The sequence below is a fragment of the Melospiza georgiana genome, chromosome 2 (genome assembly GCF_028018845.1).
Source record: "Melospiza georgiana isolate bMelGeo1 chromosome 2, bMelGeo1.pri, whole genome shotgun sequence".
NCBI classification, from domain to species: Eukaryota; Metazoa; Chordata; class Aves; order Passeriformes; family Passerellidae; genus Melospiza; species Melospiza georgiana.
This window is the reverse complement of record NC_080431.1, coordinates 106,010,744-106,154,922: the sequence shown is the minus strand read 5'-3', so window position 1 is coordinate 106,154,922 and position 144,179 is coordinate 106,010,744. Positions and strand designations below refer to the sequence as shown.

Below are 144,179 nucleotides of genomic sequence, written 5' to 3'. Positions count from 1 at the left end.
TTAATAAATCAAGCCTTCTGATTCAAGAAACAAGATTCACCGTCTCTGTCTCACCACCAGCAACCCACTCAGGCACAGTAATATCTGGTGACCCGACGTGTCAGAGCAGAAATTAATCTGATAAGACCAGAGGAGCAAATTGCTGCACTGGGTAAAAATCCTGTATGTGTAGCATTTGATGGTTGCTTTGAAGTGACCACAAAAGTGGATTCAAGCCAGGAGCTGAAGAACTGAAGATCCTGATTTGGACAGAGTTCACGGCCAAGGCTGACCACAACAGAACCTTCTTCTGGAAAACCATCAGGAAAGATGATGGAAAAGAGCAGCAGACCTGTGGAGCTGGCCAGAGCAAGCTGGACTCTTTGAAAAGGTACTGTGGGCTTTTCTATCCCTGAGGATTCAGCCCTTCGTAGCTTGTGGCTGTTCGTATGGCAGACACATGCCTTACCATAAGAGATTCAATTCTCCCCTTCATAGGAGAAACTTATTGCTCTCTGGAAACACTGGTGTAGAGAAGATGGTTCTTCTTTGTCAGAAACAAGATTCACCGTCTCTCTCTCACCACCAGCGACCCACTCAGGCGCAGTAATACCCATACGTGTGTCTGCTCCTTCCTTCCTTCACCTCAGTGCTTCGCAGTCCTGCTCTCGCCTGTGTCACCACGTCACAGACAGAGCCACTACTTGGGGTTCTGGCAGAAAACCTGGGAGTGGTGGGATTTGTGGTCTCCACCGGTCACTCCGGGAGCGGCTACCAGCACCCGTCAGCTCCAGTGGCCACGGGATGAGACTGCACACCAGGAGCAAAAGTCCTTCAGTCTGAGAGGGAAGTCACCAAGGGTTTGCCAGTGACAAACACACCCAGACCCTGACTGTAAGCAATGGGAGGCCAGGTTCCAGTTCAGCTCCCCAGCCTCACATCCTGGTGCCACTTTCTCGGGATTTCTGCTGGTGTCAGAGTGACTCCCAGATGCATTAGAAAGTCTCTTTTCACAGCCCAGCCATCAAAGAAGGAGTTAGGATTCTTCTGTTCTCGTTCTCAAGGTTGTTTATTATTTCTAACTCTAAAATTCTTTCTCCTGTCCTGCCGAGGTCTGTCTGGCAGTTTGGGTTGAGGCACACTGCCCGCCTCAGAGATGGTGTTGTCTTTTTATACTAAAAACTGCGTGTCCATTATTTACCATAACTTCCCAATAGCTATCACGTATGTTAGACAGTGAGCTTCTACCTTAAACCAGCCCAAAAGTGTCACATCACCCAGAACATGGAGGCTAGGAAGAAGAAAGAAGAAGGACGAGGCACGCCCAAATTCCTCCATCTTGGGACCCTGAGCCCCCATTCTAAAAACCCCAAAAGTCTATTTTTCACCCTGTGACAAATTAACTATTTTTCTGCTTAAACTCTCTTGATTTGTAATTCTTCTTATAAAGGTGATAATTTGCTCCATGGGTCAAAATCAAAGTCACAGGTGTCTTGGGCTCTGTGCCATGGTCTCTGAGCCCCCTGGCAGGGTCTCGAGCCATCCAGGGCAGCCAGAGGGATGTGCTGAGTTCCGACACCACTTGAGACACCAAGGGCAGCCAAGACACCCACACAGGGCTGGCTGAGGTGATGTGGGGCTTAGGAAGACCTCAGCCTCCTGATGGGAGACAGGAAAGACCACCAGAATCATTTAATAATGGTTTGTTGCACTTAAGTACCTGAACCTTGACTCCACTCAGTCGAGTCAGCAAGGGGGTTCACCTGTAACAGACACCAACATTTGTCTGATTGAGAGCTCTCCTGGGACAATTACCTATATCAACAGCATGGCTGTATTGAAATTATTAGAAGAAATTTCTACACTGATAGGGTAGACCAGCATTGGAACAGGCTACCCTGGACAGTAGAGGAAAACTATCAAAAATGTGTAGATGTAGTGTTAGAGACATGGCTTAAGGGTGGACTTGGCAGAGCTGGGTCAATGGTTGGACTCAATGTCAATGATCTTAAAGGTGTTTTCCAACCTAAATGATTGGGTGAATTGCACTCTAAATGTGGTTGCACACCCAAATTGCTACCCACCTCAGTGTACCTGCCTCCATTCACATGGGAATAGAGCTGTTCACTTGGCAGAGGAGGGGGAACAATTTGTTGTAGGTTGTAAAAATGCATCACTGGAACCGTGAGCAACTTCTGAATATTCTTCTCCTTGAGTGACTGACTGAGTAAATCACAGGGCTAGAGAGCTCAGTTCCCCCTTACCTGCCCTTACCCTGTGCCTTACCCTCATTTCATTATGTTGCAGCAGAAAAAGAAGTTTTGGATGTTACTCCTTACCTGGCCTCTCTGAAGCCTGGTCTCAGGTGTCTCACATTGACAATACACAGTGAGGAGGAAAAACTGAGAACTTTTTCTGCATAAGCATCCCTGTTGGAAGAGACTGCCTGGACAGAGAAGGCACATGTTTGCTGGTGGAGGGGTTCCCTGACCAAGAAGCACGAGCAGTGCCCTACAGCACAAGAGGACGCAACTGTTGAGATGCAGCATGACACACAAACTGGGTCCACAGTGCAATGTTACACCAAAATAATAACCCTGTGGGGGTATTATAGTTTTTAATCATTGTATTCTGAGAACCTCTCTGTGGGATCTGGAAAAGCTTCTTCTCTAAACAGAGAGACATTCTGGACCTGAAATGTGCATCAAGTGTTGACAAATGGCACCACCCCCTCTGCAGTGGCTCAACAGCTTGGGCTTGTACCACCTCCAGACAGGGCAGGTTGGTCTGAATTCCTTCCAGGACACCAAAAAGCTCTTACATTTCAGCAACAGTTCTTGTCTTCCACAACAGTTTGACCCATTGTCTTAGTGGGAATATTTTGGTTACTATTCAATACCCATCACAATAAATCAGACTCTATATATTAACAGGAAGCTCAGAGTAAGTTAAATATCAATGGATTAATTAAATGTGATGGATAATGATTGCGAGCTAACACAGGCATTTGCAGTGTTATTGCATGTTTTAATAAACAGTCCTCAAATTAATTTGTGAGGATGGTGCCTATTCTGAATCCATGCTTTGTGCCTTGCATGCCCTGCCCCACTTCAAAGAACATTATCTGCTGCTGTTGTGTGGTGGCAAGCTCCTCTGCATATGGAAGCAGGAGCTCCCCAGTTATCACAGACTGACATTCAGCACCTTCACTGATGTGTAGATAATGTCAGCCTGGAAAGGTGGCAGGCAGCATCTTGCCCAGCCTTCCCTGTGGTATGGGAAGATAAGCATCTCCAGCTGTCAAAATCCTTCTCCTTTCTTCTGTATGCGAAACTTACATCCCATTTGTGGCAGCTGAGGATGAGAGATATGCCCTTGGTTTAACATGCTTTGCAGTTAATCCTCTCCAAAGTGTATTTAAAGCCAACAGCAGTAACTCAGTATATTAAGGGATTTGGTCAGTGACCATATTTTAATGGCCATCACATTGACGGTGCCCCCTTTATATTTTAATTCTCTTGTGGTACTTATGCATGCATTGCATGTACAGGCTAAAGGGGATGAGGGAATTTTATAAATCCTGTGGCCTGAGAGAAATGCAGCCCTGGCCAGGAACAAAATGTGTGCCATTTCATCAGGTTTTTGTATCATTACCTATCTCAATTTGCAGCAACAAGCTGCTTATAATTGCAGTAAAGAGGCTGATGCCTTATGTTAGTCTTCTAAGCACTTCAAATAGCACATGATGATGAAATAAGCTGGAACTATTGTGCTTGCTCTAAACAGTGGCCTGTGATGACACATTGTGATGACACATTGTGATGACATGGACTGTTGCAAATCTATCACAAACCACCTCTAGCCATACGTACTGGGCAATAGCAATATAGTATAGGTAACTAGTACTATAGCAGCATAACTAAACTATTTTGATACTACAAGGAAATATTTTTAATCCTGTTTTCCTGATGTTTATGTGACTGCACTGTGACTGTATCTGTCTGAAAACTGTTGAGTCAGTAGCAGATTTCAATCAGCTGTGACAGAGTTTCAAAGGGTATTGTACTTTAGCCAGCTCTGTGAGCACGGGGTATCTGAATAGAGTTAAAAGAGACACATTTAACACCCTGATGAGAGAAGAGGGGGAGAAAACCAAAGAAAGATCAAAAAGAGAAAAGAAGACAGAGAAAAGTTCTTGTCTTATTAGACATCTGCACATTTGCTGCCAGATGCAGACCTTGGTGTGTTCCCTGCTTGCCTTGTCCCTGCTCCTGGCATCAGGTGACCCAGCCTGCACACAGCAGCTCAAAAGCAGCACCTGGACTTTACACCCTGCCAAGCACAGTTACAATCAACAGCAAAGACAGCACAAAGACACCTGGACTTACTGCTCTGGGATTCCCTGTGCTTCACTCTGGTGCATGGACCTCCATGGGCTGGGGAGAAACAAATGCATGGAAAATCAGGAAGCTGGAGGTAAATGCATTTGACTTGTTCAGGTAGGAGCTGATTACTTTTAGCCAGCGCAACAGGTTGTCACTGGTGTCTCCTGACTATTTGTGTGCAATTGGGCTTCAACCAGCAGGACTCTGAGCAGCCCTCAGTCATGCCCCATGGCTGTAAATGCCTGGGAGCAGAGGAAGGGACAGATCCAAATACCCCACAGCCTGGTGGAGAGCTTTAACTGGTGATTTATTGCACAGGAGGGCAAGCATCTGGCTGCTTTACTGATAGGAAGCTGCACAACTCCAGAGCATGTGTTGTGTCCCTCTTGGAAGCAGGCATCTGACAGCATGAAAACCAGAGAACCTTTGGTAACTCTGCTCTTGGCACCTCAGGTCCCACAGATCCATTCTGACATACCTTACCCTGTCTGTCACTGCATAGAGGATCCACTCCATGGCTCCCATGGATTCCTCCAGCAAGCTGTGCCTGGCACCCACTGTCCTGTGCTGACCCTGTTCTGTCCAGCAGCTGTAGAGCACAGAAAGGTTTGTGTTGGAAGGGACCTTAAAGGTGAAGGAAGTGACTCTGCAGCTGAGGAACAGCCCTCCCAGGCCTGCAGGCAAGCTGAGGTGGGAGAACACCTCTAGAGATGGTCAAGTTCAACCCCATCAGTCCAGCTGTGTCTCACCAGGGCTGAGTCACTTTCTTGGATCTGCTGGTGGCACTTTTCCTAGTGCAGCCCAGGGTGCTGCGGGCCTTTTCTACAAGGAGGGACATTGCTGGCTCCTGTCAAAGCTGGTGTCCCCCAGGACCCCTCATCCTTCTCTGCAAAGATGCTTGTGAGCCACATGGTCCCTGGCCTGTTCTGGTGCCTGGGGTTTTCCTCCCTAGAACAGGACTTTACACTTTCCCTGGGTAAACTTCTTCACAAGGTTCCTGACAGCCCCTTTCTCCTGCCTGGTGAGGTCCCTCTGGATGTCAGCACGACCTTCTGGTGCACCTGACACTCCTCCCAGGTTTGTACCAGCTCCAAGCCTGATGCTTTCCCACAACCAGAGCCTGCTGTGGAATGACACTGTGCCTTGGTGTGAGCTAACTGCAGCAGTGAGATTATTGCTTCAGCAGCTCCAGCCAGGGCTGAGCCTCCTGCTTGTGGTGCTGTGGGCACCAAGAGGCCAGGGCAGGAATCTGCTCTATTTACTATTCTACAGGTAAAATTACAGCTCAAGAAAATTTACAAATGTGTAAATTTTGTGATGTGCAAACAGAGAGACCGTGCCCTGAGCCTTCTAACTCACCTTAAATTGCCTTTAATATCTGCTTTGTAACTATTTGTCTGAAAATGTATTTCATCTGAGCTAACTGCTGTGCAAGACTGAACCAGTGCTTTGTTGTGAGACATGCTAGATACAGCAAAAAACACATTTCTACCTCCAAAACAAATGCTTGACTCCCCCATCCTTATGTTTTCTCAGGCCCAACAAAAAGTCATGTTTCTCATTGCTTTTTCTAATCATAGCCACTAGAAATCAGTATAAAAGAAAAAAGAAATTGCGGAAAAAATTCAGAATCTGAAAATTTTAGTGCAATGCTACTAGACATATGGGTGTGTTTTTAAGTCCATTTGATGAGTTTCATGCTATTGAAAAGGAAGTTAAATGAAAATGTAGGGGATTTTTAGTTTTTGTTTTGTATTTTGTTTTACCTTTCCACAAGTAATCACAGGGTTTAAAATGTTGGGGTTTTTGGGGTTTTTTTTTGTCTGAACAGAGGAATTTACATGTATTTTTAATGCAGGTGGAATAAAAAATACTGGCAAGGTAAACAAAATTGCAACTGTGTCTGGAGGACAGGTAGGGAAGATGAGGAATCTATAATCACACCTCTGTCAGGCTGGCTGCTCTCAGCTCAGATGGCAGGATGGTGCTCTCTAGGTATAATGGAGATCTATAAATAGCTGCATCATTATATAAGCCAGCAGCAGTCTCATTCCCTTTCTAAATATAGGCTGTGCAGCAAAGGACAGTCTGGTGATGTGCTGCTCCTGATAGCGATTAATAGCATGACTCACACTACCCAGCTAATAAAAATGAAATGTGTGCCTTGGAGGCACCACACTGCATAGGGGGAATGTGCACAAGGAAAAAAAAATATATATTAGATTTGGTTTTGTGACCAGTGAAGGAGAAACTGAAATCTAAGCAATTTCATAATGCATAAGTCTCTAATCATAATGACTTCAAAGAAATGTAAAGCTGTCATTAATGAAATGTTTAATGTCTTGTGTTCTGTTCATAAAAAATAGTTTATTGCCTTTGAGTAATTACTGCAAACTCATTTGAGGGGCTATAGTAATCTCACATTTCCTAGGTCAACATGTCTGGCATGCTTGGGATGCCGTTCAGAGCTGGGCTGTGTTCACTCAGGATCCATGTGCAGAGCTCCCTCCACCAACCAGGCTGCACGTGCCAAAGGGAGGGAAAGTTTTCTCTAAAGAATAAATATTCCTTTTGTAAGGAGTTTTGAGATCAATGCAGCAAATTGCATCTAAGGCACACTTTGACCTTCAAATGTTAATTATCATAAATAGTGAGGCATGTACACCCTTGTTCAGTCATGCTGGTGGTTTGCTTTCTCACATCCAGTCTGCAATCAGTATTGCCATTTCACACACAAGGGTTTTGCATCCACCTTTTTGTCTTTAAAGTTAGGGTGCTGTCTCTGCTGAAGCCCTTGCTGATGTCTTTATTTAATTACATGGCCAAGGTGAATGCCTAGCTCTAAATTATGACTTTATCTTTGATGGAAAGTGCTGCAGTGGATTCTCCCTGTAGCTCAGGACTTTGGTCTTTTCTCAGGAGGGAAGGAGCCTTCTGCAGTGAATTGCAGCATCATTTTGTACCATCTTCACCAATTTGTCCAGGCCTTCATGTCTTTCATTAGAAACACTTCGGTGTTCTTCCAGGAGCCTGTTTATGCACTAAAGCAGTTCTCAGCAGGGCTAAAGGGCCCTTGGACAAGTGAGGCAGTTCTTGCTCACCTCTGAAATGGGTGCTGCTGTGTGAGGCTGAGGTTTCCTGCCTGGGAGGGCACACACAGCCATTAGATACCACAGTCTGAAACTGCAGCCTCCACTTCCTACCTAGATACATTCTGTCCACTGCTTCAGACTCCAGCCCTCTGGTTCAACAGTAAATTGACCATTTCCTCACCATAAAATAGCCTTGTGGTGTTTTGCTGAGGAAAATGTTAGGTTAACAACCTCCAGAGAAGAGGGAATATTATCCACAACTTCTTTTGGTACAATTTCTCTGACTTTTTCCAGACTCTTGTTTCAAGCAGTCAGATGTTCCATTTGCACCTCCAGCAGCCCCAGTGTCAGTAATTCTTAATTTAAACGATTTAGCTGAGTTTCCCATCAAAACAATATTTTTTCTTCTTTCCCCTCAGGATGTAGAGCTCTGCTCCAGCTGCTTGCCTTTGACAGATTTACGGTAATAAAAAATAAAGTAAGAAAACTGTTATTTTGCTTTCAAACACAAATCTTTTGTGACAGATTAGACATGGAGGGATAACCTACCTGGCTGGAGGAGTCAGGTATTTATCAGCAGGACTGCACAGCTATATTCAGCAAAGACATGGTACCAGCAGCTTGATCTTGGTCATGTGGATAACCTTAAAACCTTTTAAAACCCAGAGTAATGCTGAAGAGACACATAAAGGGAACTTGCACAGAAATGACAATCCTTATCAATCAGGAAAGTTCCTGCACTGAAAGCCTCAACTCTGCTACACAGCTGTAGTGGTCCCCATCATTTCCAAGGGTCTCCACTCATCTGAGGCTGAGGAACAAGGCACCAGCAGCCAGCCCACAGCTGCCTCATGCCACACAGGGTATCTCAAATCCTAAAATACAGCTCTTGGAGGCTTCCAAACCTGACAACTATCATGAATCCTAAACCTACTCTATTGTGGAGGGCCATACCTAAAGAGGAGAGCTACCATTTTGATGAAAAGTGACATACATAAAGATTTGTGTGTTCCTTGGTATTTCTATTTGGCTTGAATAGACCTGACGAGAGGCTGAAGATGGACAGCGAGGCAGAAGATGGCTCCCACCAGAGCCCCCTGTAAGTATTGACCTGTAAGGCATTTTTAGAGCAAATACAAACCTTATGGACACTTTTGTGTGTATGTTAAAGTGCTTCTTGCATTTAAAATGAAAAGAGGCAGAGGAACACATTTTAGATATGACAGTGAGCTTTCCAGGCAAAACCAGACTGCTTATTTAGAAGTGTGCAGACCCCCTGGGAAGGCCCTGGGATAGGTATTCCCCAATGTATTGGCATATCAAACCCCATGCAGCAAGGAAATTCAGGGTAACGGGTCTGAAAGCACACACAAAATGCATTCTGATGGTAACACAGCAAAGTCCCCAGGCAAGTACTGGAGGGCAGGGATGCTGTTCTCTGCTCTCTGCCAGAGCACTGGCAGGTTCTCTGGCACTGCACATGTGGTGAGGCCACAGCACTGCCCCAGGCAGGATTTAAAATTCACCTGGCTGGATTTCCCCAGGGTTCAGCTCTGCAGCACCCTGCCAGGGCTGCTTACTTGGTGCCCCTGAAGGCTCTTGGACTCACCTCCCCTGTCTGAACAGTTTCCAGCCATCAGCATCCAGACCTGCTCGGGGAATACGCTGAGATTAATTTACAGTTTCTTCCCTGATTGATTAGTTTGGAATGAGAGGCAAATCATTAAACCCCAGGCCTTTTATTGATAATTTGCAAATGGGAAAAATGGTTCAATTCTTGGTATTGATCATTAGTTACATCCACTTTCCCACAATTACACAAAACATGGCTTTTGTTGCTCGAATTGAGCAGGTTAAAGCCACATCCAGGAAGAAAAAAAGCCTCCTTGTGGCTCACTGCAAAGCTTCTTGACTTCTACACAACAACTGCAGGAGCAGGAAAGAAAAAAAAGCAATGTGCTGTCTTAAAAAACGCTTATGGTCTTGTGGAGACCAGAAAGGTCTTCATTTATTTGCTGCGAGAAAAAAGGTAAAGGTCCAGAACAGCATGGTGATTCCAGCCTTACAAGCATAGACGGGAATTTGTCGAATCTTCCAAGTTAATGCACAAAGAGCCAGGCCAAAGTAAAAAGATTGACAAAGCTAAAAGGCATTTCTTGCTTAATAAAAGTGAGTTAATAAAGTTAGGAAGTGAATATCCATCCTGCCCATCCCTCTGTCTGAAGGAGCCACACAGGCCCTGTCTGTGCCCACGTGTGTCTCCAGGCCCCTCCAGGTGGGAAAGCCTCTCCCATCTCCTCGCTGCTCTTGGCATGATGTGCCATGACCCAAAACCCCAGCACCCTCCATGCTTTGCATATCCAAAATTAATGCAGCAGGGACCATATACTAAAACATCCTAACCAGGCAAGAAACCGTACAAAGGTAAAACTTAAAGATTTTACCCTTCATTAACAAAATGCTATCACAGTTCATTCAAAAGTTGGAAGTATTTAAAACCTGATGCATTTTAATCCAAAAGTAATTCTGAATGGATGGTTTGCTTAGCAGCTGTATTCTGGGATGAAGCCCTTGCTAAATCTAAAATAGCCTTTATTTTATTCTGGTAATAACAACCAAACCAGATGCTTTAGCCTACATTTCATATTTGAAGGTACTACTGATTTAAAAATAATACCCTGTAGGGTCATCCTACATGGTGCAGTCCATGCCTTGAAGAGACAAGAAAAAAAGGAATAGCCTGGCAAAGAATTATCACCTTTATTATAGATATAGCTAAGGAACAGGAGCTCTGAGTGATTGGCTGTCTTGCTCATAATACCATTGGAAGGCCACAGCCAGACCTAATAGGGTCTGGTTGTGCCAGACAATATGTTCTCACTGCACTGCCATCTTTCTTCACTGATGGAAATGGCTTATTTTAAAAGTAGATTTTCATTGGCATCAGCTTGGTTAAAGACACCCGGTTTCTCATGGCTGAATCACACATTAAAGCTGAATAACCCTTATTCTTCTGCTGCAGATGACTGCTGTGGACAGCTGTACTTATAGGCACTCAAATACTACCAAAAAACCAGAATATTAATTGTAGTATTAAAAAAAAAAAAAAAATCACCGAAGTTTTAGGACCTGAAGAAAACATTAAGAAAAGATCTTATTATCCTTACCTCTGTCTTATGCTGTCAGGTGACAGGTATGTGATTCTGTACAATATTGCCAGAAAAAGCCCAAGATTTAAAGCACCTGTAATATCTCTGACATACACTGGAGGTGTAATAACCTGGGGCACAATGTTCAAAGTCCATCTGATTCCAGGTGACAACAGCCAGAAGTGTGCTCTGTGTAGAGAGGCTGCTGTATGTTACATCTATTGGTGCTTTCCCTTTGCTGAGGAATTTTTGTTCACTGACGTGGTCATTTCTCTCACTGCATGCTCAATTTAATGGAGCAAAATGCAAAACTACAACAGGGCAAATCTTCCTCTGGGCCAGCTGCTTTGTGTACATAACATGCTAACTTTCCTAGCACTGATGTGTTTTGTAAGAATGTGTAATTGGAAGTGTAACACTGGGTGCAGGGGTTGCAAATCAAGTAATGGTGTATTAATTACTTTGTTTTTGCACCAGGGCTTCTAAATTTTGATGTAACTAAATAGAGAGCAGGACAAGAAAATGTGAATCACTGGAGAATTCTGAGCAGCTGTTAAGGAAAAGAGTGATGGCTGGCTCTAAAAATAAAGCAGTGGAAGAGCAGACCTGATGCTCCAGGTGGTCTGTGCTCCACAAAGCACCGCAGAGGGTACAGCAGCCATGTGTCTGCAGCCCCCATTGGAGCTGATCTGGAAACACACACAATCAGGCCTGATTGCCTGCTGCACACTGAGTTTCTCTGCCTGGAGAATGGCTCTCCAAGGGATTTCCAGCTCTCTAAAGCCCATCTACACAAGTCCATTAATTATTGTTGTTCTCCTGAGGGTTGAGACCCAAACCATTGGTGGCACCAAAGATAGTTTAAAGACACTGTTGCCTTTCCTTGGCACCCAGTTTTCCTCCTGTGTTTCTGCTTTTGTAATCAATGTGCTCATGAGCTGCAGGAACTGTATTTAGGGTTGGTGTCTCCCTCCTTCTCCTGACTGGCAGCAGATGGGCACAGTAATGCTCTCCTCTCCTCTCCTCTCCTCTCCTCTCCTCTCCTCTCCTCTCCTCTCCTCTCCTCTCCTCTCCTCTCCTCTCCTCTCCTCTCCTCTCCTCTCCTCTCCTCTCCTCTCCTCTCCTCTCCTCTCCTCTCCTCTCCTCTCCTCTCCTCTCCTCTCCTCTCCTCTCCTCTCCTCTCCTCTCCTCTCCTCTCCTCTCCTCTCCTCTCCTCTCCTCTCCTCTCCTCTCCTCTCCTCTCCTCTCCTCTCCTCTCCTCTCCTCTCCTCTCCTCTCCTCTCCTCTCCTCTCCTCTCCTCTCCTCTCCTCTCCTCTCCTCTCCTCTCCTCTCCTCTTCCTTTTACCCAACCTTTATTTTCTCACATTAGCAAGCCACTGTCTTTGTGACATAAAATCAGTGGCCCAGGTGCAATCTCTTCCAAGCCTCTCCCAGAGAGTGAATTTTGGCAGCATTTAATCTGAATGTCAGGGGTTCTGCTGAGCAGTTTTCAGCTTCTAGTCCTCACCAGGACTGTCACTGCTTCCATACTCACTGGAGAGCCCAGTCAAGCAAACAGGCACTTTATCTCAGAGAAGGCACACCTATGGATTCACCAGAAAGACACAAATGAGAGATAAAGCAAATGTGGAGAGGACAAAGACAAGGAAAGATGACAGAGGAATTCATAATTTCTTCCATTTTCCAAGCAGCTCTGAGAGCCTCTTGGCAGCACTCATCCCACTGCAAACAGTGATGTGTTTTAAAATATTATTCAGGCAAGAAAGGGTGTTCTATTATTGCCCTAACTTTCCCAGCTCAATCTACCTTTTGCAGCAGACATCTATGCTTTCATAAAACTGCCTTGCTCTTCCTCTCTTACTAGTCATAATTGTGCATAAATCTTTATCACAGAAGTTTGCTACTCTAGTGAGACCACTTTCTGCAATTTAAAGAGCTGAGAAACACATTACATTGTTAGTCAAAAGGGCAGGAGATAAAAGCTTTGAGATTTCTAACTTAATTTGAGATATTCTGTGCTTGTGTTGTGTGATAATGTTAAAAGTAAAGTGTGGGTGGGCTCTGGTTTTATAGTGTCTGAACTTCTTAGGGCCTGTTCCCAACACCACTGCAATAATTCACTTACTACACAAACTGCCATGCAGAGAATGACATTATGTTCCAAACCTGTGGAAGAAAACCCTGACAGAACTAGTAAGGAAATAATTTCTTCTGAGTGTGTCAAGGATTGAAGGCATGTTTATTTTTCAGAGAAGTCAAAATCATTATGTATCTCCTCAGCATCTTGAAATCCAGGTCCAATTATATTTTTTCTTTGTAACTGTGGCAAACAGGCTGCTTTCATGGTTTCCAGAACATTGTTCTCCTATTGCAAGTCAGGTTTCTTCATTATTTCCAGTGGAAAAAAATATGTTGGGGGAGTCAGGCAACTGGAGAAAGATCAGAGGGCAACATTTCTTTAAGTAGGTACAACATAAAAAACAGCATAAGTGTTCACATTTACAGCAGGCTGGATTTTTAGACTAATATCCACATTTGGAAAGGAACACAGTGATCTTGCAATAGGAGGGTAGTGCAGCTTCTTGGAAGGTAATGAAGTAGAAACAAAAATTTCATCCCAAAGTTTCTCCTCTTCAGATTTAATTTGTGCTCTCCGTGGTACTCGAGTGGTTCCTTCTGTGATGCTCCACAGTACAGTGCTGGAGCCAAAGCCTTGGAGTCTGGATCTCTGCTGGGATAAAACTAGGCAGGTTTTCAAGGATAATCTAAGGCAGGTTTTCAAGCTGGAATTTCCTCCATGGGTGGTTTGCCCTATGCCTTTGCTGCCTGGTGCCATTTTAGATCAGACTGAAAGGAGTGTATGTGAATTTCAATTGTAGCTAAACCAGGAAATCACCTCCTCACTCCTTCAGTGTCCAAGGGTGCTGGATGAGTGCACTCTGCATTTCAGTGCCTTCTCAAAGGGTGCAAGCTCAAGGTTATACTTTCTGTTATCCATTTCTTCTTTAAATATTCTCCTCTTTTCCAGCTAGGTGGCATGCCAGAGCCCAAAAACCTCTTAATATTCTGGCTTTACCACACAGCTTTTACAAACAAGGTCATAGAGAACAGAAGGAAAACATATAATTAATAATTATCAAGACTTACTGCTGTGTGGGCTGCAAGTCCCTGCTCAGAAATTAGAACCAAATTATTCCAGGCTTTTAAAAAGGTAGTTAAGATATCCAGCATATCTAAATTATCTCCTCTGAGAGACTACACCAGCTCCATTAGCTCCCTGCATGTCCTTTGCTCCATGCTAACACGTACCACGTGCTTTAAATCACAGCAGCCAGTTCCTTCCCACTGCACTTGCCTCACTCCCCACACTCCCTGAAATGCCTTTCCAGTTCCCTTGCCTTGTCTCCTTCATCCCAGCTCCCTGTTAATGCCAGCTGATCTGGAACAGCCACACAGATTATTTAGCAAAGGAGGGGAAAAGGAAAATATTTCAAATATTTTTGAAATAGCTGCAAGAGTAAGTTGTACAACCCTAGTCCCTTTAGGAGGCCTCCAGGTTTGTTTCAGTCAGTGACATGAGAAGGAACTACCAAGCAAGGTAAACCCTTGTACATGGTATTTCTAAGCAACCTGATTTAAACAGGACATGGTGGCACTCCTTTCCAAAATCTGAAAGTTATCCAGGGAATTATTAAGGATGTATAGGTTTTAAGACAAGGAGGCACAAGTATGTTGCCTAATCTGACTGCAGTTGCCTAAACTGACTCCCCAGGTTATCAAGCAGTTTATTATTATGCAAAGAATTATTTTCAAGGCAAAAGTATTTATATAAAAATCTAGGACTTGTTCATTTACCAGTGAATTTCCAGAAGGAAATTTACTTTGGGTTTGGAAACTTGAGAAGTTCAGTATACATCCCCATAAAGGACATTTGTAAGGGGTGGGCCAATACTCTCCTGGAAAAGCTCTCCCTGAGAAGTCTGTCCTCTTCTTGGAAAGCAGCCCCTCTGTTTCATTTTTTATATATTCCCTCATCAAATGTTGTGCATGTCCTTTGCCCAGGCAGTGGGTCTGCGGTTAGTCAAACACTACTTAAAAGGCATCTATTTTCTCCTAGTAAAATAATAAATGATTGACTCTTTGATTGTGATATAAACATATTCACCTAGAAAATAATTACTTATGTTCTTCTGGCACATAATAGAAGGAAATCAGATTAAGAGCATTTATTCAATAAATAAAAAGTAAGATTGTATCCAAACATCTGTCACCAAATGAAATGTTTCTGCAACCCAAATCCATTTGTTAATTGTCTCCTCTCTGCCTGGAATGCAGCTGTTTAGGTAATTTCTGGAGCAGCATCTATGTCACTGACAGACATCTGTGCAGAATTGGTGATGTGCAGAGAATGCTCTATTTATAGAGGGGCAGTCATGCCTTTCTGCTCTCCCCTCCTCCCAGCCACAGCTCTGCAGTGATATCAGGGGAGCCCCAATCATGGCATTAGTTTATTTCCAGCTGAAATGTACCCATAAAGTTTAGTCAAGAACAAATGAGTAAAGGAAAGTGAAGATCATTTCTCTTGTGCTGAAAAATACTTTTAGATACCAACCACAGTGATTTCTTAATATTAGAAAAAGACAGGATTTGTTGAAACTGAAAGAACAGAAAAAAAACATTTTACAAATAGTACAGCATCTATTATTTATCATAGCAGTCTTTGAGTAAAGGCCCACAGCAAAATTTTTGACTTTGAAGATGAAAGAAAAAGAGGTGGCAACTAATAAAAAACCTTTTTTATTTTATTTATGAAAACTTTTTGCTGTAATACAGTCTCTACCTAAAGCAAACTTGCTGTAGAAAAGGAATATAAAAGAGGTTTAGTTCTTTTCAAATGCTCATAGAAGAAAGGAGAAAGTTCTGTACAATGTTTCATAGATTAAAAACATTTTATGAAGAGATCAGTTCTATTTAATTTTCTGTGGCTTTCCATAGAGCAGGATGCTCCCATTCCACAGCAAGCACACTGCATCATAAACTTATCACAGTAGTTCTCATGTCCCAGCCCCAGAATGACTGAATTTGATTGAATTCTCCTTAGGAAGAAGAATAGGAAGGTTCTTGAGATACTTTCTAATGAAACACATACTAATTATAGTATTATTTAAGAGTAAAACATTTCAAAATGTACTTTATTTTACAGTGTGAGGGACTATTCAAATATTAAAGATCATATATTATTCACCTACAAAGAAAATGAGTTATTACTCTAAAATGGAACATACACAACAGGGCAGAAAACTCCAACATGACATTTTTCTGAATGTGAAGGCATTCTAGCTGGTAATTGTTACTTCCAGGAATCCTGTGCTTGAGAGCAGGCTTCAAATGGGCACAGTTTAAGTAAAAAAACAAACAAAACTTCTATGAAATGTCTTCAACATCAAAAAATTGCCTACACAGCTCCAGTGTGAAGGGAATTTATAGATTTTGTGCTTACTTTTGTCTTCATAATGTTTTTTGCATAATTTTCTACATTACAGAAAATAAGAAGATTCCATATGTTGGCTTGTGCATCTCTGCTCTGAATGGCAAAGGATCTTATGATGACTTTGGAGAAGTCATAGTAACTTGGGGTTCACATGGCTTTGCTGAGTCTCAGCAAAGGACATTGGAAAAAATTTAGCCAATTGTTTCACTATTCAACAATTTAATTTATGTCAGTGTTGTTATTTATAAATTTTTCATAGTCACAATCTGTGCTAACAGCTCCAACTTTCATTAGCAATACTTCTAAATAAAATTAGGTGTTTGCAAAGACCAAGAGATGGAACAGTTATTTGTGAATACCTATTCTGCAAAATTTCTTGGTTCAGTTCCTGTCAAGGTCAGAGTTAGCTGGAGGCATTGTAGAGCCTGCTAGATAGAAATGGGTTTGTGGAGAAGCTAATTGAGGATCCTCCACAATTAGCTGAAAGTTTTTCTGCAGCATGGGTGAGGTGATCTGTTGGGTTTTCCTGGCCTAAGAGAGATAACAAAACATTTTAAAATACTCTGCATTGCCATTCAAGCTCTGCTGAGAGGCACTACTGCAGCTGCCTGCTCTGTGGACTCACTTCATGTCTTTCATGTCAAGTGTTTTGCATCTCATGCAGTCGGGCTGGGTTCTGCTTCTGTTTCTGGAGAGGGCTCTGGGCAGCCTGACCCAGTGCTGGCTCCCTGGGGAGGGGTGTGGAAATAAGGGATCTTAAAGGTCCCTTCCAACCCAAGCCAATCCATGATTCCATGATCAGCACAACTAAGCTTGCATTGCTGATCCCACCAAGGCCCTGCATAAACCCTCAAAAAGAGCAATCCATTTTTTCACACCTGATAAACCATCCAGCAGACTGATCTGTTTTCTCCCAAGCTGAACTATCCAAGAGCCCAATGTGACTTTGACAAGATGCAATCTATGTACTAAGACAAATTTAGGCACAAATTTTGAAGGTCTGAAAAGAAACCCTGGCAAGTGTTCACAACAACTGGTGCTCATGGGAGAGAAATCCAGAGTCTGACTAGACATCAGCTTATTTAAAAGCCCACATGGCAGAGCACATCACAGACAGTCCTGAGTCTCAAAGCAGCACTGCCCCAGCAGAAAGAATGCCAGGAAAACATTTAGCAGAGAACAGCTTGAGGCTAAACTTTGTGTTAATTTGCTTGCCTACCTCAATCTTTTCCTTTTAGTGAAGGCTTTTACAACCACTGCATTTGTCAATGTCAGACAGGGATAAAATGCACAGCAGTCAGGACAGAGATTAGTGGAAAACTGGCCAAGGGTTGCTCCCTCCCTTCAGTCAAGTCCTTGTGTCTTGAAGCATGACAGCTTAAATTTTTTAAAGCAGTTAGGTATAATTGAGACTGCATTTGTGTCCCCTGCAGCAGCAGGTCACTCTGCCCTCTGCCCTGGACAGGGAGGCTCATCCTCCTGGCAGGGAGCAGAGAGAGCATCATTTAAATTAACTCCTTGGCTGCCCATGAGGAGCTGTTCCACAGCAGGCTGGGAAAGTGCCACACCACTCTGCAGCTGGCAAAGCCACCTGCTCCTGAGGAAGGACAAAACGTCCAGTTTAATGCACTGTCCATGTGTGTGGTGCTCTCTGGGTTCCATGTCTTTCCTCCTAAATGATGAGGCCACAGGTATGCTTGAAAGCCAGGGGGCAGATAGATAAATTTGCTGTCATCCTTTTCTTTCTAGTTTGTGTCAATTTTACTTTATTTTGCCAACAACCCCAAGAAGGAGTTTACTTGCTGACCTTTCTTAGATGTGTTGTTACATGTCTGAAAATCAATTTCTAGAGTTATCTGTTGTCTTTTTTTTTTTTTTTTTCCCTTGCCTGTAGCACTTTGAAATGTGTAGGCTGGGGAGAGATAAGTGATATAGGTTGGCTGGAGTGACACAAGTGTAACAGGGACACAATTTATGACTCAGCTCATTCATGGTAGATTATATGCTCTTGAGATACCTGATGATTTATGGCCGATGTAAATTGTGATGCTTACTGTGCCATTAGCAAAGCCATTATCTCTGTCATGAAAACTCAGAATCAATATGTGTCAGCAGAGACAGAAACAGCATTGTGAGCTTGCTGCTAGAAGAGGGTTTGTGTAGAAGCAGTCTAGGATTCCATTTGACACAGCCCTTTCAGAACTCTGAGAACACCAATTTACTAATGAAAATCCTGAATTCAGGTAGTTATGTCCTTTGCAATTATTAGGTACGTGGTAATGGCCAGAGTGCATTAGCAGCCTCTCTCAAAAAAGAATTTTACAAGTCACAACTAGGAAAAACTAGCCTGTAACATGAGGCTGCCAGCCATTCTCTAGATAATAACTAATAATATGTTGAAATATTACTTTTTATAATGAAAATTAATTCCCAGAATTAATTATTTTATTTTGTAGTTGAAGAAAATGCATTTTTTGAGAAATGCAGTATTAATTAGAGCCTCTCACTGAAAAACAGGATCAGCACTATGAATTTGGGACTCTGAGAACAGGCTGGGTGTCATGCTGCACATACAAGGCAAACATCTGAGCTAGAGCTAGAGTGAGCAAGCCACTGACTACAGTGAGTTCACAATGAATAGTCACCCAGACTCTTTAAAAATCAGTTAAAAAATCATCAGTTTAAAAATCATTGTTCTTCAAGTGACAGCTCTAAAGATTTATTTCCCTACATAAGATATATTTTAAGATTTTTCACTTTGTGGTTTGTTTCAGAACAATTTGTACAGGAGAACAGCTGAAAGAGCCACCTGCCTTTACTCAAAGGTATGGCTGGGGTCTCAGGTTGAACTGCTTTCAGAGCTCTGGAGCCTTGGATGTGGCACTCAGTCTAGCTCACTCTGGAAACAGTTTTCAGCCATGAAATGCTGATCTCTCTCACATTTCTCACTTGCAATTTGATATGAACAGCATTTACCATGCAACGAGTCAGGATTTTCCATCAGGCTCTTAATAGCTCCACAGTCATTATGTTTGGCCCCTACATCAGTTCCTTCCCCAGCTCTTGCAGGACTGTCTCACCACATCAGACAAATCCCAAAGTGCTCCTCTGTCTGCCCTGGCGTCTCAGATGTTCTCAACATCCCCATACCTAGACTGGGCAACAAAAATAGTTGCTTTTATCATGGTCTCTAATCCATCATCTTCTAGTTTCACACAGTGTTGCTGTGACAGGATTAACACTGCCAGAGAATTGCAGAGAATTCCAGGTTGGGGAGAACTCTGGCAGTCTCCAGTCCCCTTCCCACCAGAAGCAGGGCAGCCAGAGCAGGTTGCCTCGGGTGCCTCCTGTTGAGTTTGAGTGTTTCCTGGGATGGAGACTCCACAGTCTCCATTGCCATTTGTGTCACTGTTTGACCTTCCTCACACTGCAGATTTTTTTCCTACTTCTTTCCATAATTTTTCTTATCCCTGTTTCTGTCTGTTTCCTCTTTTCACTGCACCCCTATGAGCAGAGTTTGGATCTGTCTTCTCTACACCCTCCCATTGAATATTTGTGGACAACAATAAACTCTCCCCTTTGCCTTTCATTCTGCTGGAAAAACCAATCCCCATGGTCTTTCCTTTATATCATATACTCCATCCCCATGAACATCTTGGGGTTGTAGCTGAAGTTGCCCCAGAAGGTCTGTGTCTTTCTTGTAGTGGGGAGCCCAAAACTGGATGCAGAACATTCAGCACAACCTCATAAATGCCAAATACATGGGAATAGTCATTTCCTTGGACTCCCTGGGTATGGTTTTGCAAAAACTGTGCAGGATGGGATTGGCTGCCTTTGCCACAGAGATACACTGCTCACTGATATTTAACTTGTAGCACCAAACTGATATCTCCCTTTCTGCAAGGTTGCCTGCTAATCGCGGAGTCCCTGGCCCAGATGGTCTCAGGACTCTCGCTGGTCAGAATGACCCTGAGATATTTTTAAAAGACTCTTTTCCCAGCCTGGTGGTCGAAGATGGAGTCAGGGCTCTTCATTTCTTGGTCTCAAGGTTGTTTTTGTATCTTATCTATAAAATTCTTTCTCCTGTCCTGCTGAGGTCCCCTCAGCAGGGCAGTCAGAGGCACTCTGCCTGCCTCTGGGGCAGTGTTATCTATTTATACTAAAAACTACGTGTACAATATTTACAGTTACTTTCCAATACCTATCACCTATGTTAGACAGTGAGCTTCTACTCTAAACCAATCTAAAAGTGCCAACATCACGGCAGAAGATGGAGGCCAAGAAGAAGAAGGAGAAAGGCTGGACATGCCCAGATTCCTCCATCTTGCCTCCTGAACCCCCATTCTAAAAGCCCGAAAATCTATTTTTTCACCCTGTGATAAATTCACTATCATTCTACTTAAACTTTTGTGGCTTGTAATTCTTCGTATAAGGTTGGTAATTGTTTTTTTCCAAGGGCTAAATCCAAGGCACAGGGGTACTGGGCTCTGTGCCAAGGTCTCTGAGCCCCCTGGGCAGGGGCTCGAATCCTCCAGGGCAGCCAGAGGAATTTCCTGGGTTCCCACAGGATGGTTGCAGGGATTCTCCTTTCCCAGATGCAGGATTTTGCACTTCCCTTTGCTGAGCTTCATGAAGGTTCAATCAATGCATTGCTCCAGTCTAGCAAGATCTCCCTCTGCACAACTTGGTATCAGCTGTGAATTTTCTGAGCAGTGCACACTGTGCTATCATCCAGGTAATTTAAAGATGTCAAACAGTCCTGTCCCAAATATGAGTCCCTGAAGACCATCACAGTGACCACCAAGTAGGTACACATTATACTATTGACTAAAATCCTTTAAGACACATAGTGCAGGCAATTATCCATTCACCTTATTGCTTATTGTCCACTGAGCCAAACATATCTCACCAATTTGGCTATCAAGATGCCATGGGAAACTACACCAAAGCCTTTGCTAAAGTCAGAATACACAGCATCCAGCACTCCCTCCTCACTGTGACTCATCTGTCTGGTCACAGAGGGCAATCAGTCTCACCAGGCTCAAGGTGCTGCTGGTGACTCCATGCAGGCTGCTCCCAGTGACCTTCTGACATTCCAGCACCAGGACAGGGCCTCCAAAAGCCTCGCTCCATAAACTTTGTCATGCCCATCAAAGCTGCCATGGAGCAGCCACATGGTGATGCTGGCCCACCCCTGTGGTGCTCCCAGAGACATCCCTTCTGGGCCATCTGGCTTCCATGTGCCCAGCTTGCCTGAGTGCTCCCTTACTGTGTCTTCCTGTCCCCTGGTCATTGCTGCAGAATGCAGCCAGGCTCAGGGGCAGCAGAGCCTCAAGGCAATCTGGCACAGCAAAAGAGGCAAAAAGGCACTGACCTCCTCCACCTTTTCCATGTCCTTTGTCCCTCAATCTCTAGCTGTTCGTAGCAGCAGGCTCACAATTTCTTTAGTTCTCCTTTTCCAATTCTGCTATAGAAGCCCTTCTTCTTGTCCTTCACCTCCCTTGCAAATTTAAGCTCCAGCTGCTTTTCTGGTATCTCTCTGTTTTCTTATATTAGAGTAAATTAGATAAATTCATCCCATTGGTAGTAAGAAAAACTCTGAGGAAGAACTCACTGGAGCCATTCACACAAGGGAAATAGCCAAATGCATCTAAATCTTTCAAGACTTGGGAACAGCAACCAGATGGAAAGGGACAATTTCCAGATGCCAACCCTCCATGGAAGATTTCAAATCCTCAAAGAAAACAGCTCATAGAAAATTCATCTTATAAGAAACATCAGAGAAAGAAAAACCATTGTTCTCTTCTGTTACTGTGCAGCTCAAATCCTTTCCCAAATTCTGACTCTTGCTCTATAATTTTAACTCTCAGTGCACGCTAATTACCAATTGTATTTTAACATTCTGTCAGCACATTATATCTATTTCCACTAAGACAACTTTTGGGTTTTTTTCCCATGGCACATTAAGATAAGCACTTAATTAATTAAGCTGCCCAGAATTGAATGCAGATGATTGGGTGCGCTACCACTTCTGTCAAGTATGAAACATTGTTTGGAAAAATGTCAGGCAGCTCCAAAAAAAAAATTCCATGGTTCAGTACATACTCGAGGGACAAATCACTGTGTCCTTCACATCCTTGCTCTCTCAGGACTTCCTAGGAGAATCTTGGTGCAAATAAAATTTTGGAAAACAATAAGAGTGTCCTCTTAGTCTTCACAATGAAAGACTACAGTATTTTCAACATGCAAATATTAAAACTCTAGAAGACAAAATGTGTTTTCAATCTTTTCTTTGGAGATTTTAGTTTGCTGCCAGGTATTAATTTTCATATTTCTTGTGAACTATGCTGTTACTCATAGAGGGTTCAACACATTCACTGTCTTTGCTATGAGAAATTTTTGACATTATCTCATTAAGCATATCAAGTATGAAAATAGCAGAAAGAGAAAACAGTAACTATCAAAGGAGGACTGGACCCTTACCTTTTTTTCAAGTAACTTTCCAGACTGAGGTTGTCACTGTAGAGCTAAGAGTAGAGTTCATATCCGCTGTCCTGCCAAAATTATCTCCTCTTCCCTTTGATGGTAAATGTTTTATCTCTTTTTCGTTTGAACTTTTTGCCCTGATGCAGAAGGAAAGTGTTCCAGTTTCACTTCATTTTCCACAAAACAAAGCACACACCTAGTCACACATCTGCTGCTTGGTAATGCCCAGAGCCATCCTGGCTCCTCCTTTGGTCCCTGCCTTCAGGCACATTTCTATTTCTGTGGCAGGGATCTGAGGCAACAGGTTTTCAACTGTGTTACAGCTTAAAATGGCAAATGGGGCATTGCTTTGAAGCTGTCCATTTATCCATCCCCTCCTCTTGCACTGATGTACTCTGCTCCTCTGGGATAATGGGACTATGACCTCCTTGATTTCCTACATCATGCATGTTTTTCCAGCTCCTGAAGCCTCTTCCCACACCAGCTTGAGAATCAACTTTCTGTTTCTCATTTCATGTGGTATTTTGGCTTGTGCCCTCTTGCATTCAAATATTGAAGATCTCTATCACAGTTTCACATCTCTGTTTTATCACACTTGAATCTTACTTCATATATGTTGTCTGGACACAGGGAGCAGGGCTTTTCCAGATCCTGGACTACAAAATTATGGTTAGTTATTTGCTGCAAGAATTATCTGGAACTTATTTCTATATTCACAAATACCAAAGCTAGCTCTTTGGGGAGTAAATGTTCCTTCTAAATAATTGTATTTGTTGGTGATATCCACCTCTGCACCAGCAGGACCAAGCAAATCTTAGGCATTCTTCATGTGTCCTTTGATATCCTGGGAAATTTAACTCTGATGAGGAGACATTCAGTGGTTTTGTTCTTTCTTTTCCCTCACTGTCCTCTTGACACCAAGGACATTTCACTCAATCACCCCAAGAGAAGGACCTGTCACCTTCAATTCTGCCTGATCTGTCTTTGTTTCCTGAGCTGTCACCTAATATAACACGAGCCCAACAAACTGATCTGGAAATGCCTTAAAATGAAAGTTTTCCACAGCAAGCATCAACCCACATCAGCCATTATGGAAACCAGTATCTTCACGTGTGAAATCATCTCTCTCCAGCTAAAGCATCCCTTGGCTCTCCTTTGTCCTGGAATTTGGTCAGGACTTAGGTGCTGCCACATCAGCTGCTGGTGACCTGGACGTGGCACAGGGCTGAGGGAAGGGGAACAGTCTCAGGTTTCTGTGGCAGAGATGACCCTGAGGTATTAAAAAGTCTTTTGTTTCCCATCCCCACCATCGAAGAAGAAGTTGAGATTTGTTGGTTCTGCTTTTCAAGGTTTTTTATTTTTTCTCATCTATCACATTCTTTCTCTGACCTGCTGAGATCTGTCCAGCAGGTTGGGTTGTGGTCCACTGACTGCCCTTGGGGTGGTGTTAACTTTTTATACTAAGAACTACGTGTACTTTATTTACAATAATCTTAGACAGTCTGTCTCTACTCTAAACCAATCCAGAAGTGTCACCATCCCAGCAGAAGATGGAGGACAAGAAGAAGGAGAAGGATGACAGGACACGCCCTGATTCCTCCATCTTGCTTCTTGACCCCCCATTCTAAAACCCAAAAATTCTACTTTTTCACCCTGTTTCAAATTAACTATCATTCTACTCAAACTCTTGTGACTTGTAAATCTTCACACAAAGTTAGTAATTGTTTTCCTGGACTAAAATTGAAGGCACAGGTGTTTTTGACTCTGTGCCAAGGCCTCTGAGCCCCTTGCCAGGGTCTGGAATCACCCAGGGCAGCCAAAGGAATATCCTGGGTCCCAACAGAACAGTGTGCCTGTGGTCTCTGTGCTGATGCAGGTCTCCCCCCACCTAAGCTAAGCATTCCTCTCTTGGAACTCCCTTGCTTTTGGCAACATAAACACTTGACTAACTTTGCAAACACCAGTCAACTAAAAGTAAGGCTCTGAAAAGTTTTGGCATTGGGGAAGGGTTGGAAAGACTAGTTAGGGAACCATTATTATTAACAGAAAAGACAAAGCTAAATTTTGACCTAAATTTCTCCATCTAACACGTAACAGAGCAAAAATGGTGTGTGCAGGAACAGCTGTGGGCTCTGGACAAAAGGCACCAAATATTCTTTCACCTATAAAAGGAGACAGAGAGCAAAGCTGCCCATGAAGTCCCACATCTTTCAAGGTTTCTGTGGCTGTTTGCTCACAGGGGTGCCTGAAGGCCCTTTGGTGACCATGGGGACGCCACTCAGTGTCTGCTCCGTGGTGAGAGGCTGGCCTGGCCTGTGGGAAGTGCTGTGTGAGCTGGGTGAGGGTAAGAGAGCAGCCAAGCCTCAGCCCTCCAGCTGGGATATGCAGAATACCCTGCTGGGGCAGGGAAAATATCACCAGTGCTTTGCTTGAGGGTCCTTGTCACAGACACATTTTCTGAAAAATCCTTTCCTTTGGATTTTTTCTCCTTAGACGCTGAGGGGCCTCAGGAACAAAATGTAAACAATGATTATCTGCTGCTGTGGGATGCAACAGGTGGATCTGTGATTGGTTTCATGTGGTTGTTTGTAATTAATGGCCAATCACAGTCAGCTGGCTCCAACTCTCTGTCCGAGACACACACTTTTGTTTTCATTCTTTCTTTTTCTATTCTTAGCTAGCCTTCTGATGACATCCTTTCTTCTATTCTTTTAGTGTGGTTTTAATATAATATATATAATAAAATAATAAATCAAGCCTTCTGAAACATGGAGTCAACATTCTTCTCTCTTCCCTCATCCTGAGACCCCTGTGAACACCACCACAGGTCCTGACATGCACAGCACTGGGGAGAGGCTGTAGGTAGGAGGAGGTTGTTGGAAAAATCTATCCAAAACCCTTCGGGAGTGACAAGTGGCAAATTCCCACTACACACCTACTGTACTCTTTTGTGAGGAGTGCAACTCCACACTCCTTCCTCGGCTGTGCCTGTGCAGCTCAACTCTAAAGATGGCACTGGAGGGGGTTGCTTTGCAGCCCTAAATACAGAAGGAGCAAGAAAAGAACATGAGACCCTCAAATTTAGGGGAAGACTGCAGCAGAGCAGCTAATCCCACTTGAAAGGATGGGCTCATGTCCAATTACACATTTTTTTTTCCCAATCCACTGGGAAAGCCATTATACTGACGGCAGTCAGATTGGTGCAGCCACAGCAGTCTTGAAAGCATTTAGGGTATCTTTGATTAAATGATCTAGTGGACAAAGACTGAAATTGCTTCTCTAGGAAAACCCTAGCATGGATAGGTTTTTTTAATTAAAATGAGCTAATACGTGATTTTTGCTTGTAAAATCACATGAAAGGGAGAAAACAAAAGTGAGTGATACAAGAAAGGGAAAATGCCCCTTTGTTTTCTCTTCTGACCATCACCATACTGTTTTTAAAATCCCTTTGCTTCCCTGTGTAATCAGGTTGATTAAAATCCTCTAAAGAAATAAAACAACTGCAGAGACCTCCAAAATCACATTCTTCTCTACTGCATTGTATTATTTTCAACAGCTTTGTTTCCAAATTATTCTTTTCCCTTCATTGCCTCTGAAAGTCTATTAGTGGATGTATTAAAAGAAAGCTGAATAAGCATGCTGGATACAGCCACAGTGACTGTCTCAACACATGTTGTTCGTGCGAGCAGGTTTGAGCTGCCGGCTGTCGCTGAACTGAGGCAGAACAAAGGAAAACCCAGCTGAAGGAATGAAACTGTTCACTAAAGAAAGGTTCCATAGTTTGCCCTTCTATCATACACTGGAGAGCTAAAATAATTATTAAGCTGAAGTCATACCATGACATTTTACTTCAACCCATGCTAGGAGGAGAAATGTTCCTATCTTGTCTCTGAAATGACCTGACACCTTTCCACTGTCTGGGGTTGTGCTGCTGCTACAAGCTGTGCCTCCCAGGGAATCAGCTCATCTGGGGTGGCTTGGGAAGGGGACACCCTGCTTGCTTCCCACTCCTGCTTGGTGGGGATTTGCCTGGCTGGAGGAGGAGCAGGAATAAGGAGAGGATGGTGCACAGAGCACACCTCACACATTAACTCACTGTGTGTACAGCTCACACGGGCATTTGCACCCATGCATGGGAGGGAGGGAGTGCGTGAGCCTTGGCAGAAGCCCTGCATGAGAGCATGAGCCCTGCATGAGTGCATGAGCCCTGCATGAATGCATCGGCCCTGGCAGCTGGGGAGGTGGCACACTGTTGTGGTGTTGTGAGGGTCCCCAGGATGGGGTGAGAGATGAGAATTGACTTCAAATTCTCAGAAGGCTGATTATATTATAGTATAATATAGTATAGTATAGTATAGTATAGTATAGTATAGTATAGTATAGTATAGTATAGTATAGTATACACCATATCATATCATATCATATCATATCATATCATATCATATCATAATCATATCATATCCTAAAACTATACTAAAGAAGGAGAAAGGAGACATCAGAAGGCTAGGCAAGAATGAATCATAAAAACCCATGACTGACCAGAGAGTCAGACACAGCTGGACTGGGATTGGTCATTAATTAAAAACAATTCACATGGAACCAATTAAAGATGCACCCCTGTTGGTAAGCAATCTCCAGACCACATTTCAAGCTACCAGATAATTATTGTTCACATTTCTTTTCTGAGGCTTCTCAGCTTCTCAGGAGAAAAATCCTGGCGAAGGGATTTTCCATGAAATATCATGGTGACAACACAGCAGTCCTGCCACGCCATCAGTGCCGCTGCAAACCAAGGTGTGCCCAGTGCTTAGACAGACCTCTCTGGGCCAAGTCCCTTCCTCCTGTCCATTCCATCAGGTTTTCCACAGGTGGGCTTCCCTAAGGAGGCAGGAGGTTTGTCTGGGTGGGGTGTACTGTAAGAAGGTGTGTTTTACAGGGGGGACACTGTAAGAAGGGGCATTGTACCCACTGCTATAGTGGGAACTGGTGGTGGAACTACTGGTGGCTCCCCAGGGAAGGGGTTGAGTCACTGTTGGAGAATTTTGCTCAGACATGGCTTGAAGGAAAAAAAAGCCATGAACATATACAGCTGGTTAAAAAGTAAAAGGCAGCTGTAAGCAGCAAGTTCTCAGGCTTTTTCTTAACAACAGTAAACACCACGTCCTTGAGGTGAGAAAGAAAGGCATGGTGGAAAACGTGGAGGCCTTGAGAATGATAAATAAGTCAATAACAGGATGAGAAAAACAAGTGTTAGTCTCAACAAGAAACCCACAGGTTTCGGCAACAAAGTAGGGGTTGGTGTGTAATCTGTGGCCAATGATGAGCTCGGGTTTTGTAATATGTATGAGCTTGATTAACACCACTATAAAAGTGTGTAAGTTGAATCAATAAATTGGAGTTCGATGTTGATCAATTAGGATGGGTCGACTCCCCTCGCTTCCTCAAGTCACCATCACTGGAGGCATTTAAAGGACCTCTGGATGTACCATTTAGGGACAAGGCTTAGTGATGGACTTGGCAGTGTAGGTGAACCATCTTTTGCAGCCTGAAGGATTCTGTGATTCCTCTCTGGGCAGCAGGGAGTGCCCTGTTTCCCACAAGCCCTCCTTCCATGCTGCACTCCCATAGCAGTGAGTTTTGTTCCTTGCTCAGCCCACCCAGCAATCTGAGTCATCTCCAAACAAGGCGAAGGACACAGCTGCAAGCAGAGGCAGCTCTGCAGGGCTGTAACATTGTTGGAGTTTGCACAAGCAAGATGCAAGTGCTTTTATTGTCTCAGTCAGCATGAGGGCTCAAGTCTTCTCACCTTTTTGAAAGTACTTTAATTTCTTGCTCAGGACAACAGATTTGTTTGTTTTTTCAGACAGTACCATTTTAATGCAAGTTACACAGACAAGCACAGACTTTTTCTTGCTGAACAGTTTTATGTGCCCGTGGTGAATCACCCATCTCCTCCCCAGCCACCCTGCAGCCCAAGAGCACTGACCTTGCCATGGGCACCAACAGCTTCCCCTGCCACTCCAGTGACACTAAACTTTTCTGCCTCATCATGGAGACCAAGACACTTAGGAGAAACTAAAAAACATTTATGGAGACAAAAATATTTATGATCTCAGTGTCATAAATAAGCCTACACTTAGTTTGATAGAGCATAGCAAGTTTATTTCAATGATTAATAGAACCATATCTGGAAAGGGCAAGTTGAAAAAGCTACTTTGCAATTCTGAAACAGTGACAAATTCACTCTTGAAATGTTTAAAAATATGAAAATGGAGTATCTGCTAAACAAGAGCAAATAGAGTAAGTCCTATGCAAATGACTGAGGACAGGGCAGATGCTGAAAATACCAGAGGCAGGAAATTTTGTTCTGCCTAGAAGAAAATGTGTGTCCCAAATAGTTTTAAATCAGTAAACTTTATGTGCTATTATCCAGATGGAATAAAATGCTGACCCACAGACATTAATCACTCAATGAACTCACTGAGGTCAGAGTTTTACCCCGAGACTCAATTTTTTAAAAAATAATTCATATTTCTGACACTTTTATATGCACTCACATAGCACAGACTTACAGACTTCCCACACTCTGCCCATATACATATATATATAATCATTTATAGCAGTAATTGTAGTAATGCTTTTGTACTAATGCAATCTTTTTCTGCTTTACAACACTAAAGACTTCCTAATTTCTCTTTGTCATCCTATTCAGACATTACTCCCTGTTTTGCTCTCTTCTCTCCAGTGCAAGCCACCCAAGGCCCACTCTAGCAGAATGACATGGAAGCACGTGTGTTGTCTGGTGAAGAGCAGCCCCACTCCACAAAACACACAGATGTTTTTGAGATGCAGCAGCACTGCCTTGTTTTGCAGCACAGACCTACAAAAGCTCCTCTTTATTCATTTCAAATGCCATGATGTGGAGAGTGGCTGATTCATATGATGTGTTCCTTGGTGAGAAGAACAAAAAATACATATAAAACCGGAAACCAGTGGCAGAATTACAGCCTTTTTAGGTGCTCTAAACACACAAGAGAAAGCAAAGAGAAGCATCCCTCAAGCCCCAAGGCTGGTTGAGGTGAACTCACAGGAGACAGCACTGTGACCCCCACCAAAGGACAGAGCTCCAACACACATGCCCCAGGATTTTACAAAGGCAGATAAATCTCCTGCACTCAGGTTTTTCTCCCAGCAAAAATAATCTGTCAAGTTATAAACCATTCCCCTGACCCAGTCTGGCAACTTCATATCCTACAATAGCTTTTTATTTCTCATTGCATATCATGGCATGGACTCACATGTTTGTGTTTCTCTAATTGTTGTATTGGAGAATGCAATTTTTATTTTTTCTTGGTTCTACCCAAATACTGTCTTAGTGTCAAGAGGATGTGACATCATATTTTTTTCAGATTTCTATACTTAAATATCTGCTGCTCACATTTTAGAAGAGGACTATGCATCATCCACATAAAACAACCTAAGTGGTCATTGCTCACAGCAGCACTGGTATGTTAAATAAACTCTGTGGTAGAAAAAGTTTAAGATCCCTTTTGAAGCCTTTCCCCTAGCTTTGTTTACCAGTTTGGACAGTAGATATGGATGTGATAAAATGTTTAGAGACATGTATAATAATGTGCATCTCGGTTCACAAGCACAGTTAATATATTCAGCTGTGTACGTGTCTAACCTCATACTTAGAGTGTTGCAGCTTTGGTTGTTTATGGATTATTACAATTATATCATTATATCTCTTTCTTTGATCACAATTTAGTGTAACACATTATCTTGATTCTCAGTAACTTCCAACTCTGATGTTATATTTAATAAAATATAATGCTGTGCTGAAGAATCCCTGGGGTATCTTTAATTTCTTTTCCTTTTTATTAATATATATTACACTGTAAATGGGATTAAATTGTCTGATTAGTGAAGCAGGCTCTTGCTGCAGCAGTTAAACCCTGAATTCCTCAGGGTGTTCTATAGACATTGTTAAAGCATCTTGCCAAGGTGCTGATAACCCATGAGAATTAAGCCTAACATTCCCCTAGTGCTGAGGCTGGTTTCACGCTCTGACCCCAACCTTTCCTTTGTTAATTCATCTTCCTGCACAGAAACCTTTGCTTTTGCCCTTAGAAATGTTGAAAGGCTGCACTGTAAAGCAGAAGAGAGAGCTGATGCAGGTTTTGGGAGACATCCTGCCACCCCAAACCCAAGAGCTGTGCGTAGAGTGGCCTGCAAGGAGCTGCATCACCACAGAGCATCATCCAAAATCTGCAGCAAGACCAACATCACCCATTTTCCCCACCAGCAGAAACTGCTCCTTGATGCTCACAGGCACGGTGCTGCCTTGAAGGAGGCCAGCTTGGCCAGGGCAGAGCCCAGGGAAGGGAGCACCCAGCCCAGAAAAGCCCAGCTGGGGGTGGCCGAGGCCCAGCACAGCCCCTGTGCCCAAACAGCCCTTGGCAGTGCTCAGTCATGCTCATGAGGGACATGGTCTGCTGAGCTGGAGCTCAAACCCAGGCACAGAACAAGGACTATTGTGGGATTCACATTCTCTGAACCTGAGAGAAGCTGTGAGAGAAGCAGAGAAAAGAATGATCAAAGCAATTCTTATCTCATTTGCTGTGCCTGTGTTGTGCCAAGGTGGAATGCAATATGGAGATTGTTTACCCAGAATGATGGTGGTGTTTTTCTCCTTGGCCTATCAGGGCCAAGAGTGTGTGTTAGGACTGTTGGGTGACAATCAGGAGATTCTGTGCAGTTGAGTTGAATCTGCTTTGTGCAGATTCAGTTTAGATGTAATGTAATATAGTGTAATATAGTATAGAAGAATATAGCATAATAAAGTAATTAATTAGCCTTCTGATATCAATGGAGTCAGATGCATTCTCCCCCATCATTGGGGTTGACCTGATTACAACAGACTGTCTTATCAAAAACTCCTCTGGAAAATGCTTTAAAGCAGCTGCAAAGCAAAGAGTGGGCTGAGAGAGGCAGGGACTTGGGGAAGAGGAGAAGAGGGAGGCTGATAGGCAGGCAGATCTTTTCTCACTCTTGTGCTCCACTGGCTTTTGGTTGAGACAGCTCTGTCCTTCTGCAGCTTTTACAGCATCCAGCCCTCATCCACAATAGCTCATCAGATGTTCATTTTAATTACCTCCAGCAGGGTAATGAGGGTAAGTGGGCCCTAAACTCTGGCTGATGATGCCTACACAATTCTCTGACAGAGAGAGGAGGTCCTTCTTAGCCTGTCAAGCAGTAAAAGTAGTCTTGAGAACCTAAGGCCACATCATTATGCTCTTTATTACATCTCATTAAGACTATATATTATAGAAGTAATATTATAGAGTTGGACAGTGCCAAGCCAAGCAGGTTTTACCATACTGCAAGCATAGGAAAATTCTTCATCACTTCAGCTTTATTTGCTAACACAGTTGTCTTTAAAACAGTCAACCAATGTACTATGCAAGTAGAAAAATTCAAATGTACAATAGACTGACCAGTAAATAAAAATCAGATTAAAAAGACGTAAAGACAAAAGACATTTTAAATCACTATAGTTCTGTCTCCTGAGTTCTCAGGCTTTTAACATTTCACTGACAGATACATGTGTATATATATATATATATACATATAACATATAACATTGTTATGAGATATACTTCCAAGTTTTTAATTGAATAATACTCAATGAAAAGTTATATGCAGACCTACCTGATTATTTTATAAATTATTCAACCAATTAGTGACATGATAATGTTCCTGCCTAAAGAATAGTGAAGTCCAGCTGCACAGGGCATGAGGCAGAGTTTTATAATTCAGCTGAGTTTTTTTGGTCCTTTGGTGGCCAGACCCAGCTTGGACATCATTTATGCACCTAAGCAGTTTATACAGGTGAATAGCACAGCTGCCTTTTCAGAGAGCTTAGTCTTCCACAATATGATCAGCAGAAATATTCACAGTGTATAAACTGGTGTTTTAATATTTCAGGCTTACACAAAACAAAAACAAAATAAAACAAAAATCTAGACTATATTAACTAGAAGAGAATAGGTTCCCATATTTTTATGACATGAAGAAGGAGACATGGGACAGGAGTAGAGGTTGTTTCTTTATGTCTACACAGTAGAAAAATATCTCTTCAGATTTACAAAGGTAAAAATGTTTCATTCATAGGTGACCCCTCCTGGTCACTGCAGAAGTAGATTACTGAGCCAACAGGAAGAAACATTTCCCAATATTACTGATATATTATTTGACAATTAAGCAAAATAACAATTTAAAAGCTCTGGGAAAAGGATATATGTGGTGAAGGATTTTTTGCATAGATGTAATAAGGGAACCTGAGAGCAATGCAGGAAGGCACTGCTGGCACAGACCCAGGAGGCACAATGCAAAAACAAAGCACAGCCAGGTGCTCTGATAAAACAGAGGCAATGGGCAGAGCCCTCACAAACCATCACACATGTCTTGGCTGTCTTTGATGAAAAAAGTTTTAAGAACTTGTTTAATTACCTTCTGCTTTGCTTTCCAAATGGTACCTAAGCAGCTTATCCAAAGTGAACTGTAAATTGTATGATGAACTCTTTGGTTTGAGGTAAAAAGCAGCAGGTGAGGCAGGCCAGGGTCCTTGTGTGGACACAGGCAAGACCTAAACCCCAAAGAATGAGAACCTGAGTCAACAGCAAGAATTTCCTGAATTAGGATACAACTGATGAATGTACCAGTCAGCAGCAAGGACTTCTGGCTTCCCCCAGCAGAGGGTGGGTACCCTCTCAGCTGCCAAAATCAGGATACAAAATCAGGTCATGCTCTCTCTTCCTTTATCCCAGTGCATTGCCCCCAAAACACCCAGCTCCCTACTGTCCCCCCCAGCCCAGACCTGTCCCCTGCCTGCTGCAGGAGATGGCCCAGCAAGGATGAAAGAGTTGGCAGTGGTTCCTGTGCCAGTGGGAATACACACACCACCGTGCAGAAATCCCTGGTATTAAACATGAAAGACCTGAGCCTAACAGGGAGCAGGAAGAGTGACATTTAAGGCAAGAAACATCAGACATTTTAGAAAAAAAATCCAATCCAGTACAGAGAAACAACTTCATAAATCACAAAATGACAGAATCTGTCCCACTGGAAAATAACCATGAGAGAGGAATTCTTGCAAATGCATCTCTGATTTGAGAGATAAAATTAGAAAACACAGAGTTGTCTGTTGTGAAACTGTCTTTGCACATTCCAGTAATTTATAAAATCCAGATAAGTGCCTGAGTTGATGTTCTGATTTTTCTGAGGACAACAACCATATTGGTAGTACCTTTAATTGGGCCAGGACATCAACCCTGAACTTTGTGCTGTTGATCCAAAGCAGCCAACATCAAGTCATGTCAGTGCTCATATGAGCACAAAAATGAAGTCAGTACATACTCAGTTTGCTAAGGAGCTTTCCTATTAGGCAGCAAACAGTTTGCTAAAGACCCATACCTGCTTGTTTGAGGAAAAGCTCCATGAAAATACTGCCACCATTATTTATGGGCAAAATACTTCCAGGAAAAATATTTAGTAGCGGCAATTCAAATGATAAATTGTAATCTGTGGAACTCAGGAACTGAGCTGGAATGCAGGAAGAGAAAATGCTTTCCTCTTAAGAAATCTTTGAATTTTTCAGGGAAAAAAGAGAAAAGAATGTTCTGGTCCCAAATCACAATATTTTGTTTCTAAAAAGAGGCAACATAGCCTTAAGGACAGGAATGTCTGCTTCCTTCACTCTGGAAGATAGTTTGAGATCCTGTCCTTTTCCATAAATTATGCTTCCATTATGACTCCCTTCTTTCTAGAGACACACAGGAAAATAACCCAACTTTTTTCAGTTAGTTAGCTTCAGTAAACCTTCCTCCACCATGACTGTTGGACAATCACAGATTCATAGAATGATTTGGGTTGTAAGGGGCCTTAAAGACCATCTAATTCCAGCCCCCTGCCATGGGCAAGGTCACCTCCTTGCACTTCCACCAGGTTGCTCAGAGCCCCATCCAACATGGCCTCGAACATTTCCAGGGATGAGGCACCCACAACTTCTCTGAGCCATCTGCTCCAGTGCCTCAGCACCCTCACAGTAAAGAACTTCCTCCTGGCATCTAATTCAAAGCTACTCTCAGTTTACAGCCATTGCCCCTTGTCCTGTCACTACATGCGCCTGTGAAAATCCCTCTCCACCTTTCTTTGAGCTTCCCTTCAGGTACTGAAGGCTGAAATTTAGGTTACACCGAAGCCTTCCCTTCTCCAGGCTCACCAATCCCAGTTCTCACAACCTTTCCTCATAGGAGGAGTGCTCAATCCCTCTAATCATCTTGGTGGCCTCCTCTCCCTTCCCTTGACCTGCTGCCCTCAGTGCTTTGGATGCAGCCCAGGACAGTGTTGGTTTTCTGGGCTGCACCTGCCTGTTGCTGGGTCATGTCCAGCCTCTCGCCCACCAGCACCCCAAGAGCAGGGCTGCTCTTGATCTGCTCATCCCCAGACTTTGTTGGTACCAGGAGTTGCCCAGACCTGGGTGCAGCCCCTTGCACTTGGTCTTGTTAAACCTCATGAGATTCCCACGAGCCACTTCTCATTGTCCAAGTCCCATTGGATGCCATCCCATCCTTCAGGTGTGACAACCACTCCACTCTGCTTGGTGCCGTCTGCAAACTTGCTGTGGGTGCACTTGATCCCGTTATCTGTCATTAATGAAGATATTAAATGGCACTGGTGCCAGTATGAACCTCTGAGGAGTACCACTTGTCACTGGTGTCCCTTGGAATTCTGAGCCATCACCCTCTGGACCATCCAACCAAGTCCTTATCCAACAGTATTTGACCAATCCTTGTAAGAAAAAGTTTCTCTTACTAACATTTCTATACTGATAAAATAAAATAAAAGCATATAATACTTATATTTTGCATATATGTATATACACATGTATATTACTCCAGATATATTTGCAGTAATTAAATCAGTCTAAAGAAACTCCTTTTGAAATAATTCCACCATGTAAAAATGAAATAATGCACAAAGTATAAACATATACCACTCATATAGGTACCTCTCTGATAGGAAAAAAGAGCTGTGTGTGCATCCTCCCTCACCCTGCATCTCATCCCCCCAGCAATAGTTATGGGTTAAATATAATAATAAAATATCTTTTCATGAATATTCTTAAAAATCAAATTGAAAACTCAGCTGGTCTGTATTTTTACTGTATTTTAAGTCCTCTACTCCTCAATTGCTTTTTTTATCTAGACAAGTCAAATAATGCTGGTAGTCTGTTTTTCTGTCACAAACTCTTACCTTAAAATCACAAATCATCCTGCCCCATCCAGAATATGAGGACAAACACACACACTACTTAAAATGCGATGTAAGACTCAGAAACAATAAAATCCATCATTTAAAACTGGTATAGTATTTCTGGCTTAGAAAAAATAAATATAGATGAAGCTATCTTCAGCACAAGGTGCTGGGAAAAAAACTGCCTACACTGTAAACCAGAATAAATGCTGCAATATTTATGAGTATCATGGTGCTGGGAATCCCCTCTGAGAGCCTCTGATTTTCACCATACATTGATTTTTATCATAAGCTGTTCTAAAATTAGAAGAGGCCATGATCTGACAAGCATCCTTCATGTTTTAGTCCTACTGATGAATACCATGAGGTGCTTTCTCAGCTTGAAACTGTTCCAAAACCAGAGGCACTAATCTGACATATTAAACTGAACTAATATAAAGTCTTGTGTCTTTACATCATGCAACATCATTTATGGCATGCTGGGCAGTGACAGCTTAAGTTATGAAAATGCAGTATCACGCAGCAGATCAGAGCTGGCTTTATAGCAGGTCTCATGAATTTCTTCATCCAGAAAGAATAAATTTTACTGTGGGAGCATTCTGCATAGAACCCCTGCAGAGCAATAGATTAAAACTGGATTTTAGCATTTACATCTTGCTCAACTATAAATCAGGAATTAGAATTGATAATGGCAGTTATCCATCAACAGCAGTGATACTGCAGATGAGCCAGAGTAGTTTTATGGTTAAAAGGAGTTACTTTTTATTATTATACTTAAAGAAAAGCTCTTCTATTTGGAATGTTTCTAGGCCCTAAGTAAGGAATGATCGGATCCATGCAGATCGTCAACACGGGTGAGGAAGACGCATCTGAAGTAACGCCTCTCCATATTTCAGAGCATCATTCTGAAGGTCCGGCAATGGGTTTGAGCAGTTCAGTTGCAGGCTCCTGAGAGAAGGGCTGGCAGGAACAGCTACCAGGGCTGGCAGGGACAGCTACCAGAGCCGGCAGGACTGCGCCCCGCGGTTCATCGTCGTGTTCGCCGCGCAGTTGAACGCCTTGCGGAACTCCTCAAAGTTGCTCATGGATCCGATCACTCTGCAAAGAGAAAGGTGATTGACATGCAGGCTGCCTTTTGTCAAACACTACAGGTCTGAAAGTGTTTCAGTGTTTTCACTTCAGGCTGAATTTTCAGGCTTTCATATAATTTTCCCCGCAAATAAAAGCAAAAGGTTCAGGAGAAGGGATCCCAGTTAACGTTAATATGAAGCAAATATAGTTTCATGCTTTGAGAAACATCATGCTTTGCTAGAAGCTTTAGGAAAACCAAATTCATTTTGTGATACTGTATCCTTTAGAACAATTTTCTAGTGTAACCCTTGCAGCACAGGTGGGAGATCAGCAGTAGCTGTGCAGGGTGGAGTTGTTCTTCCAGCCCTGCCAGGCAGCTGCAGTGCAGCAGGCAGGAGAATGTCAGCACACACTGGGCTTGTGCTGGCAGTGGTTTCATGAGGCTCCAGATTCTCCTAGCAGCATGCTCTGCTCGCCCACACACACTGGCTCCCTGGGACTTTACAGCTCTTTTTGGGCTGCTCAGCCTTGCACCTGTGAGGATCCTGACTCCTCTGATATTTTGGAAATATATTTTCTGAGCCTGCTGCCCTGAACAGCTCCCACGCTCTCTTGCTTCTACCACAGGTGGTGTGATACTGAAAGAGCAGCACCTCCCTGCCTGACACAAGCTGGACAATGTGCCTGCATTCCAGACGGGCACCTTTGGGCGTAGGGGAAGAGCTGGTCCTTGCATGCAATCATCCTTGGCTCCTGCTTTCATGTCCGCATTATTTGGTGCAGTCAGAAACTATTATTTTACCTTTGCTAGATTGCAGTTGTGTTGTTTGCTGTTTTTTTCCTATACTTTCAACCATCTTGGGATTTACTAACCTGAAACTTGTAATGGTTGTAAAGAGTTTTCTGAGTTAAAAGCAGAAAAAACATCTCCTGTGATAGCAGTTGTATACCTTGCCTCTGTTATGCAGTGAGGAGGCATTTTTCTATATTGCAGAAAATTTGCTTCTCAGTGTAGCTCAGCATGGTAGAAAATATTCTTATTACATTGATTAGACTTTCTGTGAGTAAAAAAATTTGCAGTCATCTGGCACAAAAATGCCTAAAGGTCAGTTTTGTAGCAAAGATTACCAAATTAGGCTAGGCTTCAAATAAGATATGCAGCTTTACTGTAAAAAGAAAAAAATTGCAGATACATATTCAGGGGCAGGAACAGCAAGAGTTGGTCATGCAGAGCTGCTGCTGATGTTGGTGGGAGTTCTGCCTGCCATGCCAGGGATTTCAATCTGAAATTGGCATTCAAAAATAGCAAAGACACATGCTAATACTGAAAATCTGCCAATTAAAAACAAGTAAACCCGGAATTTATCCAGTGAAAAAATCTTTATGTGTGCATGCACACCACTTTTCTACCCATGGTTTGATTTTGCCACTCATTAACTGAAATCAGAGTGGAGTGTCTGGATTTCATCCCATTGAATTATAGCAGAGACACCTTTCTTTGAGCAGGTCACACTGGCCTCCCTTGGTAATCAATAGAAAGATGTACTTGCAGAGTCTAAGTAATTTAAATTTATTACCTGCTGAAAGAGTATTTATATATATATTAACTTCTAAAATGACATTTCCTTTTTGACTTTGAAGAGAAACTGGTGAGACTAGTTCAGATGTATACATCTGTGCTCAAGACGTGTTGTTCATTTCTATAATTTTTATTGTTACCTTTTATGATTACTTTTAAAAGGGCTGTTTGAGCTTTTTGGACAGAAAGAGCTGTCAGTGTTGGAGCTAGCTGTATTGCAGTTATGCTTATAATGGGCTTGGGACATAAATGAAACCAAGCTGAGGGAAATAGATATATTTTTTAGCCCAGCTGATATGATTTGCAAGGAGACAAGCACCACTGCTTTTTTTCAGTTGTGAAACAGAAGCCAGTTCTCAGTATCTCGCACAAAAACTAAGTTTTGTCTATATTTTCTAGATCTCAAATTAACCTAAGCTCTGATATTTTCTTTCATAACCTGATGCCTTCAGGAGTTTTCCTAATAAATACTCTATCCCTAGAGTTCCATGTGTATCACCATATCATGGGAATGTAGCTATGAAACTATTCAGAATATAAATATATGTATAGATAAATAAACCTGAGGATTTTAAAAGACAACAGATGGTTATTTTACCAAAATCTTAACATGCGTAGGAATTATGAAAATAATATCTCTGTAGGCTGAAGGTCAGCCTGATGCTCCTCATTGTCATGATGTATTTTCAATGTCAAAAGGCATACAGATTTGTATACTGCACTACTCACTAGCTGGTATAACACTCTTTCAGTCAACAGAAAGTGGTGAGATTCTCTGGAAGGCAAATAAGCCACTGTATTGTGTGAATTTTGTTGTGGATATAACATCCTTTGTCCAAATAAAGAGGTAATGTAGTACTTGACCAAGGGCAAACACAGAATTCTTAGTTAAGTAAATGCAACCAACATAAATCCCAACAAACCCAACATGTTCTTGGTGAAGAAGCAGAAAAATAAACTCAGGCTTCCTAATTCCTATGTGGTCTCTAAAATTTCCCCCTTCCCATGGCAGGGAGTTCATGAGTGTCTGTGGCCAGAGGAGCCTTTTGGCCAGGACAGGCTCCCTCTGTTATGCTGGACACAAACAGTGTCACTGGAAGGCCAATGGAAGAGTCAGGGCTTGAACTGAACTCACAGGGCACCTTTTGCTTTGCTTTATCAATGTAATTCAAGGTCGAGACAAAAGAGCTTTTAATGAACTCAGATGGATTAAATCAAGGCCCCTCCTTATATTCACTGTTTTCTAAGCTGGAATTGCTTAGGGAAAGAAAGTGATAGATGAGGCATTTCAGGTACTCAGGCCATGATTACAGGACATCACAGGGATCAGAGTGTGTTCTGGTTCAAATGCTTTTGAAGGTAGATGCAAGCTCCTCAATTTTACAGAAGAGCATTTATAATAGTGAGAGATAAGCTAATAAAAGCAGTTCAATGTCCATCTAAACCAAGAGCACAATCCAATTTTGTGCTTGCTCTTAAACCCCTCTTAAAATGCTGTATTTCTGCACTTCTGTTCTGCAGTGATTGATTCTGTGTGTACACTGAGGAAATACCATATTTGCACTACCTGAACTGAGGAGGGCTGTGAGCTCCAGTATATATTTGCTCCCTCGCAGATTCCGGTCTAAAGGCATTGCATCTTACCTAATAAAATAAAAATTAAAAAAAAAAAAAAAAAAAAAAAAAAAAAAAAAAAAAAAAAAAAAAAGAGAAACAGGCACATTATCTGGGATCACTTTTTATGCACAGCAAAATGTAATGTCACTGTTCTTAAGATGTCCATTACTTATAAAATACATGAAATGGAAAGGCACCATAAACTCCTACTTTGTTTCACCTTTGCCAATCTGAAGTTTTCTCTTGTTTTTCAAATCCCCTAATGGATCCAGTGTCCACCCACTGTTTTTCTCTACACACTCTTTCACATCATCTAATCACAGTCACTTTACTAGTTCTTTTTTTGAAGTTCTCTATAATGGCAGCTTGTCTTTCAGCTTGTTTTGCAGCATCTCACACCTTAATAATTACCAAATATACTTCTTGGTCTCAAAACTATATAATGTGTATAAAAGGTACACATAATAATGCTTATCATCTCTAGAACTGCTGCTATAGTACCTGATATATTTATGCCATGTTGGAATGTCAGTTTCTTTTGAAATTACACATATTCCATATTTCCATCAGTGGTCTCCAGTTCCCTGCTCCTGATAAGATGCTTAATTCAATCATAACTGACCAAAAAACAGGGTAGATAGAATATTTGCACAACTGAATAACTCCTCCTATGCTGTATCCATTGCATGAGAAATCTCCTTTAAACTGCCCCTACCTTACCTAAGCCTCTACATAAAATGTTCCTATCAACAAAATCCTTTAAGCCAGATTGCCCATAGGATTTCAGTGGACTTCAGTGCAATTTTTTCTGGCTGAACACAGTCCAGACATTTTATAAAAGTCCGTTGAGTCTCTTGAGCTTTGTGAAAATAGACTGAGCTCGAGGGCACCTTGCACACACTGCTCTCACTGTGAGTGTGCCCTCCCTGTGAGGGACCATTGGAAATATGATTTCTGCAGTGGTCCTGTAAGAGCCCCAGATGTTCCCTACGGCGTGAAAATTTTCTTGGAGAAAAACTGACATAAGGTGAAAGTTTATTCAGCATAAACAATGAAAATTAAATATTTTCTTTGTCCAATATGGTCAAACTGAAACAGCCACAGGCCCACAGACTGCTATACTGACTCTCAGCAGAGAAATTATTTTTAGCCAGGACTGGTTGCATTGGGTCCTGTTTTTTCAGTTTGGGATGATTCATTCCTTCTACTGGAGACAAAGTTTTATAGCCTTTTACTTCTCATGTAGGGAGTTTGCCCCAATTTGTTTACCCAAATAAATAATTTCTGATCCTCCCTCACTCTGTGTTTTTTTCTAAAAATCTCACAGCCTTATCAAAGTTTTGTCACAGCATATTTAGTGTACAGATGGGAAAAAATAAACTAAGACTTTCTTCACTGCTGCTTAGTTCCCTTGAACAATGTACACAGTAACAAATGGTGTGAGTTAAAATTGAAGAAGGCTGAGGAGTCAACACATGCAGGAAGACCCTTTTAGTGCAGAGAAGTAGAAAAAAGAAAGAAAGTTGCTGTGACAACACTGCAAAACAAAGAATCATTTCAGCAGTTCTGGCACCATGGGTAGTTGAGGACAAAGAGGGAAAGAGAAAGAAATAATAATTGTGGGAGAAGTCTCTCCTTATACTCTCAAAATCTGTGTTTGGGTGGTGCAGATTGCTGAAAACAACCAAGCTCATCTCTGCACTGCACATTGTTCAAGTTAATAGATGGGGTTTGGGACACATTTGTTCTACTCACATGGGCATAACTCAGAAAGAAAAGCTGGTTGTGTGTGAACTCAAGGCCTGGCAGTAAAGGCTCTTCTTCTCCTCCCCTCTTTTCTGTAATCCATTTCCTGTATGCCTGATAAGAAAGAGATACTAAGTGCCTTTCAGCAGCATGACGATAACCACAGTTTTTTTTTATTATTATTTTTAAGTAACATGATGTTTCAGATATTTTCCATCTACTTACCCTGAAAGCTTCTCGCAGACCTCCATTATCTGCAATGTTCTCTGCCAAAGTTCTCTTCCCTTTCACCTTGGCAGAATGAAAGAACATCAATCATTTGACCCATTTCTGAACTTCCTACTTGATCAACTTCAAAAAGAGGGGGAAAAGTAAAACAAGGCAAGAACAACTCAGTGAATTTGAACCAACTTTGGTTAGGAAAACTGGGTTTCCATGTAAAAACTGCCAGTAAACTGTTTTCTGTGATGAGTTATCCTGGCTCTGGTCATGGATCTCTGTAGCACAAAATGTAGTAGATAGAATGCACTTAAGAATCCAGTCCCTGATCTTTGAGCTCAGTGTCAGTAATTTGCCCCTAAGGACTGTTTATATCTGGTGACATGTGACATCCAGTAGCCTCTTAAACTTTTATCTAAAAGGCTATATTTATTTCTCTACAGAACTCTTAATATGCTACTGGGATGCGAAAATAACTCCTAAGTCATAACATAAATAAGCTTAATTAAAAATAGCTGTCAGAATCAAAATTTGTAGTATATTCAGTGCTCTAAAAATATCTGCAAAGGAGATTCCTATTGCTTGTCCTGGGTATTGATTCCAAGAGCAGGAGCAATAGCAACAAGAATGTGTTGTGGGAAACTGCACAATATAAACTTTGTGAGGAAACTGGTCTCCTGGCATTACCAAGTTCAATATCATTACAAAGAAATCCTAATTTCTGCTGAAGTGGCATTATGTCTACTCACCCAGCCTACTAAGGTCCTTGTGTTACCAACTGTATTTGTAATTAAGCAGTTTTACTCTCTCCTGTGTCTCAAATAAACAAGATAATTGAGCGCGGTTTTGAGCAGGGCTCTGAAGGTCAATGCTGGCTGCAGCCATCAGCCCTCCCCTGCCACAGGGATCAGTGCAGTGGGGTTGGCATCAGGACTCATTTCAGGATGGAAAATGAGGGGAAAACTCAAGGGAATGGCCAGGAACTTGTGCACAGCCCCACACTCAGCACAGATGAGCACTCAGATTGGACTGGAACACTTGGATGCCTTGGGTACAACATACAGGAAAAATGGGAGCCACAGAGGAAAGTGCAGCCCTTTCCTGTCAGCTCTCCCCTGCTCTCGGGAGGGTGGAGATGGGGTGGGAGAGAAGCTTTTAGGAGAAAAGGTGCTGGGACACCAGGGACAGACTGCACACGGCTGCCTTTTCCTCTGGCCTTCCTGCTCACACATTTCACTGGCACTGGGCTTGTGAGGAGACTGACTTGGAGCACAAGATCAGAGTAACCTAACAGGGCCACAGGGCCACAGGCCAGCTAAAAAGTGGAAGAATTCTTTCTGCTGATCTCAGGCAGCTGGGGATCAAGTATTTGAGACTACTCTGCACAGGGAGGTTGTGGCAGGGATCATGGACCATGATAAGCCCTTTATTTGATGAGATGACTTTATGTGATTATTGTGCTCTGAATCTATTTCTATATCACTTTTTCTTTCATTAAGTTTCTTTTCTGGACACATTTTATTGCATACCAGATGAGAAGGAAGAAGAATAAATAGGTTTCTTAATCCATGAAAAATATTCATACAAGGGTAAAAAGCCTGCAGAGTACTGATGCAAATGACAGGCCAAAATTATAATAATAAAAGGTCTTTGCTGGCATAGCTCTTCCTACAAAAGCTATAAATTATGTCAGAAAATTGGAAAAATCTTCTATCATCTAAAAAGTGCTTTTGGTTATCCTGTGGATAAAGAAGGAATGGGATGACAAGGCTGTGGGTAACTGTGGTCTCTCTAGTAAGCCCATGGACTTCAAAGGCAGTTTCTACACTGGGAGCAAATCCAGACCTACCTCATCTGAAGAGACAGTGCAAAAGTTAAAGGGGATGGCCAAGCCAATGGCAGAGCAGGAGAAGAGCTCAGCCACATCCTTGGGGAAGGTTTTAAGGATCTTTTTTGAGTGGCATTTTTGTAATGACAGTTTTTACCCTACAAATATTCAGGAATGAGCCTGAGAATTTTTATTTGCAAATTAGATTGTTATGAATTATTTCAAGTCTGAGTTGCTGGACTTCAGACTGGACCACAATATGGCTTTGTTATCTCTGAGATCAGCACAAACAAGCCTGGGAAAAATTCTAGAATTGTTGATAAGAATTTAATGGGTCCTTACTATTGTTAAAAGGCAAAGATGTACTAGTATCTGTAAAATATAGGTAGAGGTGATAGAGTTGAGTGGGGACTGGAGTATGTGTTTTATCCTGAAAACTAAGATTAAAATCACGTCCCAGACAACATCACTGGAATTTCAGCTATTTATTTCTGAAGGTCTGGGACATATCCTGCTTATCCTCATTTTGGACACACATATGAATGCACACATCTTCAGGGAAGCCCATTCATTTGATAGACAACAAAACAGAAACAATTCCCTTGCACTTTCTCAATCCTTTTCTAGGAGCTACTGCTGTCATATTCCCTTGATTAAACATACAAATGGGGTCTGTGTGCACACATGGAAGAAATAGCAAGAGTTGAATGTGAAATAAAGTAGGGCTCATGCATCCATTTTATAGCTGCAATAAATAACAGGCAGAATTGTTAGAGGAATCTATAAAACATGCTATTATATTCTTTCTAAAAGAGTGACTGCTCAGTTTTCATTACAGACTTCATCTTCAGAAGACATTTAACATGCTGACAATAATTAGACCAGCCCTGCTGAGTGACTTCATCCTCTTCCTCTGATTCCAAAATGATGTGATGGAGAGAAATGGTTTAACCCTGTCACCAGGGTGTGGGTAGTGGTATTTGACCGGACTAATCAAACCTGACAGACAATTTTTAACAGAATTATTCACCTCAAAAAATCATTTGTTGTGAGAAATGAAGTTGGTAGTTTAATATTCTAATGTGTTGGGATTTATAAAAAGAGAACTTCAAAAAACAAAAAGGAAAAAAGCACAATGACCCAAACTCCTCATGTACACTGTTTTCAGTCACTGGTGATTTACATACATGTAAGCCAGCTTGTTTCCAGTAGTAATTGTTGTATTGATTAATCATGCATTTTGTTTTCTCTTTAAATTTTTCTTCAGAGTCAGTCGTCCACCAAGGGTCTAAATTTCCATTTTTGTCATATTTCCGACCTCAAAAAGGAAAGAAAGAAAACAAATGTTTTTGCAGGAAAAAGCTTTTAAAGTTTAGGAATCTATCACCTTGACAGAAATGAGAGGTGAATGTTCCCATGTGAGTGTGTGTACAGAATGGACAGGATCAGTGAGCAAAATCTTGGCCCCACTCAAATCAGCAGTGAAAAGCTGGCATTCTATTTATTGTCATAATTTCCATTTGCAGAAAAATATAGTAATAACTAATGAATTCTACAGTACATTTTATAATTACATAGTGTAAGAGGCACTTAGCTTTTTTGCAAGTATAATTGCATTTTTCATCTCAGACCATATGTCTTTCATTCTGACAATGTGATGATAACTAATTTATTATTAATTCTTCACCTGATCAGAAAACAAATCCATTCCATGAAAACTTCTAAAATTTCCACAAGGTGAAAAATTCCCTAGAGATGTATTTATTTCTGTATTTGGAAGGTAAGACCCTGGCAAGGAGGAAATCAAACTTTAGGTTCCTTTCTAACTGGCAGGAAACAAGGTGGAGATTAGGTGCTCACCTACACAAAGTGGGAGTTTATGAAGAAAAATGCCTCCATTTTGGAGTGCTTGCTGACACAAAGTGTTGTAGAGCAGTGCAAACAGGATATGTGGGGTTTTTTGGGTTTGTTGTTTGTTTTTTTTTTTTTTTTAAGGTATTCTATATTGCACAACATAAGCAAACTCAAAATTACTTCCTAGAGGAGGAGATTTGAGTTTCTTTCTGCCTGCATCTCCCTCCTCTCCCCTAACTTTCTCTCAGGAGCCCAATTTTTAAAAGCACTTTGCTGAGACAGCGAAACCTAGGTAGTGTCAATGCCCCACTCCGTCCAGTTTGTCAGGACAATTGCATTGACATTTTATGACTATTTTTTTCCATCTCTCTCTTTTTTTAAATTTAATTTTAATATTTTGCAACACCGTTTCTGTTCCACTTTTGTTCCAGTATTGTATTTTAAAACTTTTGCCATTATCTTTTTAAAAATGTCAAACCTGAAATGAAAGGTTTCCTTAGTAATTTTTATCAATCAGAAATTATCCCTTTGTCCTTCCCACTCTCCCCTCGCCCTGTTAGGACTTTCAGAATCTGTTGCTGCTTTAGTTTTCATTTAAGACAAATATAAAGAATCAAACTTGTGGCATTTCTTTTACCAAATAAAATCCAATTCAGAAAAGCAAGATTCCATGTAAATAAATCCAATAAATACAATTTTATCATTTTTTTACACAACTCAGCACCATTAAAAAAACCAAAACAATAAAAATGCTACAGCATGTACAAGTCAGCTTTCTAATCTGCCTACTCTGTAAATAAAAAAGTTATCAAAGTGCAGTCAAATACTCACCATTGCTATCAAATCCATGAGTAAACTCATGGCCAACAATCACTCCTATGGCACCATAACTTAATGACCTGGAACACAAAGAAGCAGTTTCCTCAGAAAGTGTTCACAGTCATGAACATTAAAGGACAAAAGACATCAGGAAAGATCATTATTGATTTAAAAATAGGCTGAGAAGGCACAGGATATGTGTCTAAAATTCAGACCTACACAATTTTGACTTAAAGATGTTGAAAGTCTTAATGTTAAACTCTTGTTTAAAAGTAATATTTAATCTAAAACTTTGAAAGCGTTGTGATGGTTCACTCTTCCAACCAAATCCCTTATCAGCATCATATGGGCTCCACTCTCCTTCAGCTGACTGAATTCTGATTGTTCTGACTGGGAACAGGACAAAGTTACAGCTGTACCTACTCTGAAACAAAAACTATCTTTTGTAAAGCATTAACAGATCTCCATTTAGTTCTAAAAAGAAAGGTCATATAATTCCCTTGCACCTGCCCTGGAAGAGGATGTGATACACAGTCAGATCTAAGGCACCTGGGAAACAGAGTAAAAAGAAATACTTTGTATTTCTGAGTGACAATTAATTATATCTTGTTTATTATATCCCAATAAGCATGCTTTTAGGAGAAATAGGGATGAAAGAGGGAAAAGCTTAGGGCTTTATTATACCAAAAGCAGTGGGTATCATGGGGTAGGTGATTTACTCAATGTATCTTTCATTTGTGGAGCCACTTTTTGTGATTTTAATTATTTCAGTTATTGAGATGCTATACTTCAAAGTAGCTTATAGTGTTTCTAAGACATTTTATTGAAATAGAAGAAAGGCAGAGGGTTTTGAAATAACATTATTGGACCTAATGATCCATAGTGCACTAATTGCTCATCTCAGTCATGCCCAAAAACTATTATATCATTTAATTCCCTCTGCTCCCATGAAAATCCTTCACTTTGTTTTTTTCTTTCCTGAATGGTATACTTTCCATGTGTTAAAATCTCCCCTACTGCTTTTTAGCCCAAGTACTGTTACAAACCATCTCCAAAACATGCAGGTTAAAATTATATGTTTAAGCAATGGAAATATCATCCTTTTGTGTGACAAGTTTGTAATCTTGTGTAGCACACAGTGATAATTACCCCTAATAAATGCACGATGTAAGACTTGTTTTCCATATCTGAACTAAAGGGGTTATACAGGATCTTTTGCAGCTGGAGAAGTATAAAAATAATGGCATAAAACATGTAAAGAGATCTAGAAGAAACAAGCCCTATTACTAAATAAATCTTATTTTTCCTCTAAGGTTCTTTCTCACCATGAGGGGCAGGGACAAAGAACAGGCTGGTGTTCTGCCAGTCTGGCTCCTTGGAGCTTTCCTTGGCTCCAAAAGATGGGGTTAAGGTTGCAGTGAATTTTGGCCTTTGAATCTGTGAACACCAATGCAGCCTTTTGTCCAGCTCAACAACATTTCTTCCAGGAATTTTGCCATTTCTGTTCATGCTTTTCATTTTTGGGCACAGTAGGGCAGAGATGGAAGGGTAAGGTGCAGCCCAGCAGACACCAAATTAAAGGGGACCCTTCTAGGACTGGGGAGGCTCAGAACTGAAAGGAAGCTTCAGGTAGTTTGAAGTCTGTATTTCAATGTATATGGCACTGGAGACTCACAATTGTGAATGGTGGCATTTGAGTGTTATGTTATTTAATGCACTGAGATGTAAAAGTGATAACCAAGTTTTGCTTTCTGCAAATAGATGTAACTGGGTTTTGGTGGTTGTGCTGGAACTGGACACTAAAATGCCAATAAACGTTAAATATTTGCTAAATTAGTTTTTCAGCAGGCACTGGTGACTTTTTGGTAGTTTATCTGCTCCACTGCCATTTCTTCTAAGCAGACAGAAAATATCCAGAATATTTCAAGGACAAAAGCAATCTGTTGTCTGATATAAACCAGCTACATTTGTTTACTAAATTACATTTTGATATGTACTCAAGCAAAACCAATTTAAGCTAAGGTAACCTTTAAGGAAGAGAAATGAGCAAAATACAATACTTTGAAAGAACCACAGTTTTATCACTATGGCAGAAGGTCAGAATACAGAGAAATCAGAAAGCAAAGCCGGTCTGCAATAACAACAACAGAAAATAAGTTCACCTTAACAAGAAAGGACTTTCTTCTATCCCCAATTACCACTTACAAAGTCACCTGGCCCACAAGAATTCTCTTTGAATACAAATTAATTAGTTCATAAATTGAATGTGTCTTTCTGCATATATTGCCAAATTTCCTGTTTACAAGGACACAGTCCAGAGTAGATGATGGCAAACACAAAATATTCGAAAAGTTTGATTTTTTTAAACAATGATTTATTAAGGATATGTTTCACCAGAAACTGGCTTTATATAACTGCAAAATAACTTTCAGAAACTGCCACCAGAAATTTTTCATGGTCTTATCCTACCCTAAAATAGAAAGCTATTGAACTGCACAAAAGCAGTGATTTTTCAAAATTTAATGTATGTGACCTATAATTACCCTTCCTCAGTCTCACTGGCACATGGGCCTGCTCAGGCAATCCCTTATGCACATGAAGATATTCTCATGCACCTCAACAGGCAAGGGCTCACTGCTAATCTTAGATATTAGCAGAAAGTGAACAATACACTGATAATAATTGGCTTCTCAGGGTATTCACTTCTGTTCAGGAAGTGTTAGTTATCTGATTTACAATTCCTTTTAATACCTGCCATGTGCACACTGCTGCATCTGCATGCTGTAGCATTGAAACACTTGCACTTGGGTGCACTTAATTAGCAATTCCTGTGAGAAATCAGTCATCAGTTTAAGACAACAGCAACACATACAGCCCCCAAAGGTAAGAAAACATCACACAAAGCAGCACTTCTCAAAGTCAGCCCTTCCAGAGGCAACAGCAGGATCCAGCAGGAGAAAACACCCAACACCCAACAACCCAAGGACCAAGTTTGCCCAACAGCAGGACAACACAGGTTTCCTAGGGGCTGCCTTTCAGTTGTCTTCAGCACCACAGCCTTCTTCTCCTCACCCTCTTCTTTGTCTCTTTGTGTTTGCAATACCTTTCCCTGTTATTCCTCAGTTCTAGGTAGATGAAGTTCCCTTGTGCACTACTTACCTAGGATACTCTGTTCCCCAAAAGAAAGGCTTTTGAAGTTCTCCTGCTGGGAATCCTGCAATGACAAAAAGGAAAAAAAAAAAAAAAAAAAAGAAAAGAAAAATCTGGTGAGGTCAATTGAATCCAGCTGAATAGCTGTCACAATGCCCAAGGATTTAGATTTTATGACCTCATTTGTTTGGCTTCAGAAGGTTTTTCAAGGGGAGCTTTCCCCTGGGTGGTAGAATGCAAGAGAGGATCTCAGAGAGGCAGCAGAGATCCTGCCACAAGCAGGTCTGAATAAATGCATGTGTTCCTGTGAAAAACACACCTCAGGCTTCCTCTGAAGGGTCCTGGATTATCCTCAGATGTGCTGACTGATCAATAGACAATACATAGGTAAAGTGCAGTAAGAATTAAAATACTGTTACCTCAGTGAGGCTTCAGTGAAGCAAGAAATGTGGAAGTGATAAAATGTAAGCCTGATTCTATTCAGTCTATGAAAAACAGAGGTATATGAACATACTTGGGCACTTTTGTAAGGGAAATCTGTAGATTATTAAGGCTGTAGGTTCAGTCTAGTGATCAATATTACCTGGCTGCTTCTGGTTCTGGCAACTAACCAGCTGCCAAAAAAAGAGCAATGGAGACACTCTGATGAGTTGTGAGCTACTGATATTTCACATAGGAAACAAAATTGTTCCTCAAATTCAAAGTAACAGGTTTATTTTTAATTCCAGGGGGATGTTTTAGTGCCAGGATACTAAAGGCAGTGGAACTGCACATGGTAAAAGTTTAACAGCCCAAATAATTGCTAAATAAAACATACACCCATGGTCAAAGTTCTTATGTGATGGTGAAAGGTGCCATCCTTCCAGGCCCAAATGTGGAATTTACTGTCTTGGGTCACAAACTCTCATCTATAGAGCACCTGCTTAGAGGGTTTACCCACATGGTCATCACCTTGTTAAGGAAGAACATTTCCTCAAGTGTTTCACTTGTTTTCCCAGGAATTCTTCATTTCCCTATGGGTCCCTCTTCAAGAAATCACCTGAACACCCAGAACAATACAGAAACCATATTCATTTGATTCTAACCCTATTCAATTTTTTGTTGATAGTTTGGTTATGGATTTCTTTATATCTGAGATAAGTTGTCAGGCAAGATCTTTGTCTTTTCCTTACAAGGTCTTTAAAAACTTACTTTCAAATGAAAAAAATCCCCAAAACAAACCCAGGATGCTGAGTGTAATTCATGCCAAGTGATGTGGCACAAGGCATGTCCTCCTGGCCTGCCCACTGCTTTTTTCTGCTGCTCTCCATGGCTGCCATCATTCCCTATCTGCAATTAGCTTATAAAAAGTGTGGGCTACAAAATTTTCTAAATGTTGCCTGGGGTTTTTTTTCTTACTTCTCCAGATGTTGCTTTATTGTTTCAAGCATATAATTTTCTTTTCCAGCACTGAAAACCACAATTTTACCAATGTCAAGGACAAAGTTTTACTGATCTAACTGTCTTTGTCCCCCAGTGCACTGAGAGGATTACTTATCATGCATGTTTTGACCATATTAAGCAGCAATGGTACACACATACAACCTGATGAAAATTGCTTGTTAGGCTTTAAGAGCTGTGTTCAGAGCTGAAAATCTAGTTTGAACTGGTTCCCTCCAAACTCTGAAATTCAGAAAAGGTTTTGGAAAGCTTAGGTTCTGCTAACTCTAAATGATCCTATCCCCACAACAGCAGAGGAGAGGAACTGTGGCCAAAATGAACAAATGAGCCCACACTGAAGGCAGTGTGAGCCAAGGCAGCACAGTCACCCACAAATCATATTTAATGATCACACAGTCCTGGGAGCCTGTCACTGCACCAAGAGGCTATCCAGATCTTTTAAGGAGCTGCAATCAATTTTTCCAGGTATAAACTTGAAGTGAGTTTGCAGTTGTCTGCAGTAGAGGTAATATGCATTATTTACAGCAAATTAGGTGCAAATTTCACTCAGGCTTATCCAGCTGCACTAAATGTGTCTTCATAGAGCATTGTTGAAACACAGTCAGCTGTGAGTTAAGCCATGAGATAGTTTCACTGAACAAGTCAATGTGCATGAATGGTAGGAAGCTCCAGTGCTGCTCTGTACAACAGGTTGGTAATTATTTTACTCAGTCAGGATCCATTTTAGGTTAGACATCACTGAGCAAAGTGCTGGTTGAAGGAGTGGTTTCTGCTTCTGGACATGTGTGAAAACACCTCTATAGTTTGCACTAAAGGAAGCTCAGGAAGTATTTTCAGGCCAAAGCAGAGTGAGAGGCCAGTAGATTGTACTACACATTTCAGGAAACTGGAATACATTATCACCAGTAGGAATTGTTCTGTTTTGTTTGAAGGGTGCATGTTTTTGTGGTTTTGTTGGTTTTGTTTGTTTGTTTGTTGGTAATAAAGAAAAATCTAGGTTTGAAAGTGATTCTTGGTGAGCTAGAAAAGCAAGTGGGTCCCATGCTCCAGAGGTCAGCAGCACTGAGGGTGCTTGTCCACTATTGCAACATTAGAAGGAACACACTGAGAGCTGACAACACTTTTTATGCAGCATCTCCTTCAGGCAAGCAACAACTACATCATCCTTGGGAGGATCAAGGATAGCAATGTCTTATACCTAGAATGTCCTTGAAATTGTAACATGAGATTGATCACCAGACAGTTTCTTATTTTGTGCTGATTTGAATCCCTTGATTTAGGTAATTCCCCTGTGAAGCCTGTTTCTTTTTTTGCTTAGCATATTGCACCTAAAGGAATTAATGAAAAAACTCAGAGAGCTCATGGTAGGCTCCAGATGCAATAAATTCTAATGGGATTACTTCTATGCCACTGGATTTCAAGCAGGCAAAGGACAGATCTGAAGGAGTAAGACAGACAGACTTCAGGGAATTTCACATCTTAAGGAATAGATACAGGCAGTGGGAGTGTATTTTGAGCTAACACTTGACCACAAATTTAGCCTGTGTTGTGCATCTTTTAAAGCTTCCTCCCTCTACACAGCCCCAGAAGAGAGATACAGGCTGACAGTCTCTCTCTTTATACACTGGATTACAAATGCAGGCCCAGAGTCTACACCAAGGCCATTACTCACCAGCAGCACACAGGAAGAAAACTGTGTTATCTTATTACAGACCCCACACAAACCCATCTGCCATCAAGCTCTGGACTTGCAGAATGTGCTTTGACTACTTTCTTAAAACCTGCCTAAATTTGGAGCAATGCCACTGGGCTGCAGCACCATTCTGAGGTGGGCACTGGTGTCACATGTCACAAGAGCACTGCTCTGTGGACAGCTGAGCTCAGGCTGTGACAGAACAGCACTGGTACCCTACATCCATGCATCTTACTGGCGGCAAGGTGGGACAGCCAGGCTGCATCATCCTCAAGATGGACTTTGTGCCGCTGATCCCACCACGTTAGAAACCAGCTGCTCTGATCACAGCCCTTCAAGCTCAGCAGTTCAAGGAGTTTTCAGTGCACCTGACCATCCTCTCAAGTGGCTGATTCTTCAGCAGTTGGTATTTGACCATGTTAAGGAAGGCAGTGCTGAAGTTCTTTCTAAACAATAAATCATTTTCACATCTCTCTCCTCCTCCACTGAGCTAGTAATCTCAATGTAGAAAGCTGGTCAGAGAAACTGTTTCCAGGATTTACTTTATCATGTACACAGGGATCATTGTGAGCCTGGCCAGCTTGTAATTCCCTGGATCTTCCTTCTTGAAGATAAGAGTGGCACTGGCTTTCTTCCAGTCCTCAGGAACCTCCCCCAGTCACCATAACCTTTCAAAGATTACCAAGAGTGGCCTCATAATGATGCTGTGAGCTTGTAGGTGCACCCTGTCAGAGCCCATGGGCTTGTGCTTGCCCAGTTTGTTCAAACACTCCCAAACCTATTCCCCCTCCCTGAAGGGTAAATCTCCTGTTACCAGGTCCCCTGCCCTCATTCAGCACCACATTTTCCCTCCATTTGCTGCTGCAGCTACACCTGCAGAAAGGTTTCTTCACATCCCTTGCCAGATTCATCTCCAGGGAGGCTTTTGGCTTCCCAAACCCCTGTGTCTTGCACAGCAACAGTTCAACTTTCCCCTCAGTCACCTTACTGCTCTGGAATGCAGGGGCACCTCAAGCAGTGGAGCCAACACCTGGCTGACTTCAAATATTTCACTCTGAATCTACACTGATCTTGAAGCTTTGACAGAACTTTGCCTGCACAGGACTACTTTTAATGTAATTAAAGGTTTCTATCTTCATTTAATCTGTGATGTCATTTTCAGCATCTTCCTCCAGCAAGGTGCTGTAAAGCTTCTCAGAATGTATTTAAAATTTGAAGGTGTTTCTTTTTCTTCAATTTTGCAGGGGCTTTACTGCCATTAATAAATCCTAGCTAAAACCTTCTGGTGTTATTATACACACTTTGCAGATGAATACCCTTACCTCAGTATAATATTACTAGTTTACCAAGAAGACACAAATAACTACATTTGATCTGATAATTTCCTGAAAAATGCAGAGCAATAATAGATAAACTAAACCAAAAACACATGAAAAGACTCACCAAATCCTGAGGAGATTTAGAGTTCAAGTCTAAATATGAATTCAAATTGTATAGTTCACTTACATTATTCAGTTATACAGCATGCTGTTTTTAACTGAGCAAGGAAAAATCTTATTCCAAGTTAGTGCATTTACAACTTCCAATAATTAGGTTGGTGCATTTTACAACTTTCAATAATGAGGTTGGTTTGTTTTAAGCAACTTCTGACAGGCTAGTGAATCCTATAGATAAGTAACAGATATGGGAGACAGCTGTGTGATATACAGGGTACTCTGCCAATTGGTGTGCACGTGTTCAAAAGCTTTAACTTGTTCTTTTTCAAGTCACATTAATTCACTGGATGAGTTCAGAGTTTTAAAGGGATAAGATATGAGCAGAAGACTAACTTCTGATCAGTAATCAAAGAATATTGAATTCACATAAGGAATTAAATGTGAAGACACCTGGGGTGTTGGTTAGTTGTCTAAAAACAGCCCAAAGGGCAGGATACATTTGTTTAAAATGGTTCCACAGACTTCTGTTTGGACTACTGAATCTCATCCCAGTGATAGTTTTGATGTTTGGGGTCTAGCTGTCGGTCTCATTGGCTCCTGCAAGTTTTATCTCAGATAAAACACAAGAGAAAAAACACGTTGCTTTCAGATACTTTGAGACACCCAAACAGCTCTGAGCACCCATATGTAGGTGACAGAGAGGAAATTGTCTGTCATTACAGGGACCTGAATCATACACCTTATTTCAGGTTTTATCCTGTGGACAAAGGTGACAGAAAATATCAATTGTTTAAAGCAGAGTAACTGTTCCATGCAATGCATGAACACAAAGCCTAATTTTATTCAGAACTCAGTGAATAAATTCATTAAAGAGATACAGGGAAGTAATGGTCTTTGAAAGCAGAGGACTCTGTAGCCTCTGCTTTAATTCTTGCCTCAGTTTCTCCCTCACCTGACAAGAGGCTTTTTTCTACTCGTGAAAAAGAGAGAACCTGGTGTTTACCAACCTCAGTGGGGCAACATGAGGAGAAACATGACGTGGTTTGTGAGGTGCCAAGGAATACTGTCTGCTAAGGGAATAGGAAATGTGAAAACATCTGTTTTACAAGAAACTTAAATCTTTATTTTATGAGGAAAAATCCTCAGTGGATTCCCCAGGGTGAGGGAATGGGGGCTAGGGGGAGAAGAACAAAGAACAAGTTCTTCTATTTTATATATTCATAGATAGGAATTTTAGGAAGAAAAAATAAAGAATGGAGGTAAGGATCATGCACCATGGTTAAATTAAAGAGAATAGTGGTCCTTAGTAATTCAGGAAAATTGAAAATGAGGGCTCACTTAAGACACTTAAAGCTTACTTAATAACAGGGCTCAGAAAGTGTTCAGTCCAAATCTCTTAAGTTCATTAACCTCCAGGAAACTAATGGCACACTTGAAACTACTTCATCAATAACCTTCCAAATAATCCAGTTCTTAAGAAAAGAGAAAATGCCCCATGCACATTCCCCTCATCCTGCCCTGGCCATGGCACCAGGTGCTGCTTGCCAGCACTTCCCTGGCTCCTGGCAAGATGAGAGTTCTCCCTTGCAATTCCCAGCATCAGCGTCAATATCTGCATGACGCTTCCTGCAAAGATGAGACTTACTGGCTAATATGAGCCCTCATCTGTGGTTTTCTCTGTGGATGCTAATTTGAATGCAATTTTTAAATTCTGTTGTAGATCATATCTGCCTCCTGTAACATGTATTGAGGCCTCTCTCTAAAGAGGCCTCTTGACTTTCACTAGAGAGCTGCAGTAACAGCACAAATGACTTAGAAGGAGCATGGATATAAACTTACAGAGATAATATCAACATTAATTATCCAGTACATCTATTCAATCTTACACCTCATGAATGTATTGCTTATATTTGCCTCAGTTCACTGTAAATCTCCCTTCCATTACTGTTCACATCCCACAAGTGTGACTATTTTTATATATTCTAGAGGCATACATATTTACGCTTTAAAAAAAATCCAAAACACACCAAATGTCTGATGAATAGTTCCTTTTATCCTTAACATATTCAAAGGCTAATATTTTAGTGCTGTAATGAAATAAAACCTTTTCTTGAACAGAAGTATGCTAGCACCTTTTGATCATCACTTGTGTCTATTTTCAGCACATATTTGTTGATTGCTCTAGAGTGCATTAAAATAAACTAATCCTTTAGAAATTGTTTTTGGTGTTCCAATTATGATAATTAAAAAGATAGTATTCATGCTGCTTAGATGATATGAAGTGTACTTAGATACATTTTGAGGCTCTAAAGGCAATGACACATACCTGTTGTCCTTGTTAAGTACCCATAATTAAAGGGGAAATTGATGAGCAAATGCACAGAAAATTGAAAAATTATCCAAACTAGGATTAAAAAATAATTATCAACCATTATAAACATGCACAGTGGTTCCTCTAAGACACATTGAATTATGGAAAAAGAGGAAATAAATAAATAAAACTCACATACAGAGAACATCAGGAGTAAAGTTGTATAATATTAAGGTAAATTATATGTAACATACTTTTAAACTCTGCTCTTTTTGGCACATCTCACCTTGATGCAGCTACTTATTTCTCCTTTGGAAATATTAATAGAATCATTGGTCATTCAAACTATCAATAGTTTAGTAATAAAAATCAAACAAAGCAACACCAAACACAAAAGTGTTTGCACTAAAAGACAGCAAAATTTGGTACATTTACTGATATGCAAGATTTGCTAAATTCTCCCAAATCTAGTAATTCTTTAAATCACCCAGTTTCTATTCTCTGTTCATTTTCTCTTTTAGTGAAATAAGACCTTTTTTCCAAGCAACTGAGTAGTCAAGTTAAAAACACTAACAGCCTGCCTGTATATGAAGATCACATGGACCTGCATGGATATTCCAATATTTATGTCAGTGATACAGATTGCAGAGGAAGAAGAATTTGTGATCCTTCCATCAGGAGTGTCAGTGACATCCCTGTGCTCTGAACACAGAAGGCAAAAGCAGCTGCCTAAAGCTCAGAAGTGCTCAGGACATGCACATTCCCCTTCCCTTGTGCAGGCACCTGATGGTTGCTCCTTTTCAGAATCAATGGGTCAAGGAACTGAAGTTTCTTTTTCTCTAAACTTTTTCAAGAAGCCTCCAGTGACTAATAAAGTTTGGAGTTGCTGTAGTTTTGTTGATATCATCACAGAGTACATTTCCATTTCCAAACGAATGGTCCTAATTTCCAGAATCAAATTTTGGAAGTGGGGATTTTCCAGTTCACATAGAAACTACTTTCCATAATCAAATTTTATTACACATTTTAAAATTCTTATATCTCAAATTCTTCTTAGTAAACTCACTTATAAAGAGCAGAAATGGATGGGTCTTGAAGACAATAAAGTCCAGTTTTCTCACTGAAGAGCAGGGGCACTCAAGCAGATAGTGAAGAGGATATCTGATCCATTCACTCATTTACAGGAGTGATCAGTTGTAGATGTGAAGGGAAGGAGTTTCAGGCAACTACCTGTGAGGTAATTCTTCTGGTAGCACACATTCCTACCTTCCAGCAGCCAGCAGCAGAGGGAACTGAACTCCTGGGCTGGGTTTATATCCCTCTGTTCTTTTGCACGGAACAGAACACAACACCCTCTTTTCAGTGAGTAGCACAGACCCTCACAACAAGTTTGCAATTTGCCAACAAGTAATTGGTTCCTACCTCCTTTTCTTATTTTAATCATTCATTAATTTATGAATGACAACTTTCAGTTATTAGTATTGGGAAAGAACCTCATCAATAATGCTCTATGGAAAAAAAGCATATGATCATATCAAGAGTACTTACTTGCTTTCTGAATTAAAAAAAAAAACCTCTAGTAGATTAAGAAAGCATTATTTTTTTCTAAAAGAAAAAGCAAAAAACATCTCACATTCTCAGGTTCACTCCTCACTGTTATATCATATGCTTATTCATTCTCTATTCAATCATATTGTGGTCACAACCAGATTCCTTCATATAAAGGCTAAAATAACTTGTTATGCAGATCCCTCTGACTGTCTTTTGAAAAATAGGATTTGATACTTATCACACCTATTCTTTCTGTACTGTATACCTGTGAGAATATTATCTAGTCCTTATATTTGTCATAGTTCCTTGTATGAATTTCTTCTAAAGTCCCTTCTATTGGCACTAAATTTTAAATTATTTCTGGGACAAACCTCTCACAAGTAAAAGTTCCAGAAATAGAACTTCCCAAACTCTTTCAATGCAAAGAATTATCTTATTTTTATGCCTTAGAGACTCTCCTCTCTCAGTGAATTTGACAAATAGGTTTTAGTATTATTTCTTATGCTCCTAGAAATTTGGCCCATGAAATATTTCTGGGCTTGCTGTATCACAATTTTACATCTAACTTGCTAGAGTTGAAGCTTAATTCTTATTCTCAAATGATTCTGGTTTCTGGAACTTTTTTTTCTGTTATTTAACTAAGCCTTTAAAAGTGCCACAGTTCTTGTGGCATGTGAGCAGCCCCAGAACTTTATACAGATTACTACTGAAAACACAGCTGCAAAGCAGTAAGGTAGAAGTTCTTCCCCACCAGCATCAATGGGAAATCAGTAGTGATGTGTCAAATGTTTATCAGCAACTTCTACCAGAGAATGTTCCTCCCACATCACCCAGGGCCTCTTGCCCCATAAAAACACAGCAGCCAGCAGTGGCAGACAGTACTGTGCCTTCTCTGAATCCTCCCTCCTGTTGCACATCATTTTTGGGGCATTAGTACATTTTTTACCTCTCTCTCAGGTACGAGACGATTTTGTTCAGAAAGAGCCACTTAAACCCTTTTCCTCTTTGAAACAGTCCTAAAAGGACTGAGAGGGAGTGGCACTGTCCAAACTTCCAGGTCACTTGCCAGCAGAATGAGAAGTTCAGCAGTTATGATACAGAAAATACTATCAATTCTACACCCATGACTGATGGGTTATGTTTCACAACTGCCTCTTTTTTGCCTCCTGACTCTGTCAGACACAGCAAGTGTGAAATGTTCAGTGGCTCCAGCCTCTCATCACAGTTTTCTCTAATGTGCCATGGCAGAGAGGCTGGGACAGCTGAGCACTGCTCAAATTTGAAAGGACCCAATATTAAAGAAGGTATAACAGAAATGGCTCTCGTTTTTCTCTGAGCAGGCTTCCTCTCCACTCACACAAAACCTTCTTAGCAGCAGTGGTGGCTGGAGGAAGAGCAGCTGTAATGCTTCAGGGGTACCTCAGAGCTGTGACCACCTCAGCCAATGCTCCTTCAGATGATCAACAAAAATGTGACTGCCTAATGATGGCAGCCCTCTAATTAAGGCAGAACTATCTAAATCTAGCAGTAATTTTAATCAGAAGAACTTCCTAATTATAATACATGCTTTACAAATGAGATCATTTAGACACAAAAAAAATTATGTGAGTGGTTTGAAGGCAAAACTGTTTACAGAAATTGGTAGAAGCAAATACCAGCAGACTCAAATTGCCTGTCCTCTGCTGTACCTTCTTCAGTGTGATACATTAACTTTGTGCCTTTCTCTCTGCGACCAAAAGAGATTCAGGAGAAAAAAGGGGAATCACTCAGCAATTTTTGATATCCTGACTCTGGGGACTGAGACCACAGAAGTGGGGGCAGCCACTTTCCAGACCCTAACAGCTCAGAAAAAAAGGCTGATTTAACATGCAAAGCTAATAAGAGCAAAGAGAATTGCCAGGGTAAAGGTAAAACTGTTGCACAAAGACTGGTATACAATTTTAAAGCCTGCTATAGAATTTTAAAGCCTGTTTGAAAATTTCAATTCAAACCCCATTAAAGCAAACAGGAATGAACATCCAAACTCATTACACATCACTGAAAAACTCAACTCTTTCACCTTATTTGTTTCCACACTAGAATATATGCTGTCTAAAACCAACCAGTAAAAAAATTAGAATCAGACAGGTAGTACTGCACATACAGGTAAGAATTTTCAGTTAACTACAGATACCACTCCTTGTCCTTGAATGAATTGAAAAAATCCACTGGATACACCTCCTTATGTTTTCTGGTCTATATCACAACATCTTCTTATGGTTTCTGGTCTATATCACAGTCTTCTCTAGTCACATTTATTGTTACATATCTGTCAATACTAAAGGACAGAACTGCTATCGCTGTGTGTTTATGGAGATGTGTGTATACATTTTTGCTACAGAAGATAGAGACATTAGGCTTTAATAAAAGTGATTTAAGTTATTATTCACATTGGACAGAGTACAAACACACACACACATACTTAAGTCTCACAGCTGAATTACCAGGTCTGAACTTTTAATTTTCAGTCATAAACAACACAACAGGTACAGCTGTTATCTGAAGCTTGATAAATACATTCCCAAACAAGCACTTTGTAAGGAGGCTCAGAAGGAAGATACTCACGGATCTGGTTGGTAGATGCACTATAAAAAGCATTTACAGTAGTTGGGCTTGTAAACCATCTGTAGTAAGAACAAGAGAAATTGCCTGTCAGTACATTGGCATTCACCTTTATGAATCAAAGGAGCAAAGACTAAAATTAAACTCAGTAGAAGAAAGTAAAAACATTAAGGACTTAAGATACTTTAAAGTTTAAATATTTCTCCATTTCAGTACATGCTACCTGCACTTTCTAGACCATTAAATCTATTGTTTAATTACTTTTTCTGAGTACAGTCAATGAATGCCCAACAGGAGCAATTCCTAGTGTTCCCATCATGTGATCTGTTTAATTTTTAAGTGGCCACTGTGCTTGTGAGGCTGATGAAACAAAATTCACCCAGAAGAGGCTGCAACACGAACAGCAGCTGTGAAAACTCTCCTGGGTGTTTCAAACATGTGTGGAGGAACTCCATGTTGGAATCAGAGGAGAGCATTTTGAAACAAGTAAAGTGGCTTTAGAGGCTTTGCTGAACAACTACTTGAAAAATTAGGATTATGCCAGCAACATAAACAGATAATTTCTGCAAATGTGAATTCAAAATAAACAGCTTCATGTTCTGTACCCTATGCAGTGAACACGACCATCCTAAACAGACTTTTTGCCAGGCATTTCTTCTCAGAGTTTGGTTTCTCATATAAACTGGAAGAAACCCTAGATTTTAGTAGGAGTTGGACTTTGATGATCCTTGTGAGTCCCTTCCCACTCGGGATATTCTCTGATTCTATGAATAGCAAATGAATCTCCTTAGCCTAAGCTCTTCTATATTGATGGTGGCTTCAACCATATGAATGGAAAATCTTGACTGACTTCAGCTAGATCCAAATCCCCTCAGATGAAACCCTGAGTTCACTGAGCCCAAAATTTCACTTTGTGGTTTTATAAGGGAGAAATTCAGTTAAAGAAATAACGATTATGATAATTAGTGGTTAGTTCATAACAACTGAGAAGCAACTCCAGTAAACGTTCAAACAGGAACATCCTGATGTCATTAGCAAAATATTACTCAAAAGTTTTATAAAGCCATGTGAATGTAATGTAATTGCTTTGGAAAATTTCTTTTAAAGAGAAGAGAAAGGAGCCGCAAAACAATGAGTAAGATCTTTCCAAAGGAAGATCTATCAGAATATGAAAAATGTGTGATATCAATGACAATCTATACACAATTCATGCTTTTAAATAGCCCCATTAATAAAAGAATCATCTGCAGATCTTGTTTTTCTGACAACTGATGTCCTCATTTAAACCATGTAACAAAGGGGAGAGTTCAAAAATGGCAGCATTTTGTCTTTGATCAATAAATTTAACTGCTTGTTTATTCTCCAAGCTAAGCAGCGTATTTTGCAGTACATCAAATAGAAGAACTAATAAATGAAGGTGAAAAGAGTGATGTCATGTACATATTTTAACTATCCATTACATTACAGGCTCTAATTGTCAGATAACTTTCCCTGTCTTGTTTATTAGGAGATTGTGAAGGGGTGGAGCAAGGGGAGGCTGTTTTCTGCTCTATTTTCTGCTTTCTTCATAATAAGGAGATTAAATGTTAGAGGTAATGTAGTGAGATAATGGAAAATTGAAGGAAGAATATATATGGTGAGGGGATCAAGAAAAAAAATTAGGGGCTTAATTAACTACATTTGAATTTCATGTTTGTTCACAGCAGTAATCAGCTGAACTGTTTTGAAGGATGCAAAACTGCCATTTATGCCTTGGGACTGGTACTCCAGGCTTAGCTGTAAATCTGGAGGACTGTCCCTTTTTTGACAAGGAGAAAATCCATCTGAAAGAGTCAAGACTTCAATTTATATTTTACTGTAAGTTTGAGCAAAGACACATAGTGTTGTGACTGGCACCTCACCCTCTTGGCTTGTTCTGCTTACAATGGCCTTTCTGTTCTCAAACAGCAATTTTTAAGCATGAAAAAGGCTTCTGGGACAGAAAATGCTCCCTTTTTGCAAATTCCTCTTAGCCTTCTATTTCCAGTCAGAGGATCAAGGGCCTGAGACGTATAACAGATACTTCAAAACAGATTAATGTGCTGTGGCTCTTCTCTCCATCCTCTGGGGGGGCTTACACAGCTAGCTGCAGAGAGGAACCAGCACAAGCAGCAGCACAGAGCTCTGCACTGACTAGAGACAGCCCTCCAACAGCACAGGTTTGCTCTTGCTCTTCCTGGGTGAGGAGTGGTGATGCAGGAACTTGTCCCCACAGCAGCCCCTCAGCCTGCCCAAGAGCAGCAGTGAATGATGGTGACACTTGGTCCACTTTTACTGAGGGAGGACTTCACACCACCCTCTGGCCATACCTTCATACCTATGGACTCATAGATTTGTAACTTGTAGATGAAGACAAATCACAGCATCCCTGTCCTGCTGCTGCTGCTTTTCTCATGATCTACCACCAGAACTGCAGAGCCTATCCTGTTTGCTGAGCTTAGCATCAGCCCAAGGCTGAGAGCAGCCTTGATTTTCTCACTGCAAAACTGAACTCAGCTCTTTCCAAGCTGCTCCTTTATAAAAAGGCCTTAAGAATGATCCTGTATGGAATTCATTTTGCTTTTAAGCAGTTAGGAAGAGGACAGAGCAGCCATACTGAGGAGTCAGGATGAGAGTTCTCTAGTAACAAGCAGAGTATTTAATATTTGACATATTTCTATTCCAGCACTTTGTTGTACCGTTCTGAGCCCTCAAAAAGATTTAGGAAGTATTTTCCACAAAAGAGTAGCCATAACCAAGACTGCTTCCATCCAGACTAGCAGAACAACCTCACTTCTCCTCTGCCATGCTCTTTCAGTGAGCTCCTTGAAATGACTGAACCTTCAGGGACAGTCCTTAACTAATAACACACCAAGGTACAACATGAAGGTGTGTAATAAGTAGCTGCTGTTGCTGCTAAACTTTAAGGTGAAGCAAATTTAGAAATAACTCTCCCATTCCTGCTTGAAGTCAGATTCCCTGAGCATTTGCTCTAGGTCTGCAATTTCAATGTGCTTTATCTACTCACAGAAGGATAGAAAAAAAAGAAAGGCATTACACATTCCAAGCTCTTATTAACTACAAAGTAAATAAATAAAAATTCTAGAACTGTTTACACTGTTTCCATTTGCTATAAGTTTGTGAAAAGGGGACAGCTTTGAATGATGTCCTTTAGCATTACCCATCTCCTTCTGCAGCAGTCAAAACCTAATTCTGCAGAGTTGTCACTTGTAAGGTTGAGATTTCTCTTGTAGAAATAAAATGTGAAACAGACACTGAGATAGCAATTGGGGCAGAAGCTCTCTTAGTCTGTGTTCTTGAGGCTGAAATTTCCTCTGATATTTTCTTTCTGTGTTAAGAGTATAGTGTGCTATATTGCCATTCATGAACAGGGATGGTTGGGAACATTTGCAGCGCAGAAAAAAGCTTATTCGTTTATTTAATTCTCTGGAAAGCACAAACTGAATTTGCAAATTGATCCTCAGTTTTTTGAGTTGAAAGAAATAATTCAGTTCAACATTCAAAGTAAGAAATAAAAAATAAATAATCATGTAAACAAAGAAAATGAACTTGTGAATGTACAAAGAATTAAGCTGGTTAGACGTGAAAAGCTGTACAAAGTTTTTGGAAGCTGGAAAATGTCATCCAAAGAATACACTATGAAGAAAAACTTCTGTATGGGAGGCAACCTTCAAGGTGACTTTCAAAATTGCATTTCCTCTTCTCATTGTTAGTCTCTTGTATATTTTCCCATCTAGAAACAGATTATTATCCCAGGCCAGGCTGCCATCTGTGTCCCTTAGGAATGGGCAAGCAGCTAGGATGGTAAGGCTGGGCCCATCACTGCTTAAAATGAGGTTCAAAGACCAGAAAAAGGCTCCAGGAGGTTCCTTTCCCGCCTCTCCTCTCCAGTCACACTATTTCCAGCATCATCTCTCCAACAGACAGCAGCCTGCTCAGTGTTTTTGATGGCTGCTTTTCCCTTTTTCAGAAGGAGCTTTTACACCATCCTTAGAGATATCCAATCCAGAACCTCTCAGAGCTGCCCTCCCTTGTAGCAAACCAAGAGCCAGGGCTTACACACAATAGTGTATGGTTAAGAAAAATAAGGATAAGTCCTGGAGGAGACCCCAGAATCCTCTCATAGCATCCTTGCTTTGTATCCTCTTATTGGGATACCAGACATCTACATCCCCAGCTCTGAAAGTCTAGTGAAAAGTGGAGAAAGATTTGGCCAAGTCTAAAAATCTTAGATTATGTGCTGACTTCAAAGGAGAAAGATGGATAATAATGAAGTGGTGTGGCCAAGAAGTCCTCTGATGCTTTGTTATTTGCAAGTATGATATCAGTGTTAAGAAGGACAGAGTCTGTCTCTGATTAAAAGGTGCAGGCATGTGTTTGTACGAACACACACACATGGATATTTGTATGCATGAATGTGTGTGACTCCATGGAAGGATAGGCAAATGCAACTAAACCCTGACTCTCCTTAATTTTTCCCTTCCCATGCCATCACTTCCCCCTGTACTGCCTTTCACTTTCCTCTGCTCCAGCTGTATCTCACCTGGCTTATGAAGATTGTCCTCACACCTGGTGCCCACCTTCCCACACTGCCCCTTCCAGACTCTCCACTGAGCCCTCTCAACCTAACCTGGGCTGGTTTGTGCACCATATTCCTCAGCTCCTGCACAAATCCCTTTCATTTTACTCTCTGCTGATACCGGAGCACCTTTCCTTGTTGGAGAGAGCCAGCTGTGCAGGTGACAGTCGCCTCCCCAGCCAGCTGTGAGGATGGCAGCTGGCACCAGGGCTGGTGTTGAGCACAAGGGACACCTCCCAGAGCTGTGGTGTCCCCAGGGGAGCCTGGCCCCAGGACTGGCAGGAGAGGCAGCTCCAGCACCCCAGTGCCCTGTCACAGCTTTCTGGTGCCAATAGGGCTGCGTGTGACACATCACCCATGCCCTGAGCAATGAGAGCTCATCTGAGTTCCCCTCTCCTGTCAGGCAGATAAATGCCAGGGATAGAGGGAGCAGAAAAGAGAACAAAGATTTTTATAATTTAGGGGGTTTTTTTTCCTTCTTTTTTTTTAAATTAAAAACTGTTGAGTTTCCAAAACAATTCTTTTCCACTTTGTTATCTCATGGGATCTTTTGGTCATTGTGACCCCGAGAATGTAAAAAGTTTCTTTTCCCAGCCCAAGCGCTTGAAGAAGGAGTCAGGGCTCTTCATTTCTCGGTCTCAAGGTTGTTTATTGTATCTTATCTATAAAAAATTTCTCCTGCCCAGCCGAGGTCCATCCAGCAGGACAGTTCCAGGCACTCTGCCTGCCCCCGGGGTGCTGTTATGTCTTGATACTAAAAACTACGTGTGCAATGTTTACAATTACTTTCCAATACCTATCACCTGTGTTAGACAGTGAGCTTCTACTCTAAACCAATCTAAAACTGCCAACATCACAGCAGAAGATGGAGGCCAAGGAGAAGAAGGAGAAAGGCTGGACACACCCAGTTCCCTCCATCTTGCCCCCTGAACCCCCGTTCCAGAAACCCCAAAATCTACTTTTCCACCCTGTGATAACTTCACTATTATTCTACCTAAAATTTTGTGTCTTGCTAATCTTCATCTAAGGTTGGTAATTTGCTCCACGGATCATAATCAAACCCACAGGTGTTTTGGGCTCCATGCCAGGGTCTCTGAGCCCCCTGGCAGCGGTCTTGGCTGCTCAGGACAGCCAGAGGGATGTTCTGGGTTCCCACAGTTATCCATATTCACCCTTGTTTTATCCAACTGCTTTGTCTTGTATCTCTCATCTCTGTCCATCCCCTGATGGCCTTTCCCTGGTGCTTTGATTGAACTACCATTTTAATTTCACATTTAGCTGAGGAAAATGATTCCAGTTTGAAATAGTTATTGAGAAACATGAACTATCTGCTAAAAGAATATAATGTTTTACCTTTTGGGTATAATATTATTTTAGCAACTTTTATTTTATTTCCTTAAACACTAATTTTTTTATTTATCTTTTTTGGTCCACAACTTTGATGATCTTATAATATCTATCTTGAAATATAAATGTTATGCTAAAAGCTACTAAACTAGGGAAAAGAAGAAATGAAGCAAATAGAAACAAAAACCCAAGGGTAATTAGCTATTAACATAGCACCAAGCCTCATCAAAAATTCTGTGGAGTTATATGAAATGTAAAAGTTTAAAAAATGAAAACAGAAAAATGGGAGGGAAAAAAAAGAAGGTAAAAGCATAAGAAAGCAGTGAAATATGATGATTTAAAAGTGGGAAGTAGCTAAAAAGTGGCTGATATTTTTGAGGCCAGGTTTGACATGACTTAGACTGGTAAGTGGGAGTTATTGGTTTATTTAAATAAATTTTTAAAAAATTTCTGGAGGCAGCAATGACTCTGTGCCTTGGTGTCCCTCAGCAGGCAGAGTGACACCACTTTCAGAGCCCTTTTCTACCACTGAACAGTTGCAGAGACAGAATAATATCCCAGCAGGAGCCCTAATTATCCCTCCCTGCCAGGGCTCAGGTGAGATTACCTCCAGCCCTGCAGAAGGCCGAGCAAATCGCTGTGCTAACAAAGGGAAGGGACCAGAAATCAAACTGGCACCCCCCAGGCCTGAATGTGCTCTGAGGGCTGACAAGAAAAGAGCTACAAAGGTGATGAGGGGCTGGCTATTGTGTAGTCCTGGGAATAAGAGGGTAAGACAGGCATGAGAAGGGTTCAATCTTGTAGAGGGCAATTGGATAACACTTTCATTTTTTAAAGCATACCCATGTGACAGCTTTCAGACTACAGTCCTGGACTCAGGGGCTGCCTGCCACTTGATTTACCCTCAGGAGAGCTTTCCCATTGTGCCAAGAGTCTGCAGGTGCTGCACCAGTGCTGGCTGCCCCAAGGCTGGCCAGTGCTGTTCCACTGCTCTCTTGGAACTGCTGCCCTGAAGAGAACACACCATCATGGTCATACCCCTAAAATCATACCCCAGGGCTGACCAGTGCCATGTCAGAGAAAGCTGTGATGAGAAGGTAAAATTCACAATTAAAGCTAAGCTATAAATGACACCTTGAACGCACAGGGCCAAATTAAAGCAGTTCAACCATGAGCAACCTTAGTTTGTCCTCCTGCCTCATGGACAGCACAGAGCCACCCTCAGAACAAGGCATGGTTCAGTTTGAGCAGAGTTTCTGGAGTCCTAAGGAAACAAAACCACTGGAGCTAAGCACTGGCACTGATTTCAAAGTCTGTGTGTAGAAGAAGTCATTTTTAAGTAGCATGATTAGACTAATTAAGTTCTTCTTAGGTTTTAATTTGCATTTAAAGGATTTGATTACCCACTAGTAAGAAAAGAGAATGATTCTCTTATGTATTTTATGAAAGTTTGTGACACAATCTGCTCTCTCATGTTTACAAATAAATAAAAATAACATACGTAGAGTAAATTATGTTTCATTCTGTATCATTGCTATCAACAGCAGGTAAGTAACAATGCTGATTTGTGTTTCTAATAATAGCATTATCTCTTACTATGATTTCATTCCTACAGAATTCAGTTCATAAATCCCTGCTGTACCATTTCAAACTCTGTGACCAAGAGACATAATCCATTTTTAATTGCAATTCAATTACCCCTTTTTTCATTAAATTAAGTTTGAGCTTCAAGCACATGACTACTCTGCATATGAACAGGGATACCTTCAAAAAGAAAATTCGCAGGAGTTTCTGAATAATGAGAGTTTGCCCATAGGCTTTTTGTGGCATAATACATTGCTGTTAACATAATTCTATTAAAACTTAATATATAACAGTATTTAATATATAAATTAAATAATAAAAATTAAAATATTGTCAGAAGATTATGTAAATTTGCCTTTTGTCTACTCACTCTGTTTTTGGAACTTCTTTTCTAAGCCAGTAGAAATCAGATTGGGCTGCATATTTGCGAGTTTGCAATACATTGCCAAAATAATCACTTTCTGTAAACTTCAGCTGTACCAAGAAAGCACAGACATTTTTAAAGCATGTCCAAAGAAACAAAAGCTGACATAAAACAAGCAGAACTTTTATTTTATACGAGATAATTACCTAATTTTTTTGCGATTATCAAAGCAAGTAAAATTTTCACACTTGGTAGGAAGAATAAATATTTTATGAGCTTAGTTAAAAAAAAACAGTGGCTGAACAGATCTGCACAAGGGTCTGGAACACTGGGAAAACTCTTCATTGTGCAGAGTGCGGCTGAAGGAATCATAAGCACCCAACAGTGCATTGCAGACTGCACATTTCCATGGCTATTATTAAGAGAGCCTCTTTCCCAGGAGGAAGTCGGGTTACTTTTATTTTTAAAAGTGCATTTTAAAACCACTTCCAACAATGTAATGAAGTCCCTTTTTCAGTTTGCTTTACATTTTATAAAAAATACTTCATATTCTGTGCCTTCTGAGAGTTCTACCCCATTAAATATTTACAGCCATAGGGCTCCATGCTTCCATAAGTTTCCAAATCTAATAGCATTCACACACACAAAACTAAGCAGGCAAGGAAAAGGGATGTTAATATGTTATAAATCCCTTTCATCAGTTTAAAACAATTCTAGGATTTGCGAGGAAGTTGCTCTTCAGATGTAAACTTTGGTTTTGCAAGCATGATTAACAAGTATTTTTCACCAGCCATTGCCACTTATCTGAGCAAATAATGCCATACTCTGAGTGATAGAGTTGGTTACATGCTCTGTCTCATTGCACTGTTTTCACTGCATCATCTCACCCTACAGCTTCCCTGGACAAGGACTAGGCTGGTGGACATGGTTCTCTATTTAGTGTTCGTTCAGGTGCTCTGGCAATGACGATGATGGCTCTTGTATTTTACTGCTTCAGGATTGAACTTGTATTTCTGGTTTGCCTGTGACTTTCAGTAATACAATTCATCAAATGCACGCCACAGTTGGAAAGTAGTAAAATCTACTATTATTATTATTATTATTATTATTATTATTATTATTATTATTATTATTATTATTATTATTATTGTTAATCATTTGCCTTCCTGCCTTAGTTAGGTTGAACAGGTACTGGGGCAGGAAGGAGTCCCCCCACAGTATCTTTGTCCAGCAGGCAGCACAATAGGCCTATACATTGGTCATCTGGCATGATTACAATCATCAATTGTAAATTAAATTCATAGCCTGTAGATATGAGGAGAATTTATATAAGGCATTCTAAATTGTGATATTCTGAGGTAAATTGCATTAGGCTTTTTGAAAATCATTATTTTGAGAAAAAATTCTTTTGTTTTGTTCCATTTTTACAACTACATGCAAAATCATTACAGTGCATGCTTAACCTTTAAAATGCTTAATAGCAGGAAGGTTCTTGGCACCCAGGCAGACTTTAATCCCAGCAGGCCTTATGATATCGCTTAGATACAACAGCATTGACTATTTAGATAAAATTTAGAGGTAGCACACTTCAAAACTAAAATAAAAATAACCAAGCAAGCATGCCAAACAAAAGACTAGCTTTGACTTTAGACAGCAGCAAAACAGAGCAAAGAATGGCTGCAATAAATGAATAAAGCTGCAAGCCTGACACTTACTGTTTTGATGTCTTCATTAATATATGTGTCATTCATTATAAACTGAGGGTACCCAACTTTCGCCATAACTGCTTTTGCCTTTGAAAAAGAAAAAGAAGAAAAAAGGTTTTGACAGATAAAACCACTTCTCAGCATACAGCTTTTTTTCTTTCTTGCTCAGTTTCCACTTGGTATTATTAAGCTTTCCTGGAGCCATCCTAATGTAACTTCAAAGCAACCTGCCTACAAGGTAAACTTGGTGCCACAAATGAGCTCGGCATCACAAGGCAGAGGGTCCAGATTCTGCTGTCAGATTATCACAGTGGGTCTGTCACTGCCTGCGGAGCTCTTGCGTACTTACAGCAACGTGTCTGAGTGCAAAACCTTAACAGCTGATTTTCCCTACAGGGTTTTGTGCTAATCAGATGGTCAAATGCCTGTTTGTACACTGTTTTCCAAAGGACAACAGGAAATGGCCTGTTTTGCTATGGCACAGTAGCTGGTACACATCCAACTGCTAAAACAGATTTGATGCACAGATGTGAATCAAGCTTGATCCCAGCAAGTGCAGCCTGGCGTTTCCACTGAGGGCCACTTCCATTTGCACCTGAGGATGGGTCCTGTTCTCAAGGACACTGTACTTTCTGAAAACCACAGGACTGGTCTGGGTGTAGTTATCCAGTTTCCCTCCCTTTCTTTGCAGTCTTTACTCTTTCCCTAATGCCAGTAGAGGTGTTAAAATAAAACACTTCAATTTTCATTAATCCTCTTTCAGTTGTGATTTGGTCCCAGCATTTATGCACAACCTGTGCAAGTAGTCCAGTGTGAAGTAGCTGCAGATGAGTATTCTCCCTTTGTAAATCATGGTGTGAGTTTATAAACAGCCTTGGTAATGTCCTCACAAAAACATCTGACACCCAGAATCTCTGTGGAAACAAGTTTCCAGAAGAAAAGCAGAGGTACACAAAAAGATAAGATGACATACCAAGAAGTGAAATGTGACAAGTCCATAGGATAAATTACAGCTATGATGGACTAGGTTAGCACAAAACTTTCATTTTTTGTATTTTCATGATGCTGAATATAATTTCTCCATAAGTCTTTGGAATTCCCTCCATTCAAAAAATGCTCCTCTGTGGTCATCAGACTCTGATGTCAAAACTCAAATGAATATTGCAAGATATGAAAAACAATAAATGATTGGCCTTTAAACCAAATACAACCGTACCAATCCTGCATTCTGCTCTCTATGAGCAGGGCCTGGTCTTTTTTAGGGTCCAACAACTTCTATTCCTTTTTTGCTTCAAAGACTGACTGCTTAAGGGAAGATTTCCCTTCCTCTACACAGCCTTTCCCCTTCTCCCACTTCCCAGCATCTCAATACAGCAGGGCCTCCAATACAGCAAAACGCAAAACCAGCTGTTCCACAACTTTCAGAAAAAAGGTGACAGAGGATTGCTTCCATTTAACCAAAGTCATCCAGTCTCCTCTTTTATTTTTCAAGAAGAAAAGCCTCTTTTCTTCAAACTCCTTCAATTTCTCAATCTCACTTCCAACCCAAAGTCATAATCCTCCATTTGTGACATCACAATTAATTGTGGTTGAGATAATTAAGATGTCACAAACAGAAGATAACAGCTTCAGGTAGGAAATTAGCAGCAGGAGCAGACAATCTCTTAAGCAAGAAAGATCCCATTGTCATGCAAATTGCCCTAGTAATAAAAAAAGCAATGGAAGAAAAATGCTGAATGGAAAATATGAAATGAGCCAAATTAACTCTCAACAGAATGTTTCCTCACTTTGCCAGAAGGTTCAGCAGTCTTTCATGATATTTTAAAGGCTGTGATGGGGAGGGAGAACAAAAAGCCAGAAAGGGAACACAATTCATCTGCAAGTTTGTATGTAATCAAGAGTGTCTAAATTTTTCCTGGTGGTGTTGTTGGGTCCAACTGACTGAACTTTGCAAGGAAACAGAAAATTTCCTTTACCATTTCCCATGTTTCAATACTAGTTAAAACTAGCTTTGGAAAAGGAAAAAGCAAAACCCAACAGTTTTAATTTCTGCTAAGTCAGATATTTAAACAAATCAGGTGGATCTCAAATGTTCTGCATGAGTTCATCATTTGCTTTGTGACTTTCACATTTGATGTTGTGAGATTGAGATTTCTAAGCATGAGAATAAAATAGTCAGACACTATGGAGATTTTTTTATAAAGTCTATATAAAATCCTAGTAAATAATGGAGTGTGTCTTGAGATTTCGGAAAGTGACCTCAAAAGGTAATGCTGCTTTTAGTACTTTGATGCTTTGTATGTCTAAAGCTGACTGTATTCTGTGAGATAGATAGATAGATAGATAGATAGATAGATAGATAGATAGATAGATAGATAGATAGATAGATTAGATAGATAGATAGATAGATAGATAGATAGATAGATAGATAGATAGATAGATAGATAGATTGATAGATAGATAGATTAGATAGATAGATAGATAGATAGATAGATAGATAGATAGATAGATAGATAGATAGATAGATAGATAGATAGATAGATAGGACAGATATACAGACAGACAGATAGATGATAGATAGCCAAATAGATATGTAGATAAGGGGGAAATGTTATATTATTGCATTTGTTAAATAAAAGGCATTACCACAATATGTGTGGTTTAGAGATCTGAGCAAGTAAGACAGACAAAGCTGATGCTGACAGTGAAGGATGTTTGGCTCTTGGCTAGATAAACTTTCCTATAGCCAAAGTAAAAGTCATGAGAGAACATAGGAAGCATTCTGAAGTCCTTGGGAATTCCTCTGACTGGGATTCCTCCTAGAAGCTTTGCATCAGGTGCAAACCTTTTCAGCAGAGCGCAGCACAATTTATTTACACAACTGAAAAGTTAGAAAGTCTCACATTGAGAGCAGGTTTCTAAATTTGCATGTTGGAAGTTTTGTTTCTGTGCCTATTTTTCTGTTCACTTGTGTAATATTTAACAGCAGTTGGGAGATTCCTTATTTATATAGCACAAGGAAGTAGAAAACTCTTCTACAGCTTGCTTACTCTTTGATAATGATGTCATTATTTTCCCCTTGATAGGATTAAAAGTATGTATAAGAGACCAGCCTTCCAGGAGGCAAGCACAGGGAGTCAAATGAAATGTGACAAATGTACAGGAACCAGCCATGTGGTAGTTGCACATGAATCCCCCATAAATCCACCATGCACAACTTTTTATGGTTTAAAGGCTCATTTCACTCCTCTCTCTAATTTGCATATTAAACAGCCATGTGTGCAGGAAGAAAAGAGGCGCTGGGGTGCTTCCCCCAGGCATCATTAAGCGCTCAGCTGAGTTGGGCTGCTGGGTAAATTAAGGAAACTATTGCTGCAGGGTGCTTCAGGGTAAGTCATGACAACTCCTTCCTATCCCAGCAGCCAGGGAGAGCAGGCTGTGAGGCAGAGGAGCCAGAGTGGGACTATTCCACCACCCCTTGTGCATGGGAGTTTCCCCACTGACTTCAACACAGCCAGGATTTTACCATCAGTGTCTTTCTGTCACAGGCAGAGCATTGCGAGTCATTTTACTACACAGACAAGATAATAAAGGAGCTTTCACTCTGCTTAACAGCCTGCCAAAGTGGGAATGCACACGTGTTTCAGTGCTCCAAAGCAGCCCAGTTCCCAGCCTATTCAAATTCTCACTTGACAACCAAGCATGTGAGCATCCTGAGAGCCTTTTTGCCTCTCAGAGTATGACTTGGATATTTTATACAACACTAAATACTGACATATTTTACTTACTGTAAAGAGAAAACAAAACAAAACATATATCTCACAACAAAGTTTCATGAGTCTGACAGAGATCTTCTGTATATTAACTTACTCAATAACTTTGTGAAGATCATTTTTAAGCTTCTAAATATATAAAAAATTAATACAATTACAGTTCACTGAAAAATTAGCATGAAATACATTGTGAAAGCTAAAATCATTCATGGCAAAGTAATGTTCCATTTAATTACAAAGATTAATTCAGCCTTTATATATGTGCCCAGTCTTTTCATTTTTCATTGAGAACAGGTGATTCAAGAGCCATCTGGTAATACTGCTGCATAAATATCACTGCATCTATCTAGGGTTTACGTATGGAAAAAATAGGAAAATAGAGTGGTGGATCTTGGCAAAACACAGGAAAGTTCCATCACAGGGCTAAAGCCAATCCTACAGAGGTCAGTAGGAAATCACTACTGACTTGAGTGAGAGATGGACTGAGCTCACCTTAATGATGCACAGTATTTCCTTTGTGGGAAAGTGAAATATCAGGGATTTTCACATTGTCAGCTACAATGGAAAGTGAAGTGGCAACTCAAACATGAACACTTGGCCTGAAATGACAATTTTTAACAGTACTTGATCTGCAGTGAACTGTCTAATGCATACTCAAGAAGACAGATTATCATTATTTATTTTTAAAACTTAACGGTCCTCTTTTTGTTGCATAACTGTCCTCATTTTGTTTTGCCACAATAACAGAAGCTGTGTAGACTTCTCAAGAACTAGTGTTTCATTTAATAACAATTCACATATCACCACTTCACACTGCACCATAACTATCCCCTCTGCATTACAATAATTGTTTTGAATGCTCTAAAATATTTGCTAAAATAATGAAGACAAAACACAGCTATCATTCTATCTTTGTAATAGCTTGAGGCCAAGGTCAAAGAAAAAGTAAAATAAATAATCAAATGACTTGTGTGAATAATGACACCCATGTACGCATACAATGGCTTTCCATTAAATACACATTATGGTTCCAAAAGTAGCTGAGTCCATTTAACAAATTTGTGATGCCAAAAAAAAGTCCTAGTCCTTGTCCTTCTTCCCCACTCCTCTCAGCTCTGTCCATAGCTCTTCTCATGCTGCCTGCGCCCACAGCCTCCAAAGGCTGCCTCAGCTCCTCGACACCCCTCTCTGTGGGACCACCTAACACGCCCATAACACAGCAGAAATTTAACCAAGCTTTTCCCCAGCCTGTGATCAGAATAAATCAGAAATTTAACCAAGTTTTTCCCCAGCCACATCACTGAGCTGAATCACTCACTCACCACATGGAGACCCAACAAGTTCTGGAACTTTTACAAGCCAAGTGCTGGGGACACATGATGTGACAAAGTGGAGACGGGTTATGTGATACAGTAGTTACCTCCTTCTCTGAAAGAGCTTTTGAAACCAAAGCCTCACTCAAAAAACTTACTGACAAGACAATACTATTTAGTACACTTAAAAATACCATACCATACCTTATAATCCTAGGAAACAGAGAGGAAAAGGGACACAGCAATTCCTAAGACAAGTGTTCATTGAGATTATATGTTCAGTATTAGTATCTACTATTCAGCAAGACAATATTATTATTAGATACCATAAAGTTTAAAGCATCTAAAAGTTTAGTAGGACTACCATGGACAAAAGAGTCAGAAAAAGCAACAATGTACAACAGTGCTACTCTTTCCTGTTCTAAATCCATTCTGGCTCTCTGGAATACAAAGATTCAGTCATTGGTTCAAGCACTGTGACGAAAGTTTCACTGGAATTAACTTTTCAGTTTAAACTAATACCACATTAATTTTAGTTTTTTTAAGCAATAGAACTGGACAAAGTCAGAGAAGGTGTGAAATTAGATCTTTATTTCAGTCTTACTTCTATAAACATTCTAATTGACTATGATATTTTCATAAGCACAACTCCTCAGTTCAATGCAACACTACAATTAATAGACTCAGTCATTTTTTCTCCTTCCACCAGAAACTCATTCTGCTGCCAACTTTGCTTTAATTTAGCTGAGGAAAAAAATTCTTTGTCCATTTTATTTTAATTCCATTGTCCACTTGCAACCTCTGTGTGACAATTAGCATGATTCCATTATTTTATACACAGAAGAGACATATATTCTGTCCTTCACAAATAGAATATCATATCTGCAATACCTTTCTTTGTGGCACACAGAAAATCATTTCATCTTTGAAGATATAAGTGCACTTATACTGCAGACCAGCACAATTGAGTTCCTGACACAAGATATGTTTAACTGATAACTATTCCTGTCCAAAGTACCTGGGTGAGTTTTAAGGGTCTTTGGATTCTCAGTGGAGCTGGAATTGTGCCCATGGGCCAGAAGAAAGGACGATGCCCAGATATGCAGAATGACTCAGCTGAGGCACCACCAGCAGTGACAGCTCAGCTCCAGTGTGGGGGTTCTGCACTGGATTCCTCCCTGCACACCTGGGGATCACTTGGGGCATGACTGCACCAGGGTGTGTGCAGAGCTGGGAGCTCTTTCAGTGCACTTCAAACAAGCCAGAAACGAATGTGCTGTGCTCTGAAGGCACAGACTGTCATTATTATCATGCTGATATAGATGTAGATACAGATATAGATACATGCCCCACTGTATGTGCTGGTAAGCTGCCTTTGGTAGGACTCATGCCAAGCTAGGCTTGGACTCTTACTTAGCATTGTAAAAAACCATACTCCTCCTGCCTTTATTTTCAGGCAACATTCCATGTTTTCCAATATAGTTATCTCTGAAAATCCAACAACCAAACACACTCCCCATCTCCAAATTTAAATAAAAATTTGAAAAAATTAAAAAGCCACCTTTGGTTGGTCTTTGTCACATTGATGAGCTGCAAAAATTATTATATTCAGTTTTCTATACAAATTCCTTTCTGGAAGTGAAGGAACTCCTTCACTGCTCACCCCCAGAGCATCTCATGAGTTGATTCAAACTCCCATTTTCATGTCACCTTTTGCTAGAAACACACTCACTTTAATCAAAAAATCTTTTCTGCTGTTTTGTTTTAGCTCAGGGCAAGCAGCAGGCTTAAGAAAACCCACTGTGCTAGCAAAATGAAAGTTCACAGGGACCCAAGAAACCACTGTGTGCTGAGATCTCTGGCACTGGACATTGAGAGGGGCAGGCTCAGAGATCAGGAAAGTGTGAGGAAGCTCTCTCCCATCATAACTGCATCAGATATGATTCACCACAGCATTTCTTCTCCAGTTTTATGCAAAACTCTGAATAACCTGTTCCAGAAAGGGACAACTTCTGACCCTAGTCTCTGCCTGCATCAGTTTACATTCATTTAACATTTTCAAGGTTAAGCAAAGGTTGCTGAGCACTTTTTTTAAAAATAAAGAATAGGATGTGAAAAATTCCCTTTTCATTTCTCATTTCTCAAGTGAGCTTCGGCCACAGTCTTGATGCAACTGAGACCAGACATGGTAGAGACCATTTCTAACTTCTCCAACTGAAATAATGACTGAGAACTTAAACACCAGGAGTACTCATGACTTGCATGTTTAATCTCTGAAGAGGAATTCCTTTTGCTTGAACAGGGACCTGACCAGCACTGTACCAGTAAGTGTGTCACTCTCAGTTGTCCATGCCTTGTAATATATGGGGGGAAAGCAGATGTGTACATAATCAAATACATAGGCTGCAGAACTTAGAGAAAAAAAATATTCAGAAAATTCTCTACTCTCTACTCAAGATCAAATTCCTCTCTATTCCAAACCTTTACATATTTTTAGTTTTAAATAAGTTATATCTAGATATTTTCACATTGATGATCCCATATGCAGAAAACTGAGCACAAGACACTTCACAGCTCCCTCACAAATGAGAGCAGCTGAGGAAGCCTTTATTCTTAGTCACAGCATCCTGGCCTCTAAAAGGCCACTAAAGGAACAAATTCCCGAGTCTGATGAGCTGCTTGTGGCATGGTTCCTTTACAGGTAAACTCCAGCAATGCCAGTACCTGAAGCCATTTAAAATCTCACAACTTTGCTTCAGACCCCAGTGGCTGGTACAAAATCTGAGCAAGCTGGAGTGCTGCTGGCTCACACACCTGGTTCTGTACAGCTCAGTGCCCAGAGTGAGGGTCCATGGTGGGGTCCCAGCCCACAGCCCTGCTCTGCTGAGCTCCTCACCCACTCCCAGCCAGCAGCAGCTCTCCTCAGTGGGCATTTACAGCAGGGGGAGATCACCCCAGCCAGGAAATGCACCTTCATTGCAGAGAGCAAGGCAATGCCAAGCAGATCCCTGAGCACGCCCTTGTAGACTCCTCACACTGAGAACTGCTCTCCTGCACCTCCATATCTGCTACTGCTGAGCTGGGGATGGACTACACTGTCTTTGTAACTGTACCTCTGCAGGAAACAGGTTCACTTGTCCAAACAACAAAGATAGTGAAAGCTAAAGCTGAAACAATCCAAGACTTCCAGGGGTGGTGGAAGATCTCTTGCTCTTTGGAAGAATCACTCTGTCATTTAGCACAACAATGTTTTCATGTTGTGTTTCTGCCATAAAATCTTCAGATTCACCCTGGTCCCTGAGCATCTGCAGGCGTCTGTCCATCTATCTCCCTCCTATTTCAAGCATAAGATTTGTCACAAGTGTTTTGATATCACACACTCATTCTGGCCTTATGTAGTCATGGCTGAGTCTGAAAAATGACAGCTGTGAGATCAGGGTTAAATACAATTTCCTCTCCCTTCACCTGTTTTCCACTATCTGTTTGCACGGTGCTCAGGTTATTAATGGAACTGACATCCCTGCACAACTGAGTGAGCAGTAGCAGCAGCCAGATAACAAGGGAGAAGCTGACAGCAGCAATCTAACCCCAGAGATAAGAGATAAGTAAACATGCCATGGCTATTAGTTTCAGCTCTGGCCAATGGAGAAGAACATCTCCTGTGGTTACTGACCAGGAAGGCCAGATCTTCCTGTGAAGGTTAAATTAAATTCAGGATGTGATAGATTATTCTTAGAGTTCAAAAATTAAAGTTTGTGATGGGAAATAAATATTTGATGTAAAATGGATAAGAAAGAAAAGGGGATGTTAATCTGATAGAAAGTGAAGACCTATTTTTATTCAGAGAAAAGCATGGAACACTTCTACTCTAGAAGAAAAGTACCATTCTCTGTTTCTTCCAGGTTAAAAAATGTTACTCTAAAAATTGGCATTTTCCAAACAGATATCTAAGGAATGGTGTAGAAGTGGCAGCCTCAAAATCCTGACCAAATTCTAAACTAGGTAAACAGCACAAATTTTCAAATCCCTTACATCATGTCTGAGAAGCATCTACTTTCCTTACATCTTCCTATTGAGTTGTCTCCTTCTTTTCATATGTCCATGCACATGGTAGAAGGAGGAATGGGCTGTTCAGCCTCAAAAAGGGATAACTGAGAAGGAACCTCATCAATGCCTCTGAGTATCTGAATGGAGAGTGTCAGAATATGGAGCCTTTTGGATGTTCTTCTCAGTGGTGCTAAGCAGCAGGACAAGAGACAGAAACTGATGCACGGGAAGTTCCACCTGAACATGAGGAAGAATTTCTTCAATGTGAAAGTGACCAAATACTGGAACAGATTGCCTGGAGAGGCTGTGGAGTCTCCCTCACTGAAGATGTTCAAGAACCATCTGGGCACAGTCCTGTGCCATGTGCTCTGGGATGGCCCTGCTTGAGCAGGGAGGTTGGACCACATGACCCCACTGTGGTCCCTTCCAACCTGAGCCATGCTGTGATTCTGTGAAAGATGAGTTAAATCAGGAAGATAAACCCCTAGTGATGCACAAAGGAATTGCAGACATATTAGAAAATAATTTAAATGTGACTCTGCCTTTTCCAAACTTCAACACATTCCAACCTTGTGAGGAGATTTGCTCATTGCTCCCTGCAATGCAACTACTACAGGCAACCAGGTCCTCGAATTTTTTGCACCCAGACAGAGACCTCCCTAATTTCAGAATGCTCACTTCCACAAAGGAGAAGAGTAGCTAAGGTTTAATTGGCACTCAACAAAATACACTCTCCAATTGAGAAATAGCAAGGTTGTTTCAAGAATATCTGAATCAAACTTTGCAGTAGAACCAGTAAATTAGAAAGTCAGCAGTCTCCCCTATAGGCTTTTGAACAGGAATGAATTGTCTAATTGCAATTAGAGTATTTGGAAATTTCCCCTGCTTTTCTTAGTTCTTCTGAAGTATGTGTAGCAGTTTCTATGACTGCTCTGAAATAGTCTTATACTTTGTGAAGTTCTCTGACACCCTTGAAGCAAAGGTATAGTCATCTTAAAGGAACATGTAAAAGGTGTCCAAAGCAAAACCAAAGGTGTGTCCAACACCTTTGGTTTTGAAACTCCATCCCTCTCTTTTACCAAGTATTGTTCTATCAGTTTTGTGTAGGCTTTCATTCTAGAAATAGCCATTGGAATCAGAAGTCCTGAGTCTCAGGGCTGGTTCCACTGTCATATTTTTGCATTTGTCTTAGGATGGATCCACAGACCCCACAAGACTCAAAAGGCATTTCTAATTTTTGCAGAGCACCCAGTAACCACTTTCAAGACTGGATGATTTGTCATCTTTGTGCAAAGTAGCTTGGCATTAAGTAAGATTAATTTCAGCTCCTGAAGCTGTGGTGCCTGGCCCTTTTTGTCTGGGCTTGCCTCAGATCTCAATGAAATGTTATATTTCAGAACTGTATTTAGTGCATGCCTTGGACAGGCTATGTGAAGAAAAGCAGGAGGCTCCTTTCTCCCAGTATGTATTGCTGTGCCAAGACTTTAGCACAAGAGTGAGCACAAAAAGAGAACAGGTGATGATGATTCTCTGGTTTCTGCACTACCATAACACAGGAGAAGGTGACATTTTACAGTCAAGCAAAAAGACATGCTTTTTACCCACAGAGCACAGTGAGGCAGTGGCACTCATTGCTTTGGGAAGTTGTGGATGATGAAAATTGTTGTGGGTTCAAAAAGTCAGTAGACAAACTCAGAGGAGGAAAATATGAGTAAATACAGAGACACCACTTCTGGCTCAGGAAGCAAGTGAGCTGCAGTTTGTCAGAGGCCAGGAAAGGACAGTGGGAATGTGTCCCTTTATGCTTGCCCTGTCCTTGAGTTCATCTCTAAACATCTGCTACTGTTTGGCCACTGTCCGAAGCAGAGCCTGGACTCTGCTCTGAGCAGTAAAACTGTCATGGTCATGGTGAAATCACCCAACTGTGAGGAGACAGAGACCAAGGAGAACAGAGAAAGGGGGTTGTGGCTCAGATAAGTGACTGCAGGGCTGGACAAGGCCAGCAAGTTCTGGCTGGAAAAAAAATGGCTTCAGTGGGATAAACCATGGACACCCACCTCCTTTAAAGTACCTATACTTTGTAAAATCAGGGCTTGTACAGATGGCTCTTGATTTCCTAGGGCCCAAATTACACTGTGTTGTCTAGGGAGCTTTGTAGTTCTCTGAAGAAGGAGAACAAGCCCTGTAGGGTAAACAAAGGTACCTAACACTGCCCAAGAGAGCCACCTATAGCTAGGCACGGTCCTGATGTTTTCCTGTGCTCCTCTTAACTCAGTTTTCAGACTCAGAGATGTGGAGAAAACAAATGTTGCATATACAATTTAGAAATAAAGCAAAGCAGCAGGCAAGTTCAGGAGCCAAATGATTGCACAGTGACCTTGGGATTTGTGCTCCATGACTTAAGGAGGTTAATAATGTTACAGAAAAATCTTACTAGAGGAAAAACAAGCTCTTTTTTGGCTTATAATCCATGCTTTAAAAATAGTACTGCAAAGCAAAAGAACTAACTTCCAAATAGGAAGTTATTCCTGTGCCATAGCCTAAGAGGATCTTTTACAAGAGACTTGGAGAATTTAAGAAAAAAGTCTTTTTTCAAGCCTCCAGTTAAACCCAAGAACAAAGGACATTTTAGGAAGGAAAAATAGTGATTAATAAAATAATGGTTCCTGCCCAGGAGTGGGAATAGTTTAATATGTCAGTGATGATCTTCCATTGAATTATCCTTTGAAGAGCAGAAGCAATAAATTACCATTTTAAAGAAGTGAGCCCTTGTCACACAAGTTCTGTCAATGGAGTTTCAGTTGTGGGTTCCCCCTTTCCCCTGTGGCCCACCATGCCAAAACACAGATGTCAAGAGCATTCAGCCACCATGGCTGGCTGCATTCTGCACCTTCACTGTAAGGGAAACCAAAGGGTGTCCCTTCTCTCCTCCATCCCTACAGAGGCTTTGACGTGGCCATGGGTAATTCACAGAACATGCCTTTGAAGAGCTTGCCAGAGACACCCTTGGAGCTGCACCCAGTTGAATAATTTCTCTGTTCTGCAAATGAGGGCGAAATGTAATGAGGGAGACTAAACGGGCAGGAACAGAAACCTGTTTGGGGTGTTTGTTTGTTTGTTTGTTTATCAGAGCATTCCACTGAAAATTCGGGGGGTTCACAGACATACTTGAAGCAAATTTGAGATGATAGTCAAATACGGTACAATAAAAAAGGGTTTGAACAGAGCAGAGGAGTAAGGACAGGAGAGAAAACAGCAGCACAGCACAGAGCTGAGCGCTTCTCTCAGAATCCGAGCTCCTTTGGAAGCAGCGTGAGCTCCATCCAGAGAGCCAGGTGAGAACTGCACGTGAAGGCAGAGCCACCTCGCCCTCTTAGAAACCTTTTCTGTGAGATTGGCTTTTAGATGGTCTGGTTTAAATTCATCTTTCCATCACAGAAAGAAAGGAATGGAAGGAGGAGAGAGGTAAATTATTAGATGTTATCTCATTGTATTGTTTTGTTACAAAAGGAATGTCAAACCTTAACTCTAAACTATACAACAGCTGAAGAGATTATTCTCAGATATCAAGGCTGCAAGACAATTGTTCCCTGTGTCACATGGAGTAGAAGATTTGATCCTTTTAACATCAAATTAGTAGTGTCCCCTCTGAGTAACATAAAACAACAGGACAGACACAAAGAGTCACAGATGGAGTGAATAGATAGAGCTGACAAGCTGCCTAAAGCAAAATTCACCAATAGTCTCTACCAGAGGGTCCTTTGTAAGTCCTTTGGAGGTCGATGGTTCCTTTGATTGCAAAGAGTCAGGCTGACAGCAAGGTTTACAAATTTGGCCTCAGCCAAGCACAAAAGAAAGGAGGGTATCAGTCAGAAAACAGGAAGCAGTGAGTATCTGAATCACAGAGAGGATTTGCAATTAATTCTCTTTCAAACCTGCCATGTCCTTTACATTACAATGTTGTCATCTAAAGATACAATCACCACAAGACTCTCTATGCTCATTGTCCAGACACCAAGATCCCATACTGACCCTCTTTTTCTTTCAGGAAATGAGTAAAAAAAATTGTTAATGACCCAAATATGCCTGGAATTAAAGAAAAACTAAAGGAAATGAAACAGATCACATGGAGCGGGCACAGTAAACAAAACCACCATCAGGTTTCTGCAGTTAATTTCTTTTCAGAGCATTTGAACATTTCAAGAATGAAATGTGATTAAAAATACAGAGGATGAGCAAAATAACTGAATCAGTCATTTCCATGTAGGATACAGTTCTGCCATGGAACTTAGGGCAGAACCTCCAATCTGCACTGCTACAAGGGACAATGTGACATTTACTGATGAAAACATAAATGACCAAAATATCCTTTACCTAACTAATAGCATCCTTTCTTTACTTAATTGATAGAATACAATTAGAACATTTTGGCTGGAAGGAAGAACATCTTGTCCAACAGCCAGACCACCTCAGGGTGACCAGAAGTTAAAGCTCAAGGTTAAGGGCATTGTCCAAATTCTTCGCAAACACAGGTTTGGGCCAACAACCACCTCTCCAGGAAGTCTATTCCAGTGGTTGACCACCCACTTGGTAAAAAATAAGATTCCTAATGTCCAGTACAACCACTCCTGATGAAGTAGCTTTGAACTGTCCAAACTGGGTGCAGCACTTGCTGTCACTGGACCCCAGGGAGATGAGATCTGCACCTCCCTCTCCACTTCCCCACTTCAGGAAGATGTAGAGGTGGCCCCTCTGCCTCCTTTTCTCCAAACCAGACAGCCCCCAAGCCCCCAGCTGTTTCCCTGCACCCTCTCTCTCCCAATTTATACTTGGTTCCTGGTGTTTCTGCATCCTGGGTGCAGAGTCTAGCATGTGGATGACATTTATTGACAAAGAAATGCAACTTTTACAGATCTCTACATTAGAGTAATAGTGGGGTTTTTTTAACCAACCAATCTCCCTCATAAAATTCATGCTTGTCTGTGCTGCTTTATTAAAGCCTAAGTATTGAAAAAGTAACAGCAGAAAGTGCTAGGCTCATGAGATTTAATTAGAACAGTGTAACAGATTTTGAAGGTTCTGCTGTATTATGAAACTTAGATTTCCCCTGTGAATTATCTGACCCTACATGTAATGAATCTATTTCTTGAATTAAAAACATGCTCATCCAAGAGTTCCAGGACAAACAGAAGATCTATCATTAACAATAAGTAATATTTAATAAACATACACTCCATGCCTGGAAATCTACCAAATGTCTCTCTAGGCTCTTTCCTTCCAGCAAGCAGCTATTTCTGAACTTAAACTTGTAGACGTAAGTCGTATCACGTAATTGTTGCTGCAGTATCTAAGGCATTACATAACACTCGTGTCTTACAAGTTTGACTTTGTCCCTATGTCAGCAAGCTATGAAATGGTTTTTCAGTTCAGTGAGAATGATTTTGAACCATTGGCTATACATTTCATAGTACTATGGCTTGTAGTATTATTTTTCTTGTACTTATGGAATTTAGTTTGTCATGTATTTTTCAGCCCAGACTCACCCTCCTAAATTCAGAACCTTCAATGACATGTCTAAATTGGGAGCAAAGTGCCATGTGCTTCCAAAATCTGTCAACAGAGGGAAACAGCCATCTCTACCTTCCAGAAATCTAGCCTACCTTCTGATGAAAATCCTCCTTAAAATGGGAAAGGGAGAGCTTTTTTTAGGAGTTCACTGGGTTTTGGCAATGTTTGTATTATTTCCCTGCTGAAAGGTAGGTAGCAAATTTTGAAAACAGTACCTAAGCATGTTGTTATATAGAAATATCTTTATTAAGGAAATCATTACAAAATAATCCTGCTCTTATTTTGCATCAATTTTAACAAATATCTAAATTACAGATTATTATATTTCTAATGGTATTTCTAGCAAAAAAAAAACGTGTAACAGACAGGAAGAAGTAATAACTGCAGCCAATTTACCACCAGGTTAGCAGGAAATAAATGTCATTTCACTATTGTTCTCTTGTTATTGAGTTTATTGGTGCATTTATGCAGCTCTATTTCATTTGCACATATATGAATAGCACTGCTTTATAAAATGTAAATGGACTGCACATGGAATTTAAATCTTTCCAATGATAAAATTCCTCAACAGCCTTTTCATTCGAATTACTAAAAATTTTGAAGTCCGTGTTTGCTTTTAAATTAAACACTGCTATTTTTATTCAAGTACAGAGAGCAGGAACAGTTCAGCTGCACTTGCCTGTCAGTTTATTCAAAGAGGGTGCTTACTAATTCACTGATATCCCATTGCCTCGGTAAATAAGGACACAGACCTACACAACACCCTCCACTTGTCTTTTTATACACCCCCTCCAATTGCTGCTCTAGGGGCAGGGCTCTGCATCTGGACAATCTTCCTTTCCACTCATCACATGCTGCAAATGTGGAAACAGGGTGAAAAGGAGGTTTTGAGTACATCCTCCAGCCTTCACCTTTGCCTCCTGCATTTTATTGTGACTTTATCTGAAAGCAATCAGGAGCACTAATGCCATCCTTGATTATAACACTTCATAACTGGCATTATTCTGCCAGGAAATGGATGTTCAGCTGGGATCACCATTATGCTCTCAAAAGACAGTTCTCAAGTTAGACCTCCCTCCACAGCACAGGAAAAACTGTGAAACCTGAATTATTCTCATATCCCCTTCTAGGCTAGATCCTCCCTCTTCACAGCAAATACTCTTGACTGTCACAGGTGTTTCAGGCACTGTTTTCTGTCTGTACATTGCTGTGTCCCTGGGATTCCAGTCAAGGTGAAGACTTTGTCAAGAAAAGCCAATTCTGAAATAAGCTCATAGTCTACATCAGCCAGAGCCAGATTCGGAAAGGTGGATGCAAGGAAAGAAGAACAAGGTAACAAAAATAACTTCAGCAGAGAAGCAGGAGCTCAGATGGCTCCACATCCAGAAAAACAAATGTGTCCCTTCACAAAGAAAATGATCAGTAACTGGAACTGCAAATACAGTGCATGGCATACTGTTATCACTCAAGTCAAATCTTTATCATAGCAGGATTTTATTTATACAACATTTATATTTATTACCTTCTCATGAGCTTTTCTTTTTGTTTCAGAGTCCATCCAGTCGTTCTCCTTTTCTAACATGTCAATAAAAGCCCAGCGAATTCCTTCAGTCAATTCCTCCATCTGCAAAATATTTAGTAAATCCCTCCCCAGTAAAATATATCATGGCAGAATCATTGTAAGGAAAGTTTTGGTGTGTATAGGAGTGATAGATTTGTTCAGACTACAAATAATTGCAGATCAGATGGTATCTGCTCTCCTTTCTTGAAGGCTAATTTCTGATTTCTCCAGTAGCAACACGCTTCTTCTGAAGGCAAGTTTTTTCCATCTTCTTTCCCTTCTGGCATCACACACCCTGTTCATTGCTGATCATTTCATGTCATATTTGTGAGAATACCCATCTTGAGATGATAAAAAACACTGAGAGATTTGCAGTCCTTTGGGGAGATTTCTGTGCCTTGGGTTCTAGATCACTGGCCCATGCAGAAGGAGTCAGCTGAAAGGCATTTGCACAAATAAAGCCTTTTCTGCAGAATGCCTGTGGCCTGGTTTGGTTTATGTGAGACTGAGACACGCCTTATTAATACTGGCAAAGAACTGAATTTGGGCTGACAGCATCATGATCCAAATACAAGGCAGTATCCAAATATTTAGCCTGTATTTAGCTGCATTTGTGAAGCATTGCTACCCTTTACTTACAGCAGGGAGGGAGACCCTGGCTCACACCACTGAGCAGCCTTAGCTGCCTCTGTGGTCCTGGACCATAAATGACAGCTTGGATCTGGGCAAAACTGGGAAAGCCCACAACCACTTCACCTCAGCTGCTTCTTCAGACACCCCTGCACAGCCAAGACCGCATCTCAAGCAAGTAAATAATAATAATAATAATAGGACTGTTCAGTGAGCATGCACACTAAGAAAACCCTGAAATGACAAAAACTAAGAAATATAATGGCTAAGATATGCATTATATGAGTCTAAAGAGCTCTCATTCCTATGGATCTGTCTGGCAGCCCAGAAGTGTATGCAACCTGCTGTCTATTTATGTCAGCAGATGAACCCCACAACAAATAGCCCTGGGAATGCTGTGAGAGTGAGGCAATGAGAGGGATCCAGCCACTGCCTAAGTCCTTTAGCACAAACCAGAGTTGAGACAGCACAAGACATGACAGATACCCATTAGATGAAGACTTATTGGAACTTTGTGTTATCAGTTATGTTACATTTGAAAATAATGAAAATGTCAAGCAGCAGAGATTTGTATAATCTTATTCTATAAATCTAATAGATCTGAAATGTCATTAAAAGCAGGGACTAAACCCTCAAAAGTAACATTTCTTTTAGCTAAATTGTCATTAATGTATCAGGCAAACATTTTAATGTGGAACTGTCCTTTATTTGTGGTGAAGTGAGAAAAAATGTAGCAAAGTTCCTTGGATTATTCATTTTTTCCCTACCCATTTCAAAAAACATTTTCTCATTTTTAGAGGCAATATATGGGTCAATGAGAGCAGGTCTAGCATTAACCATGACTAAAGAGTAAACATTCACAGTAAACCGCATCCCAGGAAATAGGGTAACTTAAAGATATTGATGACAGAGCACTGATTCAATTAACTTTGTTCACTAATGAGGTGAACTCCCTGTATTTGGAGGTTACAAGTTCAAACTCAAGCTCTGCAGCTGGGCCCTGGTGTATACTTAAGCTTTCTGCAGCAGCTGTAGCTGCAGGGGGCAGGGGCAGAAACCTATTCCTGCTATCAAAGTTATTACTGAAACTGCTCAGGCGTAACTGTAAAAAACACTGCAGGCACTCTGAGTTAGAAGCAGTGCTATATTTAGACACAAATAATGTCTTTCTTGATAAAAGAAGTATCTAAGGTATGAAACATCAATCACAAAACACGGGGTGGGGGGAAAGAATCCATATTATCCGTAAGTCAGAATTTGCTTAGCATAGACAGATATATGCCATAAGCCAGAAGAAAAAAAAAAAAAAAAGAAAAAAACCTGTACAAATAAGAGTGCTTTACTCACATGCATTCTTACTGCTTAAGAAAGAGAAATAGAACTGAAAACCACTGAAATGAAAATGATAACACTACAAATTATTAACTTGAAAAGTATACTTCGAAATGAAATGCAACGAATTTCATCTGTATGTAATTTTATCTCCATGGGTTTTTCATTTTAAGACTGAATGTTGTGACCTAGACTATGAATTTTATATGCATTTCTCACTATGGGTGCTACTGCGAATTCAGACTTCATAATTTTCCAAAGCTTTGGTCTAAGAGGAATGTGCATACTAAGAAACATTCTAATTAACTTGCATTTCAAGAGAAACTCTGCTCTATCTGCTTCTCATAATTTTTCCTCACACATGCAAATATGAAAAGTGTCCATCCCCTCCATATAGTGTACATTTCTTATACTCCTACTCTTCCCACTTATCTGTGCAGGAGAACATACTGCATATGCCTGGCATATTTTTGCCACAAAATGGCCAAATAGCACATTACAAACTGGATGTTTTTCCAAGGAGATGGAAAAACTGGATCTCAGAGAGGAAAGTCCAGCTGAAGGCAAATATGAAAAGAAATGCAGAACCAGAGAGGGAAACAGATGACAAAGATGTGGACAAGTCAAATAAGCATGTGCTTTCTAAAATGGGATCCTTCCCTGTGAAAGCAGTCCAAGGGGATAAAGTCAAAGGGGCAAACTCAGGCTACTGAGCCAGGGCAGCGCAGGGCTTCCACAGAGCTGCTGCTCCCAGCACAGGGTCCCATCTCATGTCTCCTCAATGGCTGTGCCTCTCCTGCATGGAGAGCTAAGTTCATGACTAAATCAGTCCATTTAAAACTGATTACTGCTGGAAAATCAATGGCTGTAAAAGCAGATATTGGAAAACTTTATAAGAAAAGCATGGACTGAAAATAAGTCATAGATTATTGTGAAGGGTAATTAATTATTTGAATATTGAAAATTTTAGAATGAGGATGAACATTTCTCTAGACTCAAAGGTATGGAAGAATATTTCCTTCCACTGTACAGCAGGAAAAATTTGAATCCCAGATATAAACTCTCACTATGTGACTCTCAGCTTCCCTTAATTTGGGCCAGATACCAGTCACATGTTTTTTGCTCAGATTACACAGACTGCTACTGTGTAGCAGTCACAGTTTTCAAAGAGCAATCCTAAAGCAGAGAAATCTCAACCAGTTTTTTGATTAGTCAGTGAAAACTTTACCATAATAAATTATATTAGCAATACCAAACTATTTCTCATCAATACCACTCACTCTGGTCCTGCACAGCCAGGCTGTCATTATTTACATAAACTAACAGTGTTCAACCTGTTTTTGAACTGACTGCTTATTTGTCTGTAAGACTGCAGATGGAAAGAAGGGGCAGTGCCCAGGTGGGCAGAAAGTTAACACTTCTTCAAATTAATTCCATTTTCTCATAGTGTTTTTAAATCAAATAAAAACATTTTCAAAAATCTTACATCTTTTAAAACTTTGTTCTAACATCAGAGGCAATTTGTAAGGATGAAACCACTAACTGAAAATTTGCAGACAGAGACTGCAGAGGACTCACCATCTCTTTCTTGTCTTCTTTAAAATGGGCTTTCACAAACATCTTACCCACAACGTAGGGGAGGGCATTTTCTACAAGGTCCACACATTTATCCCACTGGGGCAGCAAAGTTGTAGTCCCATGGATCACCTGTTGACAGAGGCAAGTATTAGGCCATAATATCATGCTGTTTAAGAAGAATCTACACGGGGTACACACCAAAGCATATTTGTCAAAAGGCCACCAAAAGGAAAAACAATGATACTCTACAGTCATTCCTATTTTCATCCAATGCTATGACAAATATTTTGAACACCACAAAATACCTGTAAGATTTTAAACTTCAGAACAGTACAATGGTAGCAGTGATTTAGAGGGACTAGGCTTTGAGAATTAGTGCTTACTTTGGACTAATCTTGGTATTCTTTCTGTGTGAGAGACAATTTCCTCTAGAAAAACCCTGCTGTGAGATATCTTCTGAAAACGTTTCCCTCTCCTCTGACAAGGTGAGAAGCCTAGGAAGATTGTCCTCATCAAAATTGGGTTAGTCCTTATGAAACAGCTCCTGCAGAGCCCTCCATCGCCAAGAACTAATGACATCTAACACAGATGGGTACAGGTTCACATCTTCTTGTCATTTACCTGTCCAACTACTTTTACGGCAGTTTGTGTAAAATAGTAAAATTACTTTCAGTTCCTTTCCCAAATGGAGCATTTTCAGGAGAAAAGAGGTTTAAATCTTCAAGAACACTTAATATGTTTGTCTCCCCCCAAAAAAATTTAAAAATCACTCTATGTTGCAGCAGAAAGAGATTGGTAGAACAACTTGCATGCTTTACTAAAGGAATGGTATTAAATCCATACTTTCAGGCTCTGATGATGTCACCATAAATGAGCTTCAAAAGAAACAGTCAAGAATGATCAACACAACAAGGAACAAGGTGAAACAGAACTCAAGAACATTTGCTGCCTTGGTTTCTGTTTCTCCCAGGAGCAATCTTATTACTGTGGGTGCTTACCTAGCTAACATTACATTGCTCATCAAGATGTAGTTTGTGTAAATAAATCCTGCACACAAGATAGAAGATGTGCTCATATGCACAACAAACAGGGCTGATTTAAGAAACTTCTGTTATTTTCATTGTTCAAAGTGTTCCCTTCCCACTTAAGCAACTTCTTAAGCTTTTCCACAGAGAAGAAGCACAATTCCAGTCTGGCAGCCAACACCTGACAGCAGTGTAAGGGCAGACTATAGTCAGCATCAGACCAGAGCAAGTGCGATAGAGATTCTGGCCTCTCACAGATTATAAAAGCCTTTTAAGCACCAATTTTGCAGTTTCTGAGCCCTTTCTTTTTTCCCATTATTCTCCTCCTTTGAGCACAAGATTAAATGTCCAGCAAAATTAAGGGTTTGGATTTGTCTTTTTCCAATAGGAAAATATTTCGTTGAAAAATTCCAGAGCAGCTTAACCCTCAGCTATTGAAGGTGAGATATTTTGGTAGTTCAAAGATTGATTTTCCCTATCATATTGTCTGTAATTAGGCATAATCAATGACTCACACTTAAATACACCAGTGAATTGCATTTCCAAGTGCTTTTTATTAATACTCTATATGCAGTAATAGATTTTCGATGGCAAAGAGTACATTGCTTCTAAAAAGAGCCCCTATTAGTCAAACCAATAAAAAATAAGGTGTTTTTTTTCTAAACAAAGCCAAATTTGACAATCAACTCCTTTTCCAAATTCTTCAACCTTTATACATAACACAACAAAACACTCAAAAAAAGATAAGAACAAAGGAGAAGAAAATTTCTCTCTAGGGTCAGAGTAAACCTGCAATGGAGCTTTTTCCTGGTACAGGGGAAAGAAGGGAACTATGGTATTAGTCATCAGAGCTTGAAATTCCTTCCAAAAGCTGTGAGTATGCATCAGCCATAGAAATAGTCAGGAGACAGAGCTGACTTTTAGACTGTGGCATACTATTATTACAACATAATAATTATCATTATTTTGAGGGAGGCTTGACTGTAAGGAGGACATAAAGGCAGCACAGGCTGTGAGACCAATAAAAATAGAGCTGAGAGGAATAGATTATATCCCACAGCTGGTTTATTGATGTTTATGTCACAACAGCCAACAGGAACTCCCTCAAATGGTCCTCCTAATATTAATGTACCACTCTAAAACACAGTACTTCAGGTAGTAACAGTGGCTATAAATAGCAGGTTTCAAGCCCTCCCAGCCAATTCAGAGCTTCATGACACAATTAACCAACCTCTTCCCCAGGTGCCATTGCACATTTACAAGGCCTCAAAGTGCCACTGCAGAGGAGCTGCTGATAGTTGCTGGTGTGGGTACTCAAAGCACTTTCTCTAGAGTCAGCAGGTTTGTTCTATTTCTAAACCTGAAGTTTTTTTAAAGTCTCATCATGCATTTTTCTTTCTCCTTGCAAAGATTTTAAGGCCCTGGTGCCAAGATCTCTACACATAAGGTATAAAAGCCACCAATAGAAAGCAAGAAACTGGAGAAAAAAAAAAGTCTGCTTATGATGGTTGAGGCTAACTGAATTAATGAAACAAGGAATGTATAAAATACATCCTTTTCTTTAATGGTCACTGATTTATCTCATGGCCATATATTTTAGTAGTAATTCAATGTTTTATTCTCTTACCTGACAGAGGGGTTGGTGGTTCTTTTTTATGATCCTAAAGTGCCACTAGTTCTCCATCCTCTGACTAGACAAATCTTACTCAACAATAGACTAGTGCAATGCCTTGGACTCCATTCCTCATGTCCTTTCTATTGACCTGTGAAATCTACACCTATTTACATGGCCAGAATTGTTTAACTTATCCATCAGTGACTTGCAGGAAGGGGCAGGGGCCTCCTCAGTGAGCTCCCTGCAGACCCAGAGCTGGCAGGAGTGGCCAATACCCCCAGAGCTGGGCAGCCCTTCAGAAGGGCCTGACAGGCTGGAGAGAGGGGCAGAGGAAGGGTCTGGAGTTCAGACAAGGCAAATGCAGGGCCCTGCACTGGGGAAGGACCAGCCCAGGCAGCAGCACAGGCTGGGGGTGCCCTGCTGGAAAGCAGCTCTGCAGAGAAGGGCCTGGGGTCCCATGGACAATGAGCTGTCCATGAGCCAGCAGTGCCCCGGGGCCGAGAGGGCCAAGGGGATCCTGGGGTGCATTAGGGACAGCAGGGCAGGGAGGTGATCCTGCCCCTCCACCCAGCCCAGTGAGGCCTGTCTGCAGGACTGGGTCCAGCTCTGGGCTCCTCAGGACAAGACAGACAGAGATTTCTGGAGCAGGTCCAGTGAAGGGAAACAAGGATGAAGAGACTGGAACATCTCTTTTATGAGGAAAGTCTGAGGGAGCTGGGCCTGTTCAGCCTTGAGAAGAGACAACTGAGGGAAGCCCATCACTGTTTAAAAGTATCTGCAGGGGAGCTGCCAAGAGGATGGAGCCTTTTGGAGGCTCTCGTCAGTGTTGCTGAGCAATAGGACCAGAGGCAGAAATTGATGCACAGGAAGTTCCACCTGAACATGAGGAAGAATTTCCTCCTTCTGCAGGGAACAAGCACTGGCACAGATTGCCCAGAGAGAGTTTGGAATCTCCTTCACTGGAGAATGACCTGGGTACAATCCTGTGCCTTGTGCTCTGGGATTGCCCTGCTTGAGCAGGGAGGGAGGTTGGACCAGAAGACCCCACTGTGGTCCCTTCCAACCTGAGCCATTCTGTAATTCTATGACAGCCTTGATGAGATTATTAATAAGCACTGAATCACTTTGAATTCGATTTCTCTCTAAGCTTCTATGTCCCAGAGATGTGACAGCAGCCAGTTACCATATGAAAATGCACAGTACCCAAAGCTTAATGTTTTCTTTCAGGATTTTTTCTGCCATTACATAACTCAATGTAACTCAGTATTATGCTACAGACTGGCTGATAGCCAGAATCAAAGTATTTTTCCTGACTAGCAAGAAATGTCCCAGGAGGGAACACCTACAAACTTGTCACTGTGGTTCTGACAGCCAATTTCTCATATTTTACATTAAGAAAATAGCATCTTTAACAAGACTATTTTGAATATGATCTCAGAAGTACAAGAGGCTGCCTTTCCTATGTAGTTTCCATCAAGCTATTGGAGATTATTGCTAGGTATGTGATCAACTCAGAACTATTCCAGTATTCCTCAAAGCAAAACAGTATAGATTATTTAGTCACCTGCATGGCTCACCAGGGAGGACAGAACCCCCACACCTCCTGCACCACGCCAGCCACCTATTGTCCACCAATTTTCATAATGGCAAACAAAGTTCAGCATCCAAAGAAGCTGAGACACAAGACCAAGCACCATTCCGTTTCAGTTTCATCCTTGGTTTACTTAAGGAGCCCTCACACTGCCCACACAATTACCAAGGTGGATTCCTATTCAGGGTTCACTGAATCAAATGTATGTGTTTTACATAGATGCCCATATTACTGAACAGATAATTGGTTCTGCTCTCACAGCTTCTGGCACTTTTCTGGTTCTTCTGCAACCCCAAGCTGGAAGGCACCTGATCATTTTCTCTGTGGAAATGACTGGGTATCCTTGTGCTTGAGCTCCTGTAATGGCATTAGAGCATGGGAGAGTGCTGAGAAAGCTTTAAAAAAGTAAAATCCTAGACTTCTGGTTTAGTAGAGCTGTATTCACAAATGGGCAAACAGTAGTTTTCAAAAAGTAGAGATTTTGGTCAAAAGGGTTTGGCCTGAATGTCACAGCCCACATAACCTAATTCAAGTTTCTGCCAAGGAAGACTAAGTTTTTTAAAGGGGAGGTTTCAAAACCTCTCTAACATCATCTAAAAGACTTTTTTTGTTTTAGTGTCATATAAGTGTCTTAGTGTCAAACACAAAAAATATGTTTATCAATTGTTTTAGAGGGTATCTTCAAAAATAAAAAACTTTATTCAAGAAATATATCCAGCATGGAAAACATTTTTTGTTTTGCAAAGGTATAGGCAACTATAAGGGAAACCAACAGTGTCAGCACTAGGACCCTGGTAAATGTTATGAAAGCATAACTTACCCGAGAAAATTCCAACCACCGATACTGAAAGCGTCTACTGAGGTTAAATAACCTTGAATAAACCATCCTCCATACCAGGTAATTGGCAAGAGTCCTGTTAAATCAGGAATATTTTTTATCAGACATGTAAACACATATGATGTACCACAAAGCACTTACAGATATATCTCCCCAAACATTTTACCCCAATGGTGGAAACTTCACCTTAACAATTAATGAGTGATGGCCAAATTGATAAATCCCAATTACATGGAAGAATCTGTATGATTGCAGCCATTTAATATATAATTGCCCCATAATAACCATCTGCTAGGGATAATTTATAACAGGTCCATCACATAGTATGTAATTTTTAGGTAATGTTTTATTTCAAAAGGCAGCTTTGATTTTCCTTAGAAGTGGCAAGAACTGTGTTATAATAACAGTTGCATCAAAGTTCTATCCAGAGATTAACTGTTTTTTCTTTTGTAGATCAAAGTGAATGTTATCTCCCCTCATTAGTAGGGCACATAAATGGTAACAGAACAGATAACAGTCCATCCCATATACACTCTCATTATCTCATATTTGTATCTTTCATTAGAAGTTATCAATATGCTTTGAAAACTTCTACTATTCACAAAGTTATTAAAGTATTACCATTCCTGTTTTGTCAGATGGATAATTGAAATACCAAAAAAGAGAAGTATCAGTAACAAAAATCTTCTGAGAATTGAGGCTGAGAGATCAAGGAAGAGCTTGTTTAAAATTCCCAGGAGATCTGGCATCTGTGCCCCTTTTCTAAAACTTTGGGCACCTGACTGGAGGATTTATGCATCCTAGATTGATATCTCTCCATGTTCAGCAGTGGCTGTATGAGCTAAAGGTGCATTCTGAAATACACAATTCAACCTCAAACAGTCTCAAAACAAGTCCAACAATGGCCTACACTTACTATTCTCACCTTCTTTTATACATGACATATTTTTCAAGGACAGTCATTGCTTCAAAGGCAGGATATTCAAATGTTATTTGTTCCCCACTGGGATATACATAACATTTTTGACAGGCCATAGACTTCTCTGTGAATAGAAAAATGGCTCCTATGCAACCAAGGGTGCTATTATGGGCTGTCTGAACAACTCCCCCATCTCTAAAAGCCCATTTCTGCAATCTCCCATTGCCATAGGTATGGGGCAATGCAGCTGTTGCTGCAGTGTCACTCCATTAGAGACACATCACGCAGAGACACATCCCAAGCAGCTCCCTTCTCTGAATCAGAACAGCTTGGGAGCACACTTTGTGGGCATGCTGTCTTGACAGCAGCATTTGCTTGAGACATAACTTTGGTTTTGCCTCTAACCAGGCTCCAGTCCACCCATACAAAGCCTTCAGCTCAAGATGTGTTGCTGCATCTCTCACACTGGGTATATTCCCTCTTTTAGATATATTCTATAGTGCACCTAAATGCCCATAATAATTGTAAAACATATCTGAAAAAAGATTTTTTAGCATGTGACATGTACATTTATAAGATGGTACAAGTCACAAAAGCCAAAATAGTTAGCTCTGTTTAGATAATCACACCATTTTAGGATCATTAAAAATTCATTTCAACCTAAGAAATGCCTAACAAAGTTCAGACTTTTCCCTTAAAAAGTTTCTGACAATGTGGAATTTTCTCACTCAATGACAAGTGAAGCACCCTAGGCTCTCATTGTTTTGGTAAATTACTCAAACTCCAGAAACCTCACAACAATCTGCCTCAGATATTTCAGCAGAGCTGAAGAATACCCAGCTGTATCAACTTCTGCAGAATTTATACAAATCTCACAGATTAAAAGGTTAAAGATCTGCTTCCAGTCAAAAGCCTTGGGTAAAATCCTTAGCTAAATAAATCAATATCATGCACCAATTATGTATTACAATTTGGTACTAACTCAAAAAACCAAAATCAATTCTGTCTTCTGTGTACTTGTTTTCACACAGCAATGTTTGTCCTTACATTTGAGTTGGGGAACTTCTCTCAAAATGGCAATGAATGAAAGACTGAAATTCATAAAAGGGGTCTCAAAAGGTGACTTATTGAAAGGCAGTAATATCAACAAGGATTCAGAAATGTTTGTGTCAGGTATAAGTAATGAAGGTGGATGACAGTTGCAGGAAATGTAATTAATTGGTGATTGCTTTAATTTGGGAAGGAAAAGGCTGACACATGCTAAAACCAATTATTACTGTCTGATGAGACAGTAATAATTCCAGATTGTAACCACAACAGAATCCACAATGCATTAAACAACAGGGAGGTTCCACTTGAATGCTTATGGATCAGGGGTGGGAAACAGGTGGAAAGGTTGAGGGGGTTTGTTGTGATGTGTTTGAAGCCCAGTGTGATTTAGTTTGTTTTTTAAAACAAAATAAAATATTAATTTATGTGAATTTATTTACCTATTTGGGGAATGATTATTTCACATTTTGGGCTAACTATGCAAACTTCAAATCATTTCATTATCTTCAGTTGGATTAAAAACTGACACTTTTTGCTGATAAAGTTGCTACAGTGCAGATCTTGGGGTGATTTTCATCCCAGTTTCACAAATAAGTTCACTGAGGCTCAGAGAAGTTAATCTCTACACATCAAGCAAAATCCAGTACCCAAATAAAACATAAAAATCCTCTCTGTTCTTTCAATGAGACCAGACTATTTGTTGTTGTAACCCTTCAGAAGAGTACACTCTATTTTAACTTCCTGCTAAATGCCTGTTGCAGAAAGTGTAGGCTCACTTTTAACCAGTATGACCCTTATTATCACACACACTCCCAAAGGAAGTGGTAGAGAGATTGTTTGCTGGGACAGTTAAAATTATACCAGTACTTATGAATATTTACTAAAGCACTTTCTGTCCTGTCTGAGAATAAAGTAGGTTGCTCATGTAAAATTCTGTCAGTTTGCAATATTTTAATCAACAGACATGGTAGCAATTAAAGAGGACAGATTTAATATGAGATAGGTGGAAAATTAATTGACATTTTAAGAAAAAGATCTCTCACAAATTTTGGATCTGTTTGAAAATTCTATTCAGAATTGAGTCACGAATCAAATTAAAAGTACTGAAAAACTTTTGCCTCTATTGCTAGAGGCACTAATTCAAGGCAAATTATTATAACTTCTCTGATTTTCCAGACACAGACTAAGATCAGAAAAGAGATTCAGTGCCTCTCTCCAACTCTGAAGAAAATTCCTCATATGCTATATGAATTAGAGCTCTTCTCAATTAACAGTCCCATATTGCAAAGGTATGGGAAGGTAAGACAAGGGAAAAGGGGCCTGCAAGAAAGCTGGAGAGGGACATTTTACAAGGACATACAGTGATAGACAAGGGGGACTGGCTTTAGACTGAAAAAGGACAGATTTATTATCTGTTGGGAGGAAATTCTTTACTGTGAGGGAGATGAGGCACTGAACAAGTTGTCCAGTGAAGCTGTGGATGCCCCATCCCTGGAAGTTCTCAAGGCCAGGCTGCCCTTGCCTTAAGAGTGGGTCAGCACAATGGGGCTCTGAGCAACCCAGCTTAGAGCAAGGGCTCCTGCCTGTGGCAGGGCTGCTGCAACAAGGGTAAACTTGACTTAGCCACAGCAAGTCTAGGGACAGTAAACCCTGTGCCAGCCACCGCGGTCCTACAGGAGACCCAAATTCACCTCATAACGGCGTGCAGAGTGGTCACATGTTATCCAAGCAGCTAAGATTAAAAAGCAACTGAGCTCTCACAAGCCCAAGATACCAATAAGGCCTCCACAGCAAAGAAGATCTTAGAACAATGATTAATTGAACTCCATGAAAGCCAGGGCCCAAAATGGGATTAGATACCCCACTATGCCTGGCCCTAAATCTTGATGCTTACCCCAGTCCACCTGAGAACTACGAGCACCAACACTTAAAACTCTAAGGACTTGGTGGTGCCCCAAACCCACCTAGAGGAGCCTGTTCTGTAATTGATGATATATAAGGTCCCTTCCAATCCAAACCATTCTATGATTCTATTAAACTAATTATGCATTCTGAGATCTATGAGAATGAAAAATCTGCTTCTTTCAACAGCTGCAAAGATCTCCAGAAAGGATGGATTTCGAGTATCCTATTTATGGCTCCCATAAAGCACCAGCACACCGGTAACAGGGAAGGGATATAAGCTCCCAGTTAGTGCCAGCACAGTTCTGTCTCCCCCTTCACATGGCACAGCTGTACTGGAGCTCTGCCATGGCTCATTTACATTACACCTACATACACACTTCTCTTCTTCCTCTAATAGAGATAAACCCCATGAAAATGAATTAGTACACCAAAAAGCTGAAGGAAACCTTGGAGATCTCTTATAAAGGCGTGACTTCAGCGCCTGACATGACTAAGGCTAGCTATCCCCAAGCTGGTAGAAACTCTTGCAGGCTGGTTGTTGAGCTTCTTGGGGAGCTGGCTATGGAGAGCCCAGCTCCTGGGCTGGAGTCACAGCAGTGCCCTGGCCTGGAGATTCCAGACTGACCTCTGGACACTGCTGCACCTATTTCAAGCTCCACTCAATAACTTGATTATATGCAGTTAAGGAAAATTCTGCTAAACTCATGCTACACCATGTCAATGTGCTCTCTTCTAATAATATTGCCCCGTGAATGATTTCACAATTCAAGATTGCTCAGCAGGTTCTCTGAGGGAGAAATTTTTAATACAGAGATTGTGAGTTTGTACAGCTTGCCACCTCCAACACAAATTGCTTCTGTATCCAGACTTAATTTTCACTCCATTCTTTCCTCCACCTGAAACAAACTTCATTAAATACTTTACCAGATCACTGGGTAAAATACTGGGGCATGAGCCATCTTTTTGTGACATTTTAAATAGTACCCAGGCTAGCAGGGTGCTCATTCAGGAAGAGGACACACAAAGCACTGGAATAAAAGTATAATTTAGGGATAGCCTTGTAACTGAAAAGAATATGAACTTGATGAAAGTACCTGCTTTTCCTAATGACACTCCATCTCCTGAAATTATGAGAATATAATTCCCATGATGAATACTGAAGCAAATCTAAAATTTTGAAATGCTTTTCTAGGAATTTTAGGTCTAGATATTTACAGTAACAAATCAAATTCATGTTGTTTACATTAAATAAATCTTTAAAATGTCATATGGAGAATGACAAATGAGATTACCTAAAAGAAAATATCCTTGTTAAGCTTTCACAGTTCACCCTACAGGGAAATGCTGAGACCTCATTGTTAGGAGTCCACATTGAGATGATTTCCTAATTTTCTCAGGCCAGATAGCAAGGTTACCTCTGGAGCAGACTCTGACATTTTAAGTAATGAACATTATCACCTAATAGATAAACATGGTCTTGGTTATCAGGCCTGGGCTGTTTGGATACATTTTTACACACAAGAATTTGAAGCCTGCTTGGGTTCAGTTTAGCACTATTTGCCATTTCTAACATTTTATGATGCCAATTTCTTAGGATAAGACTGGGCAGAAAATGCCTAAGCCATTAACACCTATAAAATATGCAGCGTGAATATACTGGAACTGATTTTGCTCACCCTCTCCCCCTGACCTGTGAGGTCAGAAACCTGGTCTTGAGCTTTGCTAAAGACAGGCAGTGCAATTATTTCTGGTCTTACTCCAGCGCCCTTCTGCCACCACACACAGGCTGGCTTAAATTCTCTTGAATACTCAGATTTTCCTTGAATAAGAAACTAATGGAAAAAGTGTCCACATATTTACTCTGTAGTTACAAAATATATTTGCATCTAAATCTATTTTTATGCAGGAAATAACTAATTCTCTGTTATCTTGCTAGATATGCATCCTCTAAATCACACATATATACCCACTGATGTAACAAACTTTGAGTTAGAAAGCAGGGACAGCCCAAATAATTTTAAAAACTTTCTTCAATAGATTAATATTGGCAGCAGTAATGCTACTTATCTGAATCTTTTTAAAGAAAGGGTATTTGATGATCTGTAGGCAAATCAGTAATTTTTATTTTTCTAATTGTTTGATTTGTGTTCTATTTTTACAGGTACTATGAACTAATGTAAGCATCCCATCACTAGTGATAGAGAGAGACAATATAAGAATAATCTTTGTCCTTTTTTTTCTGAAAAACATTTGGCTGTGGCCATACTGTACAATCAGCACAGATTGATATTTGGAGACAACATCTTAACAAAATTTATTTTCAAGTTCAGTAACATGCCTCAGAGACCAAATTATCACAGAAATCCCTTAGATGTCATCAGTAAGGATGTTTCAAGTGGGATGTCACTCTTTCATTACTGCCCAAAGCCATCTTGCTTCCTTGTGCAAAGCACATCTACCATGTTTAATCTGAGCTACCTGCATTTTACAACTGTTCTACAGGTGTAAAGAATTTCACAAGATACAAGACCCTGTAAAAGTAAGAGATGCTGAATGCTTCTGGAAAGAGCAGCTTTACTGCAACCTGTGTTAACCATAGAAGAAATGTGTTGAAACTGAAAATTCTCTTGCTGTGCACAGGGTAATATCTAAATCCTCATTCATACAAATCCAAACAGACTGTTTGCCTAGAGACTTGATTCCAAGAATAGCTGAAACTCATGGGAAAAAAAATAGAATAAGCATTTGATGTCCCCTTAAAAGTGTGAGTGAAACCATCATAAGATCCTTACTTTTTCCTTTCATTTTCTAGTATCCTGAATAAATCTTTGAAGTATTGGGGAACACGGACAATCACATTTTCTGAAGGACCTATATCTTTAAGCTCAGGATAGAGTTTGGTGTCAATCACCTTCTTGATGTATCCCAGCCAGTCAAACTGCAATGACAAAGAGAAGGCTGGTTAAAGCAGATTATGGAAGAGAGATGATTTATTAACTAAGTTACACCTTTAAAACTAATCGTTTCAATGCTTTACTTATTAAAAACTTAGAAACTATTACACTTTGTCATTACATATGTTTTCAATCCTCATTAAAGTTGGAACTATATTTAAGAGAACATACTCTGCAAATGAGCACACACATTCCTAATGATACTTCTTTAACATGCTGCTCTGAACACTAACGACAGTTTTAATTATACAGGTCAGATTAAAAAAAAAATTTCAATTCTCCCCAACCAACCTGTGGAATCATGGCACTAAGCTCTGATATGTTCATTTTATTGTACATCACCTCACTTGTCCGGTTTTCATATGGAATCATGATCTGGTGAAGAGAAAAAAATGCACAAAACCATCAAACCATTATCTTGCAGGGGCTCTTACGTCATTACCATCCTTCATAATCCTGGTGCAGAAATATCTCACCACCTGTTTTCCAAGCATTTATGGCATCTGTTTCTGAGGATTGCATTTAAGTGGAAGAAATGGAACATCGTTCCTTTTATGTTTAACTTATTACTGGGAAATTTATTGAGCTGCATGTCGTCTTTGGACTTTAGACTGGTTTAGCTCTGATTATGCTAAGGAAAGACATGCTAATACATAAGAGATAAAAGTACACCTAGAGCATTAATATTTATTCATTCCTTCCTATCGAGTAGAAGCCAACCTCAGATTTAACAGGTCAAATCTGAGATGGGTGCATCTTCATAGCTAGAAGTGCATCTCATGTCTTTGAATGTTTTCTTCCTAGGGATTTACCCCACCTGGGGGAAGAGCCAGATACACACAAGTTTCTCCCCATTTCACCCCATCATCCTGATTTCCATAGCAGGAAACCTGAGTATATAGCCCAGACATGAATAAAGCGTTCCCCAGTCAGGCCTCTCATCTGTGCGACCAGAGGAGATGGATCTCAAGTTCCTCTGCAGCCTCCAAGGATACAGCAAAAGAAATCCTAAATATGAAGCAAGTCCTTTTATAACTGACAAGAAGGACATGCAGACTCCGAGACACCCCTGTGGTTCATAATAGTAAAACAAACAAAGCACAAGATATAGCTCAAAATTTTCTCAGTGTTCAAACAAAAATTCCCAATGGCAATTCCAGCCCTGCTGTAAGGTAAATCCTATACAACAGGCTGCAATGCTGGGCACTCTGAAGGACAGAGATTGACACCAGACCAACCAGACAGCTGGCACTTCTCCAAACAAAAATCTCCAGTAAGTGTTTATGGTTTTAGAATTGCTCAGCCATAAGGGAAAAAATTAGTTTCTTTTCCCTTTCTGCAGATTTCATTTATCTGAAAAATCTTTAAACACTTCTTGAACCAATTTACTCCCTTCCCCTCAAAACCTTCCCTCTAGCTCCAGTGATTCAAACTTAATAAAAAAATCTTCCTTGTACACAACAAGATCTCTCAAAGTATGCCACTCCTTCCTATATCTAAAGTATTCTTGTTGCCTCTTCCTGAGCACAGGAATTCTCCGTTGCACATGTTTACTTAGAAAAATGCAGAGGAACCCTAGATACAGTGAAACCTCCAGTGACAAACAGGACTACCTCCATCACAGTAAGATGTTTATATAATCATTCTGTTTATTAAGGTTAATGCAACAATCCATGTTCATTGACTCATGCCTAATATCTGGACAGATGTTAGGAGGATTATTCTTACTAAAAGAACCTGTAAGCAAGCATGGCTTGTTGCATAATGATGTGCATTACTGATGCTGAGGGTTGTTACATGATCCATGTCATTTACATGGCAGCTTCCCTTACATACTTTGTGGATTAATGCTCTGTAAGACACTTGTTAAGGAAAGCATTACAGCTACCAGAGCTAAGGATACATCTTCTTATGCCATCAGTGATAAACAGAACAAATATGTACTGCTTTTCAAGTGTGCTGGGTCACAAGGAAGTATTTGTGCATTAGTCCATCTGAGTAACTGAAAATTATTATTTGGCTTGGCTTAGATGTTTAACAAAATTTCATCCCTTTCAGCAGAGATGGAAACACTGATTGGCTACTATTGTGTGGCCCTAACTTCTTTACAAACACCATTAAGAAGCATCCTGTGGACTGCAACAGCAGGGTCCAGATAAAAGACATCTGCTGCATCACCTGTCCTGTGCAACAGGCTTCTTTGCTAACAGGAGACCAGCATTTAACAGGGATAGCTCCTTTTCTTGCCAGTATGAAGGAATACTCAGCTCAGCTGGCAGTTCTACAAACCAGCATCAAGTCTGTGCCCCTACGTTTTGTGGTTTCCCAGCCACAAAGGGTTGTGACCACTGAGGCCAACCTTTCTCTCTAGTTTTAGTAGAGGCTGAAATGATAATGAACTTGCCATTCCCATGAGTGGGATTCCTGTAGAAGCCACACTGAAACAGAGATATAGAGAAGCAAAAACATTCCTTCAATCTGCAATAATTATGTGGCATAAATTAAACTCCTTGCAAAAATGATACCAAGTAAATGTCAGAACCAAGTACCAGTTTTAAATACACTTAGCTTTACTAAATTCAGTTGATCCCCTAAATTAAAACATCCTCTCTCCTAGACTACTTTATGAAAACACTTCAGGAGCTAAGGGTGGTACTGTTGTAAACACCACTTCTCACCACCAAGATCCAATATCCCAACTAAGTCTTACACTGCTTTTAGACTGTTACACAAAGAATCATCTCAATCTGCTTCTTAAACAGACGTGTTGTGTATTCTCCACACAGGTGTATGGCAGGAGCTCAGATTCTACACAGCTTCAAAATTATAGAATCACTTAGGTTGGAAAAGACATGTAAGGTCTTGAGTTATGTCATATTTTTCCAGCTGCCCAGTGGGTACCAGTGAATTGGTGTACATGCACTTCAGCTGGGATATTGATCTCATCACCTTTTTGGAAGGAGAAGCCCTAACTCCTATGGGACCATCCTCAGGCACTTCCACAGTTTCTAACACATCAACAGCCCCTGTATCTCTGTTGCCATATGGATCTCCATCCCCCACCTCCACTGAGATGGCAGACCAAAGGACCTTGCTAATACACCATCCCTTAAACATTGCCATGCCACCCCCAGGCTTGCCTCTGGTCAGCCTGGCTGACATTGCAATTTAAAACACCAAGGGTATTTGGCTAAAGTTTTTCCCCTGACATAAAATAAAATAAAATTTACAGTTTAACAATTAACTAAGGGAGAAATATTATTCATCCTTTCTTCATCAGGATTTGTTCCTTTCCTTCTGCTTCTAAAATCCCTTTGCTAATGCTGTTAATACAATGACTTTTCATTTCAAGAAAGGATTATATTGGATTACCAACCTCTGCTATTTTAACTTCCAGTTTTAGAACTGATTTCATATCAGATTCAGCTCGGGAGGCATTTGCACCCAGCAGCACTGCTGTATCAACCATGAACTTCAAAAAGGCATCTCGGTACTGTAAAGAAAGAGAAAGACTGAAATGTCAACAGGATTTGCTCTTGAGCAGAGTTGCAGCAGCAGACCAGAAATGCCCAGCTATAGGAAGGGGTATATTGCTTTCATGCCTTAGGAACCAAGGTTGTGCTTTCCTTAACTTGAATGCCAAGCAAGTTAAAAAGGAGAAATAACACTGTAAAAATACTGTGCATGACAGAGACAACTGCTGTGGCTCAGAGAGTACAAGTCTCAGGAAACGCAAATGACAGTTCTGGATTAGACTGACAACTTTCAGCTCTTACAAATGGATAATACAATATGTCAAAGTGTACAGCAGTATTTAGGCCAACTAATACAGTAACCACCATGAGACAGAAGTACTTGTATACAAGTGCAAGCTTCATTTAGGAAACTTTGCAAGAGTGTTTCATATAAGAGTGGAGTTTTCTGCTAGATAAACTGCAAAATCCAAATCCAAACAAAGCACAGCCCTTTCTCAGTTTGGAGCTCAACAAAACAAAACCAACAATTAAAAGAGATGAGGGGAAAATGGTGGCTCTACTATCCAGTTGACAATACTTACAGATTTGGCTTCTGTGGTATTTTCTAGGTAATCCTCTCGAGACGACAGAGAGAGGCTTGCTTGATCAAGCTGTTAAAAACAACACAAAGTAACATTTAACAGGTAAATTCATCAGATTCAAAGACAAACTGACAAGCAGCTTTGGAAGGGTTCATGTTTTTCTGACAATTACAGTAGTTTTGTGCAAATATCTAACATATAAAACTGCACCAGTCCGAGTTGGACAAGATTTCAAAACAAGAAAATGCTATGCTGTGCTGATGGGTAATTACTGTTATCACATTACTGTGATCTGAGGAGCCTCAGATGACCCCCTGCAATAGCTAAGCCACCTAAAGAAAAGAATCACAGGTGTGATTTAGGTGTTTAAAACAGCTACATCAGTGAGTAGGAAATGCAAAAGGACTGGGTCTACAGGATCAAATCCCTGTTTCTGATGACCATGCATCCATCTTATGTCTATTCCAGGGGTACAAGAGTCAGCTTGGGACCACACCAGTCCAGTGTATGCACCAAATGCCCCTGAGGTGCTGGAGCATGAGAGCTGCTCTCTGTCTGGGAGGCATCATCAGGTTTTTGTGACTGCAACTGAGGTTACACTTTTGAGCTTCACATAGACCAGCACTGGGGGCTGTACTCAGTCTTTTGAAAAGATGAACTGAAACTGAAGTGGCTACCAGCCAGGATTGCATGCACAGGATATTGTTATGTCCTCTGTACTTTAGCTAAAGGTGTCTTGTAGTCCAGATGGATCTTTGGCCTTCACTTACCTTTTCCATCTAAACATGGATCAGATTTTGTGGTCTACATTCACCCTAATATTGGAATTAGGCCTGAAAGTTTGAGATTTGCATTTAGCGTATTGAGTGAAACATCTACATGGGAATATTTGCATACTGCTTCATTTGAAACATAGGAATTTTCCTAACCAGGAAAAACTTACTATGCAGCACATATTTTGTAGTAATTACTAGGAACTGAGATTTCCCAGAACTTTTCAATGTGATCAAGTTAGGTTAGGGTTTGAAAGCCAAAGCTGAAAACTTCCACTAACCAGCTTCCAAACTCTGACTAAGATACTGATTGGAGCAGAGACAACTTATTAGATGTTCTAAACATTTTTTGTTTGATGCTGCAATTGTTTTTAAAAGATAAGTCTAGTGACAATAGATTGTATTTATTCATACAATTCATATAGGCCTTTTTTTATCCAAATACTTTAGGTTAAGTGAATTATGTAAAAAAATGTACATGTAAAAAATAAATAAAACTTAGAATTTTAAGTGAATGAATAAATGTAATCTTTTCCTCTACAAAGCAAACCATCCTCAGAAAAGAGTAATTGTGATGCTCAGTGCAATCCTCATTCTTTGAAAAACAGCATAACTTTCTTTTGTCAGCACAATGATGCAAAAAGAATATACTCTTATGCTTTTTGTACATGTGTCTTTGCAATAGTTAACTCCTGATTATTTGGGGAATTTCAATAATGTGACTGTTACATTAAATGCTCATTCAAATTCCCTGATCTTAAGAATTAGATTTGACAGCACATTAAACCAAGAGAGCACAAATATGAGAAATAAACCAAAAATGTTAACCACCAGCTTCAGCACTCATGAAAAAAAAAAAAAAGAAAAAATATCATGCTGAATGCTGAACAAAGTTTTATTTGGAGTTTCCACTTCTTTTATGGCCCATTGATGATTTTGCAATGGTGAACAAAAAGAATTTTGCAATAAAGCCATTTTTCAAGCAGATTGAAATACTGTGTGGTTCATCTACACTCGAGGGAATTTGTTAAAACATGGACAAAGTAGAGCACTGGCTGATGCATTCTGCAGATCAAGGTCCTAATCAAACTAACATCAGAACACCCTACAGAATAATATGTCACTTTTCACCTAAAGCTAGCCAAGATGCCAGCAAAATAAGGATCTTAAATCATTTTCTTGCTGTGATGAATGCCATCATAACTTTCTTATTTGTTCCTTCTCTCTTGTTTCATGAACTATTTTCTTGTAGCCATGGAGGGAAAGTCGGCTCTGGCTTCTCATCTGAAGCTCTTAAACAACAATGCATTTGGCCCAGGCACTCAGTCTTGCCACAGTTATACAATTTTAACTGGAGCTCCATCCTCCCACAGTTATACAATTTTATCTGGAGTTTTGTTAGACTATAGGGAGGCAACACTTCTTGAGTCTTTTTCTTACTAAACTGTTATTTAATGCCGTGCACTGTTAAGAGTTCAGTAATGTTTTGGTCTAAAAGCAATTTCAGGTCTAAAAGCATTTCAGGAAAAATGTGAATTCTCTTATTTCACATTTAAAAGCACTTGGGATAAATCTGTGTTTTAAGGTGCTGTATAAGTACCAGATTAAGTGTTTCCATCTCAAGAAAAACAGCTCAAGTTCAAAATATCTGCTACTGATGGACCATTTTTCATCCTCACAGACAAAAAGCCTTCTTCATGCAGCCAATGAGTCATAAGCAGCACACAGAATTAGATATTGAGTTCTTATTCTCATGCACATAGACCCTGGCTATTGGTCTACTGGGACATTTTTATGGGTTTTTTTCCATTTGAAATAAGAAAACCTGCACAGAAATACTTTCCAATAGCAAGTGGTTGCTAGTGGCTTCTACACTCCCTTAAACTGGCACCTACATACATCTGTAAGCCAGTAGATAATAACAATAACAATCAAATGTAAACCTTTGGTATGTAAACGTGTTTTTAAATAAAGAGACCATAAAGCAGCATGCAAAGTAACCTATCAGAGATGCTGTGCTGTACCTTCAGGATGTAGCGGTGGGAGATTTTGTCATCAGCAGCCACATACAGACGGATGAAGACAGAGCTGCTGTATTGGCCACGCAGAGCTGCCAAGGCTTGGACCAGGCTGAACCTCCTCTCTGACCACAGCCCTTCAGGTCCAATGTTGGATTCCAGCACAGGCCAGCGGAAGGGTGAATGCTTCAGGATACTTAACAGGGGTTTCACATCGGCTTTTTCAATTTTATCTGAAATGTCAAAGTGCGACAACAATTACATTCCAGACAATTCAAGTCCAGCAGCAGCCACACAAGACAAAGATTTATTGGTACCAATTGATTTCCAGGCACGGCAAACACAATAGCTGAAACTCAAAGCCTCTGCTCTGCCTGTGAGCATGGCAGCATAGAAGTCCAATCCTGTTTATCTGTATTAAGAATAAGAGAAGCAAGTCAGTGCCTTTCTAAAAAGGCAAAGGCTGGAATTAGGTAAATTAAAGAAAAAAAACCACACCTTGCTTAGGAACTAGCATAGAAATTTCACTGGTTTTAGGGAAATTAGGGGGGTTATTGCTCATAATCAAAGCTAGAGTCAATATCTGGGCACCAAAGCTGTAGAGCAAGCTATCTCACTTGCTGGCAGTCAGACAGGCCATGCTGGAAGAAAACTGTGCAGAAAATAAATCCTGAAAGAGTCAGAAGGACAAAGGGGACTTCAAAGCCTTCTTTCACCTGTGCAGCTACCTTAGAGTAGTGATGGGTCCCAAATTAGTGAACATTACCTTACAGCAGCATTACAATCTGAGGAAAAGCACTCTGCAAACATGGCTAACTTGCTTGACATGCAGATACCAAAGCTAAAGGGTCCAGGGCTGTCTACACCCAGCCCTGGGGTAGTGTTTTGATTAAACAGATTTAGAGAAATGTAGAAGGTGATGAGCAACAGGCTCTTGAAAACATCACAATGAGAATTTCATCACAGAGTTCTTCTGATTTAATAACCCCAGGCACTAACCCCACAAGCCTGAGGCACAGTTTAACATCCTTTTGCAAAGAGATAAATATCTCTTCATACTTCTGACAAGCAGGGGTTTCTCTAAAACTGACTTGTGCCTGAGTGTACCTCAGTCTCAATTCACAGCTTTAAATGTGCAAAAGACCCTCAACCCCAGCTGAATCCATATCAGCAAAATCCATGTATCTGCACAGAGCTTCACAGAGCTCTGCAGAGAGACAAAAAGCCTGCCTTTATAAATGCAGGGAATGCATCTATGCCCTCCTCAAATCAATCTACTTACCCTCATTCATGCAGGATGCATAAAGGATCTTTGCCTTCTGTACAGCTTCACTGTCTCGTCTTTTGCTGATGGGTTTCTCTAACAATGCTGAAAAAAACAAGTAATTTTTTCAATACTTTGGAAGATGTAGATATTGTTTGCCTGCTTCAGCATTGGCTTTAATCATAGGATTTATTTGATTTAGTATGAGGCTCCATACTTTCTTTCTTTCTGTGTACTTTCTTAAGCAGTAGCACAGACATAATTGAACCTTTTTCTATCCCCAACAGAGAAGGGTTTTTTATTTATTTATTTTAAAGAGAACTGATATAAAGCCAAATGACAGATGCAGCTTTTTACTCATCCTCACAACCAGCTACCCTCAGCAACTGAGGTGACAGGCAATCGTGAGGTGGGAACCAACACACAGAGCAGGGAGTCAGGAATTTTTTCAAGCGGCTCAGCTTCTGGTACATTATGAAATCAGGACCTAATGGAGAAGGTTACAGGATCCCAGGAATAAGCTGTAAATCCGCCACAATGCAGCTGCAGATCCAAAGTACTGTGGATGAATGCAGAGGCAGAAGAGCTTCAAGAGATCTGTCAGCTCAGGTGCTGCACTGCACAAGCACTCCCATGGCCAGGAGAAGCAGGTAACTCTTGAGCACAGCACAGGAACAGGGCTGGCAAACTCTGTTGGACCTCGTCTGGTTTTGCAAGACCCAAGTAGGTCCTGCACAGCCTTACCTCAATGTTACTGGGTCCACTGGAAGGAGTGGCTTTACTGGCATCAAGTCCCTCCCATTACGTGCTCAGCCAGAGCTAAAAAGCCTTGAAAAATTCAAGACTCCCTTCCCAGCAGCAAAGCACCACCCCAGGCTCTGGGTTTCAATGAGCAGAGGAAGCACAGTGCAAGTGTGCAGAGAAGTGTGCCCCACACAAAAGGGGGAACAAAGAAAACAAAGAGTCCCAGAGGCCTGTGAATGCAGAGAACGACTGAGGCTCCGTAACACCAGCCATGGTGAGACCAAACAGCTCCCACACAGAGCTGGATCAGGGTCAAGGCAATGTTATTCCTCTGCCAGGACTGGCAGGGGACATGCAGAGTACAGAAGGGGTGGTGGCACTGCCATCCAAAGCAGCGCCCTCCTGCAAACAGAGGCAGGCACTCACTCTCCAGCCCTGCTCCTTCCACCCCACAATGCCTCTTCTCCAGGGAGGCAGAAGCTGGGTGTGACTGCTGGGTTCTTCAGCTGGGAAGAACAGCCTGGGTTTGCACAGCTTCTCTCAGTATTAGGAACTCACTGCTTGAGGCAGGATCTTAAGGCATTTATTTCCCAAAATTTCCCTAGGCCCCTGAGGAACCAGGCATGCTGCACCCCTGAGCTCCCCACCTGAGCTCATGTGAGCACTCAGGGGACCATAAAGCTGACCTCACACTGTTTATTACTTTATTTTACTCAAGGAGTACCATAGTAAAGAGCAATGCCACTTTTTTCTCCCTCCGACCCTTTTTCTCCTTAAACAAACAAACAAAAAACCCCACTGCCCAATTCATTTGCTTAGACCCTTAAGAGATTATTAATGAGACCCTTAATGAGATTATTCTCTCTTAGTTATGAATAAGATTTTTCCATAAAAATACTTCTGGAGAGGATAGCTTTGGTTTCAAATCCTCAAATATTTCCCAAATAGTTAAATACAATATAATGCAAATCATCTATATATATGTTCACTGTGTACAATTCGTAGCAGCATAATCAGACCTGCTCACATTTTCAAAACGGCATTTTGAAAGAAATGATAAATGAATCCTCCATAAAACTAAGGATGAAAAACTACCCTCCCATTAAAGCCATTACAATAATTTCTCTCTTTGCCAGTGAGCTGTACAACCATGAAATTTTGAAGCTAATAAAATCCAATGGCTAAAGCTCAAGAGAGAAACAGATTATAAGAGCTAATAAAATCAACTCTTCAGATAAAACTGCATCAAATTGTGTTAAAATCAGACCTGATGTTTACCCATCAAACCATCTCATTAATGTGACATCTACACTACCTCACTACTGCAAAGAGTGAGGTGGGGTAGATGCTGCCAGCTTGCTCAGAATTCTTTTATGAAGACAATTCTCGGTTCTGATAACATAAAATCCAGTGATCAAATATGAAAGACTCAATAAGATGCTTGAATCCTGTGGACACTGAAATAGGGGGTGTGATCCATGGATGGTCTTTAGGCTACGGAGGTTTCCCAGCCTTAACCTCAATTTTTCAGAAAGATTTGGAAGCACAAAACTGAAGCACTGCTCACATCCATGTATTAATTAGTGGATGTGAGCAGTGCACATCCACTAGTTATGTGGATATAATATAAAATTACATTAACTAGTATAAAATCCAAACACAAGATTTAGAAATTTGCTTCTTATTTAGCTCACAGTACATATGGATTTTACATGTCCTTTAGTATTTAAATTCTTAAAGATGAACAGCAAGAAAAGGCAAGAACAGCAAGAAAAGGCAAGAAGCTCAGCACACTGAACAAAGATATATGTAATCAATTAGTCTGTCTAGAGGTTGCTTATTCATGGAAAGAAAGTCACTACTGTGACTGAAATCAATGTAGGCCCATCAAGCTCTCTTTAAATTAGCAATATTGGGTGCTGTGAGCAGCCTGGCCACAGCTGCAGGCTCTGACAAACCCACCCAACAGAGCAAATCTGTTTGTGTGGGTCGATGCCTGCTGCTCTCTGCAGGGCAGCAGCTCAGTCTGCTCTCCCAGGGCTCTGCAAGCTGAGCAAACCTGCTCCAGGGCCATCCCACACACCCTGAGCAGTGCTTCACCTCCTGACACGCAACATGGATTTCATCTGCAGCAAGGGAAATGCCAGCCAGTGACACACAGACAGCAAATTCAGTCCCGCTGAAAAAATTCACCTGAACTACACTTGTCTAGGAGAATTGTCTTTCTACTTTGAAAAATTGAAATAGCTTCAGATATTTTCTGTTTTGACACCAAAATATAACCAAAACCTATGTTGTTTTTCAAGGGATAGGAAGAGAAAGACCACCAAAGATCAGTTAATGCTGTGCATCATAAGAGACCACAGATTTGCTGTTTGGTTTTTTACTTTGTCTTTCCAAGCTCCAGCTCTCATGCCTCACTAAGGAATTGTGTGTATTCATACAAATCCACTGAGCAATTCAGTCTGATAGGCTTTCTTTAAGCACAGTTTCCTTAAACTTTGACCTAGTTAGGGAGATCAGGGCTACCAACATTTTGACTAAAACAGCTCACTTAGCACTGAGAAAGACACTGAGCTTCTTCTTGGAGCTGTTTTGCTTGCTTGCTTGCTGTTTTCTTGTTTTAAACTAAAAGTTATAATTTCTTAAAGTAATCTTCCATTTTAGGACACTATTCTTTTTACCTTTAAAGAAGAATTATTAGGAATAAATAGTTTTGATCAGATTAGGAAATACACATCACTCCAACAAAATCTGCAGAGGTTAAAAAGAAACTACAATCTAAGCTGATTTCCAGGCATCTGAAAAAGCACTGAATTGTTATTAACATCAACCAAAATTTAACAATTTTCTGCTACTCCTGAGTTATACTGTTAGCCTGCCTGCAAAGCAGAATATCATAACCAAAAATCACAAAGTGAACTAGCATAGCTTAAACCAGCTGAATGTACACTTTGGATCCCATTTCCTTAGCCAAATATCAAGTATATGTTTGAATAGCTTTTTTAGCAAGACAGTTCTTTTTCAGTTACATTTTTCACTTTCTTCACTTCGAAATTATTTCCAAAGTCATTTTCTTTGGGATAAAAAGAAGTTCTTTGCCTCTATCACTGACCTCAGCACCTCATTGTTCATGTTTCCATATGCACAGGATGCCCAAATGCAAGATTTATGTTTTCCTTCACATAAAACTTAGTTATGGCGAGTGTCAACACCTATTAGCAATTGCACTCCACAGTGCTGTAATAACATAACTCATGGCATTAAGCAGCTACCACTTGCACAGTCAGAATCTGGCTAAAGGTGTTCACAATATCCTAAATTTCCTGAGATTGAAAATGGCTTCATCATTCACCTTCTTGTATATAGGAGATGAACGTGTAGAAGTTCCCATTTCAGTCAAGGTTCTTGAACTTCTGTCGCCCCAGGTCAGGCAGGTTTGCATCACTGCACTCCCTGACTCTCTTATGAAACACAAACTCTCAGCCTCACCAGCAAAAACCACTCCATAGCTGGGAGTGCTCTTCATTTGTCTGAACTGGAGATGCTCAGATACACAGAAAAAAAGGCACAGCTGAGGGTGGGGAGCTGGGAAGGAAGGAAGGAAGAGAGTTTATATTGAGTTGCCTTCACACAGTTCTTTTCCAGGGCAAGAGTGCTAAAAAAGGCCAGCTTCCTGTGGTTCGCTACCCTTGAGTAAATAGCAATCATCTGCTGTTAAAAGCGAGAGCAAGGCACATTACAAAGTAAGCTTTGCATGTGTGTTTATTTAGCTGCATACTATTCTAAAGCTGCTAAGGATAGTCTTGTGGCTAAGTGTTACCTTTAATCTCACTTTCCATTTCCAGCCCTTGTTGATTTTCCAGCCCACTGTCTTGCACAGCTTCACTTTGGTTTTCTACCATCATATTTTATTTATGGCACCAAGAAATCCCATACCTTTCCTTCTTCTGACTTGGACTGCATGAAAAAGGATGGAAAAGCCAGATTTGCAGAGAAAAGAAACATGCACACCATTCATTCAGATTAGAAATATTGATTCAATTTATCAGTGTCCTGATCAGATTGTATGCTGATATATACTTACCCTATCAGACCATTTCCTATATATATTGTTGAGTTGAAATCCTGAGAAATACTGTGTTATCCATGAGGTTTATTTCCTATTCTAGTGAGAAAAAATACAAGTTTTCTCTGCACTTTACAACCCTAAATATTGAGAAATATCCAATTGGTAAAGATAGCATTTTGCCATTAGTTTTTGTCCTTATCCTTTTACAAACATTTGCTCTGTGTGGAAAATGCAAGTTCAAGTGTTTGCATAGTGATATCTGGCAATGATCTGAAATATATTATAATGTTTTGTATCTTGAAGAAAAAGAACTCCATGTGCAAACATCCCCCAGGGAATATGCTTGGACTAAAAAAAACCCAAAAATTATACAAGAACCCCGAGGGACATCCTATTTCCTGGAAAGTTGTAACCCTGGAGGACTCAAAAGCTAGAAGCAGACAAATAATGCAGTGTGAACTCCCAGGGCAATTCTAGAACAGACAGGAGTCTTGGATTGCAAAACCAGAGAAGTATCAAAATGGGGAGATGATCTTAGTGTGTACACAGGCTGGTGAGACAGACTGGAACACAGCCTGCCCTTTGGCTGTCGGAATTGTAAAAACAATGTTGGACAGTTGGACAGAGGGCAGAAAAATATCAAAACAATTGGGTTTTTTCTTTGGAGGGTGTGGCTTGAGAAATAGAAGGGAGGGACAAAAAATGCATGCAGTGAGGGAACATGATTTTTCTCACAAGAGATGTGAAAGAGTGATGGGAACACAATATCAAAACACCTTTAGAAAATGCTTGGTGCTAGAGAGGTCTTTAGAAGTCTATGGCAAAAAGGCACAAAGAAAGGCAATGGTTGAACAATCAAGACAAATTCATCAGTGACACTGATTAACCACTGGAACCAGCAACCAGAGGAGATAGTGACTTCTCTGCCCCTTAATATCTTAAAGACTTCATGCTTTTTTGGGAGATAAACTTTACCCCAAAGTCAATTATGTTTTATCCCAGTGCAAGCTACTGAGCTGCATTACATGGGTAATGTAATTGTCTGTGACACAAAAAGGGTCACAGGAAATAATCTAGTGGTTACTGCTGCCATTGCACTCTCTACATGTAGGATACAGATCTCAAAGCACTCTTAGGCATGACAGAGCAAGGAGACACAGCCATTATCCATTGCTGCAGATAAAGAAAGTGAGCCACAGACTGCTCCTTATCTAACTAATGTCAGCCTCCTAGTGATTGGAACAGTGCTCCTTTACCAGCATAAGGCTTGCTGAACTTGATCCACACACTCAAAGAGCTTGATCCTTTGGAGACAGTGAATGCCCCTCAGCCCTTTTAATTTCAGAGACAGTGGGAGCTGCTTGGCATTGTCCAGATGACGCTCAGCACTAAACTGAAAGCAACTTGTAATGCATTCTTTTGGGATCAAGCAGCCCAAGGCCCTGCACATTCAGCAGGTTTATTTGTAAATACCCAATGACAGATAATTTCTCTTTCAACACTTGAGCGATTAAGACTCTGCTAGTCACCCTGCCCTCACGGTGCTCTACAGCTATAAGAACTGAGTTTCTTAACTGATGAGAAGAATAATTAAAAGAGCTGTTCCCATCTCCAGCTATCAGTGACAACCTTTGTTTCCCCCCTAAGTTAGCACTGCTATGTGCTCCCTCTGTGAAAAAACAAAACCCAATTTATCTTTTGGAAAATTGCAGATGGCCCTCTGATGCCAACAGCAGGTTATTTGAAGGATGTTCTGTGAGGAATTACCTCTGGAATGTAGAGAAAAACCTTCTTGAACATTGGTTGGAGTTTAGTAATCAAACTAAACACACAACACATGTGTACAGAATGTCATTCCTTGAGGTCCCTGAACAATAAGATAATTATGATTAATCTAGCCCTCTATAAAAATGTCTAACTCTTAATTCCCATATTTTTTTCATGCTTAAGCGGTATGGCAAAAGAGTTCCTGCAAAGTAACCTCTAAAACCAAGTATCCACCTGCAAGTGTGCCACTGGGGATGTTTATCCCTCCAACTGCAGCATGAAGGCATCACCCCTCTTTGAACTCTCAGCACTCTGGATTTCAGCAGTCAAGATCAGGATGGTTCACAGAGCAGAGATTTGGCCAAGATGCCAAAGGGCGCACAAAGAACTTTGATACCACACTGCTATGACAGACATCACAGCTGGACAAACGTACAGTCTGAAGCAACATGAGCTTGCACGTTTCAAGAGTGATCATTTCAGAATGGTTTGGGGCCAGCTGACATTCATTTAGAGTATCTGGTTTCCAGATCCTCCTTCTCAGTCCAAAGTGAAGGAGAGCTGGCAGTGGTAAGTATCATTGTTCCTACAAGGGGCACAATGTTCTACCCCAAAATAAAAGCACTGGCCACAGCACATAGAATTATACACAAGACTGCTGAGATCTTTTGACCAACAGTAACATTTCTGTCTTGATACACGAAAATAAGATTTAATTAGACTGCAACATTCCAGGCTACAAAATAGTCAAAGAAGAAAATCTGATACATATATTTTTATTCTCATCAGTTTGGAAAAGGGACTTATAGCTGGAATGGGGTCTTGAGGGGAGAGTGAAGAATATTATATTTATATATATGTATGTATGTATGTTCTAAATGGAAGTGATAGACTTAATTGATATTTCAAGCTGAACACATTTCTTGGGAACAAGAAAAGTATCATCAAGCCAAGACTATTCTTAGAGTTAAATCTGTTTTTTCAGATCACTCTTCTGAAAAAGACATGGACATCTGCTGTAGGACACAACATTTAATGTTTCAGTACAACTTTATCCATCTTAGCTGGTTAATAGCACAGGTCAAACTCCCACTTGAATGCACCTACCCAGCTTCAATTTCAGAATTGCTGTGCATCTGAAAGCCTTGGAAGAAGAGCAAAGCAAGATCTTGCCTGCCTGGAAAATACCACAGAGACAAATCTCAGTGGAGGTGCAGATGACTGCTCACAGTTCTTGTCTGACACCAGTGCAACCCAACCTCAAATTCATCATTTCAAGGCCTCATTAAAATCCTCAATGTCTTAAAAACACAAGTTCTGCTGACAATGTCTCCTGATAAGTGACTTAAGTACTCAAAATCACTTCTTTCCTCTAGTAGCAATTGATGGCAATATTTGGTTTCTGAGGTTTCCCTAAAATATGAGCTAATATAAATTTATTTCCTTTTTTGTAAACTACTGATTCTGCTAATTGCTCTGCATTGCTTCTTGCTAGTTCACATATTTTGTGTACAGTCTCACATGTGAAGTCTGGAGTCCTTTCCCCCACCAGACACTTTATCAGAAGTGAACTGCAAATAATTGGTTTTCAATAAAAATTTGTTTCCAAAAGTCCAAAATATTAAAATACACAGTCTAAAGATAAAATTTTTACTCACTCACAAATAAACAAGCATGAAAAGTGATAAAAAAATTTCTCGCCACCATAAATAAATTAAATAATTGCTAAATTGTTACTGACATTAAGCCTTTTCTTCCTTTTCTCTGTGCGTTGGTGGCTGTAAAGAATTCTCAGTTTCAGAGCACAGGAAGAGAAGTATCCAAGCCTAATGCAGCACAAAGTATATTTCCTTGCATTTTATAAATACCTATTTTGAGTTTTTGATTAATTATAGTCTATATTTCTGTACTGATTGCTAAATATATATATGGGAGAACAAACTAGCATCAAAGGCTTGCAAAAAATCTTTCTCCATATGGTTACAACTATCCTTGCCTAATTAAAGCCTTTTGCTTTGAGTGTCTAAAGTAAAATAAGATAGCAAATCAATATACCTTTCTGGTGCTTTTAAAAGAGTTTTTAAATTTTTCCAAAGCACACCTTATTTCTACTTTCATGTCTTTTGCATTCCCTTCTTAACCAGCCTTCCACTACTTTCTTACATTTCTACTCTCAGTTCCCCATTGTTAATAATCAGATCACCAGAACCAGAATCATCTTACTGGTGTGCATAAGTGATTGAAATAATCAATGCTGATTTAATATTGGCAAATTTAATAATGTCAAACCCCTTGTTCACAGAGAAATATGAAACAATGCTGAGCACTAGCCTCCTCTCAGATTGTCCACACCTGCTGTATTGTATATTCCCACTTTGGAAGGCAGAGCCACCCAGGATGTCAATGGACGGGGCCATTAGTCGCTTTCGGAAGGCCTTGTGTTGGCTCACAGGCCTCAGATATGCCTTAGATATTAAGTATAAAAGTTTCCCTATTATCAAACCAGTAACTAGTTTGTTTTTGTTTTCTTCTTTAATAAATCTACCTGTGTTTTCTGCAGTTCCATAAGTTCATTCCTCAGAATAGCCCCTGTGGAAGTGATGCCTTAATCTCGGTCTGCCTTGCTTTGATAAACTGTGTCTCCCTCCTCCCCTTCGTTTTTTTTGTGAGCTGAGGGGACAGGATGGCTTGGTGGTTGGTTGGTGGGGGGAATTTAGTTTCTTTGCTATTTTTTTCATTTTTTTGGTTTTAAGGGGGTTGGTTAGGGTTTTTTGTTCGGTTTAGGGTTTTATTTTGTTGGTTTTTCTTAAATGTATTTAATCATGATCAAGACACCAGTTCTCAATTCAGGAAACTATCTTTTTTATTTGATGCAATTAATGTCCATCAGCCAATTCTTGATGGCAGCATTCATCTCATCATGGATGGAGCAGTGACTCTTGAAAAATAACAGCCCCTCATTATTAATTTTTATGATATTCCAATGGAACATTTAAATCATTATGAAATAATTTTGCACTCATGAGGATGTAATTATTATGAATATGTATTTCCACAGGAATTCATGACAATCTCATAATTAATCAATTCATATAGGTTCTAGTTCCCAAGGAACATAAACCAAGTAGAACAAAAAAATATTTCCAAATACGAATTTCATTAAAGGATTCTCTATTTAGACAAATAAACCCAACTAATGTACTGACATTCTAGGGATCCCCCACACCCCCTGAAAAGAAATTGCCCCACAAATTCTTTCCTTGAATATCCATTTTAGCAATATGGAAGTTCTCATGGAAATAGCATTCACACAGCTGTGCTTACATAAATGCTTCCTAATGCTGCTCAGTGCCCTAACACAGAGCACATTTCCCAAACGGAAATGTTGTTTGTTTACAGTTTCAGTATTTGGTAAATTCTCTGAGTTTGTATATCAAAAGATAAGCCCATCATGTGAGTTCCTCCAAAAGTCAACATAACTGTACACAAACTGTGACCAAACAAAATATTGTTGTATAAGGAAGTGAGACCCTCTATTCATAAATTAAATTTCAAGAATAAATCTTACTCATTTGAGTAGAATTGCCCTCTTTTCTGCCCTGCCCTTCTGGCCTCCTGGTATTATGCTTTAGGGGATAACACATGTTACTGTAGTGTTAGGCAAAAGACTTTAAAACACATTTACACCAGAAGATTGCAAATTTCCCAATGATTACAATATAGGTGGAGCTCCATACTAAATGGCAGCATTACATTTACTTCATTACAATAATACTTTCAACATGTACTTGTGGAAATTTTTTGGTCAAAAAGGAGAATCATATGTCATGGATTGCTGGGCCTTCCAAGGCATCAATCCTGATTCTGTAAAATTGCCCACCCAAACATAGCCATTAAAAATTTTGAAATTCAGTATCTGCAAGTATGAGTGGCACATATCATACAAACCCCAGGTTCACTGTAAATTTAAGGGAAATATGTGCCACATGTGGAACAGGAGCGAGCAGGATGCCCTGCTCTGGTTCTAGCTGAGGGCTCAGAGGAGGATGCCATTCTTGTCTCCAAACCAGGCAGCTGCTGTGGGAATCCTGCGGCTCAGTCACTGTGCTGCCTTTAAACCTCATTTAGGAACCAAAATTGTCTCCTCTCTGTACTCATGGTTTCCCAAAAATCACCCATTACAAACAATTTCATTCTGAGCAGCCACAAAGCCTGGAAAAAGTCCTGGCTTCTCCACTTTTGACTTAGGTACTTACCAAAAAGCTACTAACTTCTTGCCTGGAGAGATTAACCTGACTTGTGCCACTTATGTTTTCTCTTACATTTTCTTACAAATAAGCCACTATAGTAAAGATTTGGACCACTGAAGAAGTGTCTGTACCATTGAAAAGAGATCCATTTATTGCAGAAAAGACCAAGCAAAACAGCATGAAGTGCTATTGATTTTTTTCTGCCTTCTTGTTATTCAAGAGCAGTTAGCCAGCAATATATTGGAGGCAAAACCATAAATATCCTCTTTTATTTTAATTGCTACTGGTATTCTTCCTCATACTTGGGACAGCGCTCAAAAAGCTCAAATAACTTTGAAGGAAACAAATTACAAGAGACAGGTCAGCTAATGCAAACCTGGGGAGGAGTGTCAGCAGCTGCCTTACAGATTTCATGGGACATATCCAGACTATCCCAGTGGTCTCAGCTGAGCATCAATTGAATGGTGAGAGACCCAGCCCTAAAGGAGCCCCATGGCACAGGGCCTCTGTGCATGACAGCAACCACTCAACAGCAACAACAACTGCTCAACACCAACTCCTGGGACCAGTCTGAAAGGATATCCTATAGTCAAACAGCATAAATTTCCAAAGATATATTTTTACTTACCAGTTTTACTTATAAACAATTTCTTTTCCAAAGGAAATCATTGCAGATTATCTTGGGAAAAGCTGCCTACGCTGCCAAGATATTTTGTTTGCTGTCTGTCTCATGTTCTTTAGAAACCCACACACCATATTCTCCTAAAAGGCCTCCATTTCTTTCTGTTTACCACACTGGAAATTCCTCATTTTAAACTGACTGACATTCAGAAAACAGCCACACTACAAAGCTTAGCACAGCAAATCAGACTGAAGTAGGTGTCTCACTGGACCAGGAATAGTATGGAGTCTTAATTTGTAAACTGGTTTCCACAGTCATAAATTAAATTGAAAAGATCTGGAAGATATATTCACAAATTATTCACATAATTTAAATCAGCTCCTTTGCAGTGCTGAGATTTAGGAATGTTTGTGGAGTTTTGTTTTGTTGTTTTTATTTTAATTTATTGCTTCCTGCACGGTCACTCCCAGAAAGAAAAAAATAAGCCAGCTGTATACCATTGTACTTCAGAGAAAGGAAAAGAAGCTTCTGGGTTCAGCACCAACATTCACCACAGGTAATAAGCACAGAATTATGTGCCTCAGACCTCCAGCTCTGAACTGTTCACAAAAAGCCACTTGCTTTTCAGTGACAAGACAAAAGCCTTCCTAAAACCTTAATGGAGGTCATCAAATCAAGATGGAAAACTTCATCAGGAACACAAATAGCTTTGCAGGAAATATTATGGTATTTGGAAAACATTTAGTAACTCCTAGAGTTACTGCTATCTTGCCCTGACACGAGGCTGGAGCTGTTGCAGTTTGAGATTGCTTCTGTTCATACAACACAGGCCACAGCCAAATGATTCTTTCCATTTTGGAGAACTCCAAGAACTTCCTCATCAGAGGCCTCTTGGGCACCAGAAGTGTTAGCTCTTTAGTGAGGTACTTTTTAACAAGCGGTGTAGCTGAAAAGGAAAGGCTGGCTCCAGCCAGGAATGGTTAAGGGGAAGTAGTCATATATCAGTCCTCTCCAGAAAAGTTCTATAAGGAGTAGTTCTATAAGCAATTTTAGCCTAAATATTACACGTCCCTTACCTAGGTTTGGATTATAACCCAAACCACAGGCCTCTGCTTTTGAGGTATTTTTGGCTCTACGATTATCTCCTTTACATTCCTCCACGACGCCTGAAATCCTGCTGAAGGTCACATCCAAGGAAAGACCTACCACTACTTTCTCCAGGCTGGAACTTTATTTATTTTGTATAGTCAGGAGATCAAAGCAAGTTACACATGTGGTTTGTGGATTCCTCTGAGCGCAGAAAAATAAACCCAAGTACCCTCAAACAACATATGGAAAAGAAATTAAAGAGGATATGATGATATGATTTTAGCTTGAATGCATCTTAAGACAGCCAGAAAAACCCATGGGAGCATCATATACATATACATATTCCTACCCCATTATAAACCCAAATCTTAAAAAAACCCTACTTTTAACTATCACATTACGGTTTGGATATCTAGAACCCCAAAATTAATATTTCTAATCCTGATCTTTTAATCAACCAGAGATATGCAGACAAAAAAATCTACCACCCAGTAGTCCTTAGCTATTTTGGATTGACCTACTACCATTTCCTCTTTAGAATTCTCTATTAAGGCACCAAAAACCTTCCCTGATACAGAAAATGTTCTACCCTTTTTGAAGCTGACACCTGAAAAGCTGTTTGCTCTTGTGAGTCTCAAAAAAGCGCCAAGAACACACCAAAAAAAAACCCCAAAAAGAGAAAACTAAACAAAACTGATAATTGCAAACACACACTAAAAGAAACAAAAAACAAACAAAACAAAACAAAACTACCAAACAAAGAAACCACAAACAAACAAAAACACCCAAAAGAAATAGAAAAAAAAATGCTTTGTTCTCAAGCCCACTAACACCTAATGCAGGGCTCAGTACATTACATTACACAGCCACAACTACCTTTCATTGGTAAGACAAAATTAATTCTTACACTTGCTACTCATTATCTACTGGAAGATCTTCTTCTGTAGCAATTGCTCCTGAAAAAAAAAAAAGTTTCCAGAATACTGAAGATACACTTGTGCAATCTGTGTAACAGGTCTTTGCCCAAAATCCCTTTTCTCTGGAACAGGAGTAGGCTCAGGAATATTCAGGGACCAAAAACAGATTAGATGTCTAAATAGTTTCTTTTAACTAACATAATTTTTTAATATATAGCCTGAATAAATGTCTCCATCTCTATCATACCATCAAAGAAAATCAAAAATGAAAAATATGTCTTTCTGCCAAGCCATGTTGTCATTTTAAGATTAATAGTTTTCTTTAATATGATAAATATTTCAGAGCATAGAACTTGCATAATGACCAGGTCTTTAAATACTGAGGTTTTTTTAATCTACTGAATGTCAAACAGGTATATTTACCATGTGGTACAAAGTTCTGCTAAGAGTTCTTGAGAAAGGAGAGATTAAATTTGCTTCCAAGGTCTATTCAGCCCTATAACTGTTTCTCTGTGCAGAAGTTCTTCTTCTTGTTAAAACTGCTAGCAAGGTTGTGGTCATACACAAATTAATAACTCAGTGTTGAGCTAATATATTGAGATAACGCAAGAGAAAACACAAATATACCTAGAGGCTGAAGTTATGCTTATTATTTCAGCTACCAATGTTTTCTATTCTCCTTTTTATTAATTACAAATAATATATTTTGGAAAGTTTATGAAGTTAAAAGTTAAGGAAGAAATGGGAAGTTTTATTTTAAAAATACTCCTGTACACCAACCAGCATTTCACATATTTTTGTCCCTATCTGTGCCAAGGGCCTCTTATTAAATAAATCTGTATAAACTCCCTTTATCTGATATAGAGTTTTCATTAAGCAAATGCTTCCCACTTGGATGTTTCTTTCTTTGTCTTGCATTTTTTCTAGCTATGTACTAGCAACTTCTAAAGGAACTGCAGAAAGAAAACCAAATAAAAATCTGGCTTAGCATGATGTCCTTGATTAGGACCTGCAAAAAGAGGAAATTAAGGATGACAGTGACAGCTTGCTACTCTATATTCAATTAAGACTGGCCTCTTTGTGGCTATGGTTCATGCAGGACGTGCACTTATCTAATACAGCCCAATTCTGGCAGCAGAACAATTAGAATGCAAAGAATAACTTAAAATAGGCTCTGGCAACATTATTTTTCCTTTCCTTGCGACATCTTCAGCAGACTTTAAACAAAAGTCTTGAGATCGTGTACTGTGCTGAAAACCAAAACTCATATTCTGAACCCAAATGCAGCTTTTAATATACTTAATGATGTGAAAATTGGATACAATAAGACTGCAGAAAGCAATTGGAGAAGAGCTTTGGTGCCTACACAAAACAAAGAAAAACAAATGCTGTATTTAATCATGAAATTCTAAAACTGGCCTCTGTTCTGTGGTGAGCTCAAGCAGGATTCTTATGTCAATTATGTACTCAAGGTGGGCAAAGCTCAAGCACACCACCAACAATATTAAATCTTGCATGTCTCCCTTTTTCTGAATGACTGTCTTCTAGCCAAGACTGTAAGAATCTGGCAAGATTTTCCTACCTAACAATAATCATCACCCTTTCTCCCCAGCAGGCCTGCAGGGCTTCCTGCCGAGGTAGCCACACTGCAGAATATAGCCTAAAGTCAAGTCACATGCAGATTAAAATACCTTTCTTCCTACACATTTCCACCCTGGAGCTATTTTTTCCTCCAGAAACACATTCTTAAGCAACTTTCTGTTTCACTGATGATAGCTCAGGTACTTCAGCAGCAGCCTGAATGGCAGAGGGAAGGAAACCCAATACCCAAACAACCTCCATCTCCGGAAGCCTGAGAATTGCCTCTGCTGAGGGCTAGCTGTACTGGAAAATATCACCCTGGTTTGGCTTTATTACATTCTTTCCTGCTGTTGGTCACTGTTAGAGACAGCCTGCTGCCCTGGACTGATGATTGATTTTGGGACATTCTTAATTGCATGTGCTAAGCTCCTACACTCTGGTCTAACCATCTACTTCAAGGGGGAAAGATTTAAATCCCCTTGTCTTTGCCTTTTGTTTTATAATCAATATAATTTCATCCATCCATTCTTAACTTGTAGAATTACCAGAATTCCCAGCAGTTCTATTCTTCCTCCCAAATTCTGTTTATGTTAAAGTCATTATCTCTCAATGTAATTTTCAATTTTAAAAAAAGAAAAATATACTTAAAAGAGAGCATCAAGTCAGGCTGTTGGGTGTTTTCCAGTGATGAGAACTGTGGAGATTTTTGGTCCTCTCAAACTCAGCCAATTAACAAGTTACAGTGACAAGCCAACCAAGTACTTTTAGAAATTATCTATTTACCCTTTAGTTTGAGGTCCACTTTGTGTCGCAGCCAGGGATAAACACCATAGTTGGACATATCTTCAGGAATGGGGTTATTATCTATCCAGCCATCACATGCAAATCGATAGAAGTTCTCACATGGATCTACAGATTGATTTATCTTGCTCAGGATGCTAGCAGCTGTAAAAAAAATACCACATAGATTTTGTGGAACACTTTTTTATAAATAGAGAATTAGGCAGGGCTACAGTCCAGAAATTATGATTAATGAGAAACAAACAAACAAACAAAAAAGACAAAATATCTGCAATGAATCTTCTTGAGAGACATAGAGCAATGATGACTGAACTTAGCACTACATGAACATGAGCTGCTGGAGCCAGGCACTTGAAGACAGGCTCTCCATTGTTGTCATGATAGAATTAATTGCCTGAGGAATTTAGTAGTGATACATATTAAATAGATTGTGATTAGCATTTCAGTAACCATGCAGTGTTTACCTCTAGCTGAATACTGCACAAGAAAACAAATCAAATTCTGATCTACATTCATTGAAAAAGATTGTCAGCATTTTCAGCTCCATTTTGTGACTGCTTCCTTACCAGTTACTATTGTCAGTGAAAGAGAGGTGGTAAGAGAGAGATCAGTCTGACAAGTGCAAGACTCAGTAGCTTTTCAATACACAATCATAAAACCATAAAATAGTTTGGCTCGGAAGGAACCCTTAAAGGTCACCTAGTCCAACCTTCTAAAAAAGTAGGGACATCATCAACTAAATCAAGTTGCTCAGTCCCATCCAATCTGACCTTGAACACCTCCAGAATGGGGCATTCACAACTTCTATGAGTGATTTGTGCCAGTGTTTCACCATCCTCACCATAAAAATTTTCTTCCATATAACTAGTCTGAATCTACCCTCTTTTTATATAAAATCATATAAAATGTGTGCCAGATCTGGTACAAAAGCATCTCTCTGCTTAACAATACCCTTGCTAGTTTTCTGATAACTGGAAAGGAAGCAACAAAATCTTCCTGAAGGTCTAGTCACTCAAAGTCACTCAACATTTTTTTTTCCTATTAAAAAAAAAGAAAATAACCCCTCTGGGAAACTTTGAGTCAACCTAGTTAGACTAGTAGAATTAGACCAAATTAAAATGCGAATTTTAATTGTACAAATAAACAAAACAGAAGCAACTTGAGGACTGACTTTCTAAAAAGTTTGGGATCGTCGCTCTTTCTCCCTCATTAACCGAGCTTTCTGAGTAAAATGTATAATGGGAAAAAAATTAAATGGTACAAATATCTCATTAACATACTATAATCATGATATAATTGAGAAGATAAAATTGCTGCTTACCAGCTTCAATGCATTCTGCAGTCAAACAGTACTGTTGCTTCGGATGAAACTTTATAAGACCTTGGCTAACTGCAAAATAGAAAACCATAATGAGATCATTTGCAATGAATTTTGACAGCTGCAGCCAAATGTTGTGTACTCAATCATTCCAATATCAGTGCAGCCTCTGGTCCCAGTGCCTCTCTGACTGCACTGATTTAGAGCACTTAGAATGTATATTAAGTAAATATTTAGAATATATATTATGTAAATACTGCAGTTTGTACAAATAACTTCCCCCTCCTAGTGCTGCTTTCTCCTTGCCCCTCTTTGCTCACAGGCAGCACAGAGCAAGGGCTGTCTGTGCACAGTGCCTGGAGCAGCATCACTTCAGCCCTACTCCCTGACAGTGAGCACCACCACATACAAACAATTCACATTGTTATCATCCTCCAGAGCCTGGAAATACAGGAGAACAGGATGGCTAGGCTCAGAAGGGACCTTAAAGATCCTCTAATTCCAATGCTCTGCCATGGGCAGAGACCTTGCACAGGACCAGGCTGCACCTTCCATGGTTGGAAATGCACCACGGGGCAGCCTCCCCAGCCTCTGCAGGGCTCCCAGAGCTCCCCTGAGCTGTGCTGCCCACGCTGCCCTGCAGCAGCACTGCCCTGCCCAGCACAACCCAGCACCTACAGGACCCTCCCAGGGTCTCCTCATTCCAGCCTGGAACAGAGCAGACTGCAATGGGCACAAGGATAGCTGTGCTTTATAGGGCACAAGCCAGGTTCTGTCTGAATTGTCTTGTAAGTTTTGTAATTGCATTTGCTTCCCAAAGCCTTGCTGAGAAGAGCTATGAAATTGTCAGTTAATTTCGCTCATCTTTTAAAAACATGTATTACAACTGCCACTGAAATTTAAGCACAGGAATTGCTAATTTCAGACACTGCTCTCAGGCAGCAAATATGCAGATAATTAATACTTGCGTTTAGGAAGGGAGAATCCCAAGGGATAGGTGAAATAGCTCTCACTAGATGTGCTCAGTAGGCATAAAGAAATGTCTCATTGTACCCATTATCTTAATAACAGTCCCTGGCAAAAACAAAAAAAGCAAATAACACTGAACGAAAAAACCAAACAATGGAATATATTATGGTACCATAGCTTTAACAGTGCTGATAGTTCCAAAGCAATTTCTGCTGTAATTATATGTTGTTTTAAAGTGATAGAAAAATTTGAAATTTCATTTCAGCCCAGGAAAATTTTTTTGCAAAACGTCCTAAAGCTAGAATTGAATAAAAAGCTCTTTCCTCTCTTCCAGTCTCACAGTTTTAATGGCAATTAATAGCAGAAATGGCTGGATTTCAATCCAAGTTTCTCAAAAAATGGGAATGTAAAACTATTTCTGGACAGCTTTTCCGCAGCTTTCATTGGTTTAGTGAAACACAACACCTCAAACACCTCTGTCAATTAGCCAAGAAATACACAAGATTTTGAGGCATGCAAAGGTTGTAATTGGAATATTGAAAACCAGGAGAAAATAGAGAAGTGGAGATCTCCAGAATATGATTTTGAGCCACTACAAAGATGAACTACAAATAATAGATACTGTCCCTTTTAATTAAGTGCTGCACTCCTCTCAACTCACCTTTTCCCCTGATTAGAATTTAGTCCTTTAGAATCCATCCAGGTCTTGAATGCTTGCTAGACTTTTTTCTCAACAAAGCAGAGAAAGGAGGGAAAAGCCCAGACATAATTTCATGCTTAATCTGAGGCAGCCCTTGTGCTTTTGATACTTCTGAACAAACACAAAATACCATTTCAATGGGACACCTACAATTTTATAATTAGAATAAATTTTTGGTAGTAACATTTCCATTTTAAATAACAGCTAATTTTGACAGAAAAAACTTTGCACAGTTTTTTTCTCTTGCCTTTTTTATTGTTAAGATAACTAATCACAAAATTATTACTTAAGAGTCATGGTTATAACTCTCAGCATCCTAGCTTCCTCCTTGATAAGCCTGTTTCCAGATTGTTAAGCAAATGCACTCCACAACTGAGTTTAAAAAAATAAATCTATAAGGGAAAAGAAAAATAATACAAATGTACAGATGGAAATAAGGTGAATGTTCCACCAAGTCTGTAGAAGAGGCTCTCAAATTGAGATTCAAAGCTGCCTGACTTCTCACCCAAGGACACTGGAGAGCAATCTGGTTCCTCCAAGGAGGGGGTGGCTCCTGTCCTGTCACAGGACTCCCACCAGAGTGCCACAGGCAGGACCCCAGCAATGCTCCCCACTGGAGTCACAGAGAGATCACAGCCAGCACGAGCAAGGAACAGTAAATGACAATACCTGATTCTCCCACATCTTCCTTAGACTTGTAGGAACTATGAGAAGAAGAGAGCAGGAGAAAGCTACTTTTCACTCCTCAGGCTGGAAAATTAATTTCAGGTGTATCAAAAACAATAAGTTTTGCAGACTAAATGAAAATTGAAGAAAAAAGAACATCTTGAGACGTCTGAAGTGTTTAATATGGACAGAAAGAATGATGTCCATTTCTACAGTTAAATAAAACTTAAAAAAAAAAATTAGCTCAAACTTACAAACAAAACCATGTCACAATGAAGTGTGGAAACATCTAATTGAAAAAATGTTAAACCACAACAATTTAACTTTTTTTCCTTGGTTCTTTAGGTTGAAAATTTCAGACCATTTCCAAAGAAATCCTAAAAGCATTTTGGCTGTCCCAAGGCCAGCATTTTTATTTTCTTAGCAGTTATGCCAATGAAAATTTTGATATTGAATTGCTGCCTACAGAACATGCCACAGGCACACTTGGAAAACTGTCTGCAAGAATCAATATATTTGCCTGAATTTTCACACCTTGCTATGGATAAAGCAGTTCTATCTCTGAGAAGCTGTGGTGGTAAACATCAATTCCTTTTATTGCTCTAAGCAACAAACAAACAAATCTAGTGAAGGTAAAAAGAAATAAGGTCTCTCCATTATTACTCCCTGGTGTTTATACTGCATTTTTTAAGGGAAAAACTTTTTCTTTTATCTAGAAATTAGAAGATTCAAACTCACTCATGGTTATAAAAAGTTTACTTGAATGGGATCACTGACATAGGAGTTGTTTTCCTGCAAATGTGTCAGAAATTGCTCAAGAGCAAAAGAGCTCTAACCAAGAGTGAGCCTGTTGCTTTAAATATTCTATGGAAAACCTGACATTGTTTTGTGACTGCAAACAAAGCAGATCTTTCAAACAAGATCATAAAGGATTGGATGAAAGAAAAAGATACACTTAGAGGCAAGATTTTCACCAATCTGGGGAAATCTGTGTTGGTCTAAAGAAACAAAAAGTTGGGCAGAATTGCTCCAAAAGAGGATCCAACTCTGCAAAGTTCTTACAGGATAAAACACAGTTTCCTCTTTGCTTGGAGTTTCTGGGCATATTTATACTTCTACACATAATTTCAAAAGTGTACGCATATGCTTTCAAGTTATGCTAACAAAACCAATCTACAGTTAATTCCAAATCTGGGAGAGGAACAACTATTTCCTTCTTAGTTGCATCTAGTTACAGCTTATATATCTAACAAAAATATTTCAATTTCATCCTAGATGCACTCTTTATGACTTTTGTAAAGGCAACTTTGCAATTCATCATAGAAGAACAGAAAGATCTAAAATATGTGCACACATATGCACTATTGAAGATTTCTACAGGGGTTTTAGTCAAGCCCTAAATGAAAACCAAATGAAGGAAAACTCTAAAAGATTCCATAAAATGCACGCACTACACAGATTCATTTTCAGGAAACAGAGAATATTATTCCACATCAGTCACAACCACTGAATCCGTAATCAGCATAATCTCACCTGCTTCTCTCTGTCCTGTGGAAGAACCCAAGTCTGGTCAGAACACATTCAACTGAGTATCCAAATTTAAGTTCAGCATTCAAAATGTTACATGAGTTCCCATTGCATCCCCCAGCTCTAGCATTCCCACAAGAACTCATTTACTGACACATATCCCCTCCAGGATAAATATAAAAAGAGGGGAAAGAAAAAGATATTTAGATTTTCACCGAAAGACGTTGTGAGACACAAACACGGGCACCCAGCAGGCAGGCTGGAGGTTGTGCTCAGGTTAGTGTCAAGGCTTTCACTTACCCAAGAAAAGAGCGGTGCCAAGCACGACAGTGCCGCTCACAAAGACACCGAGGGCGATCCGAGTGGCTTTGCTGCCTGCTCCCCTGGCCTCAGAGACTGTCTCTCCTTCCATCAGGACAGCTTGGGAGGTGCTTGCTCTCTCAGAAGTCTGGTTTTCCCTTGCTGCTGTGTCAGTGTTTAAAATGTTCACAAACTGTGCCCATGTGCTCTCCTCCTCCTCCTCTTCTCTCCTATTTAAAACTCCAGGTTTCTGTCATGAACCATTTCCTAGGCACTTCCTGCTCTCTGCCTCTCAAAGCAAAATCACATGGAAAATAGTGGCTGTGTCCTACGTTGTGCTCTGCCCAGGAGGAGGAAAGGCAAGCAGTGGCCACAGTTAGTGCAGCCCTTGCTGCCTGTAGGAGCCAAGTGCTCAGCAGTCCCCCTTATCAGGGGTTCCCAACACGAGCATTTCACAACGTCGCTGAACAGATGTTTTAACTATTCAAAGGGCTGCACACCCTCTCCAATCAAAGCAGGATTGCTGACAACTTCTACAAACACAAGTCTGATGGAAGGTTTTTTTTTTCCCTTGCACTTATTTAAAAAGACTAATTATCTGCTGACTAAAGTTTTCTCCTTTCAAACCATTGCTGCTGCATCATTTGGCTTCAGAAGAGGTACCCACTCAGCAGACAAATCCCTTTTTAAAGCTTCCTAAGAACTCTTAGAATATCATGTAGCATTTTATTTCGGGAATTTGGTATGTGACACTGTGTGCCAAAAATCACAGTCAAGCAGCACAAAGCAATAATCAGCCAACCTACAGAAAAGTTCTGCTTTAAAAGCTAGATCTGTTTTTTTCTAGGCAAGATATTTCAGTGCTTGCTGGTACACAACACATTTTAAGAGATGATCCTATGCTTCCAAGTCAAGTACTACTATAAGCTTAGTGGAAAAGTATCTATTTGGCACTTGAAGATGGTAGGGGATTAAAAAAAATATCTTTTTTATATAGATTTCTCAGTGGAGTAAACTTGGAGTCCCCTCAATTTAGCAAACATTCTCCATTCATCAAGTAAAAAAATAGCCATTTTAGGGCGAATTCTCTGAGCTGAGTGTGACATTCAGCCCTTTGAGGAGCTCTTGCTTTCTCGAGAGATGGACTCTCACACTAAACGTAAGGATGCAGGGAGAGGCAGCACCATGCTCACGTTCTCAACAGTTTATGTTACTGAGTTACTTACTTTCATGAGGACTAAAAAGTCCTTATCTCAGCCCCCAACCATCCTGATAATAAGTTGCACAAGCAGAGAGAGAAGAAAGACATACACGTGTCACAAAATGTGTGTAATGGCAGTTATCAGCCTGGAGACTGAAACCTTTTTCCATGTGAGTACCTGCACACAAGTTGTCCTGGATGTCATATCAACCTAAAGGGAAAGCCCACTCTACCTAGAAGAAGACTTAGAGTTTGAAGGTCCTGAAATCCAAACTTCTCATCCCCCTCTACTGCCTTGTTGGTGCCCTGCAAACAAAATGCCCTGAGTTCCTATTCCTGTCCCTCTTCACCAGGAAGTTCCAAGAGGGCATTCCCTGCTTGATGCAGAACAGGAAAAAAACATTTGCTTCTTTTCACCTGCCTATTGTCCCACATATAACCCATATTTTGACATCCATCAGCTGAGGCAAGAGAGGAAAATGATGCTGCTGAACCAGGAGGACCACATGTCTCCCACCATAGAAATTCCCAGTCACGTGTGAATGACTCCATGGGTGTGAGCAGATATCTGGTTATAAAAAATACTCAGCACAAGACTGTTACCAGCACAGGTCTGGGAAGGTATTTGTGTGACATTGGTGCAATTTAGTCCCCCTATCAGAAATCACTATGATCTCAAAGGGGCTGCCAAAAGGGCAGGGTTTTTACAGAAAATGCATGGACACCATGTGATCTCAACACCTAATCCACTGTATCCATGACCTGAACACTGAGTAAACCTCAGAAGGACCTTTTGACAACTATTTGCTGTTGGTGACCTGACCTGCTGTTGCTTTTTCTACTGAACCCCAACATTACAAATACTGAGCTATTAGACCTATTCATATCATCAGCTTTATGTCCCCCCAACCAACACTGAATTATCATATGCTTACTCAATTCCCCCAGAATTTTTAGATTTCAGTTTCTTCCCCTTTGAGAAGTACTTGTATGTACTGACCATCATGCTCTTTCAGTGTTTCACTAGCAGGATTTCGCTTTCATCAATTGTTGCACATAGGCAACGCCTTATAAAATAAGGGCCTTGTAAAATCATGGCTCAGGCCTGATACTTCGGCTAAATAGGAGGGAACTATGGGAGAGTGACTCATCTGGAATAGGGATGAAGAGATGTGAGAGATGTGAGAGATGTGCTGCGTGATGGCTGCATTGTCCACATCATGCTGTTTAGTGGTTGGCTGACTTGGGCTTGTTGTACCTTACCTTTACTAGGTAAACTGATAAATGGCTAACTGCTTTAAAAGGCCTGGTTTTGCAATAAAGCCGCTCTCCTTTGCACTGCCCGGGGACTCTGCATCACTCTACATTGGCACAATTGAGCCCTTTCTAGGACAACATCAAGCCAGAAACTAAGAACAACTTTCAACAGACAAAGCAACAACCTGTTATTTCTCTTTGGAAATCTGTGTCAGGGGAAAAGGGAAAGATAGGGAAAGAGCAGGGAGAAGCTGGACAATTCATTCCCCTCCCCCAAACACAAGAAGGTGAGGACTATGGGAACATCGAGCTACCCCAACAAAATCCAGCAAGCTCCAACTACACAAGTCCTCTGGTGAGTCAGCTCCAAGCAGCACCTAATCCTTTTGTGGCAAGAAAAATCACAAATCAGTTGTCAGCAACAGAATTACTTTTCCATGTTTGGGTTTGTGGGCTTATTTACACTGTGGCGTAGTATAAAGTGTCCTTTCCTTTGGCTGTAGAGCCTGCCTGTAGTCAATAAACCATCTTGGTTTCTCCAGCATGTACAGAACTATGAAATTACAGCTAAACCATAAACAGCTGCAGGCAGCAGCTGCAGAGGTCCATTTCTGGCAGTGTTTGAAAAGGTGCACAGAGCACATGTGAGTAAGTTCCTGATGTTGATGATCTGTGACAGAAGCTTGTGGAATTTAATTCTTGTTTTTGATGAGCGTTCTAGGATTTGGTTGCCTTGCTCTTCCCAAGTCCAGCAGCTCTTTGGCAGGTACAGGATACATGGCCACACCTCCTGCTGGAACTGCTAACAGCACTCCTGGCCATTGCAGCCCAATAAGGCACTTAATGAGGCTGTGCAAAGACTCTGCTAAACATTCATAAAACATTGAACAGACATAAGGGGCAAAAAAGCAGTAACTAAATGCTACATGCTCCAAACCACGCTTCATTCAATCAGAATTCCATCTGAACCAAGATCCCACTCAAACAATGGGATCACTCTAGCACTTGTAACAGAGCCAGGACAATGCATAAACAATTCTATCCATGGTCATATGTCAGAGCTGGCCAACCCTCTGGAACGTGCTCTGGGCTGAACCACAGCAAGTGTCCCAGCCTCTAGAAAAGGTCTGTCTGTGAATATGTGTGTGTGTGTATGCACATGAATGTACACTCACAAGCACACACGAGTGTGTGTTATCCTGCTCTTCCACAAGCAGACACAATTCTCACTTCCAGCCATTATGTCAGAGTCAGACAAGAGCATTATCAAAGCTAAAACCAATAGCACCTTGTCAGCTTCACCTCATATAGCTTGGCCCAAGAAAGTGAGGTTTGATTATTCAATTGATTAACAAAATCACACATATTGCCCAGTTTTCACTGGAACAGTCCAAACCAGTTGCATAGGTGTTGGTGAATGTCTGGAACAGCAAAACAGCCTGAGGACAGCATATAGCCAGCCCAAGCTTGCTTAAAGAACCTGCGTGCAATGAGCCTGAGTGCTGTAAAATATTTAATCTTTCTGGCATTTAGATAACTTCAAAACATATTAAAACAGTCACTGATACTTTTTATAAAAAGAGAAAAAAATCCCAGTTCAATTCTAGATGTAAACCCCAATGTAATACAGGTAAAACATCTTAGGTTACACCAACACGTGAGTTACAGACATTGCCTCAGAGGACACTGTCCTCATGTGCACATTAAACACTTGTCCTACCTGAGAGGTTCCTAAAGTACATTAGTGCAAGTACAGCTTATCAGAAGCAGTCCACACTCACAGCATCACAGCTTTGGTGATGTACTATTGAGCATTTTTAGCCCATGGTAAAAGGAAAACACAGTCACCGTCACACTGATGGAAGCAGAGACACCACATACAGCTTGAGTGGCTTCCTCACAGAACAGAGCTATATGCTGGCTTCATTGAAAGAGATTAATTAGTGTGGGTCAGAGTAAAGGCTGTATTCCACCCCATTTCACCCTGGGCATTGAACTGGTTTTTTGGACTATGCAGCTGTTGTAGCCAGAACTGGGCTTTATGTACACAAAGCGAACTCGAGAAAAGCCCAACATGTTGCATTTGGAGACAGCTTGACCAGTTTTCATCAGATCTCTGAATTTTACAAATTACACTCCCTTGGCTACAAAAGCTGCCAAATTTCTGTACAGCAGCCAACAGAAACCACACACTGGCACTAATTCATGTCCTTTATTCATGGGACAAATACAGCTGGAAATAAATGATTCTATTGTTTTCCACTGGTCCAGCCACATCACAGAAGGCCTCAGTGCATCTGTGAGAATGTGGATCATTAATTAGGAGTCAATACTGAGCCAACAGGATTTGCAGGGCTCCAAACACTGCTGGTGGCAAGCTTCTCCACTAACTATAACTGCAACTGTAAGGAGAACACCCTGCAAAGCAGAAAACTTTGTTCTCCAACATTTAAACCCAAATCAATTTTTTCTTTTTCTATTCCAAGTAGACTAAGCTATTCTCATTACTCCAAGAGCAATTTTTCCCTTCTGCAGGAAACATTGCATTCTCTGACCAAAAGGTGCTTATATCTAACGCAAACAGCAACTGACTATGAAACCAAACATCTGGGATGATTAAAGTTACGCCACTTAAGTTTGCAAGCTTTTTATTTGCTTCCTTTGAAAAAGCACTTTAATGAAGCAATGCATATGTTCTCAAGCAGAAGGAACTGCTTTAGGTCTTTCGTCAAGAAGCACATTAAATTCTGGCTAAACCAAACACTACTTCTCCTAAAGACCACATTCTCACTACAGCCAGAGAGTGTTTACACTCAGCCATCACATGGGCATCCTTCCCATCTGTCATCCTGCTGCAGAGATTAAACAAGGGTGCATGCTGACATGGGCTGTAGAATGGCATTTCAGTTGGGGATTAAGAAATATACAAAATACCCTGGCATAACTCAGAGCAAATTTTTGGTTTTTTTCATATAGTCTAACTATGTATATAGGCTGTAAAGACACTGAAAAAGACATTGCTGGGAAATATCATTTTTCCAGTGGCTACAGCTGTAGGTACAGGGAAATAGAACACAAATAAATATCTGTTGTTTCCTTGAAATATTGCATCATTCCACCAGGGCTTTACTCACTTATTTTGCTTTGTCCAGATGTTTGCTGGCAGCTGTCAAAGTCTCTTTTTATGAGTGGAAGCAAAAAGCTTGGTTACCAAGGAGTTTGTGTCCCATGGATGAATTTTCAAGTGTGCAATGAGACACACATTCACCAGCATTTTAAATTAAAAGAGGAGGAAAGCCACCAGCCCTGTATGTGGCTGCTTTCAGCATCTGCCAAAGAGATCCCTCCACTGTGAGCTCCTGTCTTCTCAGAGAAGCACGACTGCCCCTGCAGAAGCAATGGTTTCTGCCTGCTCTCCCACTTGGATCTCCAGCAGCACAGATCTGTCTTTGGCAGCACCAGAGCTCAGAGCTGCAGCCAGGAGCAGAGTAATTGCTCCACAGAGGTGCCACTGAACAGTAACAGGCACTCTGTCACCGCTATCTACTCAGAGCCTGCTTGTGATAACTTTTGTAGGAAACAAAAGAAAGTGAAGCAGAGTCTCCTCCAAGTGCTTTAAGGCCAAGGCAGTAGAGCTCAGCAGTCCCATCAGGCACAAGCTCTGGTGAAAGCTTTCTCACTCAGGGGCTGTTGGATCACATCCCTCTGTATAACAAATGCACCTGACCACGGGCTGGTAGCAGAAATAAGAGATCTTTTCATCCAGGCAAAGACTTGTCAGAATTAATGTCTTTGAACCCAAATCCCTTCTGTCAAATTTGACTGAAGCTGGCTGACAAGATCTAGTGTTACTTAGCAAGGCTGGGTGAGAGAGAGGGGATACAGAGACAGGAAAGCACAACTGCATAACCTCTGTTTTCAGAAGAAATCAGCCTGGAGGAAAAAAAAACACAAAAAACCCAAAAAACCCCCCCAAAAAACCTCAAGAAAACCAACAACAAAAAAACCCCACCCACAAACCTGAAAAACCAAATCCTGCTCTTCCAGGGCATTGCTACAACCAGCTCAGGGTCTTACTGAAGTTAGTTTTATTTCAAAGTATTTTATTCCACTGAGTTCTTTTCCTTCATTTCAAAATGAGATTAAAATTCACTTTGCACACAGCTGAAAGCCAGAAAAATCTCACATTAAATATGATGTCCTAAATAAAACGCCCCTTGACAATGTGAGATTTTGTGTGTATTAATTCAGTGGAGGTATCTCTAGACATTTCTCATCTTGTCCTCATCTCGGTGCAATTCCAGTAACTATGTATGTATCTAATAATGCTAAGCAGCAGCCCCTCAGCAGAGTTGAAATGTGTTTAGTCAGCGAGTTCTCTGGAAAGGGGAGACCAGAGTCGGATCAGGGTGAAACCACAGCATGAGGCCCCACGGGACAGGATCATTGAGACCAAACATTTGCTTTCCTGAAGCTGCAGAAATCCTCAAAAATCAGTTAGGCACCAACTATAATTATCTTTACAAGTCAAATTGCTATGTCTCTGACAGGCCTTAAGTTTCCAACATCTCTATTTCAAATAAAGGTTTGTTGTCTTTACTATTAACACAAGGTTTTAGAAAAGAATAAGGATTTCTGTACTATTAAACATACCCAAACTACTTGTTAGATCTACAGATCAAAAGTTGATCATTACATGGTATTTCTCCCCATAAATGTTCACTAACCTAAGAACAAGTAGCTGGATTAGGGAAACTGATGAAAGGGCCTCAGTATGGCTCTAACTAGCTACTCTTAGACATTTAAATAACCATGCAAAGGAATTAGCAATACTGTTAGCAAAGTTAATGACAAAAATAGTCATGACCAAGCTTGCTTAAAGGGAAGGAAAATTATGCTGATCAAAGCCAAATCCTTTTCTACAACTTGCAGAAAAAATCATGCTCTTCTGGAAAAGTTTCCTTAACTTCTTCAATATGCACTTCCCAAGAAAATGACAGAATCTTAGTCCACTAAAAGATGCTGATAAATTCATAGGTTTTTAATAATTTAATGCTGTTTCTGTTGAGAGTTCTTTGAAATTGCTGCAAACACAATCAACCTCTTCCTTAGTTGAACTGGTTGACTGAAATGGGACATTAATTATCCAACTTTAAAACAATCCTCAAGTAAAATTTCCATGATGATTGTGCTTTTAATAAAAAAGTAAAAGATGTGATGTGTTTTGCAATTTGGACTACCAACAGAATGTAGATTGGCCAGGGCATAATCCCAGCATCTGCTTTACCTGAGCAAAAGTCTGCAGACTGACAGTAAGTTTCTAAAAACAACCTAGGAGTATCATGGCTTTTGAAGCAGCAATTAATGAGAGGAAATAAGAACCCTGAGAGGCATAGTCCATCTCCCCAAAGCAGAGCAAAAGCACTCACAGCCAGACTACATCTGGACTAAGACACACAAAAGAATTTCCTACTGGCTTCCCAAACCTTAGCTCCTCACCTGGGTACAGCCTCCAGCATGTTCAGGGCAGCTCGGGACAGAAGAACACTGGGAAGACCTTGATGAGAATTCCCATGTGCCAGGGGCATCAGAGAAATCAGGATCCCAGGCTGTGCTGCAGCCAGCCAGAATGCGGTCCCATGGCCCAGGATACCAACTGTGTTAAGTGAAAACCCTCCATTTCCTCACAGGACTTTCTTACACTTCCTAGAGGCTCAGACTTGCTCCTCTCACACAGGCCTTTTCTAACCTTCTCTGGTTCCAAGTCTTTCCCTGCAAAAGCAGTCTGAAAATGCAGTGCCATATTTCTGCTTTTTAGCAAGGTGCTGACTGTTGCTGAAATTAATTCATTCCCTTTGCTGTCACTACTCCCACTGTTCAGAGCACCAGAACACATTACCAGGAATGATGCAAATGCAGCTCACTTCACTCTGAGTCAGTCAGATAAACTCACACTCCTGTCTAGGCTTTCACAGTGGGATGCCATGACTACATTTTCTTGGGACATTGAAGCCTTTGCCTTTGGAAAACACACTCTCAAGAGCTATGGAATGCTTTCAACCTCATTTCATAAAAACATTTATGGCTTGCTGCTTTTATTTTAACTACATTTTTTTCTTCCCTATATCTGGGCATAAAAGCAACGATAAAACATAATTTTAAGCTAAATAAAATACTGAATGAAACTCATCCATTGTTGCATGAATCTGGATGCACTATAAAATGTTTAAAGCTATTCAAATGCATTTTGATCAGCATGACATAAAATGCATTTTAGTGTGTTTGAAGTTCAGATATATTTGAGTATCATTTGTTCACAATTAAATGCTTAAAAATGGCCACATTTCTGTTCACTGGAAAACTATTTACTCACTGCCACCAGACAGCCAAGCAGGTGCTGGAAAGCCAGGTCACAAACATGATCCAGACTTAGACCATGTTGTTCTGCTCTCCCAAATAATGGATGCTCAGTACAGAAAAACACTTCTACTGGATGAAGGAACTCACCACGGCCCACAAGGTACCCTGCCACTGTAACTCACTGATCAGGGTTTTGCCTTTGTGATAGCATGTAACAGCACTCCTTGTGCAAAGGTATCTAAAAACATATTGCTGATTTTGCTTGTAGGAAAAATGAAATTAAATAATGGGCCTCACATTTCTTTTCTTTTAAAGAACAGGCCAAAGAAGGTCAAGAGCAAGGAAGCCCACACTGCACAAAATGGGTGCTGTTCCCATATTCTTTAAAAAAATTCCTTATGAGTAGTATTATCATATTTTTAACCTAATTCTCAAAACAGAAAAAAAAAAAAACAGTCCGTGTAACCAAAATCAACTGGGACAGCCAAATTACTGACATAAAATTTTATTTAAAAGTTTAGAAGGTATGAATGGCAACAAGAAACCAAAAAAACAACACATCCCCCTACAAAGCCACACCAACACTAAAGTACTAACACAGATAAAGCTTTCAATTCCCACTAGATCAAAGTTACTAGCTCACCTTTTATGTGCTGTCTAAAGCTCAAATGATTTGAAACTTCTGGATGACTGAAATCAAAATACCATAGAATATCTTTAGTTGGAAGGGACCCATAAGTAATTCAGTAGATAGGGTCAGAGAAAAAAAAAAACAAGAGGTAGCCCCATTAACAACTCCTCCCCCTATTTCTAAAGCAAGTATAAAGCATGGTGCTCTGCAGCCTTTACTTCAAGCATTTTTCCCTACACCTGGTGTGGCTTGCTTCTCAATCCCACCACCACTTCCCAATCCTGCTCACCACTGAGGTCTGCCAGCATATGAGGAGCCAGACAGGTCTACGTGAAGCACTGACAGCTTTTTTGTCCACTCATTTCAGGAGTGTAGCTCAGCAACATCAGTTTCCCATTTACCTTTAACATGTCTGCTTGTTTGTTTTTAACCCTCTTGGTTTGTCACATGGCCATGGGAGAGCTCCCTGAAACTCTCATGGCAGAGGGGACAACACAGGGTGAGGCCAAAGCAATGAGGGGGCAGAGAGAGCTGGGAGCATTCATATGGCACAGCTAGTGGAAAAAAATGACTCTACAGCAACCCTCTCCCATAAGCTGTAGCATTGGGGGGACTGGGTTAAACAGACCTTAGAAAACACTCCAGTCAAGAAAGTCTGAAATATTTATCTTTGACAAATTACAGCTAATTAAATTTCCATACATCTCATAATCATTTGCAGCACTTCTAGAAAGAGAAGTTTAGAGGGACAGGGGACAAGAGGGACTCTACCCTCCAGTTTCTGAAAACCTAAGGGTTAGGTCTGTATTGGGAACAAGCCCTTAAAAGAGTTCTAGCACAGCCCCTAGGCTGAAAACACACTGCAATAGAAAGGTTTAGCAGTAGTTTGGCTCTTTAGATTTAGCTCAAGAGAACAACCTTTCATTGTTCCAGAAGTTCCAAAAGTTGTTCGTATTTTCATGCCTCCAGGCTAAGTAGTCAGCAACTTGAAAATGGTTTGGACTCCTCAGTTTTAATGAGGCTGTCTCTTGCCCTACTTACCCAGAAGAGCACTAAATTCCTCTCTTGTTTTCCCAGTCATACCTAATGTATCACCTGTTTTTTTAAAGGTTGAAGGCGTTCCAGGGAGACCTAAGAAAAATGTCCAGCCTGCAGGCCTCCAAGAGAGGTGGTGAATGCCTCAAGCCTGTCAGCATTTAAGAGTCATTTGGGTAATGCCCTTTAACAGCATACTCTAATTTTTGGTCACTCTGAAGTGGTCAGGAAGTTGGGCTAGATACTTCTTTTTGCTCTACATGTTCCTTTCAGCTGTGCTTCTGTTCCACTCATCATTTTTACCAGTTACCAACTTAGTCCAATATGTTGCCAGTTAAAAATGCAGGGAAGTGAGCAACAAAGATTAAACACCTCTCACACCTCGTCTTTTCTCTTGGGCTCAAATTCACTCCTGCCCCTTCCTTGCCCCACTTCCCTGAGAGGTGCAAGGCAGCAAGGTGGGCTCAGTCACCACCAACTCGACCCTGCTGCTCCATCTTCCACACACTGTTCCCTTGCTCCAGAGTGGGGTCCCACCCAAGGGCCACAGTCCTTCAGGATAAACCTGAGGCCAGAGGGGTTGTAGTTTCTTCAGGAAATAGCCACATGCCCCAGTGCAAGTCCTGTGGAGAGCGTGCGGATCCCTGCTCCGGCCTAGCTCCCTCCAAGGGCTGCAGGGGAGTCCATGCTCCACTGGAGCCCTGCCCAGGGCAGCAAGGGAATCTCTCCTCTGATGCCTGCAGTACTTTCTCTCCTCCTCCTCTCACCTTGCTGCTCACAGGGCTGCTCCCAACTCCACTGTGCAGCATTTTGTCACTCCTCAGCCCAGCCATTGCAGCTCCACTGCTCCCAGGCCCAGAGACCCGGGCCAAAGACACCCATTAATTTACCTGCACCATGAGCGACCCTTGCGGCTGCCCAGGAGACACAGGCAATGCTTCTACTTTGGAGCAGTGCAGAAACAAAAGCAAAAACCAGAAGTCTCTGTGCACAAGGCCATCTCTCAGAAGCCATCCAACTGCATCCAGAGGTGGGTGAGGCTCCAGCAGTCTGCCAGTCAAGAACAGAGAACTCAGGGGCCTATACAGGCCTTTGGGGGCTCACTTTAGAGCAAAAACCTTAGGAGGGGTGGCTGAGGCAAGATGGTTTCTCTAGCTTTGAAAAAACACTGGGAAGACGTTACTGCTCTCTGTAACCACCTGAAAGGAGGTTGTAGAGAGCTGGGGGTCACTCTTCTCCCCCAAGTAATAAACAGCAGAATGAGAGCCAGTGGCCTCACTCAGTGCCACGGGCAGTTTACACTGGCTATTAAGAACAATTTTCTTCACTGAAAGCATTGTGAAGCACAGGAACAGGCTGTCCAGCGAAGCAGATGAGTCACCATCCATGGAGCAGATATGGCATTCAGGGACATGCTTTAGTGTTGGCAGTATTAGGTTAATTGTTGATTATCTTCGTGCTTCTATTAAGTGTATCTAGAATACAACTTAAGCCACATGGCTGTCTGCAAATCAGCTCCAGAAAATGCCAGCACATAACTTTCCTTTCCTTAGTATTTAAGTGTTATATATACTGCAAGAATTTTACAATCCTAGCATAAACATTTTAATTCAAGACACAAGTGAAAACTTCTAACAGTATTTGGTCCTTTCTAAAAAGAAAAGTCATGGCATGTTCCTATAAGTGTTCTGTCAGTCTTCACTGTGATTTTAAACAATGAGCTGTCAAAAATTTGTTTCCTGAAAAAAACCTGTCATCCTTCCACCCCAATTAACTAACCAGTGGTTATAAAACATCATTGAAAACACCGAAGTGTTACAAGACATGCCAATCACTAGGAAGTAATTTCACAGAATGTCCAGTGAGGAGCTTAAGAGCAGAATCAGGACAAAGCATGGCATAAAATAGTTTTAAAAATCAAAGCTATCGGGTTTGATAATTAAGTTAAACGGGGAAGTGTTAGATGACACTAGCAGCTACCAGAACAACCAAAGGCTTCAGAGAGCTGTACACACTCATTTTTGTTATTCCCATCTACTAAAACCAGTGTTTTATTCCATTGGTGCATTTCTGTGCCTATACAATAACAGTTGCATTAAGATGTTTCCATTATACACCAATAAA

At 40.5% G+C, this 144,179-nt stretch overlaps 1 protein-coding gene across 1 annotated transcript; it reads right to left on the bottom strand.

The window, feature by feature from the left end:
* Positions 1–36,893: 36,893 nt before the first annotated feature.
* Positions 36,894–131,715, bottom strand: PHEX (phosphate regulating endopeptidase X-linked). Its single transcript, XM_058018462.1, has 22 exons — positions 131,572–131,715; positions 127,413–127,481; positions 126,074–126,235; positions 110,267–110,353; positions 108,991–109,217; positions 106,194–106,262; positions 105,513–105,629; positions 102,428–102,511; positions 101,975–102,120; positions 95,291–95,384; positions 90,240–90,368; positions 86,661–86,762; positions 70,447–70,524; positions 68,738–68,841; positions 60,822–60,880; positions 49,796–49,850; positions 46,649–46,716; positions 45,151–45,281; positions 42,142–42,207; positions 41,926–42,030; positions 40,121–40,197; positions 36,894–37,001 (listed from the first exon to the last, which is right to left on the bottom strand). Exons 1-22 carry the CDS (start codon positions 131,681–131,683, stop codon positions 36,899–36,901), a joined length of 2,244 nt encoding a protein of 747 aa, XP_057874445.1. The 5' UTR covers positions 131,684–131,715; the 3' UTR covers positions 36,894–36,898.
* Between the last annotated feature and the right edge of the window lie 12,464 nt (positions 131,716–144,179).

Coding starts and splice junctions, on each gene's coding strand:
- PHEX (XM_058018462.1), bottom strand. CDS start 131,683: ATGGAAGGAGAGACAGTCTCTGAGGCCAGGGGAGCAGGCAGCAAAGCC. Junction 40,198..41,925: donor TCTTTCTGAGTTATGCCCAT/GTGAGTAGAACA, acceptor TTATTTTATTAG/GTAAGATGCAATGCCTTTAG. Junction 37,002..40,120: donor CACAGCCCTCCTCAGTTCAG/GTAGTGCAAATA, acceptor TTCTCTTTGCAG/AGTGATCGGATCCATGAGCA.